Source organism: Ambystoma mexicanum, chromosome 9 (assembly GCF_040938575.1).
Source record: "Ambystoma mexicanum isolate Mex_15411 chromosome 9, UKY_AmexF1_1, whole genome shotgun sequence".
NCBI classification, from domain to species: domain Eukaryota; kingdom Metazoa; phylum Chordata; class Amphibia; order Caudata; family Ambystomatidae; genus Ambystoma; species Ambystoma mexicanum.
The window spans coordinates 889,425,171-889,527,732 of NC_090931.1; the positions used below are offsets into that span (position 1 = coordinate 889,425,171).

Sequence of the window (102,562 nt, forward strand, 5' to 3'; positions counted from 1 at the left end):
GGAGAACGTGGTACTCTGATCTCCTGGATATGAACATCTGTCCACCTCACTGGTTGTCTGTGTCTGGATCTCCTAACCCAGTCGGAGGGTTGAGTGCTCCACCTAAACTCTGATTCCCTCAACCTACATGCGTGGCTCTTGAGAGAATGGGGTATGATGACTGGGACCTCTCAGAGGAGCTACTTGAGGTGTTTCTGGCTGCACGCAGACCTTTTACAAGATCTCTGTACGCATGCAGGTGGAGAAGATTTGAGTCATGGTGCCGAGAACGCAAGGCTGACCCTTTCACTTGTCCCACCACCACGGTGACGAGGTTCCTTCTGTCACTGGCCTCTTCAGGCCTTTAGGTTGCCACAGTCAAAGGGTATTTGGCGCCCCTGTCTGTGTTCAAGAGGGGCCCAGACTAAGGTTCCTTTTTTACTATTCCAGTCATTGCCCAGTTCCTCAAGGGCCTTCTTACAAATTCCGCCAACCCCATTTGTGATCCCAGATTGGGATCTTAATCTGGTTTTGACCTACTTGATGGTGGCTCAATTTGAGACTATGCACTCATGTTTTTTACGGATGTTATCCCTTAAAACAGCCTTCTTGGTCACAATCACATCTGCCAGGATGGTTAGTGAACTGCAAGCATTGTGCTGCAAACCTCCTTTTCTGAAGTTCTTTCTTGAGAAAGCTTGAATTCAGACCCAGATTCCTTCCTAAGGTGGTTTCAGAGTTTCATTTGTCCCAGTGTATTGATTTACCTGTCTTACACTCCTCCACATCCCTCGAAAGAGGAAAAGCAGTTCCACCGCCTTGACCCCAATAGAGCGTTCGGTTTCTATGTTGCTCGCACATCCAAGTTTAGGAAATAAAACCTAGTTATTCCATGTCTAGAAAAGGTCTTGCCATCACTAACCAAACCCTGTCACGTTTGATTATTTTGTGCATATCCGAGTGTTACCAATCGGCAGGCTAGGAGCTTCCAGAGGGCATCAGGCCCCAATCAACCAGCAGAATTTCACTCTCTAAAGCTCTCCAGAGAGAGGTTCCTGTTTGGGAAATATGCTGAGGAGTCCCTTTGTCATTCTTACATATATTCGTCAAGCACTATGCCTTGGATGTTGCACGGGGAGCTGATGCAGGGTTTGGTATGGCGGTATTACAGAATCTACTAATTTAAATCTTTCTGCCCTTCTCTGTCATCCTAACTGCTTGGGGAGTCTATCAAGATGAGGAATCTGCGGGAGAAACTCATTCCATTGAAGGAGAAATTACTCACCATAATGATCTTTCTATGGATTCACGTCCATCCCCGCTCAAAGTTCTGTGGGTTGTCACTTCTGTCCAAACGATGAAGGCATCTGGTGATGGCTCTTGGATGACCGCTTCTGTCTCATTCTTTAAAACTTTAAAAAACGAAAACAAAAAAAGGAAACACATTTTTTTCACAAATTTTTTGTGGGGGATCACCCTGTTGGGATGTATCCTTGTTAATGTTTTCAACGGCTGATTAGCCTCCTCCACTGGTTTTTCCTTCTGCAGAGTTCAAACGCGGGGGGGGGGGTCGAGCAACTGACGCATGGGGCTAGTGACGTGCTATATATCCAGCACCTAATGTCACTTCCGCAGCCATCGATCGAGAGCCGGACAGGATGGATTGACGGCCGAGTCGAGGTCCACTACTACGCCCCCTGTCAAAATGTTTCCGAACAGCAGAGCTGGATGATGGATATCTATCAAGATGAGGAATCTGCGGGAGAAGAATCCATAGAAATACCATTACGCTGAGTAATTTCTTCTACTCCTTGATGAGGCAGTATACTATCTGGTTCCTCTTTCCAGACTCTTGTAGTGTCCCATATACTTCCTATGGCTTCAGTAGCCCTCCTCTGGTCACTGAAATAGGAGCTTCTCCTTGACGGTTTGCTTCACTTTGCTTAGGGTTCCAGACCCCTCTTGGTGCTCTTTCTTGACTTTGGCGTCTTGGTTTACTCTCCTGCCAAGTGTCGCCCAGAAGGGGATTGCCCCTGATGCACAAGTATTCTTTTTCAGTTCTTTGTTTGTCACTGATACCTGGGAGTCGACTCCTGATACAACTCTGCACTTCTTTAACTCTAGTGGCTTTTGGCTGACCACTGCTACGAGGGAGATGGCTCCCGATGCAACTCTGGGTGTCCAACCGCCTCCGGGTCAGGGTCTAGTGTGGGCCACCATACCGTCACCAGTGAGGTCCCAGATCGCTGGTTCTTCCTGGGGCATCAGGTGCAGCTGGTTCCTCCAGCCACTGGAGCTCTTGGCTTCCTTTTTTCCTGTGTTTCCGTGCTGGCAGTGCGCAGCTTGCGATTTTCCACCTTCAGAGTGTTCCCAGTGCTCCGTTTAGCTTTGAGCTCCCTTCGCCTGCAGTGCCTTTCCGGACCTTTCTCGCTCGTGTCGGCAGCTTCACCGACGAGGACCTTGCCAGGAGAGAACTCTGCCTATTCTCTTCTCCAGCTAACCTGTTGCGGCAGCTCCATCTCCCTCTTCCAGGTTTAGATTTTCCGGGTTCACCCGCCTTCATGCAGGCTTCTCCTTTCTACTATGGTTAGTCCATCTTTGCTTTTATTGTATCTGAATTGAACATTCCTGTGCGGAAGGCTAGAAGGCTGCTGTTGGTCCCATGGAGCCTTCTTCACGCCTCCACGTATCCTTCTTTTGTCAGTACCTGATACAAGTGCGCTCTCTGTTTTCCACATTCTCAGTATAGGTAAGAGGTACAGATTGACAATAGCACATGTATCTATTAGGGGGGTTGTGAGCAGGTGTTAGAGGTCTTGTAGGGGTTCTGTGATTTAGAGGCCTGCGCCCTAGTTGGAATTCCCCCCCCCAAGGATGGAGTCCCACACCCCCCCCCCCCCGAGGTCCTCCAGCAGCATTAAACCACTCCTAGGGGGAATATTGGTTAGTGGCCGCATTTCCCTAGCCTTATAGGAAAGGTCTCCATCCTGGGGAGAAGTGACGACACCTAGTGAATCGTCGTCACACTTGCTACTGGGGATATTGGTGCACAATCAATAAGATATATTGTCAATTTTTCCTTAAACAACTTATCTTTGGTTATTTTGAGAACGAAATTCCAACCTTTGAACTTTTATTTTTAACATATGCTAGTGATAATGAGATTTCCTGAAACGCGTTGAGCTCTTGTTTTATTCTATTATTTTTTAATGAATACATTTGTATTCACTTCTTTCATGTCATTTAAAGGATCTTTGTTCTCATGAATACATATGTTTGCATATAATCATTTTGAATTGTTGACTGATTCTACAGTTAAGGTGGTGTGCAGGGGACAGGAGTGCCCGTTACTTAAGGACACTGTTTAGGCTTTTGGATTGAGCAGCAACTTTTGTGCCAGTGTTGCATTTTTCTCCCTGCACCCAATGGTTATCTGGAATAATTCTTTAAACTTTTGGTCAATTGGTTATCAACATTCACCAGTAAGATAAGGTGGACGCACTACACTCCTTTCTCTCTACAACATTGCTGCCAGTTACGTAAACCAAGGTTTTCAAGGACTTTGAGGGACTACAGGTCCTCCTACCATCCACAAACATTCTGCACCATCCAAGAGGGTTTTAAGGGAAGATCTCAATCTTATCGAGGAAACCAGCGATGAAGTAGAGTTTCTTCCAGAAGTGCCAAAGCAGAACTGACCAGGCCACGAACCCCCATCCCACTTCGACACCCCAGTAGGGAGACGTCTTGCCAATTTTGTTGTACAGTGGAAAAATCTCACCACCGACAAATGGGAGCTGTCCATCATTCAACAAGGCCATACCCTGGAATTCATGGGAAAATTCCCCTCCATTCCTCCCGACCCAAAGTTGGAAAAACACCATTTGTTTCTGCCACAGGAGGTACAGTCCACCCTAAAGAAAGTTGTGATCGAACTTGTACCACTGCAACTCTGTGGCACTGGAGTGTACTCCAGATACTTTCTGGTAAGGAAATAAACAGGAGTATGGAGACCCATACTAGACCTCAGAAGGCTAAACAAATTCCTCAAGTCTCAAATGTTTTGCATAGTGATGCTGCAACACATCCTGGACCAGCTGAAAGAAGGCATTTTCCTCTCCTCTCTTTATCTAGAGGATGCATCCTTTCACAACCCCATTCTTCGGTGGAACAGGTATTTTCCTTTGATTACAGGTCCAAGGAAAACATTACCAATTCAAGTCCCTGCCTTCCGTGTTGATGTCAGCATCAAGTGTTCACAAAATGTCTTGCTCCAGTTTTGGCCCACCTCCATCATTCAGGTATTCATGTTTAACCATATCTGGACGAGTGATTGGTGTGTGCCCCATCTTTACCGCTGGCAATGCAGCACACTTAGGATACCATTCAATGCCTCACGTCTCTGAGCTTCTCAGCAAACTTTGCAAGGTCATGCTTGCATCCTGCTCAAAACTGCCCATGCTTCAGATGAGAGGGTGAATACGATACTGAACAAGGTCCAGCAGCGGTCAAGATTGCTGATTTGAGTCAGTCAGCTCCCTCAAGTCCCTCCTGGGAATGATGTCCTCATGCGTCCCATTGATCAAACACTGCATGCTCTGAATAAGACCAATTCAAGAGTTCCTAGACACCCGTTGGCAGCAAATATCAGGATTCTGGGAGGACAAGCTTCTCCTCACAGCCTCCCTCTGCCAAGCTCTCCTATGATGGAGTCACTATCTCAAACACACTCAGGTGGGATCCGCTCTTCGATTCTGTCTGCAGAGGCGCAGTCACTGTAGACATGGGCGCTGGTGCACAACATGTTCCTAATTCCCCTCCATCTGCCAGGGATCGACAATACCACAGGCAATTCACTCAGCAGGGAACTCAAATCTTGCCACGAATGGGAACTTCACAAAAGCCGAGTTCTCAGTCTCTTCTCCAAGTGGGGGCGTCCGAAGATCAATCTATTTGCAACACTGACCAACAGAAAATGCACCAAGATTGCGAGCCGGGTTCCCCAAGAGGGGAGCATGGGGACACATTCTCATTCCCATGGGAAGGACTGTTCCTTTACGCTTTCCCCCCAATCCCTCTACTACCCAGAGTTCTCAGTACACTCCAACAGAACAGCTGCACAATGATTCTGGTGGCACCGGCCTGGCTGTTACAAATTTGGTACTCTGATCTTCTTCACCCATTGGAGATTCCTTACATCAGGTTGTCCACCACCCACCCTGACCTACTCTTCAGGCACTGTAGGTCAGTACTACTCTACATCCCAGCATTCCAGAACTTGGCGGTCTGGCTCCTGCAGCCCTAGAATTTGGAAGCATTCTGCTACCTCCAAAATGCAGAAGAAGCTTGGCTAGGGCAAGCGCACCATCTGCATTGTCCTGCTACAGAAGCAAGTGGAAACTCTTTACCTTGTGGTGTGCAACTCAACACCTGGATCCGTTGCACATTCATGCTGCAGAAGTATTGCCATACCTCCTGTCTTTAGCAAATGCTGGGTTGGCACACTATCAAAATGCATTTAGCAGCCATTGCACGCTACGTGCGCACCTCAGGTCAGCCTTCCGTTTGGTCACACAGATTAGTTAAGGAATTCCTCAAGGGACTGTTTTGCGTGGTTATCTCCTGCTCGAGCCCCTGCTCCAGCTTGGGACCGGAATGTGGTCCTCTTGAAGTTGATGGGCCCTCCTTTCGAGCCTCTACACAGAGCCTCCTTGAAGTTACGCTCCTGGAAGACTGCATTCCTAGTTGTTGTTATGTCAGCCATACGGGTGGCTGTACTGCAGGCTCTCACCTGCAAGCCTCCTTACTTGAATGTTCACCACTCTAAGGTGGTTCTACATACGAACCCTTCCTTCATGCTGAAGGTTCCTTCTGTATTCCATCTTAATTAACTTTCGATCCTGCCTGTGATCTCTGGCTTTCCTTCGTCTCCAGGGGAGCGATGCTTACATTCTCTAGTTGTCGTGGGAGTTCTTTGTTGTTTAGGGAGTTCTGAAAGTCATCACAAATGTGTGTTGCCTTTGGGCTTGCCAGCAAGGGCAACGCCCTTTTGAAGACTTACATTGCGAGATGGTGTCAGTGTGCATTTATCAATGTTATCTTCTGGCCAACAGGGCCCCTTTCAGGAAGACCAAGAGCACACTCAATAAGAGTTGTGGCTTTGACTACGGCATTCCTGTCTGGTGTCTCCTAGCTTGATATCTGCAGGGCAGCCATGCAGAGGTCTCCATGCCTTCACAAGGTTCTACTGCATCGATAGGGATTCCAGGGAGGAGTCCTGAGTCGGCCAGGCAGCTTTGCAACCTATTTGCATGAGGTGGGTGTTCCAGAGGTGAGTTGGTAACTTCTGTTGAGCTGTGCCTCTGCCCATATTGGTTGTGTATATGTACTGCTGTATAATCTTATTCAAGAGCATGTGAATCCATTAAAGATTGAGTGCTAGAGAAGGAATACGTTACTTAGCTGTAACTCCTGTTCGCCAGCATTGGTATCTTTCATGGATTCACATGTACCCCTACCTGGCTCTTCTTGGCTCGTACTGTCACATTACTTGCACTGCCAAATCTGAAGATGGAAACCAGGGGAGGAGCTAAGGGGACATGTCTAAATGGCCGTTGGCTGTATGACCCAAAATGACTCTAATGGAGCACTGAAGTGACAAGCCGTTTAGAAATGTAAAGGTGAACTGCTTTAATGTTAGAGGATTCCCAGCCTGATGGCAGGGAATATTCTATTGCATGTGAATCCATGTAATATACCGATGCTGGAGAGCGGGAGATACAGGTAAGTAACTCATTCCTTGTATAAAAGGAAAATTCAATAAGTAAATCAATGAGTCAATCGGGTGCTGAAGAATCAGTTGGTAACAAACCACCCCATGTCGCCTTACTGTTCTTTTAGCTTTATAGTTATTGATTTGCAAAGGAGCAGACGTGTCCAATAACACACCACCTTCTTGGGCTAAGGCAACCCTGTGAGTAGTCTTGCAAGGATGACAGTTTTAGTTGGTTAACATATAGAACTACAAATGTCCTTTCTGGTATTTATTGAACATCTGCAAAAGTTACTTCCTTTATAGAGCAAAACGGTGTGATGTGGCCATGATTTTACAACAGTTTAAAAAGAACCGGCCATAAATTATAACTTTAATAAATATTGCAAAGTTGGGATTAAAAGTGTTGTCGTCGGCTGTGTTTAGGCTTGCAAGATTGCTTGTTTTTTCATTTTTATTTTTTTAATGTTTACAAATCTTGTCTCGCGGATAGGTTTTTTTTCTGCTAAACCTTGAGCAACCTTGTTTAGCTTTGTGCACTGGGCATGAACCCAATTGTCAAGTGTAGCCCTGTTATGCCTGATGTTGTCCCAATACATTGTGATTTGTGAGATGCTGTGTGCATGGTGTGAGGGTTTCCGTGAAGCTTGGTGTGCAGATAGTCACAACCCACTCACAGAAGGAGCTTGATTTGTCAAGCTGCAAGCAAGTCTATTAATTGTGTACTTCTAATGGATTCTTTACTCCCATGGATTTCTCATCTATGGTATTCTATCTCCAGTGAAGCTGAACTTTGGAAACCTTTCCACCAGCAGAGGACACAGGCTGGCTCTGTCAGCTCTGCCCGACGTGTCTACCTGCCCCGTGGAAGCTTCAGGAACCCTGATCCTCAGAGTTTTGCGACAATGCCTAACTTGTGAAAGCCTCAGACTTAAAGCCCTGCACAGACTGGGCTTGACAAGTGTCATTTTCTGATTTGCCCAAAAGTCCCGTCTATACTGTTTGGGCAAGGAGGACGACCCCCAAAGCTGTGGATCATATCAGTTGATGCATCTGAAGGCTCTTTGGGGATGGGCGGAGAACGTTTTTCCACAAAGAAAAAGAGGACAAGAGATCTCATTTGAGGTTGCAGGGCATGGAGCGATTTCAAAAGACTGGCCCCCGCGCTGAAAAGGAGAATCACCACCGCAAGAGGTCAAGTTCACCAAGCAGTTCCTATCAGCACCACTCTTCTTCTACACAGAAGAGGAGTCACCACTCCGGAGACTCCCAGTAAGCGCTCTGCTTGTACCATTCCTCACTCAATCCTATGCCCTAGAGCAAGGGGATGCTTTCAGGTTGAAGATGTTGGACATCTTCGGCAAGACCTTAATGGTATCATCAGTACCTACCGCACTTGGACAAGTCGGCAGGGATCCTGTGAAGGACTGCAACCTTACGCCTAAAGGCGCTGCCTCAGCTCCTCTTGGCAAGGGCCTGGACCTGAACCAACACACTCAGTCCTTGGGCATTAAGTGAAGGGTGCCAGCCCCCTCTACACCAACAGTCCCTGAGCTCCTCTAAAGTATGGCCAGCTCACCTTTGGGATGTTTATTTTGAAGATGGGGGAGATCGCTGATGAAGGATGGTGACCCTGTCCCTCAAGAGGTGAGGGACTTCCCAGAGGAGTTCTATGGGGAGTGGGAAGGACTATTGGAGCCAGTTTCTGAATTGCAGAAGGCGAGTGGTCTGTATAAGTTCCTGGAGTCAGACATTTTACTGGTGTCATCTCTGCAGACATCTCAGGCCTCATTCCCACAGTCAATAGCCAAAGTGGTGGTGACACTGGGATTGTCAGTCCCTTCCAGGTCGAAAGTTGAGTAGGAGCTTGGGGATATCCTGAATGAAGGTATCGAGAATGAGACCTTACTGCCCTTTAATCCCAGCAGTTAGTGTTCCAGTAATAGTAAGATTGGGAAAAGCCTACCTCCTCCGCAGCTGACTGAGACTTGGCAAAGTAACACCTCCCGCGCTTCAGTCCTGGGCTTTCTTTCAACACATGGCTCCCCTGAGAGCTTGGTGGTACAGGCTGTTACTGACCAAAAAAATGGGCCACTTTTTTTCTCTCCCTCAGGCCAGAGAGAACAAGCGGTTGGATGCAGGGAGCAAGAAATGCCTCCTGTGCCCTGGTTACATTTTCTTTTATCCTCTGGTCAGTAGTCTCTGGGGCGGCTGAACACCTCAAAACAAAAGAGGTGATGGCTGGAAGGTTTAGAATTAATCTTAACCACTGGCATTGCCCTGGGCAAACCCTCCAGACCATAGGAACTCATTATAAAAGGGGAAAGATAATATGCAAATCAAAAAATTTGTCATGTGCACCCCTATATGATATGATAGGTTATTTATAACGCGCCTAATACCCAGAGGTTTCTAAGCCTGGACCCAGGGATCGAACCTGTGTTGCTCCGTGTTGTCTTGTTTCCAAGTCGAGCACGCTGCCACTGAGCTATCCTCCTGGGACTAAAGAACAAACACGGCAAAAAGGGCCTGTTCTATGGGATGGTGCCCACTCTAGAGTCCGCAGCCACATTTGAGCTCACTGTACCTTTCACAGATGGGAAATGTCCATTTGCATATCTTTATTTGTCCTGGAGAGAACCTATCCAATTCTCAAAACAAGTTAGCAGTATTCGCTCTTGCTCCTGGAAAGAAAAAGGTACATCAGCATGGTAACCTGTTTGTGAATCAGGCCGAAATTATTTTTACTGTGCATCTTTTTAAGAAATGATTCCAACATTTTCTCATTTTTACTTGAATGGTTTTGTAGTCCTCGAGTGTACTAAAAAAATGTCATTAACATTACTGTACTTAATGGAAAAAGGGCCATTGTTTCAATCTCTTGTTTAACAGAAGGGAAACCCTCTATATTAGAACCTCGGGTAAGGATACTTTTTAACAAAAAGTTGTCCTAATAGTCTTATTAGTATGCACAAAGAAGCGCATTCATATACAGATTGGGCCTCATTACGAGTCCGGCTCCACCCTGTGCCCCCTCCCGCTTCCACTCATTGCAACTTCTTGCTCCTTTCCATTGGAACCGCCTACCCCTCCCCGTCCGCTCTAGCAACTCCTACCCTTCATTCAGCACTGCTCTTAAATCCTATCTCTTCCACTCACCCCCCTAACTTCTTTTCCTTGCTCCTTCTTGACTGTATCTACCTCTACTTACACCTCCTACCCCTTCTCTCACTATTGTTCCTTTCCATTAGCACTTAACCTCCTCAACTTTGTAAATTGTTCATTGTACTGTTTTCTGGTTTGATTCAATTGTCATGTATTGCTTGTTGTGATTGTTCCTCTTGTAAAGCACATTGGATTAAAGCGCTATATAAATTAACATAAATACAAAAATACAAATAGACTATACACATGAATTGTACAGTACAGTATGCAGGGGGATTCTCTATATCATAAAAAGTAATGTAATGTGTAGTCCACCTCAGAATGTTCATGTAGTAGCACTTGGTAGAGTCAGCACATGAATGCTATATCCTTGCTGAAAGGGTGAAATGTTACCAAAGGATGCCCAGAGTATGAGGCTAGTTCATTCAAGTTGATACATATAGGTAAATATGGGGCATGCCTGAAATTGCTCATTGTGGGAACCCTATATGTGGTTGTGTCTAGTAATGTAATCTACACAAAACCGGAGGCTTGCTGCCTGAGAGAGTTATACATAAAATGCTAACCCTGTCTACTGCAAGGAGTGATTGGTATATATTTATGCAAAGGTTGGCATTAGTTCATTCAAGCCTAAGGATCCACCACGCTTCCTTATGCAATATTGCATTGGTTGCATTTGTGTTGGTATTCACTGGGTTCACCACCCACCACAGAATGTCATTGGGCCCATGTTGAAACTCCATATAGTGTGAGACCAGTGGTGCGATGTGTACTCTGCATCTGATTTTGGAGCGATGCTCCCCAATCCTTTTATTCACTGGCCGTGCTGTTTGGCCCACATAACGTAATCCACACGGGCGCTGAATCACATACATTGCTTTGCTGGTGTTACAGTTTGTAAAGTGTCTCAATGACCAGTCTTTCTGTGCTATTTTGAAAGTTTTCATTTTGTAGTGAAGCTGCACATGTGGAGTTGCCACAGGGATGATGTCCTATTATCTCTCTCAAATTCCACAGAGAGCTCCTCGTTTCCATTTTCTTTCTTCTGTGTGGTGTCAAGTATTCTTTCAAGTTCTTGGCCCTTTTTAGTGTCATACGTGGCCGAGGTTCTCCTGGTATGCTTGTTTGTACGATAGGCCAATTCAGCAACATGATGTTGATAATCAGCCATTTGTGAGCAATTTCTGCGGATAAGTAAAGATTGTCCGTAATGCAAATTTTCCTTCAAGTTTCTGCAGTGATGTCTCTCAAAATGTAATGGCATGTTCCTATAGGTACTTTTTTTGTATAAAGTGCAGTTTAGTTTCCAATCACTGTCTTTTAACAATTTCTTTGGCTAGCCTCTTGATCTTAGTCTTTTCTCCAATTCATCAACATGATGTTGATAATCAGCCATTTGTGAGCAATTTCTGCGTATAAATATATATTGTCCATAAACCAAATTTTCCTTCAAGTTTCTGCAGTGATGGCTCTCAAAATGTAAAGGCATGTTCCTATCAGTATTTTTATTTCTATAAAGTGCAGTTTAGTTTCCCATCACTGTTGGCAATTGGCAAATCCAGGATGTGGATAGATCTGGAACTACTATCCATGGTGAACTGTGTTTCCGTTGTTCTACCATTTAGCCAGGCATGAAATTCCCTAAGTGTGTCCTGGTTACCCTGCCAAATGAAAATTACATCATCTATGCACTGCTTCCATTTCTTGATCCTATGGCTGAAAGGGTTCACACTAGCAAACACATAGGTTTCTTCATAAGTTGCCATGTACAAAATGGCTAGACTGGGGGTGAAGGCCACCCCAATTGCTGTACCACAAATTTGAAGATAAAATGTTCCATTCAGTAGAAGGAAGTTCTTGGAGCGAGCTATTGTCAATAGTTCCACAATAAAGTTGGCTGGTAGACAAGTCTGATTCATGTGATGTGTGAGGTGATCCCTGATGCATTGTTGTGCGGCTTCCTGAGGGATGCTCGTATACAGCACCTATATGTCCATTGTTACCAAGAGTTCCTCCACTGGATTAAAGGGGGTATCTTCAAAATATGTGATGGTATTCATAGTGTCTTTGGGGTCTGAGGTAATTTCGTGACTTGGACGCTTAAGGAAATGATCAATGAATTTACATAATGGCTCCTGAATCAAACCACAGCCAGATACCATTGGTCTTCCCGGAGGGCAATCTGGATCCTTGTGTATTTTAGGCAGTGCATAGAATGCAGGGGTTCTGCCCTGAGAATTGTTTGGATACTTGAATTAATTTTTAGTGATCCATCGATGTTCATAAGCATACTGGGCTACATCCTCAATATTCTGTGATATTTCCGCTGTGGGATCTTTTCCAAGTCTTCTGTAATTTTCTATCATTGATCAGATCACCTACCATCTGTTGGAATTGTTCCATAGATTGAATGACAATGCCCCCACCCTTGTCTGCTGGTTTGATGACAATTTCTGTGTTGTTGCTAAGGGATTTCAGAGCCGCGTTTTCTCTTGTCGATAAATTGGTTTTCATCTGGTGTTTTCTAGATTGCAGCATCGCTATTTCTTTTAGTACACATTTTTCAAAAGAGATAATCTTCTGGGGTATCTAATTTTCATTGGGGTTGAAGGTTTGATCTTACCCTTGGTCCTGTATCTGCTTCTGATTCCGGCATTATGGTTTCACTGAAGGATTTTAATCTGATTTTTTTAAAGAATCATTTCATTTCAGTTTCAAGAATAAACCAGTTAGTCGAATTTGAGGGTACAAAGGACCAGCCTGTCGACAAAACAGATTTCTCATCTGGCAAAAAACTTCTAACAGATAAATTGAAGAGTGGATTGCTCTGGTTCTCATTTATCTCTATTGAGTCCACCTGCAGGGCCAATAGGGTCTCCAATCGGGGTATCCAAATGGGTCTTGTTGGAAGGGAATCCAGAATTGATCCCTGGGGTTCCCTGTCCTAAAAAAGGCCTCCTCTGGTATCTCCCTGGGCCATAGGGGTAGTTATAGTCCATCTGGTCCTCAGGTGCCAAGACTGAACTGGACGTGTCCAAAAATGTTACCCATCTCTCTGTTTGAACCTTCCTGGTAGTGTTTGTGTTCTTTCTTTTTCATTGTTCTCCTGGTATTCTGGTGTCCGGTATGGGTGCAATATTTCCATTTTAAAATCTTTAATATCTCTTGCGAGTTTTTTTCCTTTTCTCAAGAGTGCCTATTTTAAATTGATCTAGTTGTGAGTTGATCTCAATCAATGTATCTCTGGCATTGGCCAGTGTTGTGTTCCCCAGGAATGTTTCTTCCTCTGGTGTTACTTGATCTTGAATTTTAGTATGAATTTGTTGGGCTATAGTAATGGTTGAAACCATTAGGTCCCGGCTGCTTTTAGTTGCTATATGACTGAAACCAGTCATATATTCTTTATCGTCAAGGAACAGCACGGGTGCATTCCTTACGATGAATCCTAGCGGGATAATATTTGCTCTCAGATTCTCTTGTAAGAAGTGACCGTGTAGTTCTGTTCGAAAACACTTTAAAAAAAGGTTTCAAAAGGTCTTCCCCTGTCGAGGTCCTAGCTGTGCTCTGGCTTGTACTGGCAGTGTTGAATATCGAGGGGCCTCGGATAATCTTGTTTGTTTGCTCCCCTGAAAAGGTAATGTAGGGCGTTTCTCTCAGTGATGGATTAGACAATTCACATTGTGTGGATTTTGGAATTTATAAAGCCTCATCATCGATGTTGATCCTGGACAATAACACTGAGCAGTTTATATTTTGTCCATTTTGGGCTTCATTCACAAAGAATGTACTGGTACTGATTAGCACTCCTGGAGAGAACCTATCCAATTCACAAAAGAATTACCAGTATTAGCTCTTACTCACTCCTGGAAAGAAAAGGGTACATCAGCATGGTAATCTGTTTGTGAGTCAGCCCCAAAGTATTTTTACTGTGCATGTTTTTAAGAAATGATTCCAACATGATCTAATTTGAACTTAAATGCTTCTGTAGTCCTCGAGTGTACTAAAAAAAAGTGTCATTAACGTTTTTGTACTTCATGGAAAAGCTGGCATTGCTGAAATCTCACGCTGCAGTTAGATTTGCTGTGCACAATATATTCTACAGGTGTCTTGGTCTCCACAACTAAGTCCTCCTTCTCTGGGGATGTCTTATACCCAGGAGCTCCTTTTTGCTCCTGCCTTTTTACTCTAACAGGGTGGCTGACATACAGGTAGCTGTCAGTAACAGATTGTTTATTCTAATAAAACCAAACGCAAAGGTGTAGCAAGTAATTACTTTGTCAGAAACCATAAGGAAAGTCTCTTATAGCAGTTTCCGCAATAGGGTTGATTCACCACGGATTGTGCATCGATAAATAACGATGGTTTGTTTTCGGGTTGCGGGTTTGTAGGGTTCCTGGACCCTGGTTGATAAAGTAATTTGGAAGGCCTTTCTGCAGCTGGAACGCTCCAAGCATGGATCAGTCATTAGGTTTCCTCTAGCAGGTCAACTGACCCACTCTGTCAGACTCTTAGGCGTTCTTGGTTAGTTGATCACTTCCCTGATGTAGGGCCTTGGCCCTCAAAACACTCACTCTCTGACTCTTCCTAGCATAAACTATCTTGCCTCCAGTGATATTGCACTGTCTTGCACTCCCTTTGAAAATCTGCTCTAGACCATCCTGATCCGTTGAAACGTCCCTGTTTTCTCTTGCTAGACTGGGAAACTGTTCTCCCCCCACCACCTCGGATATAATGTTCCCATAATGCAAAGGAGTGTCTTTAAGGTTAGGTCCAGCCCCCTCACCCTGTGTTGCTCCATACCGGGGCGAAAGGTGGTATTAGGGCTTTTGTGACTCTTTTGCAGAGGACATTGTCCCAACTTTTTATATCGATCCATGCCAAGGTTGGGACCCAATTTGACAATGGCTGCATTTCCCAGTGGCAATTGCTTGGGTTAGCAGGTTTGGGCCTTCTTGATGATGCTATAGCTAAATATACTAAATGAGCTCATAGAGTGGTGTATTCTCACCATTTGCGTACATGTACTTGCTGGAGATCTTTCATCACTTTGGAATATTGTGTGTAAAGAAACTAGAGGTTGCTTTGCAAAGCATATGTATATGATAGTGCTTAGGATTAACAGATTTGCATGGGTGAAATTATCCACCTGATCACCAAAGACCACAGTCACAGTTCTACATTGATGCCGGATTGCCAGCATCTCTTGGGTGGCGGACATCGACGGAGGACGGACAAGTGAAAAACTCAGCAGATTCATTTTTCAACTTTTATTTTTTCAAATGTATAAACAAAGCAATGATTTATAAAACACGTTTGGTGGCAGGTCCCTGGGATGAGATTTAGAGTCAGCGTGGGGATGTGGGAAGAAGCATTGTTCCAGCATGATAGGCAAATAAGAAAGTAACCCCCTTCTCCGTTGTCCCACTGCTTCCCCTCATAAAGATCATCATTTTGTGTGTTAGATGAGCCATAGCCTGATAAGTGTTCAGTTTAAGATAGTTGGGTCTAAAATCCCTTCCAGTACAATGTGAGAAACACCCATAGCCGGGGTGTGGACTGGATGACTGCGGTGTGTGAGAGTATTAGAAATACTCATGCAGAGGATTGATTCTGTACAACCTCCTCCCTGCATGTGCCTGGCACAGGCCTGATGAAGGGAAGCTTCTTTTTATGGGAAAATGCTGGGTGGGTGGAAATGCAACCAGGTACTTGTCTGGGACCACATCACTAGATTGCAGAAGGTGAAACGGGGGATGTGAGGTGTGGTGCAAAGGGTGAGCAGTGCAGCACAGTTGGTTGGGATGATGGGGGTCCGTATTTGGTGGGAGGTAAGATGAGCAGCAGAGGCGAGAGAGTCCGTTCTCCAAGGAAAACCCATTAAAGAAAGAATGGCAATAGTATGTGAAATGTAAGAAACGTCTCTTGGTCTGAGCTGGGCTCTGGCTTTTCTTGGAAGAGATGAGGAGCTCATTGTTGTCTTTGGAATGTCTTTATCGTCACCTTCTCACATGTCCTATTCCCAACACTTGTACGATGTGGCTCTCACTGTGGCTGGGCTGGGGATCTCGCAGGCAGGCAGGGGCTTAGCTAGGAATGTTGGCACCTCAGAGCTCGGTGTGGAGAAGCACCCTCGCCTTCTTCATGCTGGTGATCACTGAAAGAAAATTACAACATATGTTACAGGACCGCGTAAGCACATGGACAGCAGGGCCAATGAGTTTACTTTTTACTTTTATAGGTAACCATGTGCCGCATGATTTTTTCTTCTAGGGGTAACTAAATGCTACTCATGAATGATTATTTTTGTCAGCAATACCAACAAACCAGTCTAAGAAGACATTCCGTCCGAGGCTAAATATTGGGCAGTTGATACCCCCTACTTCATGCCTGAGGTCATTGCAAGTGGCTGATGTAATTTGAAGAATCTTTTTTTTTTAATTGAAAAATCTAGTTTTAACATACGTAAAAACTTTTGATTCAATTCCACAAACATAACTCAATAAGCTCTTACAAAACCAATAGCTCTTCGCGTCAGAAAAATAAAATAAGTAAACAAAAGCAAAGATAAAGACACATTGGCCAGTTTGTACATAGCATGCGAAGAGTCAATTCTATCCCAGTTCATTTCCCCCAAAACACAGAATTGAAACTTGAGATCACTGCTCAAAGTGGGCATTTCAGTGGTGCATCTAGGTAGTTCACAATTGCACCAACGTGTTTAACATTTGCACCAGATGAAATCTTAAGCCACCAAGCGAACATGTCATTGTCTAGCGGAGCAAATTGACTCAGGTGTACTGAACGCAAGGCAATAGTTTTCTCACACTCGATGACTAAGTGTTTCACCGATTCGACTGCCAAGGAACAAAAGCGGCATAGATTGTCTTTTTGCCAGTTTGTCCAGTTTGTCTTTTCTTTGCCAGAGAATTTCCTTATATTTCAAAATGTTCAGTCGAAACCTGAGGAATTGCTCACGGCAATAGTGAGACGGAGAATGCATTAAATAATGCGACTGGAAATTTAACTTTTTTTGACCAATGTCTGGCCAGTTTGTTGAGGATAGTTTTTCCCGTTTGTCAATGTTGATGATCCAAGCCCAGGATTCAAATTTCTTTTTTGCGTGTTGTGGTCTAGTGAAAAGATCAAACTCCGAGATTCCTGCGGCATCGACCCAGGCTTGTACTCTGAGACGCCACATGTCGAATAAGGTAACATTATTGTCAGAGTTGGTTTTGTTGAATATTCGATAGGTGGGCATTGGATTTTCAACAGACATTTTTCGCATTAATGTGATTCATTTCCAAATCACATGGCTATACAGGGAGTTCAGTGACAATTCATCTCGTAAGGATATCATTGAAACACATTGTGGTAGGTGGAGGACATAGCGCCAAAAAAGCCCTTCTAAAAAGTTCCAAATATGCTTTCTGATGTTCCAGCTGACCTCAGCTCCAGAAAATTTACCATAGCTTTTGTTTATTTTTGCAGCTTGGAAGGCAAGACTCATGGTTTTTAGTTTCAGATCTTTCACCCATTGGTGTTCACAGATGGAGTTGTTGAGCGCTGCACACCCAAGTATCTTATAGAGTCTACAGTATCAAGGAAATGACCACCTACAGCCCACCTGAACGCCTTAGCCTTTTTACCTGAGACAATGCCAATTGCCACAATTTTTGTTTTTTCTGTGTTAATTATGAGCTCCTTGATCGATAGGTACTCATATAGAGAGTTGAGCAACCGTTGAAGACAAATTTGAGTTCTATCAATTAACACTAGGTTGTCCGCGTAGGAAATACAACTTACTGGAACTTGGTTGATCTTTGGAGGAAAACAGTGGGCATGACCAAGATGATGCGGTAAATCCGCCAAAAATAATTTGAACAAGTCCGCGGCAAGGGGGCACCCCTGCTTTACACCCCTTGCCGTTAGAATAGAATCGGACAGTTCACCACTTTTATTTAGGCGTACCTGGATTGAGGTGTTCTTATGAAGAGCCATTATTGGATCAAGGATATTTGATGGACAATTCCACTTTCTTAATTTGTTCCAGAGCAGGTCTCTATTTATGCAATCGAAGGCCTGCTTCATGTCAATAAATGCTAGGTAGATGTTATGCCTGGCTTTCTGAGCTTCAAATTTCAGGATTGTGAGAATCAAAAGGTTGACGTCAACACCCACACCTTTTGTGAAGCCGGTTTGCTGTACGTCAGGAATACCAGCTAAATGCGCCCATTGAACAAGCTTCAAGCGCAGCTGAGAGCCAAAGATCTTCCCGATTGTGTCTAGGAGAGCAATCGGTCGGTAGTTATCTGGGCAATCCCAGCTACCTTTCTTATGGATGGGAACTATAATGGCTGATAACAATGACACAGGTAGACATTTTTGCAAGGCAATACTGGCAAATAATCGTTCAATAAAGATGGCCCAGACTGTTAGTCTCTTTGAGCATCACATTGCTAATCAGGTCAGGGTCAGCAGCACGAGAGTTCTTTAGACTCTTAATTGCTAGTTCAATTTCATCGAGCGGGGTGTCAACAGCCCAAGAACCATGACTTGCAACCGAGTAACACTAAGAAGGGTTAGTTGAACTGGCAAAAACATCAGAGAAATGTCTGGACCATCTATCACCCGAGATGGTCTTTTGAGGTGTAGTTAAACGGTCAATTGTGCCCATGTTTAATATCTAGTGAATTTCCTGAGTTTTCTTGGTGATTATAAGCTTCATCATCAACTCAGCACGATCTTGTTCGATGATAGCTTTGTGTGAGGTTACCCAATTCCTAAAGATGGCTCTTCTAACTCTCACAGCACCTGATACCATGCTCTTTGGTGAATTCTTTTTCATTAGGCGTAAGTCTTGACGCAGAGCTTTTTTTTCTCGTGCATGACTAGACTAAATGCATGATTATGTTGTGTGTGCTTTTGATCCTGAGCCTTGATGACAATCTGGTGGTCAATCAATAATGAAGGGTAATCATCACCATTCAATAAACCGGTAAATCTGTCAGTCATGCGGCTGATCTGCGGTGCATTTATGCGAAGACGATTACCCACTCTATTAGATTCAACTGGAAGATTGTATACTTGACCAGAACTAGAGGTGTCAAGTAAACAGCTAAGTTTAAAGAGCTTGTGGTCACTATTGGTCATGTTTTGGATTTGAAGGCTTAAAAGCTTCAACTCAAAGTTCCTTGAAACCCAAAAATAATCAATGATGCTGTGCTGGGACTCGCAGTGCCAGGTTGGCTGGGTAGGGATATCACCACTGACCGCACCATTTAACATAACGCAGTCACGCAATTTGATTGCATCGGTCCACATTTGCCCTCTGGCCACCACATCCCTTAATGGACGCCGCTTATAACAATTGTTTGACAGATCAATTTGAAACGAAGAACAGTTGAAGTCCCCACAACAAATGATTGTTAAGTTGTTGTATAACAATTTTGCATCATCTATTAAATTACATACATTATTAACAAAAACCTTTGCACTAATTGTTGCAGGGTTCCAATAGCTGTTGACAATAAGATGATGTTTTTTCGTCGCTAGATTGGAATTCAGAGTGTGCATGATGATTCCTTGGACATAAGGGTTAGGATTTGAGCAGATCGGAGTTGACCAATTTTGAGTGATGCCAGCCATTATTAGTAGCCCAGCGCTTGGTCTTCCTTGAGCATTTTTGACCGCAGGGTTTACTGACATAGTGAAATCATCCCTCCAAGGGGAGTGCAATAACCACATCTCCTGCAGGCAAATTGCAAAAACTTGATCTAGGGAGACCTCAAAGTTGTTGAACAAATGTTTAAATCCACGGGTGTTCCATGATAAAATAAAGTTTTGCCTTTCCGAGGGGATCAATCATGGCTAGGCCTGTGCAAAGAGTCTGTCAGGATTTTCTCGGCTTGCATTTGAGCTTTCAAGGCGACTCTGAGTTTGGGCAGTGCGCATAAGAGACCGTACATGCGACACATCGGAACTCTTCCTGGCCTTCTGCTTAAGGTCAGCAGAGTCAGGGGAACGAGTTACAATTGCTTTCGCAAGTTCCAAGGAAATGTCGAAGCCAAAGAACAGTAGGTCCTCAGCAGCTTTGAGAATCGTATTACGAACCCCTGCTGAATCAATGTGAAGCAGAACTGAATCACAGCATCGCTCCGTAGCGTATTCAACGATTTTGATATCATCAGAGGTTATCGAGCGGAGGGGTGGAATACACTTGAACAGCTTCAGCGCATTACCTCTGTTGAGATTCTGCTCTTTGTCGTCACTGTGGATGTTCTGGAGCCTTAATTTACAACTATGCCCAGCCTGTGAGGTTATCTTTGAATCATGAACTCGAGATTTAGAGTGCGTGAGTTGTTTATGTTGATTCAGAGTGAGTTTTGGATTTAGACTCGGGACAGTTGGACTTGTTGTCGGCGGCCTTCCGCTGTCTGCTCCAACATTTGGTAAGCACTTGACATGGCCATTAGATGGAACAGGACCATTATCACCTTTAGCTTGACTATTGGTATGTAAGGAGGCCGAGATTGAATTAACATCAGGCATCTGGGAACAGTCGTCATCATCAGAACAAGGATACGTAGATAGGTCACATAGCTCCGTTGATACAGACACCACGGACGCCACTGACGAACAATCGTCGGAACTGATTCGCCTTCTTTTTAAGAGTGGTTTCGAAGGCTGCACAGTGCCGTCTGGCAATTTAGAGCGGGCGCTTCTGCCAGCACCAGCGTTGCGTACAAAAAGCCCCGGTTTTGGGGGGGGTTGTCAGGTTCCTTATGAATTCTTTTGTGTTAGAGTGGCCAGAGGTGCTGGATTTATTTTTGTGGGACCTTGTAGCCGGACCACACTTTCGTTTCTTAGTAGGCACCATCAGTTTGACTGAAGGAACTGCAGTCATTGCTTTCGGTGATGTACCGACATTGCCTGATTTTGCAGGGCCAACAAAGATGCCGAATGAGGCACATTGCGAGGCTTGCCGGTCCAGTTGAGGCTGACCTTTTGGAGGCTTTTCGTGCCCAATGGTGAAAGCCAGTAATCTTAGAGTGGCCAGATTTTTATTAGCCTTGAGTAAAGACTGAGCCACAACACTATTTGAACGCGGTGGCAAGTCAGGCACGACTAGGTCAATACTTGCCGTTGGTCGAGGTTCTCCTGATGGCACACTCAGTACATCTCTTGGGCTGTGCGCCTCAGTGGTGTTCGTATTTGATGAATTCACAATAGGGGGTCTTTGAATGCCCAATTTGGCTAGATTTTCTTTATTCGATTTTTTTTTTTATTTATTTTTTTTGTGCTGGCACCAACATGAGGCATCTACTGAATAGGTTTGCTTCCTCATCCATTTGACTGCATCTAGCAAGCCAGAGGTCAGGCTGTCATTTTGACAGTGATGACGTGCTGCCAGATCGGCAAGCCGAAGTTGCCATTGCATCATCGATTCAGCTTCGGTCTGCATTTCTTGTTTCAGAAATTGGGTGATGTTCTCAAATTGGTCCATTTTAGTGGTTAGGGTCATCAAGATGGCAGCCTCGTCCCGGATAGATTCGTTCAATGATTCATAAAGTTTAACAAAAGGAATCATTGCTTGTGATGATGCTGCGAGAACGTTATGTATTTAAATGGTAGCAGCGACTGAGAGGCTTGATTTTGTAGAAGGAGTCATAGGACAGTCAACACTCGGGCTCGCTCGACGTGATGAATCTCTATGAGGAGTTTGCATATTTGAAAGGTTGACTGTCAGGAATCGATCGCACTTTTTTAAAAATAATTTCTGACTTCAGAAGATAGAGGAAAACTTGCCATTTTCCGAGTTTCCAAGGATTTCTCGGCGGGGCAGCAGGGGGACGCTTGCTGGGGCGTGGAAGCGAGTGAAGCAGCTAAAGAGAGTTTCACAATTGGTTGCGACGAAGGTCCTGCGGCAATTCTGACTGGGGATAGCAAAGGCAAGTTATAGGGTGCTGGCAGGTTCAAGACTTCTGAGTTAAGAGCATGAGTCTGCAGATTTCGCAGGTTCCATTAAGTCGCAAACAGCCCGAGGCTTATCCATAGTAATATGAGCAGCTTCGGGGGCCGAGTCGGTTAAACAGTTATTTGAGTTCACAGCAGCACGGCTCAATGCCAGTAAAGTCGAGGAAGACCCATTAAGGTCAACTGTTTCGGGCTGTGCGACGTCCTCAATACCCTGTGAGACACTCATAATCTCGGTGTCCATGATATCGAACGGAGAGAAGTAAATGTCGGGTGAATCCGCATTCACCGGTGAGTTTCTCGAGTCTCGTGGAATCAGGGTATGCTCCAGCATCGCCACTGTCACTGGGACAGGGACAAGAGTTGACAATGACAGCAGCGCAGGCGGGCGAACAACCACCGGGGCCTGGAAAGTGTCACTCGCGTCCGCTGAACAGTCGGCAGCATGCGAAGGGAGCGGGGCAGTATGGACCAAGGAGCCTGCCAATGCGGGCTGCGATTACGGCTGAGGCGCGGCTTCGGGCAGCTCAGACAGGGCTGACTCCATGGAAGTAGCAAGAGTATTCTGTGATGGAATGTCAGGCCGATTGTTTAACTTGCTTACCTTGCTGCCCAGCAAGCCGGACAAGCCTTTGAGCGGTGCAGCAGCCCATGAATTCAGCCTCCGTCGATGCTGAAGAGTCTTGTGGCGGGTCTGAGGTCCTGGGAGGGAGCAAGTCTTAGGGGAATCAGACATTCTGTCCACAAGCGCACAGGCGAACACGGGCGGATTGGGCAGACTGGACTCACTGCCATACTCCGCTCCGCGCAGGAAAGGTGCTTTTAAGCCCCAAGGCAGTAGCAGTAGAAACAGGACTGCGTGGTTGCAGCAGCTCCTCTCACAGAAAACACAGTGGACTGGGCAGACTGGACTCACTGCCGGACTCCAGGGGTGTTCCACAAGTTCAACCTGGGCATTAAGTCTACATCACTGCATAACACAAGATCTTGCCTCGCTGCCTTTGCAAAGTAGCAGCTGTCAGACTTCTTTCTCCCCGATCCATCTTCTCTGGTCCAACAATAACAGTGACTTGAGCGAGGCATCTCTGTGCAACTTCCATCCTGTCTTATACAGGGTGCCTCAATAAGTGCCTATATCACCAGCACTCTTCACACCCCTGAAGACCAATTTAAATCATACCCTCTATGCCTGTGCTGACGAAACACAACTTGACCAGCATGCAAAACCATTCCCAGTGTAAAGAAATATGCCTATTCCCCAGTAGATCATGCATTTCCATGAACCTCCTCAAAATATTTACATCAAAAACATAACTAATCCCAACTGTGTCCCATTGGAGATCAGTCATTCACCTCCAGCGTCAAGCCTGTTCGGGTTGAGTTCATTCTCTACCTAAATGGTTGGAATGGTCAGCACCTATCGCTGTTTATTTCAACGCGTTCTGCCCTTTATTGCCCAAGGTATGTCTGGTAATAGTGGTAGCTGCCATCATCTCCTGCTGTCACTGCAGCATCTGCTGGCTTTCCAATGTCGTCTTCCTTGTAGCGATCCAGACCAAAAGCCTGATGCTTCATATTGCCCAGTTTGAAGACAATCCAATGTGTTTCCATCATCGGCTCGGTGACCATAAAAGCCCCTCCTGTGTTATCAACAAATGCAACCATAGGAAAGCCCCAAAATGCTGCCCCAACAAACAATAAAGCACTCCAACCAGCACATGCAGCGCATCTGTTGAGCCTCTACACGCTTCAAGGAAGGTAAACACTTCCCAGTTCAAACACCTTGGCTGTGCAAGTACCATGGACATCTGCACCAAGCCCAATTCTACAAACACCAAATAGTAACGCGCCTTTACTGAATGCCCTGACAACCCAATCCTTTAGCAAAGTAGAAGCGACTTGCAGCAATACATTTTGGAGAGCTGTGCTGCGCATGTTCTCTCATTTGTGGCAAATCTTTGGCAAAACATGCCAGGCTGTACTTAATGGGACATGAGCCTCCCATTCAGGATGGACCCCCACAGAAGGCAGCACAAACCAGGAAGCTGGTTTGGCACTGGGCTCACGTCGGCTTGATTAGGAAAGGTAGTACTGGAGCTAAATCAGAGAGAGTCTGAAAAATCAGGGGGTACAGCTGGGCACTACAACTGCTTTAAGGCCCTGCTAAGAATAAAGGGTTGGATTTGAAGTGCTGATTCCATCACTGTCAGCTGGGGACTCTCGCTACATCTTTTATAACCTATTTAAAGCGTTGTGTATTAATATATGCAATTGTAAATCAAGCCACATACAAATATTGTTGATGTCATAGTCTGCTGGCCCTGCTGCACATCAGAAATTGCATCTTGGACCCTCTTCAATTCGATCAAGAAACGTGAACTCTTGTAACATTTGGTGTCGGTCTGGGTTGCATGGATTTGAGTTTAGTGCCTAAGCAAGGATGTGGAAGTGGAGGGCTCTGTTCATCCTCGAAGTGGTTTTGTTTGGGCATTTAAAGATCGTCATGAATAAGCACCATATAAAGATATACCTTCCTAGTTCCTATCTTGTGACTTACATTCTGGGATGTCTTCAGATTCGTAGGCATACAGTCTGTTTCCATATCTGCCGGCGATGTCGGTGCGGACAGTCAGCGATGGATCTGTAATAGATTGAGGGCATGAGTGTTGTGACAAATCAAACAATTTGAAGAAGAGCATCCCTAATGTGTATTTAAAAGCCAATCCCCCTCCCCATCCCAAGCCTTGTGTAACTGGACTTCTATTGGCTTACATCCTCCCACAGACTCATCTTGGAAATATTTGGCAGTATAAGCTGAATGTGGAAACTTTTGCCCAAGCAGGGGGGCGCAGTGCTACTCCAGTGTAGAGGTCCCTCGACGCAACTGCTCCCTGACACTGGATGTGATGTCAGGCAGCTGTTATATACCTCACAGCGCGCCCCATGACCTCAGCACTTGAAATGCACTTTGAGAATATCAAGCTGATTGTGCCGAAGGAGGACAATCAGGCAATTTGGACCCGTTGCTCAGGGTTGGCATGGCGGATAACTCCGAAGCACAGGATGGCAGGCCAGGCCGCCGCACGCAATCATGAAATGGGGTCATGATTGCGCAATAGAAGGAACTAGGGATGGCAATCTTTCTAGGAACCTGTTGGAGGGCGAGTATTATGCACTTATCAAGCACTTGAATCTCCTGTGAGACTAAGTAATGCACATTGTAAGTAGATGGAACCCAGGAATTACTCAGTGTTTGTTGGTACAATTAACCTATTTTTCGCCTGCACATTGCACCTTTGCTGCTTAGTGGAAAGCACGGTTTCACTCCATACACCATGCACACACATATAACACAAACATTATTGCACATCAACTCTGCATTAAGAATGGAGCTAATTTTAAGGACTATAATTTTAACTGTAGCCTCCCATCTAACTCTCTATCGCCTTAAACACAATCCTCCCTTAGGTCCTTGGTACACTCCATTTAGAAATGGGTGACTACCAGGGTCTTGGTCATCTTCACATAACTATATTGGCTGAAATGCACACACGCATAATAGCACCCCCCAATTTTCTGGACCCCGGTCCGTCCGAGGGTGTTCAACTAAAAGCGTGTTGGGACCACACTTATGGTGAAAAATACTATAACAAATGACTCAATTAATGACCGAGTCTCTTCCCCCCCATATGCTTCTCAGAATTCTAGCTCAATTTTTTTCTCTAATGGAAAAAATACTTTGCAACTCTATTATGTCCCCCTCTCACACCTTGGGGTTCAAACGTTGTGCTGACTGCCACACCATTTGTCTGTGGTGTTGGGAGAAGGCGCACAATGTGGTGAAAGTGTGGATTGTGCCAATCGATCACCGCAAGGGCCCTGTGAAGAAAGGACAGCCAAATTGGCGTTAGTTCAGTCTGCATCGCAGTCCCTTGTGAGTACCCCTTCCAAAGGCAGTTCTTCGGAAGGTATGTCTTCTGAAGCAACCAAGCAGAGCGTGAACGGAGGCCATTCTTCTGACAGCTAGTACAGGAGAAGGCGCAACAAACCTACAAAGCACTGTCACTCAAGGAGTGAATCTCATTCTTCCTCCTTGTCACCCTTAAGAAAAAAGAAAGTATGTCACATCAAACAGGATACCTCCTGGGACTCGTCACCCAAAAGAGAAAAGGGAAAGTTTCACTAAATCCTCCTCAGCTGAGCAGTGGGAGCAATTCTGACTCCAGATGTTGGAGATTTTTTCCACAGCCAGAGTACAAGCGACTACGGCTCTGACGTCGAAAGGCAGAGGCAGCATTACCTTGAAGTCCGATACCTGTAACCCTAAGAGCTTGAGTTGGGCATTGAGCGAAACTGCTCCCCAAGTGGAGTTGGTGACTGTCTGGGTCGATGGCTTCTGAACTTGGTGTTTCGCCTTCGAACCTTAGGGTTTGTCCCTCAAAGTCAATGGGGATTTCAACAGAGGAATTGAGGTATATTATAGAGTTGAAACAAGATTTTTTTTCTCCATTCAATGCAGTCCATATTTGATGATTGAGGGGATCCCATTCTGTATGGCATGAAATGGATGTGGAAGCTCCAATGTTGGATCCGGCAACCGAGCTGGGATGCGAGTGGTGTCAACACCTTACCCGGCCTTGCCATCATCAATCGTGCCATTATGGGCATTCCAGCACTGCCTTCTGGAGCCCTGTTGCCAGGGAGGCAGAGTGCCTCAGGTGGGATGCCCTGGCAAAAACGATTACCCAGTGTGATCTCCAGATATACTGGATCAAGGGTCCCTTAAAAGGACTGTTTTGCCCTTCCAAGTACAAAAGACAGTATTCAACACCATCTGTGGAAAAATACTTAAGAAAATATAAGTCGCCACTGTTGGGCCCAATCTTCTTGTCCAAGCACGACGGCATAGTGATGCAGGCAGCTACAGTCAGTTCAAAATCCTCAGTCTTTTCCTCCTTATACTTGACAGGAGGAGTACAAAATAGATGTCATGGTGAAGGTTTTTGCATCACACATACCTTGTCGGCCATTGAAAAATATTCCCATGTACTGATTCTCATTTATTTGAAGGGGAGGTGACCACGTCAATGACTTGATTTCTGATGGAAAAGAGGCAGCCTGTCAGGGTTTACAGGTAGGATTGGATGCACAATGATCGGCGTGGCAGGTTCTATGGGCATTAGTTATGTCACTAGGTGTTCCTGGTTGAGGACAAGAGGGTTTGCTCCGGATGTCTAGGCTAAATTGCTGGACATGCATTTTGATGGAGTCCACCTCTTTAGGACTAAGTCGAATGAGCCCCTTTAGAAGTTCCAGGCTTACAAAGCCACCTCAAAAGTGCTAGGTTTGGCAGTTAGGTAGCCTTCTGGACACCCTTCTTACACTTGTATTTAGAAGGGATGGAATTTTTGCTACTTCTCTTTGATTGTCCAAAGAGGGAAGAAGCCAGGCAGGAGTGGTCAAACAAGTCAAGAGGCATTACACCAGAGCTGGTCAAGGCAGATGTGGTAAGGGAGGCAATTCCATGACAGCGGCAGTACCGCCGTCCCCAACATCAAATTCAAATCCCTTTAAGAGACTCTCATTATACTCCAGGGGAAGGTTCAGGCAGTGTTCCAGAAAATGGTTTACCCTTAGTTCTGAAGAATGGGTCTGCCAAATGGTAGCCCAAAGCTACTGCCTTGCCTACATAAAATGTTTCCTGAACTGCCCTCTATCTGGTCCCTTTTGGCCGCAAGACCAGCTCCTCCTGCAGGATATCTGCTCCATGCTAGAGAAAGCAGCCATAGAGCTGGTAACTGCGGCAGAGAAGGGTCAAGGGTGGTATCCACAATACTTTCTTTCTGGTGCTGAAGGACAGAAGACTGTGCCCCATGATGTACCTGAGGCACTTTAACTCATTCCTCTGGAAGGACAAATTCAGGATGGTGACTTGAGTGAAGATCTTCCAGGCTCTATAGTCCCAGGCCTGGTTGTGTCCCTCTAATTTCAGGATGCTTACATTAATGTGTCCATACTCCCAAATCAAAAAAAGTACCTGAGGTTCATGATTGGCAGAACTCATTACCAATTTAGGATCCTGCCTTTCGGTCTATTTTCCACCCAGAGGCCTTCACCAAGATGTTGTCAGTGGTGGCAGTGAGTCTCAGAGGGTGAGTCCACATGTTTCCCTTTCTGGACGATTTGCTAATAACAGCCCTTTTTCTGGAACAGGCTCTGAACCATCTGAGCCAAACCTGCCAACTCCTACAATGCCTTGGCTTATCGCTCAGTTTCAAAATGTCAAAATGACCCCTTCACAAATGATCCAAAGAGTTGAGAACATCAGTTGGATGGTCAAGACATTCCAGAATGCTGAATATTTGCTGGCCTCAGACCAGGGGTTTTGATAGGTCTGTAAAAGACCCGGGGCTATGCTAATTTTGGGACTGCCGGGACTGGGGGCTAGCTAGCCTTTTTGGTTGTAAGCCCTGAGCTTCTATCCGGGGCTACAACTAAAAGACTATAGCCCCCTTAGCCCCCCGCCCCCCCAGCAACGCCTCTGCCTCAGACTTCCTTCGGCTGCTGGGCCTCATGGCTTCTTGCATGTTTTAGTGCCAGAGACTATTATATGAATAAGCTCCCTTCTTTGGCTTCTCAGATCCTGTTGGTGACAGTTCTCAGCAGTTTGATGAATCTCTTGGAGGTTACAACTTTGGTATCACAGAATCTTCTGTGGTGGGTTCGCCGAGACAATGTGATGACAGGAACTGCCTTTTTGGCAACTTTGGCCAGAGGTGACCGTGATGACAGATGGCTCCTTGAAGGGCTGGGGTGCTCATTTGAACGAGTTCCCAGAAAATGGACGTTTGGCCTCAGCAGTGTCCAGTTTACACAACTTTTTGGAGCTGCAGGAAATCATACTGGCATTTGTTTCATTTTCTCCCTTTTGTCCAGGTTAAGTGTGTCCTTATTCTGGTGGGCTGCACAGTGGTCATACAAAAAATTCCTCAAGAAGAGAACGGATGTGGGGGTCACTGCCCCTGTGCACTGAAGCAATGTGGCTCTGGACATTGGAGACCAATGTGTCACTCTCAGCAGCACATCTGGCTGGGACAGAGAATGTGGTGGCAGATGACCTGAGTAGGCAGGGTTCAGTCTCCCATAAGTGCTACATGTCTCTTCAGGTCCTTTTGGAGATTTTCAAACTTTGGGGAAACCTGCAGGTGGATTTGTTTACCCTCAGTGCCAACAGGAAGTTCAAATTCTTCTGCTCCAGGAATTTCCTCAGAGACTGGCTTTGTGAACGCATTTCAGGTGAATGAAAGGTTTCCCTTCTTGCCAGTTCCTGTCATCCCGCATGTCCTCAAAAGGTACGAGAACAGCATGATCATGGCTGCACCATATTGGCCATGGGGAACATGGAACCCGGACCTTCTGGATATGGCCCTATGTTCTACGTATGGGGGTCTTGTCCTTCACCCAGACCTCTGCAAGCTCAGTCTTCATGCGTGGTTGCTGAGATACCTAGGTACAGGTACTGGGACCACCCGGAAGATGTTTTGGAGGGCCTTCTCTCTACAGGTGGCCAGCGACAAAGGCTGTTTATAGTTACAGGTAGACAAAGTTCCTGGCTTGGTGCAAAGAGAAGGATTTAGATCCACTTTCATGTTTAACAGCATTGGTGCTTTCATTTTTGCTACATTTGGACAGGCAGGGCTTGTGAATATCCACTATTAAATGCTTTTTAGATTTTCAAATGAACACTACAGCAAGGCTCTTATGTTTCAAACCCAATGGTGCTCGATTTGGCAGAGTAGTCCTGCAAAATGTCTTGGTGTGACAAACTTTTCTTCAGCCTCACTCTCTCCGTCACCGTAAAAAAAAGTACTGCTATGGGAGTCTATCCAAGATGAGGAATTTGTTGGGGTGGGGGTGCACTCCATTAGAAGAACAAATGGTTTACCTATGGTAATGTTCTCTCTGGTGGATTCTCCTCCAAGAGATTTCTCATCGCCCTCCCATACTGTCTGACAGGTAGAGAGCGTGTTGCTCCCTTTCAAGTTCCCTCCCGCGGATGAGCACAAGGAAGAAAGAAGATTGAGGTTGCAGTGCATAATGCAAGGTATTAAGAGCCACCCCACATCACATCCTGTGTCGAGGAGCAGGTGAGTTGAGGAAATTCAATGTTGGAGTTGCACTGTACCCCCTATTGGGATCAATGTTTCTGTGACTCAGCTGATCCTGCCGAATATATTCAAGATGGGGAATCTGTGGGAGAAAAATGGATCAGAAAGAACATTACCCAGGGTAAGTAATTTTTTCAAAAGTGGCAGATATGGAGTCAAATGTTGAGGGATCTCCGGCATACAAAGATCAGACTGGACTCCAAAATTCCAATCAGCTGCATGATCACATTTCACAAAAATGTAATAGCCTTCCTTGATATTAACATTGTGTGTGTTTTGTAGAACCCCCTTCTAAACTTTAAACCGAATTATATGTAAACAAATACCCTGTAGGGGTTTCTTACAGTACTGGAGGCATTGATGCCAAGCCAGTGGCACATTGAACAGAAAATGTAATATTTTAACTCTATTTTTAATTACTGTACCAAAATAATAATATTTGCCAAAAATATCTGTAAAGGAAGGTATATTACAGCTTAAAATTCAAGACTTCAAAAAACATTAACTGACATGGGTTTTCCCCCCAGTGCCAAGGCCTTTTTTGGTGATTTCAGTATTTCACCATGCAAAGCCTTCTAACATTTTCTCCTTCATTAACCCCTTAAGTGCCAAGGACGAGCTATCTGACCCTCGGCACTGGGGAGGTAATCCCAAGGACGAGATACCGCGTCCTTGGCACTTAAAGGGTATGAACAAGTCTGCTACCAGTATTTATCCTTCCATTCATGTCCACGATGAACATAAAAAGTGCTGAATTTAAAGAGCCAGCGTATTTCAGTGCCTGTATACCAGGTTTGGTTATGGAGAATCACAACATATGCATTATTGGGTAACATAAGCAAATCGATACACCGTATTGAAGCTCTTCTGAAGTAGGGCTCTTATCTCCAACATGTAGCGAGCCAAGTTTCATCTTTTTTACAATACTGATATGTTATTCAATTCACATGCACTGATGTTTATATATTGAAACATTTCACTGTAACACATGATTTGCCAAATAAAGTTCTGGTAGCTGATTTTTCTGTTTAAAGAAAGTACGCAGAGACAAAGATAATATACTTTAAATAATGTCGAAAACTACTCATATGAGAAAACATGATGGTGACTATACCCAGCTGCCTGTCTTCTTTCCATCCACATTAGGCAGGTTACGCAGTGCTGAATATGCCACTATGAACACTATGATATCAGATTGTCTCGATTAGCTCTACATGGTGTATGGCATATGTTAGTGCATCTGCATTGTTCAGACCCATTGATGTCAAGGTTTGTGCTATATATGAAACTGAAATAAATGTTAGGGCTGGTTTGCAACAACTTGAAGTTTGATATATACTGCAACAGGTTTTTCTTACAATTTGTTGGTGATTCTTTTTATTTTGTACAACAATTCAAAATGCAAGTTTAAAAATAATGTTTGGCCACTGTGTGATTAGCTTAATCTCGGTGCGTTGTGTATAATATGGGATACTAGTTAAAAGGTGCTCTGGAATAAATGCCCGATTAACATCTATTAACAGACGTCTTGCTAGAGGAGACCCCCAGCATGTCCTTTTCCATCAATGTCTGCATCTTCTAGAGAAAAGAATTGAGGATAGCATCTTGCTGTTATCCAAGGACTCCCCTGGATGGCTTTCGGCAAACAAGTTTGTCAAAAAAGTATTTTTATGATGTAAACTATAAGAGTCACCTGGACATCATGTGACAAATTTACCCAAAAAACTAAAGTTCTTAAACTTTGATTCTGGCGTTGTCATGCTAGGTGAGAATTTGAAGGTCACTTAGATTTCATGCTAATTTACTTTGTTTCTCTACCGATACTGTCAATTGGAATGGCCGTTTTAGGCTAATTGTTATGGTGATTTTGTGAAAAATAGTGTTTGAGAATTTTCAAAATAAAAGAATTAATGTGAAATGAGGAACACAGCCAATTCTATACAACTCATAGAATCCAAATGAGGTCTCAAGAACTGAATCCTAGCCCTGATGATGCCTCATCTTTGTGTATGGGAAATCACAGCTGTTTGCATGTGTTAGTTATTGTTCATTACATGATGGAAAGCCTTTCTCCAACACCAGGAAGAAACTCACCGATGAACATAATCCTGGGGACGTACTGGCCATCAGGTGCTAAGTTGGCGTCAGCAATTGGATGCTACAGAAACAGAGATGAAAAGTGATCAGAAGGAGAGTTATGCCATGGGTTATAGCTGAACAGGCGCGTCAAGGGACGCATTTTCAAATATCCTTAAACTCTCTGCCCCATGAAGTCGACGCTCCCTGGCAGTCACAATGGAAATATGAGTTTGCTTTCCCTCCACGATGCATCACTAAAACATAATCAGGTCACCAGAAAGTGCCTGTTGCAAGTAGAAAGAACATTTTTCATACAGAATTGTGCATGCCCTTAACTTTTCACTGTCCAATACTTATTACAGTAACATTATAATACAACATAGTAGACAGACAGTAGTGTGCGCATGGAGATCATGAAAGGTGTTCACATCTTTGCATTGGTGGAAATGTAGGAGGTCCTTCTGTTCCAGTGGAGCTGTCAAAGCAAAGATATGGGCTTCAAGAAAGCTGTATGTGGATGAGAGCAAACAGAAGGAAGGAGGGTGCAATGATCTGCAGATTATAGCCAGGAAGGAGAGGTTGACATGACGAGGGGGGGGGCCTGGTAGGAAACATCTGGGATAGGGTGTGTAGCAGTCTATATGTTGTAGTCTAGTACCTATCAATACCCCACACTTGCAGTAAAATATGGAAACATATGTTCATACCCCACACCAAGGCTGAGGATGTGATCTTGCATCAAGATATTGAGAATATGCGACCATGAACCATACTAAGATGGGGGATCTGCTTCTAAATCCACACCCAGATGGCGGATCGCCTCCCTAAATATCACTAAATCTGCTCTCAAAGCTCACATCACGTTGGAGGATCATCCTGCCCATTCCACATTAAGAATCTGCAGTGTTTGCTACTCTAGTCGTGTGCAGGGGGTCCAAAAACACTATATAATAATAGCACTCCGGAAGAACTGAGCCCATGAAGCTGCATGAGCGGCACCAGGAAACTCATGGCTAGGGGTGTTTTTGTGCATGTTCACACACTGTAAAATGACAACACAGGGAAGAGAGAGAGGAGAAACAGGGAAGGTAGTGTGAAGGTGACCAGTGTGAGAGACAAGGCCAATAAGGAAGATCGGGGAAAAGGGAAAGCTCTGTCTGGCGGTAGTCGGAATGGCCCTTAAGAAAAATGGTTAGAGGGACTGTATTGCATGCTTTTTTCTAATGAAGTTAAATGTTGACTATGCTATTGATGTTACCTGCTTATATTTGAAGTGAGTGTTAAGGTTGAATTTGTAGTGGTTTGGAGCAAGTGTACGTTAATGGTATTTCTACGTATGTATTGCATATGAGCGTATGGCGTATGTGTCTGCTGTGTACATGGCATATGAGTGTATGGTGTATGAGTGGTACATGAGTGTTGGGTATATGGGCGTCTGGCATATGAGTGTGTGGGGTTTGAGTGTGGCTTTGAGAGTGTCGTGTAGGAGTGTATAAAGTACAACTTTGTTGTACGAGTGTATGGCATATGAGTTTATGGTGTATGGGGTATGTGCATATGTTGTGTGAGTATGTTGTGAGATTGTATGGCATAAGAAAACATTTGATGTGTGTGTAAGGCATAGAAGCACTTGTGGCATAAGAGAGTATTGTGTATGTGTCTGGCATGTGAGTGTGGCATCCAAGTAGCATACAAGTGTTTAATGTTAAGTCATAATAAATGCATATGTCCATTATGCCTCCTGTTTGTATGAAAACTCACATTAAAGTGAGGTTTTAGTTTGATGTGTATGTATGAGTTTTACATGGCATACATGGGCACAATTTACATCTCCAATACATGTGATATTTATCTGAAAGGGGACATCATTCGGGCCTGATATTTCGAGTTTTCCTACATATAGTAGTGTAGTGTACATGTACATCTCCCACAATTACGTGTGCCGTTCATATATAAGATGCACATTCATTCTGTGCATGCATGACAGATTGTCAAGTCTTAAAACTTCATGTTTCATGGAAGGGTCCGAACCACATTAGGAAATGTTATTTTCTGAAACTCCATAGAACATTCTTCTTAACCTGAACTATACTATGCGCCAGCGCAAAAGCATAATATACAATATTTAGAGACGCATGCATCCTGGAACTGAGAACCTCCAGTGCTATGACTCAAGAGGCCGGTTACTACCCGGACCTAGTGGATGATGGGCCCAGGGGTGAAATGGTGTGGATAATCTGGTCTGCCTTGGTTGTTGCTCCTTGGCAGGGGATAATCACATGTCAGCAGTGCAACACCACCTGTGGGAAACGGACCCCTCCCCGAGCCCCACCAGCCAAGGGCTTAATGGTCAGGTTCATAATTCCACTAAATCCACCCCTGCCTCAGCTTGATACCTATTTGTTCACCAAAATAGCAAGAGCCCCAACAGTGGTACCCCCCTTCCCAATGGCAGAGTCTGCATCATTTAATGGAGGAGGAGGGGGGGCTGTAGCTACAATCGTGAAAATTCAGCACGGTGCTTTTAAGGTAAACACTTTTCACGGTACTAGTAACAGTAGCATATGTCCAGAAACATCATTAATCGCATGCAAGGATGAAAGAGACATATTTCATAAGGCAACACGTCACTATGATAAATGCCTGAATCGCAAAGACGCGTTACATCAGGTTTCAGAGCCTCCTGTCCTTCCGAAAACAACGCACACGCTGAAGCTTTGTTGTACCCTGGAGCATGACAACTGCACTGGGGTTGTAAGCTTTTCATTCCACCACAGAGAGTTCCCAAGGGCAGAAATACCCTATTCCCGCAACAGAGAAACTCCTGATAAACACCCATCCTTACAAACCCAGCCTGTAATGAAGGAAGGAGAGCCCAACGTGTTCCCAGTTGCAGCAGTGGGCCACACTTCAGCTGGTGATCGTTCCCCAGGCAGGGACAGGGAGCACTGGAGTGAGTGAAAGGCATTCCAAAATGGTGGCTGGGACTCCTACTGTTGACCAAGTCCCTAAACTTCACTCTAACGGAGGTGTGACTATAAGCAAGAGCCAATCACAACCCTTACTCACTTCCCCTCAAAAGTGCATGCCCTCAGGGACATGCTCACCCAGAGGAGGAGGGCGCAAAGTACAAAAGCTGGAGGCAGCAGGAGGCTCTCATTTGGAGGGGGCTGGATGACTGTGAAAGAAGAGGGGGCTCCAGAGAGGAAGTAAGCTGGAGAGGGGGTCGCACTGGACAGCAAGACGATTTGTGGAGAGCTGAGGGGGTGAGTAGGTGGAGAGAAAGGAGCCATTGCAATCTTGAGGCAACAGTCAGGAAAAGAACATAGAGACAAAGCAGCTGGAGGCAACAATGGAGAAAATGAGGTGGTGATATGGAATGAGTTGCTTACAATATAAAGGAAGTGTTAGAAGGCGGATGTGGGAGTAATGGAGGTGAGAAGATCTGAACCCAGGAGGAGGTAATGAGGAGAAAGAGCTTCAAGGAGGATCTAGGAACAATGGAGAGATAGACCCGATGTTAGGTAAGAATGAGTGCAGTCCAACTGGTGTGGAACTACACAAGACTTATCTCTTGGTATTAGGTAACCCACCTTTTAATATAGGCCTGGACTACACAAGTTGATAGTGTGATTGAGCAGCCAGGCTCATCGTAAGAGGGGTAATGTGAGCTGTAGAGCTGTACAATGAAATCAGTAAATACAAGTATCCAATTAAACACTTACACAGTTATATAATACATTATTTATTTATACACAAGGATATTTAGAGCATTCTTTAAAAAGCAGCAATTGGCAGCAAGTGAAAAATAAAGCAGGCGAGTAATTAATTCATATGTTACACATGTTCCAGCACCCGGAGGTGACATCAGTTGAGGTCAGTATAGCATTTATATAGTATCACCTTTGCAGTATTGAGTTATTTAAGGAAGGAAAGGTTAGGGTTGGATCAGAACAGACTGGTCGGTTATAAGAACTGGTAGATTCTCCCAAAGGGATGCAGGTAGTCTATTATCCCAGCATTAGTGTTCAACATTTAAAACCTAGAAGGGAACAAGCACTGCCAACGCCAATAGGTTCAGAAGGAGGCCTTTAGGGAGCCAGGGAAGATTTTTCTTAAATAGTCAGTGTTCAAAAGAGAAATCACAGAAACTCAGGAGGAGTCACCTTTAGAACATGCAAGCTGTAAGGCTAGTGCAGGTAGGTTGAGGTCAACTTAGTGTAGGGTTAAATCGCACTCCCAAAGATAGGAAGCACCCCAAATGGCAAAAGGATAATGTACCCCAAGCCCCACAGTACCTTTGAAATGAAGAAGTTGTTCCAGCTGGATGCCATCTGGATGCAATGCAGCAGATCCTTGTTCCTGGTCCTTGGTCGTGCTGATGAAAGGGTGGATGTCTGGCAGGCTCCTGCGGCAGCACTCAAGTGAGAGAGGGACTCGGCAGCAATGGATTTCCGTCGATTCAGCACCAAAGAAGAACGAAAACCTCAGGTTAGGATTTCCTTAATCCCTCGGTCCTGGAATCTGGTGAGGGGACTCTGGATGTGGAGTTCTTGCTTCTGTAGTGTCCTATGGATGACACGTAGATCTGGCCGGATTCAGACTTTGGAAGTCAAAGCACTCACAGGTGGTCGAGGTACCCCGGTTATTGGGATTCTGCAGCCTTAGAAAGTCACAGCAAGTCGGGGGTTGCACCAGAATAGAGTTTGTCTCGAGGCAAGTTGGTCCCAACAGCCTAAGGGAGGAAGTCGTCTTTTAAAGGTCTTCCCTGTTGATTCGAAAATGGGGTCAGCACAGCTGCAGGGCTTCACTGGGCACTTCACGGTCCGGTAGGGTGCTGCTGGCATCTTCTCTCGTCTTCTGCTTTGGATGTTGTGCTCCAGTGGTTGACTCTACTCTTAGTCCCAAAAACATTGCTTTTTATGCAAATTCCCATTCATTCACAGCTCTAGGCCTTCAATCACACAGCATGGTGGCTGTCCTCCAGGACAGCCAGCCAGCCAGCCAATTGGAACTGGTTTCACTCAGGCACACTTAGAGACAAAGGACCGGGAAGTTTCTAGACTCTCCCTCACTTCCTGCCTTTCCAGACACACTGGAGCCTGGCTGGGCTTCAGCGCTGAAGCCCGTCAAAGGCAAAACACACAAAGCACTCACACCTGATGCAAACAACAGAGGAAAAGTCCAGAGGGAAACTAACTAATAAGAAATGGTGAAAAAAGAAGACAGAAGTCGTTTTGAGAAAATTATCGCCCTTGGGTGCAGCACTGCAGCTGAGGTATCAGCCTGCAGATACATGTCACTAGGTAGTAAAAAAGAATCCACTGCCACCAGCCATTCAAGTGAGTTAGTGTAACAAAATGTTACATGAGGAATGAGTTAAAGGAGTCACTATGTAACACCACAGCGCTCCACATAAGGTGGAGTGTGCTGGACCCATAAAGCAAAGGTAAGTAAGACAGGGGTCATTTTACTATTCTTGGGAACAGTAGTTCACCCGGGAAAATGTAGTTAAACATTAAGAGAAGTCCAAGGGACTTCTCATTGGCACTGCACAAAGGGTACTGTGTGTCACAATGCAAAAGCAGATGTCTATGGAGTTTACCAGACTCCATAAAACAGTCAGGAACATAGAAAATAATAGTCAGGAAAACACATGAGTGAGTGAGAAAAGGATCCCACTCACTCAGCAGTAACATTTTAAAAGCCCTGAGTCCAGCAAAAGAGCTGGGAGTCTCTAAGGTTAAAGGGAATCAGCCCAGAAATGAAAATTCTCCGCAACACCCGAGCAGGACATTAGATTAGAAATAGGACAGATCCAGGAGATACATGGGAAGGATTTGGGGATAAAGAGGATTCAAGAGGAAGAGGTAGAACCGTGGGGCTAGGAGGAAGTGAGGACAGCAGTGCCCATGAGTGATACAGAATCTGGGATACCAAGTGAAAAAGAGATATAAAGGAGATGGCCGGAAGAACCCAGATAAGATCAAGGAGAGAACATTGGAAAACGCCAGAGTCTAGCCAGCCAGGATACAAAGGTTTTGGCAGCCTTGTTGGCCCTATGTAGGAGGAAGTTAGGACTTGGAACGAGGCTGGACCAGGCTGGTTACAGTAACTTCAAAGTGGCGACGGAGGGGAGAGAGACCAGCGTGCGTGGAACCTCTTGTTATCACCCTAGAGATACCTGACCCTGGAAATCTCACATCTAAAATAATCTAAAGAGAGTTTTGAAGACATGTAAACCCGCAAGACCCAAGGCGAGGAGGTGAGGAAACCTCCAGTGGAGTGAGAGACTCGGCCACTGGCTCCAGAGACCCACGGTCCTAACTACCTGCCCCCAGCGGGGAGACATTTTATTGTAATAGAAAACCTTCTGATTGAAATTATTGTGTGGGAAGATTCTCAGTTGGCCCCTTCCTTTACATAGTGCCTAAATAAAGAGCATGAACTTAACTTCTGTGGTCTTGGTCTGCTTCTTGATTGTAGGTTTCTTACGTGATATTCCCCATTGCTCGGCTCTATTTTTCTATGTACCACAGATGCTGCTACAAGAACTTGCCCTCTTACTTTGTACTGCCTATATTATATCATGATGTCATCCCTATACCATCAGGCTTAAACCCTTGCAAGGATTTTAAGAGACCGGTGCCTACCAGGACTGTGTTTTGTCCCTGGGAGATGATCATGACACTGACTGCTACGGCTCTTGTCACTCCATAATCGAGACCATCCCAGAGTGTGTCTCTAAGGTGTTTGCTGCACTCCACAAAGTTAGCAGCAGGGGAAGCTGGTCTTGGCCCCCAGCGCTCCAGCACTTGTCTCTTTCACAGGGATGCTGCAACTTAGAACCCCTGAGCTCCATCCTGGAGCTGGAAGTTACAAAGAAGAAAAAGAAGTGCAAGGGGCCCCACTCAAGGCGTAAATCTTTTACTTTCCTCTTCTGTTTTGTCAAGGCAGCAACACTGAGATCTGCCACCAGGTTACTAACGGTTCAGAGGAGGAACTTGTCAACATTTGAGGGAGAAAAGATCTAGAAAGTACCAATCCCCTTCAGTAACTCCTTTCCAGCTTTCGTGGAGGTGTTCAGTCATTCCATGCAGCCCAGTAGAAAGCCACAGTCCTCCTTTCCAGCCCTCAACCAAGAGCCATAAGGTTAAGCACCACCCCCCCCCCCGGTTCAGTCTTTGGGCCTCCAGTGCCATTGGCACCACCCCCAAGCAATACTGGGTTTCGGCATCGGCACAAAGGCACCCATTACGGTCCTTCTGGTACCCAAAACATTCCCATCTTTGCAACTCAGACTTATGCCATTCCTGGTGACAATATTGATGCTGGTGCTGTAGACATTTCTTTTGTGAAGGTCATTGACAAAAGGCTTAAGCCTAGTTTGAGCAGATTTTCCATGAGGAATCCGACTCTACCCTTTTGAGAGTTTTGCAATACCTGGGGATAATGATTCGGTCTGGCATTCTTGGGCTGAGTCACACACTATTCTAGAGCCCTGACTCCATACAATTTAGTTATATTTTTACTTTGTATTTTATTGGTGTTTTGTAATGCGCTGCATTTATACAAGATACTCCAGAGGGAGTAAGGCAGATACAACGGGTTGATGCATAAAGATGACCAAGTGCTTGGGGCAAGGAGATGACTGCTTTTTGTGAACGAAAATAAGGAGACATTATATTGCTAATACATTTGTCTTCTTGTAGCAGACATAGCAATCTAATTCGCCTGGGAAAGACTTCTTGAATAGCAGCGTTGCTGACGTGTAGGTGGCTGTGTTCCATTTTCAGCTTGTTGTGTAATGTGTTCCACAGCTATAGACCTACTCCTGGCAGTTTTCTTTTTCCAAGCTTCTTTCTAGGGAAGGTGGCCTGGCATAATTATTTTGCGGAGCTGGAACAAAGATCTTCGCAGTTCTGTGCTTTGCCGGGTGGTTGGTGTTCATTTTGTTCCTGTAGCTGTTTTACTGCAGCCCTCTTGAGCGGCTTTTCTTTGAGAGGTAGGGGGAAACCAGTGATGATTGGCCAGTGAGGTCGGTCAGCCAATGGTTTCTTTAAAAGCGAGGTGATGACTTTCTTGAGTGCTCTTGGCTGTTGAAAAGCACAAATTACCCAACTCCATGAGGGGAGGACCTAAGGTGGCCGATGGTGACTGTCCAGTACGCAGAGCGCAGGAAGGTTTGATGTTTTTTTTGTGCCTTTTTCTCTATTGTCAAGGGGCTTAAGGCTTTGAAAGAGCTCATCAGACACCAGGTGAGTTGGATTTGGGTACCTCGCGCAAAGGAGGTGTGGGTGGAGTTTTGGATGTGCTTCACTTTATTTGCGAAGAAATGTTAACTGTGGGTAAGGTTCCATGATAGAGGGGGTTTGGCTTAGGGTGGTCCCCGCCTTGCAAAGGATGAACACTTCATTAGATCTGTTAGTTGCCAGTCAGATCTGAACGTAGGTAAACGTGTTTTTTAGCTTAAGTGTTTATAATGTCTAGCGTGCTGGATGCCATTGTTATCGGGATGCTGGGGTGGGCGATGGCATTCAGTGCGGAGGTGATTACACTTTTTGGGTTATTGAGCATGGATCCTTTGTATGAGGCATGGGCTGAGTGATTTGAGTTGAAGGTAAACAAGTTGACCAAGATGTGGCGGTGGACATTCTCCCATCGGAACTAGGCAGGCGTGGTGGCTCTCTTCCCTGTAGAGAATAGGGACTAATGGGCCAAGGAGTGGTCTCCCCTGGAAATCGTGGTGTTCCTGATGTTTACGGCTGCATATGTCTTTTAAGCTGGACTTTCCAGGCCATTATTGTTTCCCATCGGATGAGGTTTTGTGCTCTTGTAGTGTCATGGTTAAGGACACTGAGTGTCTAGGTGTAGCTGGCCAAGTGGTAACCAGGACTGATAAAAAAACAAAATTGGATTTTAAGCTGGAGGGTCTCATTTACTTCAGAGATGCCTCGTAGAAGCCTGCTATTGCCCTATCGGGAAAACCTTCTTCTGCACACCAAGTGGGCAGGAGAGTGATGGGGAAAGCACTGGGCTGTTCCCAAACACCCCATCTTTCTAACTACGCACAGCACTTGGTGGTCCAGCCATCCATTGTCCATACAAACCCTAATCTGATTTCTTATCTGCCTTCAGACAGGGAATCCAAATATATAGATTCCTACGTTCTATGTCTAAGGGTCGCGCACAAAAGGCTGCACCCTTGGATTGCAGCATAAAAGGCTGCATTCCATTGGTGCAACCTTTTGTGCGTGGCCCTCTCCCCTTCCTTGTCAGGGGGGGTCCCTACACCAAAATTCCAAGCCGCTATTCGGCACCCTCTGTCCCGCTCCCACCGCCTCCCCTACTTACTTGCTGCGGGTTCCGGCCTCCAGCTCCCTGCTCCATCTGCAGTCTTCAGAGCACGGTGCCGGAAGCCCACAGCACGGCACGCTTTTGTGCCCTGGTCTCCCGGCACAGCTCTCTGCAGACTGCAAGCGGAGTTTTGCTGGTGGGAGGTATTTGAGATACCTTCACTTGCCTAAAAGGAGTGGTGATCTGCACACTGTGACAGCAATGTTGTAACCTATTCCTGCTAAAATAAAGGTTCATGGAGTGATTGTGGCCGATATCCTATAGACAGTTTTGGAGGATGACTGGTGAATGCCTGGATCTCTACAATGCATATTTCCAAATACCCATCAATGCGATTGACAGACTGCATCTGCGATTCACCAAGGAGAGTTTCTCTAACAATTGGCTTCACGGCTATTTGGCCTACCAACCCCAAACGTCCTTGCAGTAGTGGCTGGACACCTAAGCAGGAAGATCCTTCATCCCTTCCTGCAGGGGTCAAGTCCTAAAAATTAAAGTGGGGGGTCTCATCAACAAACGCGATGGGATGTGACGTCGCCAGAAATGTGCATTTTAAGGCGAAACATGCACATTTCATTTAATTGGCTTTGTATAACCACCCAAATTGAACAGGACGAATGACATAAAATCAACACAAACACAAATCCAAGAGAGGATATTTTCGTCTAATTGCTTTTTTGAAAACGTTAAAAGGTGTCCATGTTTTAAACTCCAAGAACCAGTACAAATGTTTTCCCTGGGGCTTGCAGTACCAAAATGGGATATTTCCCCTTTAGTTGCTTGTTATTTTTCATCAGGTGATGTAGTGTAGTGGTGAAGTGTCCAGCCTACAAACCTGATGACTGCGGTTTGATCCCTGAGGGCGGCTTTAATTCATAAATTGTAAGAGAACAACCAATATTTCTCTTTTAGCTAGGGGGGGCTGAGTCCCCCCTCTGAATAAAGTGGGTGGACTCCGTCCCCCGTGTGTACCCTCGACTTGAGCCCTGCCTTTCTATGCCTGGACGATTGACTGCTAAAGGACCAAGAGATCAGAGTTGGTTACTCACCATGTCAAGAGAACGTGGCTAAACCTTTAGACGTCTAATCTGTGTCCCTGAATTAGGATTTGGATCCTCTGGGCAGTCATGGACACTCATACTGGCACTACATTTCCACTTCCTCTGGAGAAGTGTTTGTTACAGTCAGACTCTCACCTTCCAGCTTCGAAGTTCCCTCACCATCTTCCTGCTGCTAAATGTAGGAAAGCACCTGCAGTCCTTGCATCATTCACTGAGGTCTCAGCGATTCCAGTTCTGAGGAGACCTAAAGGATTGTTTAGCACTGTTGGTCCGTTTAAGTTCGGATGTGCTGTGGCTGGTCTCTCTTACGGATAGCCTCTTGGTCAGCCACAGCCAGAGTTGACACAGTGATAGACATCTCCCTCTTCAGTTGTGAAGCCTATCTGTCTGACCTATCATTCAATGTTCAAAAGAATGATAAAAGCAAAGCTCCAATCTTTTGGAAGTGAGGGCCATTAAGTTCACCCCCATTGCATTACTCTCGGCCATCTGGGGAAAGAGTGCGAAGATCATGATTAACAACAACACTGCAATGCATTATCTCAACAAAAGTGGTGTTGGTTCTCTGCCTTTGGCCAGGAAAGCCATGTTAATCTGGTTTTGGGGTTTGCAGGAAGGAATGAGGCTGGTCCTGTTGGTTTGTCCTCCCTAGAGACCATGTCTGAACTGTTTTTCCCATCCTGATGTTGTTTGCGCACACTCGTCCTAAGAAGAAGAACATTCTGATGTGTGTTTACAAAAAGCCCTAATCCAGGTAGGCATTTATCCCAATCCCGACCTAGTATTTAGTTTTAAAGGAAGTGTGACCCTGCACCCAACATGTGACGTGTCGTAACAGATTTCTGTTTCACTGTGGGTGTTACAAATAATTTAGTAACAGAATAGTGCTTCTAGTGTGATTTATTTTTTGGTTGCTGGTATTTTATAGGGCTTCTAGTTTGTTGGTGTTAGTTCCAGGGTGGTTTTTCTATCTAAGCTTTTTTCTTGTGTGTTCGGATCTTTCCATTTTATGTCCTTTGCACTCCTCTATCTACTAGCTCCAGCCTCTGATTTCGTTTCTCTTGTCCCAGTCACTGACTCTAAGGTCTAGTCAAAATTCTCCTTCGATCGGCTTTCATAGATTCCTCTATCCATTCTCACTTTGAACCTGTCTCAGTGTGATATCTGTCTTTTACCATGGGTGCCAGTAAGTAGGCACTGTGTCAGCCTCAAGTAAACACATTCGGTTGGATCTCTGTTTTCCCATAGAGAGTATGGGACTCTTGCAATATGATTTGATCAGTGTGCACGCGTCAATGTTGGTCTCAGCCATGCAGCAAACAAGCTGATCATTTTTGCATGGTGGTTTGTCTTGTGTGCTCCTTATTGCAAACGCTTCCATCTATTCTAGTAGCATCTACTGCTTTGTTAATCATTTGATCATTTATGTTATCCTGGTGGTCTTTCACTAGAGGGCCCTGTCTGTTCCATCCACGTTGGTTCTTATCCAGTCCAGAGTTATTGTCCAGTCTTGTTATACCGTCCTGCCCACTCTCTTATTGTTCTGCCAGTATGGACTTGAATCTGGTATAGGATAATCTACTACTGCTCCAGGATTTCAATGGTTTCACTCTGCATAGAAGCCACCGTTTTACATGTGGGTCTTGATATCTGCAGAGAGGTCTGATAACTAACAGACGCAGTTCTGTAAACTAAGGAGCGTCTTATCCGGCACCATTAATGCTGGACTTTCGATGTGCAGCCCAGACAGAAGCTAGATCAATATGCTCCTCCATAGCCAATTTTCTGTCTTGGGCCACATATTGTCTACCAGTAAATAAAAACTTCAAATGTTCCTACCGCCGGTTTGTTACAATCCATGCCTTAAATGGGTGACCATTCACCCCTGGAATATGGGATGATCTGTATGTCAAGCTTGTGAGAATCCCTGTCTGACATCAGTGAGCATTATGTTTGCCTGTAATCTGTGCATAACCATTTGTGGAATTATTGACAACCGACACTTAAAATATATGAAATTCCAAAACATGTGATGACCTTTGGCACCTGGAATCTTTGACAACCATCCTTAAAATCTATATCTGAAATGTGTGACAATCCATATCCACAATATGTGATGAGCTTTACTTGGGTTCTATGATGTTCCTGACCTGGAATGTATACATCTTCCTGATGGGAATCTACTGATTCGTTTCTGGAGTGTATTACCAGGCCCACCTACGGTCTGTTACTTATCACACCTGCTCAGTGTCAATCCATACCCCAAATCTTTGATGAGGTGTACCTGGAATGTGTTTGTCTATGTTTTGGAATCCGTGGCCATCGCCTTTTGTGGTTTGTGGCATCCATACCTAGGAACTGTAACAATGTATACCTGCAATCTATGATAATCCAGAAAAGGGATCTTGGATAATCCATATGATGAAACTGTTATGTTCCAAGGGAGAAATCTGTGATCATCCTTACGTGGAATCTATCATAATCCATGAATAAAGTATGTGATGCTCCATGTTAGGAATATATCATAATTCATACCCAGAGTCGGTGATGTTCCATACTTGGAACCTGACTTTCCAGATCAGCATTGTGCGTTAATAAATATCTGAAATATACTTCTGCATGCTTTTGGAATCTGTACCAGACATCTGTTAATCTACACACCTTCAACATGTGAATATCCATCATTTGCGGGTGGGAGGCCTACCAATGAGCGCACACAGCCAGCCCTCCCCCTGGGGATGACAGTGGCACCAGGGAGGGCCACAATTCCTGTCCCTTCCCCTGGTGCCAGCATGCTTGGATGCAGATCCTTGTCTCCAGCCTTGCCTGTAAGTACAACTGCTCACCAATGTTTTCTATCAGTAGCAGGTACCGCCAAGTCGAAGGATGAGAGCAGGGATGAAAAAATTAGAACACTAGCTTGCCTGATGTACCAACAAAATGAAACAGCAAAGACAACCACAGCGTCGCAGAGAGCCAATCGCAGCAGAAGCCTGAGAGAGAGACAGGCTGCAGCTGGGCACACTACAATGCAGAAACCTACCACATGAGACCGGCACATTTTGCTGGCCAGTCGCATCTGAAAGCAGAAGTCCCCTAGACCACCAAGGACTTATTTTATTGAGCATTTGTAGGGCGCTTTATACAAAAGAATTGTGTTTCAAAGCGCTACATGGTTAAAGGGGAAATAATAACAATGGCAAAACAGTAATATACAGCTTGTGGCATTCGGACATGCACGTGCATTGAGGAGAAATGCAGGGGATGGGAATGGAAGGAGGAGAAGAGCAGTGGACAAGTGCTGGAGGAGGGGCCGGGAGGGAAGTGCTAAGGAGAGCCAAGGTGGAGAACCTCGGTCTAAGTGCTAGTACAGGCGACTCTCAAGGGTAGGATGTGGATCCACCAAGCAGGGGCCCATCAGGCACTGCAGTGGGGGTTGTGGGGAAGAGGTGCTGGTATTAACTGGGAGGAAGGGCCTGGGATCCCGTGAGATTCATGAGGATCAGGCCACCGGTCACAGTGACAGTGGGGTGATTAGCAGGGAAGGAAAGAGTTAGACAAGAGCAGAGTTTTGGGCAGTTTATGGAACTTAAGGAGGTCTGGTTCAAGTCTGAGAGGGGCAGGTAGGCTGTTCCAAAGGGAGGCACCAGCAGGGGAGAGAGGTCTGCCCCCCCACTCTCTACTTGGAGAAGCGTTTGACAGTCAGGGAGTTGGAATTAGAGGAGCGTAGGGCTCTAGCAGGGGAGTATTTAGGGAGGGAAAGTTGGAAATAGTGTGGTCCCAGGAGGCCTTGTGGATAATGCAGAAGCCACCGGGAGTCAGTGGAGAGATTTTAGGGCTGGATAGGTATGGTCCGTGGGCTTGAGGCCAAGGAGAAGTCTTGCAGCTCTATTCTGGATTAGCTGGACGCGGCAAAGGGAGGAAAGAGGGAGATTGAGAAAGAGGCTGTTGCAGTAGTCCAGCCTGGAGATGACCAGCACTTTGGAGACATTGGGATTCTAAGGGCAAGGTGAGAAAAGGAATAATGCCTCTGAGGAGGTGATAAGATATGGCATTAATAACGTGCCTGTACACAAGTGTTTCTAGGCGTGACAAGACAAGAAGGGGGAAACAGAGGGAGGACAAAGCAACAATCTTATAGGCCTTGTGTCATTCAGATGGCGCAAGTGCGGGGAAGTGGTACGGGAGAAGTGCTGAGAGGAGAGGTAGAAGCGCATGTAACTGAGAAGTGCAGCCAGCGGGTGGCTAAGTGAAGGTAACTCAAGGAGCAGCCAACGGGTGGCTCATAAGTGCAGAGAGAAGGGACTGTAGGGTTGCAGATACAGACCACAAGTGCTGGGGGAGCCGGGAAGCAGTGCAGAGTGTAACTGGACATGCAGGAGCGTGGGACCAAGTTCAGAGGATAGCCAGCTGACCAGTGCGTGTGGCAGTCGGGAAGCTCGAGGTGGAGCTCGAAGTGGGACTTCTTGGTAAGGTTCATGATGTGAGGGGTGAAGGAGAGAGCGGAGTTGAAGATGGCCCCGAGGTTTTTAGCTTTACAAGATGTTGGGGGTAGAGGGTAGGAGGAAAAGAGAGCACAGGTGTCCCAATGAGGAGGATCTCCTTCTTACTGGCATTGGGACGGAGATCATTTGCTGCACCCCATGCATGAATGGCGCACAGACAATCAGAGAGGAGGTAAGAGGAAGAGGGATGTTTGATGGAAAGCTGTGTGACATCGGCATAACACTGAAAATGAGGAGAGAAGGTGGAGATTAGCTGAGCAAGTGGGGCGAGATAGATATTGAAGAGCCACAGTGATACGATAGAGCACCGGGGGACGCCACAGGTAGAGAGGGTGGTGGTGGAGGAGAAAGGGCCCAATTGCAGCTGGGAAGGGCAGTTAGTGAGGAAAGAGGTCAGCCAATCCAGTGCCCAGTCAGTGATGCTGAGGGTGTCACAGGATGGAATGGCTGACCGTGTCAAAGGCAGAGGAGAGATCAAGGAGAATGAGAACAGCAGGAGAGTTGGAGTCGAGATTTTCAAGCATGGTTTCACAGGGTGTGCAGGAGAGCAGTCTTGTGCCTCTGAGTCCCTGGAATCCAGATTGATGGTCATGAAGGCAACCAACAAGATCAGTGCGGAGGGTCAGTTGGGGGAGGACCAACTTCTCCAAGAGTTTACCCAGGAAGGGGGTAGTAGAGATAGTGCGATAGTTAGCTTGGCAGGAAGGGTCAGCAGATGGCTTTTTTAAGAGAGGGTGCTCAAAAGAGTGCTTTAGGGATAGAGGGAAAGAGCCAGTGGCGAGCGAGTGGTTACAAGAAGTCTGCAAGAGCTGGGGCAAGAGAGGAGCTGTTGTTCTTAATGTTTCTGGAGGAGCAGGGGAGCACCTGTTTGGAGGAGGCCTTCATAAAGTGGAAACCTTTAGAGACCTCATCCGGTGCTATGAATAGGAACGCGGTGAGTGAGGGTGTCCATGGGAGGCAGGGGAGCAGGCGTGGGAGAGGAGATTTGGGTGGAGGAGAGTGAGGGAAGCATGTCCTGAGTTTTGGATGTGAAGTGGAAGACTAAGGCAGTGCAGAGAACCTGGGATGGAAGGAGAGAGGTGGAGACTGATAGTGGATTGGCAAGCTCCTTGCAAATTTTGAAAGGTTTGTCTGTGTTGTTAGTGGTTCCAGAAATGTGGACTTGGAGGTGGGCCCACTTTTTGGAGCGGATAGAGAAGCGATATGGCCTTTGGAGCAGGCAGCAGGCCAGTTTGTCACAGGATAAGCCCAAGGTCTGCCACTTCCGTTCAGTCATTTTGCGCTTGCTTTTCAGAGATGCTAAATCGGAGTCGTACCAGCTGTTGTTCTGGGTGGCAGGTTTTAGGTGGATCCTCATGGCAGGGGCAAGGATGTCAAGAGTTCTAGAGATGGCAAGGTGCAGGTTAGCAAGGACAGAGTCGGAGGGAGAGTCAGGAGCGGTGGTGGGAGGGGGGATGAAAGTGGAGGCAATAGCAGCAACTGACACTCGCGTCATTGGTCGAATGATGGCAAAGGAGGCTGGCAGTGCAGAGGGTGGTTTGGATAGAAGGCAAAGGGGCCACAGGTGAGAGGAATGGAGAGAATGGTCAGACCAGGAGAGGGAGGGAGTGACCGGATTAGAGATAGGGATGTCACCCGAGATGAGGGCATCAATAGTGTGGCTGGCAGAGGCCAGAAGGAAGAATAGAGAGAGAGAGATCTAATGGGAGCAGGAGAGGTCTAGTGGGAGGAGGAGTGAAGCAGTGGAAGGAGGGGGGTAGCAGTGGGGTGAGGAATAGTAGCAGTGAGTGGGGGTAGTGGAGTGTTAACATCAAAGTGTGGTGGTGAGAGTAGGAGGAGTGAAACATATGAGGACTGGTGGGAGGAGTATGCCAGAGGGAGTGATGGTGAGTGTAGAGGGGAAGGGGTGAGTGGGTGTGAGTGAGGTAGTCTGAATAACACAGAGCAAGTGCTTCTGGCTAGAGTAGGGAAAGCAAGGAGGTCTCTGTGGGAGTTTAATATAGACTGCCATTTGTAGCCACAGTCGGTCATCCGAGAGTGGGAGTTACCGTTCAGTAGCACTAACCAGTGTTATCGATGCCTGGGGTAGGGAGCAGCAAATCCCACTGGAGACAAGAGAGAGACAGCCCTAGGGTCCCCAGAAATACAAATAAAAACCCTTGCACTGTCTCAAAGACTGAGTGGTTTTCTGTGCCAACTGTGACACAATTGACAGATGAAGTGAAGGAGAAAGGAGGAGAATGACTAACAGAAGATGAAAGGGGGAGGTGGTTTGTGGGTAGGCAGAGGAGGTGGTTGTCTACTGGAAGAGCAAGTAAATGTTTAGTGCAGGAGATGACTGGGTAAGAGGAGGTTGTTGACAGAGGAGATGAATGGGGAGGGGTGCTTTATTTGCAAAGAAGGTAAATAGAACAAGAGTTTACTAAGAGGCATGAGAGGTGATTTATGTGCAGTTGAGATGAGATTGAATGGTGGACGAGGATAATGAAAAAAGAGGTGATTAATTGCTAGGCAAGAGCATTGTTTGGGAGAGAGATAAACGGGAGAGGGGGTGATTGGCAAGAGTATTCTCCTGTGCCTCTTATCACTCTGTAAGAAGGTGGGGATTATTCAGCTGAGGGGGGTTAAGGGAGAGGAGGTAATTGGTTGGAAAATTATGTGAATGGCATAGAGGTGTTTGGCAGATAATAGCAATCACGAAGCTTACATCATATACTTCACTATCTTTTGGGGAAAAGTTGTGCCCATTCTTGAGAATATTCTATAATTGTTTGTTGGTGGAGGATGCGTCGTTTTTAGCTTGGAATCTGTTTCCTTTTTATCTTGTTGTCAAAAAGCTGTTATTATAAACCGCTGTATGACTTGAAATTAATTAAAAAAAAGATAATGGCAATGGGGTCATGTGAGATGGTTGGCTGAGAAGGTGAAGGGTATCCAGGTGACTGATTCACAGAGAATGAAAGTGCTTGGCAGAGGAGGTTGAATACAGAGGAGGTGATTGGTAAAGAGGAGTCGATTGGAAGACAGAGCCAGAGGCGTTGCTAGGGGGGGGCTAAGGGGGCTATAGCCCCTGGTCTTTTGGTTGTAGCCCCTGATAGAATCTTAGGAGCTACAGCCAAAAGGCTAGCTAGCCCCCAGTCCCAACGGTTCCAACATCAGCGTAGCCCCGGGTCTTTTCCAGACCTAGCAACTCCCCTGGACAGAGCGATGGAAAATGTTATCATTTGTGGAGGACGTAAATAGGAGTCATTGGCAAAGCAGGCAAATGGTGTGAATTGATTGGCTGAGATGGATATTTAATGGTAAAGGTCACACAATGTGGGGAAGTGGAAGGCCTGATGGCGAGTGGGGTGTGCGGTGCCTTGCTACCTGATAAAGAAATCCGTTCTTTTAGCGGAGGTTTCCCTATGTGTATTGAAGCGTCTGATTGGCAGTGTGTGTCAGGGGAGTCCAGAGGCTGCACAGGTTAGATGTGTGTTTATCATGACTGGGGAAGATCGCAGAGTCGGGGTTTGGGTGCAAAGTGGAAGCCACAGAAGGGCCTGTTATATTCATGAGGTTTGTACTGCACCCATCTTGATTTTTTAAGTGTTACGGCACTGAGGCTTGTGACGTATTGTGCCCCTGCCAGGGGGAACCAGACATGGTCTGTGTGGGAGAGGTGTGAGAGGACAGGTGCAGACGCAAGCCAGGGGAGAAAGAGGGTTGAGTGGAGAGTGCCATGAGCGAAGATTGGCACAGGAGACTGAATGGCACGCCTGGGAGAGTGGATGCAGTTCGGGAAGCAGCACTGTGGTGGAACTGCAGAGTGCCAGGCCTATGCAGGAGACTGCGAAGAGTGTCTGCTTGGTCTGATTGATGAGCAGCTGCCGGTGTGGCAAGATGGGAGGGTGGGCCAATGTGCAAGACGCTTCTGAAAGGATTCAGATATCACTCTGTAGGATGCATCACCATGACAACCTCAGAGGGCCACGGAGAGTGGCAAGAGATAAGAGAGAATGTAGACATACAAGTATAGTGTAGTGTGAGAGAGTGCTATGGTGTGGCTGGTGGCTCACCAGCTGAAGAGCGACCTGGCCTTCGCATGACCACTTTATGAAGCAGGAAGTGGCATGAGTTGGGTCTAACCTCCTCGCTGAGACTCTACACATGACAGTTATACTCTTGATCATGTGCTTACAGGAGAGAACTCACGCTTGATCTCCTCTCATGGAACATCAACTCCACCTATCGATGTGTTCCGCTGAACGGACTGATCACACCCACCTTGAACAAAAACGGTGGGGCGGGCACAAGTGATTCAGCCAATAATAAATCCCGAATAGGTCAGGCTGTGAAGGTCCTATTGCTTCAGGAAGGGCAATTGCTGGGATCGATAGCTCATGGGTTAAGCGCTTGGCAGACTGCACTTTGCAAGTGACAAGCCTGACAGGATCAAAGGGTAATGATAATGCCTACTATTACAGCACCTACAAGTAGGAGGAATCTGTCATGAAGCGCAATATCTAAATGTGTTATTAATGTTATTGACACTTAGCGCCCTAATGCCGGCTCTTAAAGTGCAGTAACATTTGTGTCATGTGGATTCATTGACTTAAACCTGCTGATGTGCTGAAAGATGGCAAGATATGGTTACTTACTGTCCCAGCGCTCAGAAGCCACAAGTGGTAGTCAAGCACCATGACAACCTCCCCCAGCATAACATAACCACTTCCTTGAATGACTTTTACGTACCACCACATTGAGCATCACAAAGTTTTCCTTGGCCATTTTCTGCACCAGAGGGTCAGCAACAAACGCCTTCTTCAAAGCTGCAGAAGAATGGAAACAAGTTATGTAGCTGCTGATAGAATCAAGGAGACTGGCACTGATGTGTTCACCTTCACAGATCCCTCCATGATACCTAGCCGGTCACCTGAAGAACTGGGTGGACTCGGGCACACGGTCCGTTTCACTGGGCGGAGTGAGCTCGGGGGATTGTTGGACTGATGCAGAGATGTTCACGGCTAGGCCCGTTTCACTGGGCGGAGTGAGCTCGGGGGATTGTTGGACTGATGCAGAGCCGTTCACGGCTAGGCCCGTTTCACTGGGCGGAGTGCGCTCGGGGGATTGTTGGACTGATGCAGAGCCGTTCACGGCTAGGCCCGTTTCACTGGGCGGAGTGAGCTCGGGGGATTGTTGGACTGATGCAGAGATGTTCACGGCTAGGCCCGTTTCACTGGGCTGAGTGAGCTCGGGGGATTGTTGGACGGATGCAGAGATGTTCACGGCTAGGCCCGTTTCACTGGGCGGAGTGAGCTCGGGGGATTGTTGGACTGATGCAGAGCCGTTCACGGCTAGGCCCGTTTCACTGGGCGGAGTGCGCTCGGGGGATTGTTGGACGGATGCAGAGCCATTCACGGCTAGGCCGGATGGCTCAAGGGAATGGAACAGAGAGCCTCTCAATCGCAATGGGAGTGTCCGCTGCTGTTATAGCGTCTATAATTGTTGTTTGTATGTGACGGAAGTGTGCACCATGCTGCCTATATTGGCCACACCTTGCAGGGAAACTGATTTTGCACAGCTATTTGTAAGTGAAATGTCCTGTACAAGAAGCATGGGAGACAGGTGCAAGCTTGCTAACATTTTCCACAATTAAATTTGCAATGCCTGACATGCCACTGAGCCCACCCACATCCACCCCCTACCCTTGACCCCTTTGCAAAGGTGCCTCACCTTGGCTGTATGGACACTCATCCAGGTGGTGAATCACCATCAAGGGCTTCTTGCTGAAAAAGAAACAACACGTTTGTTTCGCCTGGTCAAGGAAAGAGTAACACAACTAAAACCTAACAACTTTTAGGGTGTAGCAGGGGAGTCAGGGGAGCATGGGAGAGCTGAGGGAATTACCCTCATCTAGATCATTTGTTCAAGATCACAATTGGAGGTCCTGGTATTACCTGGAAAGGATCCGCAGGATCATAGCACAGGAGTAAAATGTTCTGATCTTGGATATCATTTCCTGTTTTGTTCTAGTGATTGTCAAGGCATTCACTCAGTTCTAATCTCAAAAACACACCAGGATTTGTAAACATGTTCGCTCTTCCAGACATTCTCTCAGAAGATGGAGCCCCCTCTCAGATTGGTCTTTGAGCCTGTTCATTTGGGGATCTCAACTACTGCCCTAGAAACTCACTCAGCTGGTGGCCATCACCTAGGCGAAGACCCATGAGGAAATGCCGGCTTTTTGTTGCATGGAACATTCCGGTATGCAGTGATTTCAGCGAAAACAATTTCAGAGAGGGATTTTTTATCAAAACAAAAACAGCAAAATAAACACTGAATTAAAAAAATATATATATATATGGAGGATGGGATAAGGGGATAATACGGGTTAGTAGGGGTTTAGGGTGGGCTTAAACTCATGGGGAAACGGGGAGTTTGGTGGGCGGACCCTCCCAAGGGATAAGAAATCTGTATTTTTTTCGTTAAAATCTCTCAATCGTTTTTGCTAAAATCACATAGAACCGAACATTACATTATCTTAATAGATCTTCTTCCAACCTCTTTGCCACATATGATGGCGCAGTCGGATAGTCTGGTCAGCTTGGAAAGCGACCATCAGAAAATGGATGCTTTCCTGGTGTGATCGTTGCTACAAGCAACATAGCCCAAGAATGGTATTAGTGCACGGCATGCAGTGATTATATCGAGTAGGAAATAACAAATGCAATTTTACCGAAAAAAATCCTGAATGCGAAATATACAGGCGGCGGGGGTAAGGGCTGAAAAGCTGTGGGGGTGGTTCGCAGTGGGCTGAGAAGCATGGTTAAACATGGGGTCTGTGGGGGGGACCTTAGTGCACACTCCTCCAGAACCAACGTAGCGTTGGTGACATAACCTTTTACTGCAGCCGCATGGGCTAACCTCCATGCTATCTGCAGGGATGTTTGTTGGGAGTATGCCTTAACAGTGGTGCTGGATTTTGCCAGGAGGGTTTGAGCTTCTTTCACAGCCTGAGTAGCACTTGCTGATTCTTCTGCATTCTAAAGTCGTGTTCCCTTGAGCTGATAACAGGAGAACCTAGGATTATGAGCCCCGAAGTCACCATAAATGGTAACATTATTGGGTTCTGACAGTAGAAGTGCGGCTGACGGCGTCTTCTATGTGGCAGGGCATGCTTTAAGGTCTTGCACATGCTACACAATTGTGGAATATCTTATGTGACAAATGATTGTGTGGTGTCTCATTTAACAGATGATGACTTGATATGTCTTGATGGGTGCTAGTGATGAGTCGTGCGCCTCAGGTGATGGCCCATTGTCTCCTCACGGGAGAGGCAGTATTATTCTACTGCGCGGTTCACATTGTTTCAGACACAGTCATAAGACAACTTAAGTTTTGAGAATAAAATGGGTCTTTGTTCTTACCTTGCTCTTGATGATGCCAAGGCTTCTTCGTACGTCTGGATCCATTCAATCTCGTCGCCCCAGCCTGTACAAGGAAACAGAAGTAAACGTCACTGCTCACATTCTAGTGAAAAGAAAGTTATGTGGGCGTAATGGGACCTAGACTGTACAGGGCATGAGGAACTCTGTTTTCCAGAGCATCAAAAAGCCATACTTTGTCCCGGATATGAAGTCAACTGCACTGGATAAAGCATGGCGAGCCCTGCACTGTTTAGGATAACAAGAGTTCAATTCAGACCAGATCAAGAAGAACAATGTACTGTCCAAGTCAATAAGAGCCCTACACTTCATGGGACATGTAGAGGCCTACCCCTCAAGAAGTCAAGATATTAACTTTAACGTCTATTTTGCTGCTCAAGGGCAAGTATGATGTGGTCACTAAATCATCAAACAAAAAGTCAGAGCCTGACCATAAGCAATATTCCTTGCAGCCCAGATTAAGCAAAGATGGAGCAGGTCAACTTTCCAATATCAGAAATTGAACTTCAATTATAATTGTTCTTTTATAACATGCCTAATACCAGCAAGTGGCTTCTACGTGTGGGATCGGGACTCAAACCTGTATTGTGCTGCGTTGTACAACGCATTGCCCCTGAGCCATCGCCTTTCTCCCACAGATTCCTCATCTGATAGATATCCTTATCCAGCTCTGCTGCTTTGGAAAAACTTCATTAGGGGGCATGGTGGACCTCGACTTGGCCATTGTTCATCGATCTGTCTTGCTCGGTGCTCGATCGTCAGGTGTTGTAGATATACCACGTCACTACACCCCATACGTCAGTTCATTTTTTACGTCACAATGCTTTAGGGACACAGTGATCAAGTCTTTGACTCTCTTTGAGGTATTTTCTGTCAGATTGTATTTTTTGTTCGACCGCGAGATGTCATGCTGTGGGTTTCAAACAGTGTTTTGACTGTCACTCGACTGTCACTCCAAAATGTTGGTTACTGACCCGGATGAGATATGCCTCTGGTGCTTCGACACGGGTCACGACACAGAGAAGTGTGAGCCGTGCACTAAAATGCACCCAAAATTGGTGCGCGAGTGGGCTGCTAAACTCGTGTTGGGCCGACCACCTTCAAAATCTCTGGTGCTGTCGACCGTCTGATCCTCTGAGACAGAGGGGCCTACCCAAGAAAAAGAGAAAGAAAAACATCAGTGGAAGACAAAGAGGTCCCACTCTAGGAGCCACACTTCTTCGTTGTCATCATCGCACAAGAAAAAGAGGCACCCCCATCAAAATTCTGAATCGACGGAAGGAGGTAAGCCGAATGGTCGGCCAAGCTGGGCCCCCCACTCGGCAGGAGTGGGAAGATTTCAAGATCCAGATGCTTGAAATGTACTCGGCAGGAGTGGGAAGATTTCAAGAACCAGATGCTTGAAACGTTCCAGAAATATGCCGCTGCAGGCGCGTTTGCCCCATCCCAAAGAGCAGGCCTCGGAGGCAGCAGCGACGCTCGGACACCCGTCACCATGTGAACCCCAGTGCCAAAGCGGTCGACTCCAAAAAAGGTGGCGAAACTTTCGATAACCCAACCTTCCCACACACCTCAAGGTCCAAGCGTCCTTGACGCCATCTCAGTGTCACAGCCCTGATCGATGCTGACAGTCACGTTATCGGCACAGAAGGACAAGCCCTTGGCGCTGACACTCGGCAACAAGTCGTTTACCCCGCTCTCCTGGGCCAAATTTTTCAGTACCATGTCATCCATTTTTGGCGTTGATGACGCGGATGATCAAGATGGGGGTCGATCCGGTGTACCTGGGAACAGGGGGGCTTCGACTATTTCGATGGACAAGCTCAACTTTTACAGTTGGCTACAGGGGCTTCACGATGCCAACTGGTTGGACACATAACCTGACTTGGAATTCCAGCAAGGCCAACCTTATACCCACACCATTGCCAAATTGTGGGCACTGGTAGATAGGGTGGTTGACACCTTGGACTGCAGACTGCGGCAGTGCCAGTCCATGATTACGAGTTAACCGACATATTGGACAGGGGTCCGTTTGCCAAAAGGAATATGCCTCTGAACCCAGCAATTGCCGGCCCAGTAGCCTCCCTGTGGCAGCATCCCTGCTCCATCGCCCCGGTCAGCTCCACCATGACCAGAAAGTACAGGCCAGCAAGGAGACACATCACTTCTGTCTCCTCACCCTTCCCCGGAAATTGTTGTCATACAGTTTCCTCTAGACCGGCATCTTCAACCTCCAATCTGCCTCCAGACAGAGAGGGTAAAAGAATTGACACTATGGCCAAGAAAGTTTTTACCTCTGGCAGCATGGCTCTGTGGCCAGTGGTTTTGCAAAATACCCTTTCGGCCTCTGGAAGGCAGTGGAATATTCTACACCGTATATGTCTGAAGGGGAAATGCGAGACAGCTTCGTACAGCTGGTGGAGGATGGGAAAGAGGTGTCAAGGCAGTCGGTGCAAATGGGCATAGAACGTGGCTGACTGTGTGGGCCGTTCAATGGCATCAGCTATTACATTGAGGAGGCAGACCTATTTGAGGTCTTCAGGCTTTTTGCCTAATTTCCTAAATAAATTGTTGGACATGCCCTTTGAGGGTGAATTCCTTTTTGGACAGAAGGCTGATGACTCCCTGGAGAAATGAAAGGAGTCAAAGATTGCTGCAAAGTCACTGGGCCTAGCTGCGTAGCCGGCCAAACCTGCCTTCAGCTTAGGGGCATGAGCTACAGGCGCTAAGTGCGTTATTGCAGGAATGTGCATCTCCAAGAGGCCAGGCAAGGGCAGAAGCGTTTCTCGCGCCCCGGAAGGGGGGTGGTGGCACCACTCTCGCTGCCAACAAGCAGCGAGAGTGGTGGGGCAGCTCCACCCGCTAAGCCGCTTTGATTTCCCCTCCCACAACTTGCCGGTTGGTGGGTGGCTGTCGGAGCACTGGCCCCAAAGGCAGGAGAGTAACTCTGATGCCTGGGCCCTGGAGCTCGTGTGGTGGTGCTATTGTCTGCCCTTCTTAAGGAAACCTCCGGACAGACCCTCACCACCTCCAAGCCAACCGGGAGAGGAGCTCCAGGAAGAACTGAGAAACCTGTTGTTAAAGGGTACTGTGAAAGAGGTACCACCCAAACATAGAGGATCAGGCTGGTATTCCTGGTATTTCCTAGTGCCCAAGAAGGGAGGAGATCTCCGTCCCATTTTGGACCTCAAGGCCTTGAGCAAGTTCCTGATGGTGATGTTAAGAGAAATTCACCACGCTCTCGATTTGCAGAACTGGCTGGTGTCTATAGATCTGAAGGATGCTTATTTCCATTTGCCGATACATCGAAAGCACAGTAAGTTCCTGAGGGTCCTCATGGGGGACAAGCACTATCAGTTCAAGGTACTTCCCTTTGGGTTGACCTCTGCTCCAAGGGTCTTCATTAAGCTCATGGCAGTAGTCGTGGCTCACCTCAGGAGATCCGGAGTCCATGTATTCCCTTACCTGGATGGCTGGCTGATCCGGGGGAAGTCAGTGGAGCAGGTTTTGTCTGACCTAGAGGACACCTACTCACTACTCCACAGGCTGGGCTTCACCCTGAACTTGAAGAAGTCCCATGTGATGCCAGTCCAGAGGTTCCAGTTCATCAGAGCAGTCCTAGACACTCGGGTGGGGAAGGCCTTTCCTCCCGAGGAGAGATTCAACAGCATTGCTCAGATGGTGAACCAGTTCCGGAACCACGCCACCTTACCAGCAGCTTCCTTCCTATGCCTTTTAGGCCTCATGGCGCCCTGTATCTTTCTAATGTCGGAGGCCAGGCTGCACATGAGATCTCTTCAATGGCTCCTACGAGGCCAGTGGCCCCAGCACCTCAGAGCCCTCTCGCACCCCCTCAAGGTATCCAGGGCAGTGGTCGGCGACCTTGGTTGGTGGGCCAACACCAGCAACCTCATGGCAGGGGAGCCCTTCTGGCCTCCATGGTCGCAGGCCCAAGTGGTCACAGATGCTTCTCTGAATGGTTTAGGTGCTCACTGCGAGGACTTTCAGTTGAGTGGCCTCTGGTCAGCGACAGAAGCCAGCTGGCATATCAACATGCTGGAGTTGCGAGCCATCAGGTTAGCCCTGAGACTGTTTGTTCCATCTCTGGAGGTGAAGCATGTCCTGATTCTGATGGGACAATACTGTGGCCATGCACTACCTGAACAAGCAAGGTGGCATGTGCTCCCTCCCCCTCTGCAGAGAGGCAATACAGCTGTGGTTCTGGCTATTGGAGAACCGGATCTCTATCTCTGCAGTTTATCTGGTGGGGACAGAGAACAGTTTGGCAGATGCTTTGAGCAGGCAGAGCACAGTCTCACACGAGTGCGAAGTGTGCCCGGGAGTCCTAGAGGAGGTGTTCTCTCACTGTGGTATCCCATCAATGGACCTATTTGTCACAGAGTCCAACAGGAAGTGCACACAGTTTGCTCAAGGGAATTCCCAGCGAACAGCGCGCTAGGGTATGCGTTTCTTGTGGACTGGCCCTTCCCTCTGCACTACGCCTTCCCTCTGATTCCCGTCATTTCTTGGGTTCTTAGGAGGCTCAAGAGGTTTCGAGCAACCATGATACTGATTGCCCTGGGCTGTGCGAGGAGGATGTGGTACTGACTTTCTGGATCTGACCATCTGCCCACCTCTCTGGTTGCCTCGGCACCTGGATCTCCTAACCCAGTCGGAAGGTTGGGTGCTTCTCCCAAACCCAGAATCCCTCAACCTACATGCATGGCTCTTGAGAGGATGAGATATGATGACTGGGACCTCTCTGAGGAGGTACTTGGTGTTGCTGGCTGCACACAGACCATCCCCAAGATCTCGGTATGCGTGCAGGTGCAGAAGATTTGAGGCATGGTGCAGCGAACACGTGATTGAACCCATCTCTTGCCCCACCACTACAGTGATGCAGTTACTTCTGTCACTGGCCTCAGCAGGCCTTCAGGCCACCACAGTCAAAGGATATTAGGCAGCCTTGTCTGTGTTCAAGAGGTGCCCGGATCAAGGTTCATATTTTATGATACCGGTTATGGTTCAATTCCCGAAGGGTCCTGTGAATACGTTTCTGCCAACTCCCTTTGTTGTCCCAGGTTGGGATCTTAATCTGGTTCTAACCTCCTTAATGGTGGCTCCCTTTGAGCCCATGCATATCTGTTCTTTGCATCTTCTCTCTTTTAAGACATCTTTCAGTTCCATGTCATTCCATTCCGTTTTTTTGTTGCTACATTTTTTGCCGCAAAAACTCTTCGAATTTTACAATCTAATCCTCACACCTGAAAAAAAACGGATAATGAATGGACGTCGTACACATCTGTTTTAGTTTCCATAACATCCGCCAGGTGGGTTAGTGAATTACAGGCCCTTTGCTGAAAACCGACCTTTTTGTGATTCTTTAGAGAGAAGGTATCGCTTAAAGTAAGGCCAGGATTTTTGCCAAAGGTGATATTCAAGTTTCATCTGTCACAGGGCATAGACCTGCCAGTCTTTTATCCACCTCTGCACCCTTCTAAAGAAGAGGAGCGTTTCCACCAACTGGATCCCAAAAGGGCCCTGAGTTTCTACGTCTAAAAAGATCAACTTTTCGTGGCCTGTTTCTAGCCTATAAAGGTCTGGCGGTGACAAAGCAAACACTGTCCCGGTGGATCATTTTGTGCATAGTGGAGTGCTACCAATCTGCATTCAGGCAGCTACATTCTGGCATCAGGGCACACTCGACTAGAGGGGTCTCTGCGTCGACTGCCTTATAAAGGGGGGTTCCCGGTTAGGCATATTTGTTGTGCGGCAACATGGCCCTCACTTCACACGTTCACTAGACACTACAGTCTGGATGTTGCCCGTGGTGCTGATGCACGGTTTGGCAGGGCGGTGCAGCAAAATCTGTTGTTATAATTTTCTGCCGCCTCCTTTGCCTCACTGCTTGGGGAGTCTATCAGATGAGGAATCTGCGGGAGAAAGGCAGTCCATTGAAGTAGAAATTACCTACTGTAATGTTCTTTCTATGGATTCTTCTCCCGCAGATTCCTCACCTCATCTCATCTCCCCGCCCATCCATCCCGGCTCAAAGTTTGGTGGTTGGTGCACATCTCCCTCTTTTAGTGGGTTGACACCTGGTGATGGCCCTAGGATGCCCATTTTCTCAAACTACAAATATATATTTGCTGATGCTCCAAACTGCGGTATCTTTCACAAGGTTTTTTCTTCATTTGGGAATATTATTGTTGTGTTAACCTCTTATGGGCCAGTTAGCCTTTTTTCTCAGTTTTCCTATGCAGTGGCCAAGCTCGGGGAAAGAAGGGGGAAACTGGGATATGGGGGCATAGTGATGTGGTATATATATATGACGCCCGATGTCACGCCTGGAGCTGACAATCGAGCACCGAGCAAGACGGATCGACGGCAGAGTCAAGGTCCACTAAGCCCCCTGTCAAGGTTTTTCAGAAGCAGCAGAGCTGGGCGAGGATATCTATCAGATGATGAATCTGTAGGAGAAGAATCCATAGAAAAAAACATTACAGTAAGTCATTTCTCCTACACATTCACAAAAACAAATCCTGTTATTATCTCAGCCCTGCTGTCTCTGTGTGCACATCTGGGTGGGAAGGGAGAGACAGAGTGGAGGAGGACATAAGGAGATGATTGGATCCAGTGGTTCTGTGTCTGAGGCCATATCAGCACTTTTGCTGCTGCGTGGTTGTTTTATTGTGGTACCACTGCAGCTATGCACCAAGAGATGCATTTGTTGTGCTTGAGGCTTTGATGTTTTGAATACAGGCTCCTGGCATGTTGTCTGGCCCAATTGAGATGAGTGTCTCCACTCTCCTTACAAAGCTGAGCTGTTGCTTGGTGTTATGCTTGTGCCAACTGTATGCCTCGTCAAGAAACTGACACTACGCAAGCTTCCCTCACCTAGAGCTAACATATTGCACACTGTAGTAACATGCAACGGAACATGAGCGAAAGTTGAGTTAAAGCGGGAGAGCATGATGTGAGCAAGGACCATAAGGAAGGAAAGTTTGGATAGAGATTTAGCAACTATTTGTGGTGTAGGGGGAACAAGTAAAGAGAATAGCAAAGGGCTCATTGATAATGCATTTAAACATAGAGCACTGGATTGGCGACACCAGGGCAGAACCATGAGTGAAATAGGTATGAGCAGCTTCTTGGCAAGCCTTTTAAAACACTTGTTGCCAGTTGACTAGCAGAGATGATGCCTACTACGAGGGCACAGCAACTAAAGCAAGTGCCAATTATCTTACGCATATTTAGCAAAGTTGTTGCAGGGGCACTAACCCCCCCCCTACCAAGAAGGCCACCATAATTAGGGAGAGATTGCAGTGGAATATTCTGGAGCTCTTCAAATTGTCCAAGCAAGCTATGAAACTAAGTGAGAAACCAGAAAACTCCCCCTTGACACCCAGAAATGCATTGAAGCAGTTCTTGGCAGGAGTCTAAGGACAGTGGAAGATGTCAGACAGGAAGTGGGGGGAAAGATGAAAGATGCAAGTGTGGTGAGCAAACGACCTGTGACAACAATGGTCTTAACCACAACAGTTATTCCAACTAAAGTAGCCCCTGTTGCCAGCACAAAATGGCCCACTACTTCCAGAGAGACGCATCAAAAGTCTGTAACCCTTAAAATCGAAAAGGAAAAAAAAAACAGAGGTCCTTAGCCCCCACCATAAATCAAAAATGTGCAAAGCAGAGAGATCACCAAGGATCAACAAGCCATCTGCAATGAAATCATCTGTCTCCAAACTCAACCCAAAAGCTAAAAAGTTAATGCTGCAAGATTGTAAATATGACACTGAGCCCATGCCGGGTTCCCGGCAAAATAGAAGCTTAGAAACAGAAGAGGGATGCCTCACACTTTCCTCTCAACAACAAACCACCAAGTAGCCTTAGCAATACAACAATTACCATCAGGTAAAGAGGGATTGGAGCACCGGATATCAGGAAATATTATTGGACAGCAACATTGCAACATGTGGTAGACTGGTTTATTAACCCCAGAAGCTGATGCTGTGACAGCCACAACCTTAGCATTATGTAAACCATTAAAGCTATTTGAATTGATGGGGGCAAAGAAGGAAGATTGTTTTTTTAAAATATTATTCTTTAAAGCATGGACCTAGCGTGAAAGCAGCAGAGCGCTGTACAGAGTATGGGTAGCCAGCATTTGGGCTGGCATCTTTTAACCGTAGTGCAGTACTGTGAGGTCTGTGCGTTGGTATGTGCGTCCATTGGAATTAGTCCTTGGTCAGGTGTTGTTGAAAGAAACATGTTTAGAGAGATTTGCAAAATTGGAGAATTGTGGGGGCATTCCGAGCCGACACCGGCATAGAGTGCCAGATGGGTAGGTGCATGACAAGACAAGGATTGTTTGCAGGTTCTCTCTTTGAGGGCGGGTTGTGATTCAAGGCGATTGGTCGATTTGATGTGGTGAGGAGAGTGTGCCCCCAGATATGTGGAGCTTCGCTGCCAGGTACGTTGGTGTGCTACTTGTGACTGCTTTGTAGCTGATACATGCAGTCTTGAACAGTATCCTGACTTGGAGTGGAAGACAATGTAGTTCGCATAGGATGGGGTAATTTGGTCAAATTTCCATGCTCCTGTAATAAGACGTGCTGCAGCGTGGTGGGCTGCTTTTAGGGGAGCCAAGTGAGCAGCTGGGAGCTCTGTCAGGAGAGCATTTACCCCATTGATGTGCGATACCACAAGGGCCTGCACTACGGTACGGAAGTCCTGTGGCGGGATGAAGGGTTTCATTTTTCATAGGCTAGAGATTCTGAGTCAGGCTATATTGGCTATGGCCCTCATTATGAGGTTGCTGGTAGGCAGCCAGAAGTATCGGCGGCCTACCTGCAACCTTGGCTTACCATTTCTGCCCCCTGATATCCTGGATATTACCGGCAGCGGCGGAACAGTAAGTTCCCATTCCTGTGGAATCTCATAGGATTCCATGGGAATGAGAACACTAAAGCACCAGCACCATTGTTAACGGTGCCGGTGCTTCAGTAAATGATCTGCTTGTAGGGGCCTGAACTACCGGCAGGTCAGGCCTGTTGATAGTTCACACCCCATACTTGCAGACTCGCACCTTATTTCCGGAACAATTCACTCTAATGAGGGCCCATGTGTTTCTGGAAGAACAGATTGCTGTCAATGGTGACGCCTAAGGATTTTGCTAAGTATGAGAGTTGTGGATCAAATCCTTCTAGGTGGATATCATTGAGCCATTATGGGACATGTTGTTTTTTAGCAAGCGGACCGATGAGGACGAATTCAGTCTTGAAAGGACTTAGTTTGAGGTAGACATCCAGGGCTGGATGATGGTTAGGTAATAGCGGAGATGAATTATGTCCTGCCCGCTATTATTTACTCTCATGTACAACTGAGTATCGTCTGCATATTGGAGGATGGCTATATTGGGATCTTTGAGGAGAGTGTCCAGAGGCTCCCTATAAAGCTTAAAAAGGATTGGTGAGAGGATGGAGCCTTGGGGGACTCGGCAGGAGACCTGGAGTCATTTACAATGCAACAAGTTCATCTGGACAGCATGCTGTCTGCCTGAGAGGTAGGAGGTAAATCAATTCAGGACAGTACCAGAGAATCCCATCCTGTCAGCAAGGAGGGAGACAAGGATGTGGTGGTCGATGGTGATGAATGCAGCTGAGAGGTCAAGGAGGACGAGGCGGAATGAGTCGTCCTTATCCATGATTTGGAGAGCATCATCCCCCACCTGGATGGTGGCTGTCTCGATGCTACACTTTGGGGGGAACCCTGACTGATGGTCATTTAGGAGGTGGAATTGTTCAATCCTGGCAAGTCATTGTGTAGCAACTACTTTTTCCAAGATTTTACAAATAAACGGGAGGTTTGTAATGGGCCTGAAGCTGGTCAGGTCGTCTAGATCTAGGGTTGGTTTATTTCAAAAGAGGTCGTATGAGACCAGTCTTAGCGGTGTTGGGGAATGATCATTTTGGGAGGGCGGCATTGATGATGCTGAGGGGTGCACTGAGTGCCGGGCCCGTCACTTGTTTAATGATAGATGCCAGCATTATATTGTCAGAGTAAGAAATAGGTTTGAGGGTGGCAATCGTTTTTAGGAGATCTGGGGGAAAGAGAGGAGAGAATTTGGTCCAGAGGGGGCAGTGTGCATGCCGGGGTGCAGGGGATGCTAATGTTGTGAGAGGTTGATGTGATGGTTTCTTGGATTTTGTCTATTTTTTCAGTAAGAAATGTGTTGATTACGTCACATTTTTCCTGAGTTGCTGGTACCACGGGTGAGTGTTTGGTACAATGCTTTACTACTTCAAAGACGACTTTGCTCCTGTTAGAGGCTGCCACAATGGTGGTGGAGTGGTAAGCAGCTTTGGCCTCGGTAATCAGAATCCTACGATTTGTGCACAGAGATTTGAGGATGGTGAAGTCTCACGAGGTATGGTTTTTGCGCCACTGTTTCTCTAGGGCTCTGATTGAGCGTTTGTTGGTGGCTAGATTGGGGGTGTACCATGGGGCGGATGGTCTGGCCTTAGCCCAGCTGGATTTTAGGGTGGCATGAGTATCCACCAGTTACATAGCAGAGTTGCAGAATAATTCCAGGAGGCCCAAGGCATTGCCTGTGGTTGGAAAGTCTGCAAAGTTTGCTTCTAGGCTCATTGACGGGGAAAGGTTTTGAATGAGCAGCATTGAGTGAGGGGACCTTTAACCTGGCCTTTTTTGAGCCATAGTCGCGTGGATGACTGATAGTGGGATGGCGGCGGGGTCAGACCAGTCAAGTGGGATAGGGTCTGCACAGGAGATGAAGGGGCCTTATGTGAAGACTAGGTCTAGGGTTTTGCATTCATTGTGTGTGGGGGTGAGCGCAATTTGCTTAAGGTCCATGGAAGTGGTCAGTGTGAAAAGCTTGCTTCGAGTGGGGTTGTCAGCCTGTGACTCTGCAACGTTAAAATCACTGAGAAAGAAATGTTTTGAATGTGCTAATTTGGCAAAGCAGAGCCAGTTGGAGATGTATGCCATGAAATAGCCACTCCTGTGAGGTGGTCTGAAGATGAGGTGGAAGGTGATGGATTCTTGGTGCGATAGAGGGAACCGGCAGGCGAGTGATTCAAACGAGCTTGTTCTGGGAGAGGGGATGATGGAGTATGGCCAATAGCTCCTGTGGATGATTGCCACTCCGCCTCCTGCTCTTCCTGGCCGGTCAGCATGTTGTTTGCAGTAGTGTTGGGGTAGGAGGATGTCGAAAACATGTGTGGAGGATGGTGTAAACAATGTTTCAGTGATAAATGGGGCATCAAGGTTGTTTTATGAGATGAGGTCAGTGGTCTCTGTAGCGTCTGCGACAGCTGAGCGAGCATTGATCAACATGGGAGGGCATGTGCATGTGGTCCGTGGGTGGTGGATGGGCAAGGGCAATATTGATGAGGTTTGCTAGGGTAGCTTGCTGGGGCTGCCCAGAGCACTTGGCCATTTGAACCCTAGTGAGAGTGGGAATGGGCTCTGGAGGGAGTAGACACATGGTGATGTCTTTTGGTGAGTTGCAATAGTAACAATTAGTTTGTAGGTGAAATAGAGGATAGCGGATCAGGCCTGAACAGGCGCAGCCCTTGTGTTTGCATGTTCTTTGCTGAGCAACTGAGTCATGTGACCAGCAGCCTACTCAATGCTGTCTGCCTGGATCTGGCTTACACTCCTTAAGTAGAGGCTTGGAAGGCGCAAAAGCTGGCAGGTGGTGGGCAGACCAACTGAGTGTCGGTGCCTAGTTTCGTGACCATCAGCCTACTCAATGCTGTCTGCCAGGAACTGGCTTACGCTCCTTAAGTAGAGACTTGGAAGGTGTGAAAGCTGGGGGGAGGTGGGCGGAGCAATTGAGTGGCAGGGTCTGGTTGCATGACCAGCAGTCTAGTCAATGCTGTCTGCCAGGAACTGGCTTACACTCCTTAAGTAGGGGCTTGGAAGGCGCGAAAGCTGGAGGGAGGTGGGCAGAGCAACTGAGTGTCAGAGCCTGGTTGCGTGCCCAGCAGCCTACTCAATGCTGTCTGCCTGGATCTGGCTTACACTCCTTAAGTAGAGGCTTGGAAGGCGCAAAAGCTGGCGGGTGGTGGGCAGACCAACTGAGTGTCGGTGCCTAGTTTCGTGACCATCAGCCTACTCAATGCTGTCTGCCAGGAACTGGCTTACACTCCTTAAGTAGAGACTTGGAAGGTGTGAAAGCTGGGGGGAGGTGGGCGGAGCAATTGAGTGGCAGGGTCTGGTTGCATTACCAGCAGTCTACTCCATGCTGTCTGCCAGGAACTGGCTTTCACTCCTTAAGTAGGGGCTTGGAAGGCGCGAAAGCTGGAGGGAGGTGGGCAGAGCAACTGAGTGTCAGAGCCTGGTTGCGTGCCCAGCAGCCTACTCAATGCTGTCTGCCTGGATCTGGCTTACACTCCTTAAGTAGAGGCTTGGAAGGCGCAAAAGCTGGCGGGTGGTGGGCAGACCAACTGAGTGTCGGTGCCTAGTTTCGTGACCATCAGCCTACTCAATGCTGTCTGCCAGGAACTGGCTTACACTCCTTAAGTAAAGACTTGGAAGGTGTGAAAGCTGGGGGGAGGTGGGCGGAGCAATTGAGTGGCAGGGTCTGGTTGCATGACCAGCAGTCTAGTCAATGCTGTCTGCCAGGAACTGGCTTACACTCCTTAAGTAGGGGCTTGGAAGGCGCGAAAGCTGGAGGGAGGTGGGCAGAGCAACTGAGTGTCAGGGCCTGGTCGCATGACCAGCAGCCTACTCAATGATGTCTGCCTGGAGCTGGCTTACATTCCATAAGTAGAGGCTTGGAAGGTGCGAAATCTGGGGGGAGGTGGGCGGAGCAATTGAGTGCCAGGGTCTGGTTGCATTACCAGCAGTCTACTCCATGCTGTCTGCCAGGAACTGGCTTTCACTCCTTAAGTAGGGGCTTGGAAGGCACGAAAGCTGGAGGGAGGTGGGCAGAGCAACTGAGTGTCAGGGCCTGGTCGCGTGACCAGCAGCCTATTCAATGTTGTCTGCCTGGAGCTGGTTTACAATCCTTAAGTAGAGACTTGGAAGGTGCGAAAGCTTGAGAGAGGTGGGTGGAGCAACTGAGTGGCAGGGCTTGGCCGCATGATCAGCAGTCTACTCCATGCTGTCTCCCAGGAACTGGCTTACACTCCTTAAGTAGAGGCTTGAAAGGTGCGAAAGCTGGGGGGAGTTGGGCAAAGCAATTGAGTAGCTGGGTCTGGTTGCATGACCAGCAGTCTACTCAATGCTGTCTGCTTGGAGCTGTCTTACACTCCTTAAGTAGAGGCTTGGAAGTTGCGAAAGCTGGGGGGAGGTGGGCGGAGCAATTGAGTGGCAGGGTCTGGTTGCATGACCAGCAGTCTACTCAATGCTGTCTGCCTGGAGCTGTCTTACACTCCTTAAGTAGAGGCATGGAAGGCGCGAAAGCTAGAGGGAGGTGGGCGGAGCAACTGCTGGTCACGCAACCAGACCCTGCCACTCAGTCTACTCAATGCTTTCTGCCAGGAACTGGCTTACACTCGTTAAGTAGAGGCATGGAAGGCGCGAAAGCTAGAGGGTGGTGAGCGGAGCAACTGAGTGGCAGGACTGATCATGTGACTAGCATCCTACTCAAGGCTGTCTATGAAAGTACTCCCCACGCCAGTAGCCACACTGGTAGACGGCTGGTGGCAAACGGCAAAATTACCAATCCATAAAGTAATGTATTTGCCTGAAACGCTACCTGCTGCATGCGATATAATAAAAAAGCTGGATTTTCAGTTACAATGAGATTAAGGTGTGGGGGTGGGAGACTTCTGTCTGGGAGATAGATTCATAATTCATAGCGAATTGAAGCAAGTGCACCTGCAGCTGTGACTAAACCTTTTAGAATTTGCAACAATTAGGGCAGACATGAGGAAGATTTGGCCTGGATTTCCGGCTAAGCATAGAATGCACGGGATGTGGGATCCTGTGATAGGATTTGCAGCAGGTGGATGTGGGGGGTAACTGAACTGTGCGAGGCAGGAATAGGGCATAAGGCATGGAATATAAATAAGATCAGGGACACTGATCTTGCAGAACAAGTTCCGGATGAAGAATGGGCTAGAGGACTATTGATTTATTTGGTTTTAAACCACACCGGTGTTCGGTTTCTAAGACCGGATGCGGGATTCGAACCTCTGTTGTTGAGGGTGGTTTTGCTTCCAAGACTAGAGCGTTGCCCCTGTGCTATCCTTCGTTCACAGAAGTGTGTTGTGGGGGCGTATATGACGCCGGTAATCATGAAAAATATCTCAGGAACGGGATGCGCACTGCCGGAGGTGCAACACTGTCAAAGGCCTTCATCATCTCCACGTGTGCCGGAAGTTTGGCAAAGTAAGTGTTCTGGACTAAAGTAAAAGAGCAAATGCAGAAAGGTAGCAAAGTAAGTACACAAAAGTCAAACGATGCATCCTGGCACTGACTCCGTAAAGGAAAAGACAACATAACGTCACAACTATTGGACTCGGGTCCCCTGTGGGCAAAACCATGTATTGCAATGGAGTGGAGGGGCGTTCAGGGGCCACGCGGCCACGGACGGAGGAGAGGTATAAAACCGTGGTTTAAAGCTGAAAGGGATGTCAGAGACACAATAATGACGGCTCGTTCTAAAAATGTGGAATGCAACCTATGGCACGAGGGGCTGGATACTGCAGACACCTTCCGATCTAAAACCACCTGGAACTAATTAACGCGTCGAAAATGTAAAAAACACATAATGCATTCTAAAAAGTAGAGAGTAAATGAATTGTAGCACAGTCAGTCAAAGATGTTATGTAAATATGTTGTTAAAAATATTATAAAACTTAATAAAATCTTTTTTTTAAAGACAGACATCAAATTCTCGCGCTAAAAATGTTCAATTGTTCCAAGTGTTCTGGCAATCATGTTGCATTGCAGGACACACCCAACAATAGTGTGTTTTTATTTGTATTTCTCACCTGCTTGGATTAATGGTGTGTAATGTCCGTTTCCCAAGCCACTGACCTCTTTCTTCTTTATTGATCTTAGTAACCTTGACGAGGGGTTTATTCTGGCATGAAAGGCTGCTAGCCAGAAGGGGCATCATAAGCCTGAACTTGGCGCACGCGGCAGACTTACCATGATCAGTTATGGCGCATGCGGCCCGCAAAAGAGGAGACCCCACGAATCCTTTAAATTGGACTCTGATCCCACAACTCATGCTTCAAATGAAAATCCCTTTATTCTAGGTTGAATGCTGACCACATATATATATCATCTACTGTCTGCTGTTAATTATGAAACAAAAAAAATGATTATTTTAGCTATCATGGATGATGCCAAAAAAAGCCTTTGGCCTGGATAATTGGCAATGACTAGATACCAAGGGACTGTATATGGTTTGTGTCCTGGTACTATATGTTGAATCTTGTGCCTTGATAGGTTCAACTGAGCAGGTAGGACAGTCATGCAGGATTATTCTGGGTGCGTGAAAAAGGGGGTGGAGGGGTTTCCCGACTTGCTATTAATTCATTTACATTAGCAGGTTTCGTTCTCCCTTCATATACCATTTTGGAATCCCAGAACTCAAATGGACATCTACCCTGACTTCTGCTATTGGAGATGTTCTAGGACAGTCTTGCTCCAGTTATCGGTTTGGCTAAAGGCAGCCCAAACCAACTGGGGCCATGTTATTCCCGCTATGTGAGCTTTCAGTATTCATGTAGGGATACAGAAGCTTTGCTTCCTGTTTCCAACCTGTACTGTGTTCTTCCAGTCAGTATTGGATGTTGTCGTCGTGCCCTACCACTCCCAGGGCCACGGCCGCGGCATCGATTGCACCTTGCCTCATTCAGTTCAGGGGTGGGGAGAAATCGTGCAGCCTTACTCCTACTTGTCTGCTGGGAGAAAGGGGCTGCGTGTTTTTTGAAGCCATTCCTCGTTGACCTAACCCTGCCAAGTCTTGTTTCATCACCCCATTCATGAAAGGGGAGCTGTGTTGCACAACTGTTCCTCATTGACCGACCAAGGAGTTTTGTGTTTGGGAAGTTATTTCTCATCTTCTAGCATGTTCTGAGTCAGAGGAGTTGCTAGGTCTGGAAAAGACCTGGGGCTACGCTGATGTCGGAACTGTCGGACTGGGGGCGAGCAAGCCTTTTGGTTGTAGCTCCTGAGATTCTATCCGGGGCTACAACCAAAAGACCAGGGACTATAGCCCCCTTAGCCCCCCCCCTAGCAATGCCTACAAGAAAGGATTGGTGCATCCGTGAAGTTACTGCACAGTGTTTGACCCTGATCTCTTCTCGTGTCCTGTGGTAGGGTGAGGAGCGGTGGGACTGCAGTGTGCCAGCCTAGCCTTTGTGCTCAGGTGCCCTTATAGGGAATCGGGGGCATACTTGCTAACTATAGAAGATCAACATAAAGATGTATGTTTGGTGTACATTGCCATGAGGAACATTCCCGAGCACTCTCAAGCTTTGATCCCCGAGTGTGAGCCTCGTTCACAGTCAATCACAGGCCCTCCAACTTTCTTGAAAATGACTAATTTCCTACGTTTTTTGGTATCATTGTAGCTTTGCAAAGCTGCTGGATGCTGCTTCTTGATATGTCATCCAAAGTGCAGTGAAATGCATAGTTTGTTTTCTAGGCTAACAAGTGGCATCATAGTGATGTTGGTGGTCTTTTAGCATGTGTGCAAGCACATATGGCTTTGACTGGCGCTGATCTTCCTGTAGTGCATTCATGCAAACTGGGGGCGTGGTGCGAGTGTGACGTACTCGTGCCGTCACAGCCCGTAGTCGAAGTGAGCGGGAGCGGTTGGGAGCGGTGCTCCTCTACTTTTTTTCAATTAAGTTTGACTGTTGCTATACTTTTATTTGAAAAATAAACCGTTCTGGAATGCTTTCGTTTTAAAATAAAAGTGTAGGAAGAAATTGAAACTTGCACTTTCAGTGCACTGCATTGAGCGGTCCCTTAAACAGCAGGTGCATGTGATTTTTTTTTTATTGTGTGTGGGAGGGGGTGTGGCGTTGAGATTTGTGGGGAGTGGGGACAGGCCAGCAGGGAACATAGTTCCACTACTTCTTTTCGTACATTTCCACCACTGCTTTTTGTATAGAAGTGAGTGATTCGGCGTGTGGGAAGGAACACAACAGGGCACACGCTTGGATATCGGTCAGGTTGTTCTCAACTGGTGTCGTGGACAGAAGGCGCTGGTATGGTTTGTGTCTGTTCGCGCTGGGCTGTGTTGGTGGCTTTCAGTCTCTGACTTCTTCCCCTGCAGGGAGTGCCATTCTGAGCTCAAACCCTGCATGCAGGTACTCCCCCAAGTCTCCCAACCCGTGCATTTATGGAGGGTATCTGCCCTGGCCAAATGTGTGCCCTTCCGACAAGAGCTGTGCCTTCAGTTGGATCAGCCTGACCACAAACTCATCCTCCTCAAAAACAATTATTCATTTGTTTGAGGGTAATTACAGTTTGTTGTCAGGCTGATCTAGCTGCCAAAAGTGTGTTGTGAGACGTGTGCTTCCTTGTCTTGCAGGGCCATGCGCTTCACCGCAGCCCTGCAGCAACTACTAGACTCACAGCTGCACAGCCAAAATGCTGCCACCCTCTTCCTATTTCCTATAGGACCCACGTCAGCATGGGCACCATTGTTGTTTCCCTGCGTCCTGTACCTTGGCAAGTCAATATTGTTATCAATAGATCACAGCGACTACACTGCTACAGGATGGGCCTCATTACAAGTTTGACGGAGAGGTAAAAAAGTGGCAGCAATTCCGTTACTGCTACTTTTCCTGCACTAGAAAAATACTCGCTTTGGAGGAATTACAGAGTGCTCATGATGCGATTTTTGAGGGAAACTGGAGGTGCATCCTCCACTTTTCTGCCAAAAAATCGCTGGAAAGACCACGCGGTAATTCCACCAGTAATGATTCTGCCAAATGGAGACGAACACTGCCCTAGCACCACTTGTAATCCCGTGGTAAAGCCACGGGACCATGTGCCAGTAACAGTATCCGATTTTGGCAGTAACTTGGCAGAATTAGCGCTAAACTCGGAATGAGCCCCGTTTCCTGTTCGGTTTGAAAGGAAACTCCAGCATTACTTGGCTCTTCACCCAGGCTGAATGTCTATCACACAGACAATTACAAAAACAAGCATTGGCAATGCCAATAGTTTTAGCGTTTACTGTTGTTATTTGCATTTTGCATTTATAGGTACCAGGTTGCAAGGAGGAGGGTGCAGTTTTAAAGGAGTATGCGATAAGGGGCGCAGGTGTGCAAGAGACTGAGAAGGACAGCGCATAGAGCAATAGCCCAATATGAAATAACTGTAGCTGGGGAATGGAAAGCCAGGAGCCTGACTTGCTTCTTACAAACAACAGCCGATCATTTTCAGTATGAAGTGCAAAGCAAGCTTAAAAACACGTGACATCACTGTAACACTTTTTTTTGCACTTAGTAGAGCAAAAGGTGTAAGTTCCTAATATAGTTTATGGTTATGGTGTATTAATAATCGAATACTATGTAATGTGCCAGCTCTTATCACAGGGTTAAAATAGGATACTTCCATAGAAACCCAGTGCATTTGCAGTAGCAAACTTAAATGACGTGTTATTCAAATTTATAACGTGCGCTTTCACCCGAAGGCACCTTGGCGCGAGGAAAACAAGGACACAACCTGCCCCACGCTCCTAAAACAGAAAGGCCATGAGCGCACGCCTGAGCTGCAGGTGAGTGACAGTGCCTCTAAGGTGAAAGGGGAAAGAAACCATTCCACAGTCTGCTAGTGGCAAACGGAAAAGCGTGTCCACCCACACAGGCAAGGCCAACCTCCGGAATTGCCACCCAATTGCCACTGCCTGAGCAAAGTGGCCGTTCCGGAATATAGCGGCGAAATTTGTCCTGGGTATACTCGGCCCCTGCCGGTAAAGGGCCCGGTACACCGAGCACAAGGATTTAAATGTGATCCTCTGGGCAACCGGGAGCCAGTGAAGGGCCCGAAGTACATGCCAGGGGCTCAATGCTTTTGGTTTCTGCAATCCCGTCCCTGACCCTGCGCGGCCTGCTCACACGCTGAAAATGCCCTTGAGAGCAAAATGTGCTGTTTAAGCAGGCACTGCGCTTTTATGCCATGTTTTTCGTACCACCTTTTACACTTCAGGGACTTAAAAATGGAGCCCTGGTGTTTTTACCTTTGCTGGGTGTACTTGCAACCTGCTAAACTCATGTAAGGCTACAGTAGTCAGGTTTGGACTGGACTATATGGCAGTAAAGCAATGCACGAAGTACTGGCCCAAACTGCCGATGTCATTCAGCCAAAGGGGGGCATCGTGGAGAGTTAATTCTGTAGCCTTATAATGAATACGTCATCCTATACCCCACGAGTAGAGGGGATCGCCTACTCGACGGGAGAGACCGGGAGGGGAAGAGCCATTGCAAAGTCCATTTGTTGAGCAAGCAGTGAGACGATGGTTGGGTCCATAGCCCTGCTTCTCACATTAGACATCCGCCCTACCAATGAAAAAATCCCAGCGCAGATCTCGCCAAACACGAGTTACAGTGAATGTGTTTCCACCGGGCTCAGTAATGCGCGCCTTTCCTAAGGCCAGGCCGCACTGAAATCACCCATTGATAACAGCCCCTTCCGACCCATAGACAAACTCCAAGGGTTTAGGTGAAAAACAGATGAACAGCTCAACCGAGTTTGTAGGGTCAAGCCGCACTGAAATCACACACTAATAACAGCCGCTTCCGACCCAACGACAGCCACGGGAGAACCAGACAAGGGGGCCTCATTATGACTCCGGTGGTAGCCTGCCGCCGGAGTCATGAATTCACCGTCAACCGGCACTGGGGACTCCAGCTCCGGCGGACCCGGTAAATCCCCATTGAACTCAATGGAAATGGGGAGGCCGGATGCACCGGCACCATTCGCGAATGGTGCCGGTGCATCCGATATGGTCTGCACGCGGGTGCCGGACTGCCCGCCAGGTCATACCTGTTGGGCGGTAAGGCACCCGCGAGCAGAACTCGTAGTTTGCCGGTCCGGTAACAGCGGTACCAGCAAGTTTACCGGTACTGATGTTACTGGACCGGCAAGCTTAGAATGAGGCCTGGCGTATGTATAAGCAGTTACTTTCAAACTTTTAAAGTAACACATCACTCTGGAGATCCAAAGAAACAGACAGCATTGCAACACATCCACTACCCCACAGACTGCACGTTGTACACTTTCAGCAGCACCTGTTATCTAACAATAACAGCCAGAGCAGCGCTGCTAACCCCAGGGGCGGCAATGCCAGACCTGGCTACCCTTGCATCCGGTGCCTCCTGGACCCAACCTCTGCCCACACCCTTTGGGGTCGAGGGGCCTCTTTCCTGCACTCTACGGCACTCTGCAGAAAGCAGGGGACCCCGAAATGTTGTCTTGAAAAGATGGCGCTGCAGCTTCGACTTGAAAAGAGATAACTCTGTGCTGGTCCGCCCCGGATATGAAACATAGTCCACAGGCGTTCCACTGAAAACAAGGATTGATGCATAGAAGTTAAAACATAATGGGCATCTACTTAAGTGCACTCATTTTGCTCCTACTTCGGAGTGCGGACAGCTCCCCGGCAACAGCAGCAGGCCAGCAGATGTGAGCGAGAGGCTCAAGGCCCGAATGGTGCTTTGGCCATTTCATCGCCAAGTTGCTATGCCAACGCCATAGACTGCTCCCAAACTCCCCTTCTTCTTTATTCTTTTCTTTTACAGTAGCAATGTTTTTGGCGATATTTGTGTCTCACGCCACAAAGTGCCAAAACCAAAAATAATGACCACGTGTGGATGTCTCATTTGTATTGAATGCGAAGCAAGGTGGCGAGCAGAGGAGCACAGTAACAGATGAACACAATCCTCAGGAGGGGGGAGGGGCTCTAATCATACACTATTCAGACTAATTACAAAAACACCCCCTATTTCTAGGATTGCTGGCTCTGGACAATAATTGCTGCTTCATATTTCTGAATTATAATTCAAAGGCAAAGAGCTCAGAACTGGAATTTCACAATTATATAAGAGCATGTCACCATGACTCACATGTTCACCAGCATGAGAAGTTCACAGGAACATGCATGTGTGCATGCATCCCACACTTTGCAATGCAAAATCAAGTGCCTGTTTTATGAAATTCTGTGTTCTCAATTCAGGCAAGTAGGGCCACCTGGTAACTGGCCTGCAACTTCCTGCTGCTTGGAAACCACGCCTGGCAAAGGGCAAGCATTGTTACGGCATTGGTGGCAGCCTTCCTTTGGTTCAGAAGTGGGCGCGCCGAAGCCTTCCTGGAGGGCCACTGTGGGCGAAGGGGAATAATGCACTGCTGTCCCAGCTGGGCACGGTGGAATGTGGCCCTGCCATGCTAACAGCTATGCCGTGGATTTCTGAGAGTATCCTCTTTCAAAATCAACACCGCCGGGCTCTTGGCGCAAACCCAGGCGCTATAAAGCAACTTTCTACTCCTAGGCCTGCGAGGCAGAAGAGGAACTAATGTGCAAAAAAAGGCCGCTAAGTGGCTGGACTTCTAGGAGGTGCCCGAGTGCCAGAGGAAATATACCAGCGGATCTCCGCAGCCCAACTGGCCTAGCAAATCCTGGTCAGAATCCTGCACAAAATAAGATGTCACTTAGGAAATACAACATGATGGTGTCTGCAATTACCCCGGGGAGAGATGCCAAGTGCTGCACACCAGGATCCAGGCGAAGGCCCATTAGTGGCGAGAACAGGTGGCAAGCCTATGATTATTTCGGTGCACTTAGAGCGTTCGGAGCTCCCGGGGCGCAGCCAGCAGCGAGGTTAAGCTCCTGCAGCTGGGTCACAACATGCAGTGTGCTCGGTGGGCCTAGATGTGGAGAAAGGAAGGGCGAGGCCGGGGCTACCCAGTGCCAGTGAACCACTGTACCTGCTTCCCTCTTGCCGGACCGCCCGCTCCTCCACACGGTCACCTGTGCGCATGCCCGGCTTGTCTGTTCGCTATGGAGGGCCTTGCGATACATGTTGAGGAGAGAGAATTGATGAGGGTTCGATTGTCTGTGCTGGGTGTGGCTGAGCTGAGTGGGAAGATTTTGCTGGGAGGTGACGGGGAGAGAGGTAGGAGGAGGAATAGTGTGATGTTGGATTTTGTGAGGCAAACGGGGCGGTGGGAGGAGTTGTGAGTTTATGTAAGCTAAGTATTGATTGGTGGGTCTGGTGCACATCATCCTTAAGGATGGGGAAGCGCCTGCATGGGTCCGCCCATGCATCCGTTAATTAAGAAGAAGAAGATGATATCTGAAAGATGCAGGCCCATTGTGGCGCCAGACAGATCGTCTGTGCTGCCTCCACAGCTCCATTCAGTGGGCTTTCCAAGTGTGGAGGGTGCAGGAAACTGCACACTGAGAAAGAGGCTGCGTGTACAGCCACAGAGCCATCGGACACCTGGACTGCAAAAGGGAAATCAGATAAAGTCAAGCCATGCGTAACTTTGAAGCAGAGGAGTAGGTGCTTACCATTGGGACGGCTCCTCCCACACATCTGCGGAAGCCCCGTTCATCACTACAATCGGGATGCAGGAGGTGGAGTTAGTGCCATTTTTGGGATCTCAAAGTGGCATTGATAGAATTGGGGCCAAATTTCACAATGTCACATGCAAGGTAGAACACATTCAGTTGCTGCTCACCTATCGCCCCTAAAAGCAGTCCACCACCCTGCAGCACTTCTTATTACAGGCGCATGGAAATTTGACGAAATTACCCCATTTTACTGAACTACATTGGCTTCCTCGCCAGGCTAGGATACTGTTCAAGACAGCATGAATCATCTACAAAGCAGTCACGAGTCGCACACCAGCGTACCTCGCGCAGCAAATCGCGAAGCGTCTTGAATCACAACTCGTGCGCAAAGAGAGGACCCGCAAACGCTCCTTTTCTTGTCATGCATCCACCCTCTGGAATGCGACCCTACTGTCAGCTCGGTATGCTCCCACAATTATCCAATTTTGCAAATCTCTCAAAACATGGCTCTTTCAACAACACCTTGACAAGGACTCATTCCAATTGATGCGCATACCGATGCACAGACCTCACAGTACTGCGCTACTGTTAAAAGATGCCAGCCCAAATGCTGGCTACACACACTCGCTACAGCGCTCCGCTGCTCTTGAGCTAGGTCCGCACTTTAAACAATAACATCAAAAATAAAATTGCAACTTGACAGCCATGGTAAGCATCTAGATTGTGCATTGAAAAGTCGGTCTGGTATCGAAGATGGGTTTGGCCATGCCATGGACTCAGTTGAAAAAACTAAGTCCAAGCCAGAATCAGTCGTTGCTAAAGATAAAGAACTAGAGGTCAGGGCAATTTCCTGTAGCACCAGCGTCCTGGGGGTGCCTGACTAGTGCGACACCAGGAACCGGATGGTTTTTGTGGAGTCCTTGCTATTGAAGGTCTTTGTTAAAACTCAGGTTTCTCCTGCATTTGTGGTGGAGCCGGCCGACAACAGATGCATAGCTAGGAAAGAAGGGATTGCGTCCTTTCCGGGAGAATGATCTGTAGTACGAGATGGAGCTCAAAGCCACATGATCATCCTTCCTGGCTGCCAAGAATGCCGTTAGAGAAGAACATGTCAGAGACTCAATGTTCTTGGCAGCTAAGCTTCAGCAGGTCGAGGAGGGTAAAGCCAATTTCTTTCAATCTGTGGCATCAGGGATAGCCTGGAGGAGGTGGGGGGGGAGTAAGGGGAAAAACATGGTGGAATGGCAGAACCTCACATCTCTCATTGCATGGACTGATGGCTCTGTCCCCAAGGCATGTTCATAACATGCTTGAATTCATGTACGAAATAAGGTGTGCATGCATGTTCATTGTGATTTCTACATGGGGTCTTTCGTGGTTTCTCAGGGAGACCTCCGGTATTAACCTTAAATCGCAATATCAATCAGTAGTTAGACTTTTATCAGAGAGATGGACAGGCAAGGGGAGTTGGCCTGCGTGGGTCTGGTTAGTGGGTGTTACAAGAATGAACGGCAGCCCGTACTAGGATATGCAGAAGAGCTTCTAATGTTCAATGGGAAAAGCCCAAGAGACTCAAGGAGGAGACACCACTGTCTTTTACAAGTGTCTGTCGATGGTTGCGGGAAAGGGTGAGGGATCAGAGTCTCATCTGATGGACTTTTGGAAACCCAAACTACCCAGGAAAGCTGGATAGGCTGTGCTATCTGGAGCCATCTATGGGAAATGTTGCTCTGCCGAAGGAGACAGATTTAGCAAGCACAGACCATGAAGGAACCGTCTACTGAAAGTGGGGATGCCAGAGGTAGTACTCACCTTGAACTTCACACTCAAAGGGATTGCCATCTTAATTGACAGATATCTATATTTCAAATTGGACAGGTTTATTGACGACCCAACGGACGGGTGTTAACTAGTGACACTTGCACTCGGCTCTGGAAATTTAACCCTGATAAATGTGTGTAGTCCAAGTGTAGACTCCCCACACTTCCATGAAACAGTTGCCAAAAACGACAAGAGCGTCATGAAACACATGTCGTCTAAAGAGTGGATTTCAATACCACACTCTGTATAGATTGGTATAGGTTTTACTATAGAGCAAAACACTTGTCTATATTAGCCCAAACAATAATACAAGTCTCAGAGAAGCAAAATGTACTGGGGCCCTAAGGTTGGAACTGACCTTGCTACGCTCTGTTTTTTGTTGTGATGACCTTATTGTTGATGCAAGGTCACAGGATGCGTTTTGAGGTGAAGCCAACACCTCTTTTGTTTGTTTAAAAAAGGGGTTTTCCTGGATACCTTGCAGTTGAGTTTTTTTTTTTTACTTAAAATAGATTTTTCACGCTGTTTTGCGTTTGGTGATAAGTGCAAGATTTTATTCATCAGATTATTTGTGGTGTGAACTCATGGTCCCAATTAAGGTCAGCCGACACGTGTTTCAACCCATAGGTCTTTATCAAGGCTTGAATACAGTGTTTTGTGGCGTCGATACGTTCTCGGGCCAAATCGACCGAGGACATATCGACGCCACAAGACACTGTAGTCAAGCCTTGATAAAGACCCACAGGTCGAAACACGTGTTGGCTGACGTTAAATCGGACCATGACCCCACACCACAAGTAATCTGATTAATAAAATCTTGCACTTATCGCCAAAAGCAAAACAATGTGGAAAATCTATTTTCTGTAAAAACACTCAACTGCGATGTATCCAGGAAAACCCCTTTTTCAAGTCTCAGAGAAGCATAGCACACTATCAAGAATCCACATGCTTTTTAATGACCAAAGGTGTGTTCTATTGAGAGGGAAAGCATCATCATTATCTTCCTACGCCCTCCCAGGCCATATACGCAAACACTGGGGCTGGAAGACATTCAAGGAGGAGTGTATTACGTGTGCTCTCTTTAAATCATCCCATCAAGAGGCCATCTCAGACCTCTTTACATGGTATGTGGGGTCAGTGGATTCAGCGGTAAACACCTCAGGGACATATAAGGTGTTCACACAAGGGGACTGTACATCTAAAAAGGAGGGGGTCCTGAAGACTCTGAGGCATGCCCTTGATGGCCTAGAAACTAAGCTGGATGGACTGCAGTTGCCATTTGAAGCATAAAGTTGTAACACCCTCCTGGGATATTTGGGGAAAACGTGAAGATTTTAAAAAAACAGCTAAATGAGAGTTCAAAATCACAGGCCAGAAAGAAGCTATGAGACAATATGGGGAGGGGCAGAGGCCAGAAAGAATGTTGTGGATTATGAAAAGGAGTAATTCGACAAGCAGATAGTGGTGCTAGAGGATAGAAGTGAACAACACCCAAAACGAAAGATCAGTGGGACTGTCAGGTAGCTCTATGATAACTTGCATCATTCCAAGTTGCGGGAATGGTAATGAAGAGGACAGACCATATGCAGACAGTCACCTTAGCTTGGCTGTAGGGAACGAGCAGAGAAACCATTAACAAACTCATAGAAAGGCAGGTCAGACCCTGCGATTGATAGCTTTGCCAATGGCAAGTCCCCAGCCCAGGTGGGCTATCCTTTGAATTTTGAAAAAGCTTTCAACAGCCTTCTGATTCCACATCTACTGTCAATCTATATAGAAATGATAGGGGATGGAATCTATATATATATAACGCTTAGGTATGTTTCTGTACTCAGATTATACAATGCATCAGTGGTAGGCTGCCCGCTGCTGTCCAAATGGCAAAGTGCACCTCTGTGTGCCCTTGCAATTTAACAAAAGCAATCATTTTAACAAACAGAAGGAGCACGGTTCTACATGGTCACCTTCACCTTCCACTATCGCAAGCATTCAGAATAATTTCCAGTTACTTCTTTCCATCCCCATTTCTCTTCACACAGGGCAGGGCGGTTCCAGTCTCAATTAACAGTTAATTACTGGCTCAATGTTTCAGTCTCTAAAGAGCAAAATGCTGTAGGACGAATGCCTCCCCACGAGCTAAAATTTAAAGATGATGCTGTAATTATGCTAATTTGCAATCTTATGCCATCACTGAGACTCTGCAATGGAACAAGGTTGACAATTACCTGTCTACAAAGACAGATCATGAAGGCCTATGTAATCGATGGAACTTTGATACTGTTTTTATACTGCGCATACATCTCATGCTATTTGATACAAATGTGCCTTTCAAATTCAAAAGAAGACAGTTACCTATACGTTTAGCCTTTTCAACTACCGTTAATAAGTCACAGGGGCCTATGCCCCCTTCCTGGAAGCGATCAGTGATAATTCTGATATTTAAGAAGGGGGACAGAAGTGACCCTAGGAATTACCAACCGATATTGACCTTTAAGATTTGCTAGAGGGAACCGCCAGTACTAGCAGAATCCACCAGGGAGAATCTGGTTTCATGAGTCAACGTGGATCATACAATTATCGCTAACCTATGCCTCTAAAGGTCCTCCGGGAAGAAAGTGATTCTATTCTTTGCCACTCCACCTGTTACAGCAAGTGGCAGCTGTTTACTTGTAGCAAACATCGCTTTATGGCTGACCCAGTTGTAATAGCTATAAGCTGAATGCTGAAAAGGCTTTTCGATTGAATCAAGTGGCCGTTTCTATCTGCGATCCTGCGAAGGACGGGTAGAGGTGAGAGGATCGTGTCTATCATTTGCCTGCTGTTCTTGGGCCTGGTGACCTGTGTGTCACCACTAGAACTGCTTGAAAGATATTGCTTTCTATGACATGAGGGTGGAGACCTACAGCAAACTGGTGATGCTCCTGGCCAGGCCCCAAGGCCGTTGGATGCACTACCGGTAGAAGTTAGGGCAGATGGGATGGCATGCGACATCAGGTCACTCACACCCGCCTGCGTGCTCCATTGGTCGTGAGGAAGCCAACGCCAATGATGTCAGACGTCTGCTTAACTCCAAGTCTGTGCTTTAATGTAAGGTCACTGTTATATTTATTTCCTCTGACTGTTTCGTAGTGAGTACAAGGGATTTTGCTTTTTGCTTTCCCATCGTGCAACCTTAAATGTTTTGTAGCATTAAAGAAATTGATAAAAATGTTGAAAACAAATAAAAGGCTTTGATAAGTACTGCAGTAATTGTCAGTGGTGTTGCCCCATGTCCATCTTTTATGAATGCCAACGGGGGAGTTCTGGAGGTCAGAGGAGAAAGCCTCCTTGCAGAGAGTTTATCGGATTAGCGCAAGGCCAGTGGTCCATTTGCTTTGCTGCTGGAGAAAACCTTTAGAAATGCTGAAGCCAAACCTTCCGTACTACAGGGGGCGGGGCTTGTAGTGCCATGCTCCTCTCAGCAATGATAACTTGTCACTCACCTCGGGACAGGGTCTGAGGCATTGTCACTTTCTCTGTGTCCTGGTCGCCTTTCACCGTGGGCTGGTCGCCTTTCTCCGTGGCGTGGCCATCTTTGTCCGGAGAGGCCCCATCTGCTCCTGGCTGTTTCTTGGGCTTCCTCATTGCGGCTTCTCCCAGTGCAGCTGCCATGAGGAGGCAGCAGAGTGTGAGTGTGAGCTGCATGGCTTCCCTGGGGAGAAAGACAGGTTGTCAGCGAATGAAGCCATGAAAACAAGGTGCGTGTGGCTCCCATGGAAGGGAACACGGGGGCCAGCACGGGGTGCGCGACTCCTAAGGAGGGGAACACAGGGGGCCAGCACGGGATGCGCGACTCCTAAGGAGGGGAACACAGGGGGCCAGCACGGGATGCGCGACTCCTAAGGAGGGGAACACTGGGGGCCAGCACGGGATGCGCGACTCCTAAGGAAGGGAACACAGGGGGCCAGCACGGGATGCGCGACTCCTAAGGAGGGGAACACTGGGGGCCAGCACGGGATGCGCGACTCCTAAGGAGGGGAACACAGGGGGCCAGCACGGGATGCGCGACTCCTAAGGACAGGAACACTGGGTGGCAGCGAGGGCTGTGTGGCTCCTATGAATAGGAGCGGTGGGTGCCAGTGAAAGCTGGGTGACTCACAGGTAGAGGTGCATAGGGTGCCAGTGTGGGCCATATGGCGTCTATGGATAAGAGCAGTGGGTGCCAGTGAAAGCTGTGTGACTCATAGGTAGAGGTGCATGGGTGCCTGTAAGGGCTGTGCGACTCCTAAGGAGGGGAACACAGGGGGCCAGCACGCGATGCGTGACTCCTAAGGAGGGGAACACATAGCACAGGGGGCCAGCACGGGATGCGCGACTCCTAAGGAGGGGAACACATAGCACAGGGGGCCAGCACGGGATGCGCGACTCCTAAGGAGGGGAACACAGGGCACAGGGGGCCAGCACGGGATGCGCGACTCCTAAGGAGGGGAACATAGGGGGCCAGAACGGGATGCGCGACTCCTAAGGAGGGGAACACAGGGTGCCAGCACGGGATGCGCGACTCCTAAGGAGGGGAACACAGGGGGCCAGCATGGGATGCGCGACTCCTAAGGAGGGGAACACAGGGGGCCATCACGGGATGCGTGACTCCTAAGGAGGGGAACACAGGGGGCCAGCACGGGATGAGCGACTCCTAAGGACAGGAACACTGGGTGGCAGCGAGGGCTGTGAGGCTCCTATGAATAGGAGCGGTGGGTGCCAGTGAAAGCTGGGTGACTCACAGGTAGAGGTGCATAGGGTGCCAGTGTGGGCCATATGGCGTCTATGGATAAGAGCAGTGGGTGCCAGTGAAAGCTGTGTGACTCATAGGTAGAGGTGCATAGGGTGCCTGTAAGGGCTGTGCGACTCCCAGGGAGAGGAACACAGAATGCAGTGCATTATTCCACGTTGTCCACAGTGGCCCTCCAAAAAAGATGTGGCATGCTCACTTCTGAAAAAAAGGAATGCTACCATCAACTCCTTAACAAATATTGATTTATTTATTTGCATTTATAAAGTGCTCAGACAGCCCGGGGGCATCGAGGCACTATTACAGGAATATGTCTCTTAGTTGCGTATTTATAATGCACTCAATACGTGCCTTCTGCAACAGTGGTTTGCAAGAAACATGAAGTTGCAGGTCAGTTAGCAGGTGGCCCTTGACTGAATTGAGAACTAGGTATTTTCAGAAGACCCTTGCCATCAAAGCACTGGTGTTATCAATTACCAACTATAACAACAGCTCCTTCCTCAGCATGCCGGACTACCTCCACTACTAGCCCACCCACTCTGGTGGTTATCCTCTTGACCTTGTTTTTCTCTCTAATTCACTCTCCTTCTCTGACCTCTCCATTGACCCCCCCCCCTCTCTCTGATTACGCCATTATTCACTTTAACATCTCGGTCCCTCCATCTTCTACTCCTCATCCCCCCTCTTCAATGACTAAGGAATTCAGGTAGGACTTGCTTGCCCCATACCTTGATCATGTGAGGATCTTTTCCTGTCTCTTCCCCCTATCTCTTCCCCCTATTCATGGCTCTTCCAATGATTCTGCTTGCACTTATGACTCCATTTGACCAGCCGTATCCAGCTCGCACATTCACAGCTTCCTATTCCTATCCTAAGCCTTGGATCACCTCTGAAATTCAGACCTCCAAAACAAAAATCTGACATAATCTTCAACCCTGGCCCCAATTACGGACACCTACCCTACTCCGAGCCTATAAAAATGCCCTTGCTGCCCTAACCTTCTGCACTGAACTCTGCCAACTCCTCCTTCTTCACCAACCTAATCTCCTCCCTTCACACAATCACAAACTTTCATCTACCCTCCAATCTTTGCTCACACCTCCCTTCCAAGCCAATTTCCATTGCATCCCCCCTTTCTGCTAATTACTTTTCTCTCTACTTTTCCTCTAGAATCTCTAAAATATGTGCCCACCACCTCTTCCCCTACCTCTTCTACTCTCGCATTTTTCTCGCTTACATTTCCTATCGAATTAACACCCATCCTTCGCAGTGCCAACTCCTCTTGCGCTCCTTTCAACCCTTTTGCTCCCCAAATGGTTAACAATTTAGTCTCAATCACTTGCCCATATCTCTCTGAGCTTTAACCTCTCCCTCTCTCTCTCTCTCTCCCTCTCTCTCTCTCTCTCTCTCTCTCTTTCTCTCCCCCCCTGCCGGACTCTTCCCTGCCTTCTTCAAATCTGCAACTGTTTACCCCCATTAAAGAAATCCTCTGCTGACCCAAATGTCCCAGCAAACTATCTCCTAGTTTCTCTCCTTCCCCATTATTCAAAAGTCCTCGAGAGCGTGGTCTTTGGCCGGATCACCAAGTACCTTGAGGATAATGGCTTTGGAGATCAACTTCAATCTGGCTTCCGTAGTAAGCACTCCACTGAGACTGCACTAATGCATGTGTCCACCTTTCTCTCTAATGCTCGCCACTCCAAACTCTCTTTTGTACTCATACTTTTGGGCCTTTCTGCCTCTTTCTACACTGTCAACCAATCCCCCTTCTCACTCTCCAGGACCTTGGGTTTTTGCAAATCTGCTCTTGCCTGGATTGCCTCCTATTGGGAAGGTTGATCCTTTAAAATCTCTTGGAACTCGCAAACCTCTAACTCCACCCCCCTCTCTATCACCATCCCTCAAGGATCAGTCCTTGGGCCTGCTCTCTTCACCCTCTACACCTCTGCCCTAGTAAATGTATCTTATCCTTTGCCTTTCACTATCGCCTTTTTACTGATGACATTGAAATATTCCTCTTTCCTTCCTCCACCCCAGGCATCTCGGAACGGATTATGAACTGTCTCACTGCAATTCGTCACTGGATGACTCTCTGCTGCTGCATGCGGAACTCTTCAAAGACAGAGGTCATCTTTCGCCTGACTTCCAATGCCATCCCTCCCCTCATCTCTCCTATCTCTTTTCCGTCTAACCTTATTGCTCCCTCAACCAAGGCTCGCAAACTTGGGGTCTACTTCCATAGATACCTGACTGCAACAATTCATCACTACCACCGCCTCTGCTGCTCGTATTAACCTCAACATTCAGAAAATCGGTCCTTTTCTTACTGACCATTCCACAAAAACTCTAATCATCTGCTCTCGTGCTCAGCGAACTTGACAACTGCTCAAGCCTACTCTTTGACCTTCTTCCCTCTAGACAAAGTCCTCAGCGTTGCTACCCACACTCTCTACAACCTACCCAGCTCAGCGAACTTGACAACTGCTCAAGCCTACTGCGTATGCTTCCTCTCTACGCCTTCCTCCCTCTAGACAAAGTCCTCAGCTTTGCTGCCCACACTCTACAACCTACCCAGATGCCCCCCCACTTCCACCTACCAACAACATGCTGGTGACCCTCCATGCACAACCACTCTATTTTCAAGTTCCTGCTCCTTGTCTACAAAGCTGCCAATGGCCTTGCTCCTCAGCACCTGTCTGATTGTATCTCCGTTTATTCACTATCTCCATCTCTCCGATCCTGCTCTGCACTCAACCTCACTGTCCCCTACCCTCTCTGTGCCATCTCTCGTTTCCGATCTTTCTCCCTACTAGCCCTTCTCCCCTGTCTGCAACCCACTTCCCGTAACAATCAAAGCTAGTCCAATTCTGGATCTCTTCAAAGCACGACTAAAACTTAATTTACTTACTAGAGCAGGAGTGCACCTCTGCCGTCTCCCCTATCCTCCCCCACCCGACCCCACCACTGCCCCCAGTGATGTTTAATAACAATTATGTATATTTAAATAGTGCTCCTCTTTAGTTTGAAGCACTCGCCCCTTAGCTTAATATTACCTTTGTAAGTCCCCTGTTTTCTCCTATGTATATTTTTCCTGGTTCTTTTGTTTTGTCCCTGGTATATCGCCCGCTTTTTTACAGCCTCATGGATTGGCCGTCCACTTGTTTCCATCATTGTGCTATTGTACAGGCACCCTTCGTGGGAATGTCTTCAACATCTGTTATCGTAATTTCTGTCTAAAGGGACATACCAGTTTTTCAATTAAAGTCAATTATGACTGCAAATTCCTCAAGAAGGAGCTTCAATGGATACAGAGCACAGCAGTAACACCATTGCTCAGACTCGGCAGGCAGGAACACGCAACTCCAGCACTAAGAACTCTCCACGCGCTTGCGGTTAAGATTCTAATCCACTTGAAAGCCCTCTGCATTGCTCACATAGCTCTTCAGGGCTGCAGAGCCAAGTTCATTCCAGCAAAGGTCAACCCATATCAACCAAGAAAGATGCTAAAATCCAGCCAGGAGATACTTCTGGAGGCCTTGTTCTACACCAGAGAGAGATAGAGGGGATCGGCCTTCTCCAACATGGTGTTCAGACGCTGAAATATTCCACCCAAGGAAGTCTGCACAAACCAAAACCACCCTAGATTCAGGAAACCCCGAAAGGTCTAGCTTTTGAACACCCAACCAATTAAGAAATCACACTGCAGCAGGAAGCCCATTGGCATTTTAAGGCAACCAACAACCCAGCCCTGAGGACAAGGCAGCTACCCACCTTTTGAGTCTTGATGAACTTTCAAGAGAATGCCATGGCAGCTTCCCCTATGCCACTATGTAACTTGCATGGCACTGCGACTGTCGCTCCTGGCTGCCCACAGTACAGAAAGAGCTCACTCAGTCACACCGTGATGGATGCCACTCGTATCCCGGGAGACTCAATACTTGTTTTAAACCAATTTGAACAAAAGGAAGGGTTGGAAGAAATTCGAACATTCCCTCCCTTCATTTTCGAATTCACAAAAATGGATTAAACTCAGCTCCAGCGAATCAGCATATAGGATGTGCTATCACCCTCCCGATGAGCCACCAAATGTAGGTGGCGAAACTCACGTTGAGGACTTACCTAAACTCAACATAACATACCTCAAGCTGCGAGTATCACGCGGACCTTAAAATACCTCAAGCTGCGAGGATGCCACGGGCCTTAACATACCTCAAGCTGCGAGGATGCCACGGGCCTTAACATACCTCGAGCTGTGAGGATGCTACGGACCTTAACATACATCAAGCTGCGAGTATCCCGCGGGCCTTAACATACCTCAAGCTGCGAGTATCACGCGGGCCTTAACATACCTCAAGCTGTGAGTATCCCGCGGGCCTTGGCGCTGCCAGACACGGGTTTTATATGTTGCCAGCAGGTGCACCGCCACTATTCCAGGGGTGCGTTTGCCGCTTTCCATGGCACCTGCAATACTAGCGCTGCCTCGTGCCTTAGGGACTGGATTCAGGTGTCGCCGCCTGAGCGGTGGGAATTGCTCGCAGAAAAACAGGAAATGCCTGTCAGTTTCCTCGCCCATTTCACAAAGTTGGCCTATTTCGGTATTACCCGCCTTCCATGTCCTCGTGAGTCCTGCAGGCTTAAGGGGACCCCTTCTAAACTCTAGATAACGGCACCTCACGCAAGCTGGGCTAATGGCATCGAGGGGCCCCTCGGACCCAAAGCCCCCCTTAACCTCCGACAGGAGCACCTGGATTCTTGTAGAATGTCGTCTGTACACCTTGTCCTTGATGCTGTGGCCAGTAGATTGGGCGCAGCCCCCATTCCCGGCAGTTGGAGCCGCCCGTAGGCTCCTCCGACCCCCTCCTGGGCAAGAAGATGACCCCATGCGCCCCTACAGCCTTCAAGACCCTGTGTTGTCCACAACCTATCGGAGTGCAGTGCTGGTCTGGCCGGGACCTGCTCTGCTATTGGGCAGAGGTGAGCCCGGGGTAAACGCAGCGACTTTTAGGAACACATTTTCTGGCACCGTGAGTTTTGTAGCTTTAACATGACTCCATACATCGGCCCCATATAGTGCAGAGGGGATGGCCTGTTTCTTACAAAGCTCAAGGGCGGGGGAGAACACCCCCCCCCCACCCCACTCCACCACAAGGGTTATGAAACAGCATTATATAAAGATCATGTTGATTAAATATATAAATAAAAACATGGCTATCGTCCCTTTCTCCGTTGATATTCGTGTACATATCACCTTTCCCAGTGTAGGTGTGAGATTGCGTTTGAAGATGTGAACTTTGCTATTTCTCAACGTGTGTCTTAGCTTCTGCCTAAGGAACATGCCTCGCAGCAATGCAAGTCTTTAGGGCTCCTTGCTTCGTCCATCTTGTGTAACTGAGGCCCCGCGGCCGCTCGTGAAGCAGGAGCCGGGCAGCAGCTCGCGGGGCCCGTGCGTGGCTCCCCTCTGTTCTCTGGGGGAGGCCGCCTCATGGCTCGGGGGTCAGAACCGGGGACGGTTTGAAAAAGTGAAAAGCATAGAAATGAAACACGGGTGCTGAAAGAAAGGCCCGCACGCACTTCTGAACTAAGGAGATGCACGTGCCGGGCTGGGGTGTTGCTGGGTTTGTCAACCAAGATCTGGGGCTACGATAATGTCGGGACTGTCGGGACACGGGGCAAGCTAGTCTTTTGGTTGTAGCCCTGAGCTTCTATCGCCCCACGCCCCCCCGCCCCTCAGCCCGCCAACGCCTCTGGCGCCGCGTAAACCTCATTTAACATGTCAATACTATAGGCGTTACTGGCTAGGGTTTCAAAAGAACTATTCTTCATGCTGCGCGTGAAGTGGCCAGCAGAGGGCAGCAGCTGCACGGGGGACCAGGTGCCTCCACGTCTAAGTCCAGGTTCAGAAAACTGTCGGGTGCGTTTAGTCCGTATTCCAGGCGAGCTATGTGTATGGAGGGAGAAAAGTGTGCACGTGAGGACCGCATAACTTCGGGGGGGGGGATGCTGGGGGCGAAGGGCTCCTCAGAGAACACTGCTCACTACCATTGCATTGGCACACATGCCTCCCCTACAATGCGCTCTCCCCCTGTGGACCTTGCACGCTATTCCAACCCCCCACCGCCATCGCTCCTGCACCTCCCCGACTACCCCATGCTCCCCGTGCCTGCATGCCCCGCCCCGTAGCGCACGTTCCCTGCACACCCCAGTCTCTCACGCACCGCGCTGTCTTCCGATGCAGCCCGCGCTTTCCTCTTGTCTCTGCCCTGCACTTTTCTACTCAACTCCTCGCCAGGGCTCCAGTACAGGGTGCACGCGGGTGGACGCGGGTGGACGGAGTCCCCCCACTTTTTTCAGAGGGCACCTTGATATGCACATTTCTGGTGACACCGCAATCAATTGCTATCTTAATGAGTGCCCCACTTGTGTTTTAAGGACTTGACCTCTGCTCCTCGCTCTCCAGCCTCTCTATCAGTCCTGCCTGGCAGTTGGGGCCTTCCTGTGCCAGTGACCGCGCATTCGTGGACTGCTGCAGCCCTTTATCTCCCCGAGCGGAACCCCTTATTTTACCTGTACACTCCTTGGAAGGCTCTCCCTGTATTTTCGCCCCCATTTGCTTTCAACACGTTGCGGCTGCTTCCCACTACACCCGCACTCCTACCCTACTAAGCCCCAAACCGCGGTGTGACGTCGCTGTTTGCCTGGACCGTATGTCATTTTTTTTCTACCTGTGCGCCCATGCTATTTGTAGGGAAGGGCACGGGGGACAGCCTGGCCAAGGGGCATCCCCGACTCCTCACACGTGAAGCCCTGGACTTGGGCTTCTACGTTGGGGTGTTGGCATTCTTTTGCAAAGGGGAAGTTCATCAAATGGCCCGACGCCCATACCATCCACCCACAGGGTCCAACGTAGCGCGTAGGTGCCTGTAGTGATCACGGAGATATGCTATAGGGCAATCAACTGTGCGTTATTTATTTATTTATTTTTTTAAATATTTTTTTATTGTATTTAACTGTATTTGAGTTTTTAGAAAAAGACGTTAATTATTGAAGAAACCACAGGACCACCACGCAGCTCTCTCCCCCGACAACGCCTCACAGAGTGTGGAACCTTGGACATAGATAAACGTGCACCAAGGTTCCATTACACCCACCCCACCATGCCAAAACAACACGGACACGGAAGAAAAGCAAGAAACGGGAAGAAGGGAAAGAACGGGGAAACATCTTCAAAACAAAAAAACAATGCCAACAGGAAACAACGGGTACACACTGATCTACATAAAAACGTACAATGCTGCAATGCAACGTGTACCTGTGTGAACAGCAGGGTGGCACAGAGCAGTTAAGCCGCCCAGACACCACATCTCCCTGCTAACCACACACACTTCACGTCCCCTGTCCGCTCACAAGACTTACCCACACACGCAGCAACCCATCACACAACCACGCCACACCTCCCTGCTAACCACACACACTACACGTCCCCTGTCCGCTCACAACACTTGCCCACACACGCCGCATCCGATCACACAACCACGCCACACCTCTCTGCTAACCACACACACTGCACGTCCCCTGTCCGCTCACAGCACTTACCCACACACGCCGCAACCCATCACACAACCACGCCACACCTCCCTGCTAACCACACACACTGCACGTCCCCTGTCCGCTCACAAGACTTACCCACACACGCCGCAACCCCCACCACCACCCGACGCAAACCCCACCACCACCCGACGCAGACCCCACCACCACCCGACGCAGATCCCAGCACCAGAGGCAACCCCACCACCACGCAAGGCAGACCCCACCACCCGAGGCAACCCAACCCCAGCACCCGAGGCAACCCCAGCACCCGAGGCAACCCCACCACCCGAGGCAACCCAACCCCACCACCCGAGGCAACCCAACCCCACCACCCGAGGCAACCCCACCGCCACCCGAGGCAACCCCACCGCCACCCGAGGCAACCCCACCACCCGAGGCAACGCAGCCCCTGCCACCCGAGGCAACCCCACTGCCACCCGAGGCAACCCCACCACCCGAGGCAACCCAACCCCAGCACCCGAGGCAACCCCCGCCACCCTAGGCAACCCCACGACCACCCAACGCAGACCCCAGCACCCGAGGCAACCCCACCGCCACCCGAGGCAACCCCACCGCCACCCGAGGCAACCCAACCCCAGCACCCGAGGCAACCCCACCACCCGAGGCAACCCAACCCCAGCACCCGAGGCATGACCCCCACCACCCGAGGCAACCCCACCACCACCCGACGCAGACCCCAGCACCCGAGGCAACCCCACCGCCACCCGAGGCAACCCCACCACCCGAGGCAACCCAACCCCACCACCCGAGGCAGACCCACCACCCGAGGCAACCCCACCACCCGAGGCAGACCCACCACCCGAGGCAACCCCACCACCACCCGAGGCAGACCCACCACCCGAGGCAGACCCACCACCACCCGAGGCAGATCCACCACCCGAGGCAACCCCAGCACCACCCGAGGCAGACCCACCACCACCCGGCTTCATTTCAGGTGTGGCGTGGTTGTGTGATGGGTAAGTCTTGTGAGCGGACAGGGGTCGTGCAGTGTGTGTGGTTAGCAGGGAGGTGTGGCGTGGTTGTGTGATGGGTTGCAGCTGTGTGGGTAAGTGTTGTGAGCGGACAGGGGATGTGCAGTGTGTGTGGTTAGCAGAGAGGTGTGGCGTGTTTGTGTGATGGGATGCAGCGTGTGTGGGTAAGTGTTGTGAGCAGACAGGGGACGTGCAGTGTGTGTGGTTAGCAGGGAGGTGTGGCGTGTTTGTGTGATGGGTTGCGGCGTGTGTGGGTAAGTGCTGTGAGCGGACAGGGGACGTGTAGTGTGTGTGGTTAGCAGGGAGGTGTGGCGTGTTTGTGTGATGGGTTGCGGCGTGTGTGGGTAAGTCTTGTGAGCGGACAGGGGACGTGCAGTGTGTGTGGTTAGCAGGGAGGTGTGGCGTGTTTGTGTGATGGGTAAGTCTTGTGAGCGGACAGGGGACGTGCAGTGTGTGTGGTTAGCAGGGAGGTGTGGCGTGGTTGTGTGATGGGATGCGGCGTGTGTGGGTAAGTGTTGTGAGCGGACAGGGGACGTGTAGTGTGTGTGGTTAGCAGGGAGGTGTGGCATGGTTGTGTGATGGGATGCGGCGTGTGTGGGTAAGTGTTGTGAGAGGACAGGGGACGTGCAGTGTGTGTGGTTAGCAGGGAGGTGTGGCGTGGTTGTGTGATGGGATGCGGCGTGTGTGGGTAAGTGCTGTGAGCGGACGGGACGTGCAGTGTGTGTAGTTAGCAGGGAGGTGTGGCGTGGTTGTGTGATGGGTTGCGGCGTGTGTGGGTAAGTGCTGTGAGCGGACAGGGGACGTGTAGTGTGTGTGGTTAGCAGGGAGGTGTGGCGTGGTTGTGTGATGGGATGCGGCGTGTGTGGGTAAGTGTTGTGAGCGGACAGGGGACGTGTAGTGTGTGTGGTTAGCAGGGAGGTGTGGCGTGGTTGTGTGATGGGATGCGGCGTGTGTGGGTAAGTGCTGTGAACGGACAGGGGACGTGCAGTGTGTGTGGTTAGCAGGGAGGTGTGGCGTGGTTGTGTGATGGGTTGCGGCGTGTGTGGGTAAGTCTTGTGAGCGGACAGGGGACGTGCAGTGTGTGTGGTTAGCAGGGAGGTTTGGCGTGTTTGTGTGATGGGTTGCGGCGTGTGTGGGTAAGTCTTGTGAGCGGACAGGGGACGTGCAGTGTGTGTGGTTAGCAGGGAGGTGTGGCGTGGTTGTGTGATGGGTTGCGGCGTGTGTGGGTAAGTGCTGTGAGCGGACAGGGGACGTGCAGTGTGTGTGGTTAGCAGAGAGGTGTGGCGTGGTTTTGTGATCGGATGCGGCGTGTGTGGGCAAGTGTTGTGAGCGGACAGGGGACGTGTAGTGTGTGTGGTTAGCAGGGAGGTGTGGCGTGGTTGTGTGATGGGTTGCGGCGTGTGTGGGTAAGTGCTGTGAGCGGACAGGGGACTTGCAGTGTGTGTGGTTAGCAGAGAGGTGTGGCGTGGTTGCGTGATCGGATGCGGCGTGTGTGGGCAAGTGTTGTGAGCGGACAGGGGACGTGTAGTGTGTGTGGTTAGCAGGGAGGTGTGGCGTGGTTGTGTGATGGGTTGCGGCGTGTGTGGGTAAGTCTTGTGAGCGGACAGGGGACGTGAAGTGTGTGTGGTTAGCAGGGAGATGTGGTGTCTGGGCGGCTTAACTGCTCTGTGCCACCCTGCTGTTCACACGGGTACACGTTGCATTGCAGCATTGTACGTTTTTATGTAGATCAGTGTGTACCCGTTGTTTCCTGTTGGCATTGTTTTTTTGTTTTGAAGATGTTTCCCCGTTCTTTCCCTTCTTCCCGTTTCTTGCTTTTCTTCCGTGTCCGTGTTGTTTTGGCATGGTGGGGTGGGTGTAATGGAACCTTGGTGCACGTTTATCTATGTCCAAGGTTCCACACTCTGTGAGGCGTTGTCGGGGGAGAGAGCTGCGTGGTGGTCCTGTGGTTTCTTCAATAATTAACGTCTTTTTCTAAAAACTCAAATACAGTTAAATACAATAAAAAAATATAAAAAAAAAAAATAACGCACAGTTGATTGCCCTATAGCATGTCTCCGTGATCACTACAGGCACCTACGCGCTACGTTGGACCCTGTGGGTGGATGGTATGGGCGTCGGGCCATTTGATGAACTTCCCCTTTGCAAAAGAATGCCAACACCCCAACGTAGAAGCCCAAGTCCAGGGCTTCACGTGTGAGGAGTCGGGGATGCCCCTTGGCCAGGCTGTACCCCCGTGCCCTTCCCTACAAATAGCATGGGCGCACAGGTAGAAAAAAAATGACATACGGTCCAGGCAAACAGCGACGTCACACCGCGGTTTGGGGCTTAGTAGGGTAGGAGTGCGGGTGTAGTGGGAAGCAGCCGCAACGTGTTGAAAGCAAATGGGGGCGAAAATACAGGGAGAGCCTTCCAAAGAGTGTACAGGTAAAATAAGGGGTTCTGCTCGGGGAGATAAAGGGCTGCAGCAGTCCACGAATGCGCGGTCACTGGCACAGGAAGGCCCCAACTGCCAGGCAGGACTGATAGAGAGGCTGGAGAGCGAGGAGCAGAGGTCAAGTCCTTAAAACACAAGTGGGGCACTCATTAAGATAGCAATTGATTGCGGTGTCACCAGAAATGTGCATATCAAGGTGCCCTCTGAAAAAAGTGGGGGGACTCCGTCCACCCGCGTGTACCCTGTACTCGAGCCCTGGCGAGGAGTTGAGTAGAAAAGTGCAGGGGAGAGACAAGAGGAAAGCGCGGGCTGCATCGGAAGACAGCGCGGTGCAGGAGAGAATGGGGTGTGCAGGGAACGTGCGCTACGGGGCGGGGCATGCAGGCACGGGGAGCATGGGGTAGTCGGGGAGGTGCAGGAGCGATGGCGGTGGGGGGTTGGAATAGCGTGCAAGGTCCACAGGGGGAGAGCGCATTGTAGGGGAGGCATGTGTGCCAATGCAATGGTAGTGAGCAGTGTTCTCTGAGGAGCCCTTCGCCCCCAGCATCCCCCCCCCGAAGTTATGCGGTCCTCACGTGCACACTTTTCTCCCTCCATACACATAGCTCGCCTGGAATACGGACTAAACGCACCCGACAGTTTTCTGAACCTGGACTTAGACGTGGAGGCACCTGGTCCCCCGTGCAGCTGCTGCCCTCTGCTGGCCACTACACGCGCAGCATGATGAATAGCTCACAAGACTTACCCATCACACAACCACGCCACACCTGAAATGAAGCCGGAACTCCCGCCTCCACCACACCAACACCAATCGCTCTCTCCCCTTCCTCACCCTCACCAGGGATTTCAAACGGAACATCACAAACCTCGTTTGGCACCACTGGACTGGGACCAGCCCCCCCCCCCCCTTCAGTACCACACCCCCCCCTTTTACTCCACCGTCATCCAGTACCACACACCCTGCACCTACCACCACCGCCACACGGGGATGCATGTACGCAATGGCCCCTTTGGGTACTTACCTGCACCCCATCACCAACCGACACACGGGGGGACTTCCTTCCTAGCTGCCCCTCTCTTGCCCTGCACGTACCCTTTCCAAAACTTCCACCATGTCCATCTCAGAAACAACACCACCATCCGACGCCGCAACTCTCGATTTGGAAGGGTTTCCTAAGGGACAGGGGTTCCCCCAGAAATGTTATTAGCCTCTAGGCACCCCTTTAGGCGTCCACCATCCAGGCTGCTGGTAGGAGGAGGCCCACTCGCCTAAGGGGGTCTTGTCTCCACGATTAATGCGACACACTCTTCTTAATATCGTTTGGTTGCAGCCTATTTTAGCCCCAAATCGTGCTGTGGTGTCCGTCTTTGCCTAAGAATCTAGTTGGGTCCAAATGCCTGTAATAAAGGGTTCTGGAGGCGACGGGGAGCAGAGCCTAGCCCCTGCCCCAGGGAATCGAGGCTTCATCGACGCGGAGTCCGTGACACTAGCCCACCCATGCGCGCAGACACTGCAGGCCCGGTGCCACCGGCCTGAAGCCCAGAGCCGGTGGCACGCATGGGTTTAAACTTTAAGAGGAGATACAGACGGTCCGTGCCAGGGTGCTACCTCCTGCACCCCCCCTCCCCCGATACATGCAAAGGACCGCATCAGAGTGCCCCCTTCCAAGCTCCCGTTTCCCTCAAAATCCCCCCTCACAGGAAGTTAGGGGCTTAGTGCTCTCCTCTCGCGGGGCTCGCCCCATAGCAGCCAGTGCTCTGGCAGTGACGCACTTTACAGTAGTCCCAAAAAACACGAGGCCGCGCATGCCCCGGGCGCCCAGCCCCCGCGGGTGGTCGAGGGGATGTCCAGGGGGTTACGAGGCTCTTGGGTCTGCGTCGGGTGGTGGGGTTGCCTCGGGTGGGGGGGTCTGCCTCGGGTGGTGGTGGGGTTGCCTCGGGTGGCGGGGGTTGCCTCGGGTGCTGGGGTTGGGTTGCCTCGGGTGGTGGGGTTGGGTTGCCTCGGGTGGTGGGGTCTGCCTCGGGTGGTGGGGTCTGCCTCGGGTGGTGGTGGGTCTGCCTCGGGTGGTGGTGGGTCTGCCTCGGGTGGTGGTGGGTCTGCCTCGGGTGGTGGTGGGTCTGCCTCGGGTGGTGGTGGGGTTGCCTCGGGTGGTGGGTGTGCCTCGGGTGGTGGGGTTGGGTTGCCTCGGGTGGTGGGGTTGCCTCGGGTGGCGGTGTGGTTGCCTCGGGTGCTGGGGTCTGCGTCGGGTGGTGGTGGGTTGCCTCGGGTGGTGGGGGTCATGCCTCGGGTGCTGGGGTTGGGTTGCCTCGGGTGGTGGGGTTGCCTCGGGTGCTAGGGTTGGGTTGCCTCGGGTGGCGGTGGGGTTGCCTCGGGTGCTGGGGTCTGCGTTGGGTGGTCGTGGGGTTGCCTAGGGTGGCGGGGGTTGCCTCGGGTGCTGGGGTTGGGTTGCCTCGGGTGGTGGGGTTGCCTCGGGTGGCGGTGGGGTTGCCTCGGGTGGCAGGGGTTGCGTTGCCTCGGGTGGTGGGGTTGCCTCGGGTGGCGGTGGGGTTGCCTCGGGTGGTGGTGGGGTTGCCTCGGGTGGTGGGGTTGGGTTGCCTCGGGTGGTGGGGTTGGGTTGCCTTGGGTGCTGGGGTTGCCTCGGGTGCTGGGGTTGGGTTGCCTCGGGTGGTGGGGTCTGCCTCGCGTGGTGGTGGGGTTGCCTCTGGTGCTGGGATCTGCGTCGGGTGGTGGTGGGGTCTGCGTCGGGTGGTGGTGGGGTCTGCATCGGGTGCTGGGGTCTGCCCCAGGTGCTGGGGTCTGCCTCGGGTGCTGGGGTCTGCCTAGCGTGGTGGTGGGGTCTGCGTCGGGTGGTGGTGGGGTTGCCTCGGGTGGCGGAGGTTGGGTTGCCTCGGGTGCTGGGTTCTGCCTCGCGTGGTAGTGGGGTTGCCTCGGGTGTTGGGGTCTGCGTCGGGTGGTGGTGGGGTTGCCTCGGGTGGCGGGGATTGTCTCGGGTGGTGGGGTTGGGTTGCCTCGGGTGCTGGGGTTGGGTTGCCTCGGGTGCTGGGGTTGCCTCGGGTGGCGGAGGTTGGGTTGCCTCGGGTGCTGGGGTCTGCCTCGCGTGGTGGTGGGGTTGCCTCGGGTGCTGGGGTCTGCGTCGGGTGGTGGTGGTGGTGGGGTTGCCTCGGGTGGCGGGGGTTGCCTCTGGTGCTGGGGTTGGGTTGCCTCGGGTGCTGGGGTCTGCGTCGGGTGGTGGTGGGGTTGCCTCGGGTGGCGGGGGTTGCCACGGGTGGTGGGGTTGGGTTGCCTCGGGTGGTGGGGTTGGGTTGCCTCGGGTGCTGGGGTTGGGTTGCCTCCGGTGGTGGGGTTGCCTCGGGTGCTGGGGTTGGGTTGCCTCGGGTGGTGAGGTTGCCTCAGGTGGCGGGGTTTATATATGTGCATAGCTGGTAGCTTTGGAGACTATTATGTATTGGTCCAAGGTCTCCGACTAGGAGAAGCAGTTTGTTGGGGGTTGTGCTGAGATCTCATTTTGGCACTATGTTATGGACTATTTGCATAGTGCTCGTGTTGGCCACAGACGGCTTCTAAGCACTGAAAGACATTGTTTTTTTCGCGGTGTACTTATAAGCAAGTAAACCAATCTATATGCTGTGTCTGATATAGACGCCGAAGTACTTTGAGCGGGCGGTCTTTTGGGGGCTTCACGGGGGTCTTTTGCGCACGTGGAAGGGGTCTCTATGTAGGGCTTCATGGGGGCCCGCTGTGGCTCAGCGATGGCCTCTTGCGCACTTTGCCGGGTCTCTCAAATGTGAATGAGGGTTTAATGCACTGGAGCTATGAAACCCCCTCCGTGCCGTCTTGGGGGTCGGGTGGCGAGGCGGCATAAAGCCGAACCCCGAAAGGGTCTTGAGTATTGCATTCCCTGTGCGGGAGCACCGCATCGTACTACGAAGTTACTCCCACTAGGCTTCAAACTCACTCCGCTGCTCTCCCTTAGCTTGGCGCGCACCCAGGGCGCTGGTGTGACTAGAAGCTACACCAGGGAGCCCCTTTTTAGTTCAAACATCGACCCTTTACGTAACACACACAAAAATACAGCGCCGCTTCAAGGCGCTTACATCTCCTGCAGCATTACTAGCAATGGTGCGGCCCTCGGGTGACTACGCCAGCCCCCCTGAGGCACACACGCCTCCTTATTAGCGCGGGGCCTACACGCACTGCTCTGTCTCGGTGGCGGCGGCGGGGAGTGGGCCGTCCTTACCTGCGGTGTTCTGGGGGTGCTGCTGAGTGCAGAGGGGCTTCCTGTCCCGGTGTGTCGCTCGGCTACCGGCGCCCGGCCGCTCTTTATACCCTGCGCTGCCCGAAAGCCCGCGTCAGCCTTCACTCCCGGACATCCTGCTCCTGGCCGGGCCCACCTCCGAGCCCAGCGCCCGGCCTGGATCAGAAGCGGGTAAACAGCCTCACCCCCTCTCCCCCGCCCCCAAATCTGTGCCATTTGGGCTGCACACCTGCGCCTGGGCGCGCTCTCCCGGAAGGGGCCCGTGTGTGCAGAGGCACGCCCGGTGCCCGTGTTTGCCCTGCACCCGACCCGCGCTGCACTCTGTGGAGATGTGTCTCCAGGGCATTGGCTCCCCCCACCTATCAGCCCCGCCGGGTTCAGACGACGGTTGATAAGGAAACTGGGCGCACCCTGGCAGCGACAGCCTTATTTGTTCGCCTCTGCATTCCCACATGCCATGCAAGGCATCCATTCAGACAATCGGAGTCCATTTTCACCACAATCGTAAAAGGGCATTACAACATCGTCCCCACCGCAGTCTATGAAAAGGCCTCAGTGGGGCAGGTGTGCTAGTTATGTACCTTCTATGCGACATGGAGTCATGGACATGTGTTAAGTGCTAAAGCCACTCGGATGCGGCCTCTTGGCGCTGACTGCTGTTGGGCAGTGCACTGCTGCCCCCAAACTGGACTTGCGGAAGACCATGGCCTGACCCAGCAAACATGAAGGCAGAGCGAGTGCAGCATTCAGTCGCCATAACAAAAGCCGCGAGGCAGACACACCGTGAGGGCTGTGATGGGATGTGCACGTCTAGAACTCTGGCTAGTGGTGGCTGTGCCCAGTGAGAGGTTCGACTATGACGCAGCACCTAGAGGATATGTGAGCCTTGTGCTCTACCACTGTTCTTGTGGGGTGGGTGGGCCTCGTGTCTACCCGGGTCCTAGTGCGGTGGGTGGGCCTCGTGTCTACCCTGGTCCTAGTGAGGTGGGTGGGCCTCGTGTCTACCCTGGTCCTAGTGGGGTGGGTAGGCATCGTGTCTACCCTGGTCCTAGTGGGGTGGGTGCGTTTACCCTGGTCCTAGTGGGGCGGGCGTGCTTCATATCTACCATGGTCCTAGTGCGGTAGGAGGGCCTCGTGACTACCCTGGTCCCAGTGGGGTAAGTGGGCCTCGTGTCTACCCTGGTCCTAGTGGGGTGGGTGCGTTTACCCTGGTCCTAGTGGGGTGGGCGTGCTTCATGTCTACCATGGTCCTAGTGCGGTAGGAGGGCCTCGTGACTACCCTGGTCCCAGTGGGGTAAGTGGGCCTCGTGCCTACCCTGGTCCTAGTGGAGTAGGTGGGCCCCGTGCATACCCTGGTCATAGTGGGGTTGGTTTGCCTTATATCTGCGCTGTTCCTAGTGGGGTTGGTTTGCCTGATATCTACGCTGGTCCTAGTCGGGTTGGTGTGCCTTTTATTCTACCCTGGTCCTAGTGAGGTATGTGTGACTTGTGTCTACCCTGGTCCCAGTGGGGTAGGTGTGCCTTGTATTCTACCCTGGTCCTAGTGGGTAGATGTGCCTTGTATTCTACCCTGGTCTTAGTGGGGTTTTTGTGCCTTGTATTCTACCCTGCTCCTAGTAGGGTAGGTGTGCCTTGTGTCTACCCTGGTCCCAGTAGGGTTGGTGTGCCTTGTATTCTACTCTGGTCCTAGTGGGGTTGGTGTGCCTTGTATTCTACCCCGGTCCTAGTGGGGTTGGTGTGCCTTGTATTCTACCCTGGTCCTAGTGGGGTTGGTGTGCTTTGTATTCTACCCTGCTCCTAGTAGGGTAGGTGTGCCTTGTGTCTACCCTGGTCCCAGTGGGGTAGGTGTGCCTTGTGTCTACCCTGGTCCTAGTGGAGCTGGCGTGCCTTGTATTCTACCCTGGTCTCAGTGGGGTAGGTGTGCCTTGTGTCTACCCTGGTCCTAGTGGGGTTGGCGTGCCTTGTCTTCTACCATGGTCCTAGTGGTGTTGGCGTGCCTTGTCTTCTACCATGGTCCTAGTGGTGTTGGCGTGCCTTGTATTCTACACTGGTCCTAGTGGGGTTGGTGTACCTTATATTCTACCCTGGCCCTAGTGGGGTTGTTGTGCCTTGTATTCTACCCTGGTCCTAGTGGGGTTGGTGTGCCTTGCATTCTACCCTGGCCCTGCTGGGGTTGGTGTGCCTTGTATTCTACCATGGTCCTAGTGGTGTTGGCATGCATTCTATTCTACCCTGGTCCTAGTAGGGTTGGTGTGCCTTGTATTCTACCCTGGCCCTAGTGGGGTTGGTGTACCTTGTATTCTACCCTGGTCCTAGTGGGGTTGGTGTGCCTTGTATTCTACCCCGGTCCTAGTGGGGTTGGTGTACCTTGTATTCGACCCTGGCCCTAGTGGGGTTGCTGTGCCTTGTATTCTACCCCGCTCCTAGAGGGGTAGGTTTACCTTGTGTCTACCCTGGTCCTAGTGGGGTTGGTGTGCTTTGTATTCTACCCTGCTCCTAGTAGGGTAGGTGTGCCTTGTGTCTACCCTGGTCCTAGTGGGGTTGGCGTGCCTTGTATTCTACCTGGTCCTAGTGGGGTTGGTGTGCCTTGTGTTCTACCCCGGTCGTAGTGGGGTTGGTGTGCCTTGTATTCTACCCGTGTCCTAGTGGATAGCAGTGACTTTGTCTACCCTGGTCCTAGTGAGGTTGGTGTGCCTTGTATTCTACCCTGGCCCTAGTGGGGTTGGCGTGCCTTGTATTCTACCTGGTCCTAGTGGGGTTGGTGTGCCTTGTGTTCTACCCTGGTCCTAGTGGGGTTGGTATACCTTGTATTCTACCCCGGTCCTAGTGGGGTTGGTGTGCCTTGTATTCTACCCGTGTCCTAGTGGATAGCAGTGACTTTGTCTACCCTGGTCCTAGTGAGGTTGGTGTGCCTTGTATTCTACCCTGGCCCTAGTGGGGTTGGCATGCCTTGTATTCTACCCTGGTCCTAGTGGGGATGGTGTGCCTTGTATTCTACCCTGGTCCTAGTGGGGTTGTGTGCCTTGTTTTCTACCCTGGTCCTAGTGGGGTTGGTGTGCCTTGTATTCTACCTGGTCCTAGTGGGGTTGGTGTGCCTTATATTCTACCCTGGTCCTAGCGGGGTTGGTGTGCCTTGTATTCTACCCTGGTCCTAGTGGTGTTGATGTACCTTGTATTCTACCCTAGTGGGGTAGGTGTGCCTTGTGTCTACCCCAGTCGTAGTGGGGATGGTGTGCCTTGTATTCTACCCTGGTCCTAGTGGGGTTGGTGTACCTTGTATTCGACCCTGGCCCTAGTGGGGTTGCTGTGCCTTGTATTCTACCCCACTCCTAGAGGGGTAGGTTTACCTTGTATTCTACCCTGGTCCTAGTGGGGTTGGTGTGCCTTGTATTCTACCCCGGTCCTAGAGGGGTAGGTGTGCCTTGTATTCTACCCTGGTCCTAGTGGGGTTGGTGTGCCTTGTTTTCTACCCTGGTCCTAGCTGGGTTGGTGTGCCTTGTATTCTACCCTGGTCCTAGTGGGGTTGTGTGCCTTGTTTTCTACCCTGGTCCTAGCGGGGTTGGTGTGCCTTGTTTTCTACCCTGGTCCTAGTGGGGTTGGTGTGCCTTGTATTCTACCTGGTCCTAGTGGGGTTGGTGTGCCTTGTATTCTACCCTGGCCCTACTGGGGCTGGTGTGCCTTGTATTCTACCATGGT

General features: G+C 48.7%; 1 protein-coding gene across 1 annotated transcript; it reads right to left on the reverse strand.

Annotated features, from left to right (window-relative positions):
• Positions 1-15,880: 15,880 nt before the first annotated feature.
• Positions 15,881-98,979, reverse strand: LOC138488743 (anterior gradient protein 2-like). The gene is made up of 8 exons (XM_069616011.1): positions 98,849-98,979; positions 82,309-82,517; positions 54,469-54,532; positions 52,775-52,827; positions 51,794-51,870; positions 32,152-32,215; positions 24,447-24,530; positions 15,881-16,070 (listed from the first exon to the last, which is right to left on the reverse strand). Exons 2-8 carry the CDS (start codon positions 82,508-82,510, stop codon positions 16,021-16,023), a joined length of 594 nt encoding a protein of 197 aa, XP_069472112.1. The 5' UTR covers positions 82,511-82,517; positions 98,849-98,979; the 3' UTR covers positions 15,881-16,020.
• Between the last annotated feature and the right edge of the window lie 3,583 nt (positions 98,980-102,562).

What these genes read in the sequence shown, in the direction of transcription:
- LOC138488743 (XM_069616011.1), bottom strand. Translation starts at nt 82,510, where the DNA reads ATGCAGCTCACACTCACACTCTGCTGCCTCCTCATGGCAGCTGCACTG. An exon ending in GCCTCAGACCCTGTCCCGAG is followed by an intron (nt 54,533 to 82,308) that starts GTGAGTGACAAG and finishes TTCCTTGTACAG; the next exon opens with GCTGGGGCGACGAGATTGAA. An exon ending in ATCTGAAGACATCCCAGAAT is followed by an intron (nt 16,071 to 24,446) that starts GTAAGTCACAAG and finishes ATTTTCTTTCAG; the next exon opens with TGATCACCAGCATGAAGAAG.